Source organism: Carcharodon carcharias, chromosome 37, assembly GCF_017639515.1.
Source record: "Carcharodon carcharias isolate sCarCar2 chromosome 37, sCarCar2.pri, whole genome shotgun sequence".
In the NCBI taxonomy this organism is placed as follows: Eukaryota; Metazoa; Chordata; class Chondrichthyes; order Lamniformes; family Lamnidae; genus Carcharodon; species Carcharodon carcharias.
In genome coordinates this window covers 7,931,169-8,073,911 of record NC_054503.1, presented here as the reverse complement: position 1 = coordinate 8,073,911, position 142,743 = coordinate 7,931,169, and the positions used below count along the sequence as shown (strand labels likewise).

At 46.1% G+C, this 142,743-nt stretch overlaps 4 protein-coding genes across 13 annotated transcripts; 3 read left to right on the top strand and 1 right to left on the bottom strand.

The window, feature by feature from the left end:
- Window positions 1-43,449: 43,449 nt before the first annotated feature.
- On the top strand, window positions 43,450-72,621 carry LOC121272983 (integral membrane protein GPR137-like). Of its 5 annotated transcripts, none has more exons than XM_041179905.1 (9): window positions 43,450-43,519; window positions 48,922-49,596; window positions 50,965-51,393; window positions 54,885-54,934; window positions 63,608-63,833; window positions 66,159-66,305; window positions 66,879-67,007; window positions 68,404-68,525; window positions 69,724-72,621. In XM_041179905.1, the coding sequence occupies exons 3-9, from the start codon at window positions 51,022-51,024 to the stop codon at window positions 69,893-69,895; spliced, it is 1,218 nt and encodes a 405-aa protein (XP_041035839.1). In that variant the 5' UTR covers window positions 43,450-43,519; window positions 48,922-49,596; window positions 50,965-51,021; the 3' UTR covers window positions 69,896-72,621. The 5 variants fall into 5 exon arrangements, with proteins under 5 accessions (XP_041035839.1, XP_041035838.1, XP_041035837.1 ...); XM_041179904.1 differs by having other exon boundaries at window positions 43,455-43,519; window positions 48,919-49,596; XM_041179903.1 differs by lacking the exon at window positions 43,450-43,519 and adding an exon at window positions 46,167-46,290.
- On the bottom strand, window positions 62,248-63,186 carry LOC121272950 (iron-sulfur cluster assembly enzyme ISCU, mitochondrial-like). The gene is made up of 2 exons (XM_041179850.1): window positions 63,139-63,186; window positions 62,248-62,844 (listed from the first exon to the last, which is right to left on the bottom strand). Exons 1-2 carry the CDS (start codon window positions 63,184-63,186, stop codon window positions 62,440-62,442), a joined length of 453 nt encoding a protein of 150 aa, XP_041035784.1. The 3' UTR covers window positions 62,248-62,439.
- A 7,276-nt stretch (window positions 72,622-79,897) lies between the features above and the next one.
- LOC121273029 (centromere protein F-like) lies at window positions 79,898-115,665 on the top strand. 3 transcript variants are annotated; one of them, XM_041179973.1, is made up of 15 exons: window positions 79,898-79,977; window positions 86,945-87,141; window positions 89,022-89,218; window positions 89,979-90,094; window positions 92,863-92,954; window positions 94,310-94,622; window positions 96,905-97,107; window positions 97,754-97,879; window positions 99,422-99,550; window positions 100,942-101,064; window positions 102,170-102,305; window positions 102,940-105,977; window positions 107,647-107,818; window positions 109,905-110,426; window positions 112,493-115,665. In XM_041179973.1, exons 2-15 carry the CDS (start codon window positions 86,980-86,982, stop codon window positions 112,633-112,635), a joined length of 5,472 nt encoding a protein of 1,823 aa, XP_041035907.1. In that variant the 5' UTR covers window positions 79,898-79,977; window positions 86,945-86,979; the 3' UTR covers window positions 112,636-115,665. The 3 variants fall into 3 exon arrangements, with proteins under 3 accessions (XP_041035907.1, XP_041035906.1, XP_041035908.1); XM_041179972.1 differs by lacking the exon at window positions 79,898-79,977 and adding an exon at window positions 84,143-84,273; XM_041179974.1 differs by lacking the exons at window positions 79,898-79,977; window positions 107,647-107,818; window positions 109,905-110,426; window positions 112,493-115,665 and adding exons at window positions 84,143-84,273; window positions 107,531-107,627.
- On the top strand, window positions 114,132-137,362 carry LOC121273030 (RNA-binding protein 4-like). 4 transcript variants are annotated; one of them, XM_041179976.1, is made up of 4 exons: window positions 114,132-114,168; window positions 124,915-125,036; window positions 131,474-131,780; window positions 135,535-136,131. In XM_041179976.1, exons 2-4 carry the CDS (start codon window positions 124,932-124,934, stop codon window positions 136,107-136,109), a joined length of 987 nt encoding a protein of 328 aa, XP_041035910.1. In that variant the 5' UTR covers window positions 114,132-114,168; window positions 124,915-124,931; the 3' UTR covers window positions 136,110-136,131. The 4 variants fall into 4 exon arrangements, with proteins under 4 accessions (XP_041035910.1, XP_041035911.1, XP_041035909.1 ...); XM_041179977.1 differs by lacking the exon at window positions 114,132-114,168 and adding an exon at window positions 136,969-137,362 and having other exon boundaries at window positions 124,809-125,036; window positions 135,535-135,613; XM_041179975.1 differs by lacking the exon at window positions 114,132-114,168 and adding an exon at window positions 136,969-137,105 and having other exon boundaries at window positions 124,809-125,036; window positions 135,535-136,116.
- Window positions 137,363-142,743: the final 5,381 nt, after the last annotated feature.

Below are 142,743 nucleotides of genomic sequence, written 5' to 3'. Positions count from 1 at the left end.
CTCCCTGAGGCAGCACTTAGCCTCAGGGAGATGAGTGCGCTCTTCGTGCACATGCACAGAAAAGCGCACTCTCAGGTTTAGGGATTCCCCCCGCCTGCACAGGGAGCGCTCATCGCTTCCGTGCGGACGTCAGGCTGGGCGGACCCTAATTGGCCCGCCCACATAAAATGGCGGTGCACCCCCTATCAGGGCCACCATTCGGAGGCGCGCCTCCGCACGCCTGCACTTCAACTTCGTCCCCGACAGGGAGAAAATCCTGCCCAATGTTTCCAGTCCGTGTGACGCTTATTCAGAGCTGACAAACGGAATTCTGTCGGAGAGAAGAGCAGCACTCTTTTCTCTCCGACAGGATTTCCATTTGTCAGCTCTGAAGAAGGGTCATACGGACTCGAAACGTTAACTCAGTTTCTCTCTCCACAGATGCTGCTAGACCTGCTGAGTTTTTCCAGCATTTTCTGTTTTTGTTCCAGTCCTGAAAGTTCAGTGTTGCCAACCATGCGGTGCCAGGGATATGAAAATGTTGATGTGCAAGACAATGGGCAAGCCCTAGACTTCAGGTCATTGACACTTAGTTGTCTAAGTGCTCACAGGGACAGAGTGAATCAAACTGTAACAGCATGGCAGAGGTGGCTGGAGATAATTTACAGGGTGTATTTAGCCTCAGCAGGGAGCTAATTACTGGCACAAAGCTTCTGGGCTCCGGTAATAACTGTTAAAGGCTTACATCCTCCCCATCTTGGAGCCTGATTACATTGTTTAATCTTCACTTTCATACTTTACAGTTGACGTGATATCTTGTTTAATTCCCAACGTGAATATCTTTGACAAAAGAGTAAACAGTTGTTTTGTTTCAAATACTTCTTAAAATTCTTTCATGGGATGTTGGTGCCGCTGGCTAGACCAGCATTTATTGCCGATCCCTAATTGCCCTTTGAGAAGGTGGTGGTGAGCTGCCTTCTTGAACCACTGCAGTCCCTGTGGTGTAGGTACACCCACAGAGTTGTAAGGGAGGGAATTCCAGGATTTTGACCTAGCAACAGTGAAGGAACAACAATGTAGTTCCAAGTCAGGATGGTGAGTGGCTTGGAGGGGAACTTGCAGGTTGTGGTGTTCCCATGTATCTGCTGCCCATGTCTTCACGTGGTAGAGGTCGAGGGTTTGGAAGATGCTGTCGAGTTTCTGCAGTGCTTCTTGGTGAGTTCCTGCAGTGCATCTTTTAGTTGGTACACACTGCAGTGCGTCAGTGGTGGAGGGAATGAATGTTTGTGGATGGAGTGCCAATCTAGTGGGCTGTTTTGTCCGGGACTGTCATCAAGCCCCTTGAGTGTTGTTGGAGCTGCACTCATCCAGGCAAGTGGAGTATTCCATCACACTCCTGATTTGAGCCTTGTAGATGGTGGATAAGTACTGGGGAGTCAGGAGGTGAGTCACTCACCACAGAGCTCCCAGTCTCTTGTAGCCACAGTATTTATAAGGCTGTTCCAGATCATTTTCTGTTCTGTGGTAACCCCCAGGATGTTGATATTTAGGCTTCAGCAATGGTAATGTCATTGAATGTCAAGGGAAGGTGATTAGGTGCTCTTGTTGGAGATGGTCATTGCCTGGCATCTGTGTGGTGTGAATGATACTTGCCACTTACCAGCCCAAACCTGAATGTTGCTCAGGTCTTGCTGCATATGGACACGGACTGCTTCAGTAACTGAGGAGTTGCAAATGGTGCTAAACATTGTGCAATCATCAGTGAACATCCCCACTTCTGACCTTATGATGGAGGGAAGGTGAAGCAGCTGAAGATGGTTGGGCCTAGGACACTACACTGAGGAATTCTTGCAATAATGTCCTGGAACTAAAATGATTGACTTCCAACAACCACAACCACAACCATCTTCCCTTGCGCTAGGTATGCATCCAACCAGTGGCGAGTTTTTCCCTGATTCCCATTGACTCCAGTTTTGCTAGGGTCCTTGATGCCACACTCAGCAAATGCTGTCTTTATGTCAAGGGCAGTCACTCTCACCTCACCTCTGGAGTTCAGCTCTATTGTCATGTTTGGACCAGGGTTGTAATGAGGTCAGGAGCTGGGTGGACCTGGCGGATCCCAAACTGAGCGTCAGTGAGCAGGTTATTGCTAAGCAAGTGCTGCTTGGTAGCACTGTTGATGACCCCTTCCATTACTTTACTGATGATCGAGAGTAAACTGCAGTATCCAGTGCCTTCAACAGTTTCTTGATATCACATGGAGTGAATCAAATTGACTGAAGACTGGCATCTGTGATGCTGGGGATCTCCGGAAGAGGCCGAGATGGGATCATCCACTCAGCACTTCTGACTGAAGATGGTTGCAGATGACACAGCCTTGTCTTTTGCGCTGATGTGGATGGGGATATTTGTGGAGCCTCATTCTCCAGTTTGTTGGTTAATTGTCCACCACCATTTATAACTGGATGTGGCAGAATTGCAGATCTTAGATCTAATCTGTTGGTTGTGGGATTGCTTAGCTCTGTCTATTCCATGCTGCTTCCACTGTTTGGTATAGTCCTGTGTTGTAGCTTCATCAGGTTGACACCTCATTTTTAGATATGCCTGGTGCTGCTCATGGTATGCCCTCCTGCACTGTTTATTGAACCAGGGTTGGTTCCTTGGCTGAAGGCACTGGATATGGGCCCTGACAATATTCCGGCAATAGTACTGAAGACTTGTGCTCCAGAACTTGCTGCCCCCCCCCTAGCCAAGCTGTTCCAGTACAGCTCCAACATTGGCATCTACCCGGCTATGTGGAAAATTGCCCGGGTATGTCCTTTACACAAAAAGCAGGACAAATCCAACCCGGCCAATTACCGCCCCATCTCGATCATCAATAAAATGATGGAAGGGGTCATCAACAGTGCTATCAAGCAGCACTTACTTAGAAATAACTTACTCACTGATACCCAGTTTGGGTTCCGCCAGGGTCACTCAGCTCCTGACCTCATTCCAGCCTTGGTTCAAACATGGACAAAAGAGCTGAATTCCTGCAGTGAGGTGAGAGTGACTGCCCTTGACATCAAGGTTTCATTTGACTGAATGTGGCATCAAGGAGCCTAAGCAAAACTCAAGTCAATGGGAATCAAGGGGAAAACTCTCCACTGATTAGAGTCATATCTAGCACAAAGGAAGATGGTTGTGGCTGTTGGAGGTCAGTCATTTCAGCTCCAGAACATCACTGCAGGAGTTCCTCAGGGTAGTGTCCTCGGCCCAACCATCTTCAGCTGCTTCATCAATGACCTTCTTTCCATCATAAGGTCAGAAGTGGAGATGTTCGCTGATGATTGCACAATGTTCAATACTGTTAGTGACCCCTCAGATGCTGAAGCAGTCCATGTCCAAATGCAGGACCTGGACAATATCCAGGCGGGCCAACAAGTGGCAAGTAACATTCACGCCACACAAGTGTCAGGCAATGACCATCTCCAACAAGAGAGAAACTAACCATCGCCCCTTGACATTCAATGCCATTACCATCACTGAATACCCCATGATCAACATCTTGGGGATTATCATTGACCAGAAACTGAACTGGACTAGCCATATAAATAGTCTGGCTACGAGAGCAAGTCAGAGCCTAGGAATCCTGCGATGAGTAACTCACCTCCTGACTCCCCAAACCCTGTCCTTCATCTACAAGGCACAAGTCAGGACTGAGATGGAATAATCTCCACCTGCCTAGATGAGTCCAGTTCCCACAACACTCAAGAAGCTTGACACCATCCAGGACAAAGCAGCCCGCTTGATTGGCACCACATCCACAAACATTCACTCCCTCCATCACCGATGCACAGTAGCAGCAGTGTGTACCATCTGCAAGTTGCATTGCAGGAATTCACCAAGGCTCCTTCGACAGCACCTTCCAAACCCACGAGTTCTACCATCTAGAAGGACAAGGGGAGCAGATAGATGGGAACACCACCACCTGGAAGTTCTCCTCCAAGTCACTCACAATCCTGACTTGGAAATATATCACTGTTCCTTCACTGTCACTGGGTCAAAATCCTGGAACTCCCTTCCAGACAGCACTGTACACCACATGGACTGCAGTGGTTCAAGAAGGCAGCTCACCACACCTTCTCAAGAGCAACTAGGGATGGGAAATAAATGCTGGCCTAACCAACGAAGCCCACATCCCGTGAATGAACAAAAAAAAAATTCCACTACTGCTGTTGACCCACAGTGCCTCCTGGATGCTCAGTTTTGAGTTGCTAGATCTGTCTGAAATCCATCCCATTTAGCACCGTGGTAGTGCCACAGAACACAATGGAGGGTATTCTCAATGTGAAAATGGGACTTTTTTCCGCAAGGACTGTGTGGAGATCACTCCTACTGATACAGTCATGTACAAATGCATCTGAGACAGATAGATTGGTGAGGACAATGTCAAGTAGGTTTTTCCCTCTTGCTCGTTCCCTCACTATCCCCCGCAGACCCAGCTTAGCAGCTTTGTCCTTTAGGACTTGGCAAGCACAGTCTGTAGCAGTGCTACTGAGCCACTCTTGGTAATGGACATTGAAGTCCCCCACCCAGAGTACATTCTGTGCCTTTGCCACCCTCAGTGCTTCATTAAGTGGTGCTCAACATAGAGGAGTGCTGATTCATCAACTGAAGGTCGGAGGTGTGGTAAATCAGTACTCAGCCTCCATGTTGAACACCACTGTCCAACATGCTCTCACAAGCTAGCCCTCGCCATCCCAGGTATCAGTCAAGTGAACCTTCCCTGAACTGCTTCTAACACAATTATATTCTTTCAGGAATATGGAGACCAAAACTTACCAACACCCTGTTCAACTAGCAAAACATCCTTACTTTTATATTACATTCCCCTTGCAATTGTTTGTTAACATCAGTTGACACCATGACACTTATAAAGACAAGCCATTTATCTGCCAGACACATGCACAGAATAACAACAATTTGGCATTTACATGACACCTTTAACGTAGTAACATCACCCCAGCTCTTCACAGCAGCCTTATCAAGGCAAGAATTGGCAATAAGCCACACAAGGAGATATTAAGTGACGAAAAGCTCAGTCAAAGAGGTAGTGTTCACACATCACTGGAACAGTGTAGCAGGATGGAGCGTGGAAGTTCCCCTCCAAGCCACTCACCATCCTGACTTGGCCGTTTTTGCAGCGCCTTCACTGTCGCTGGTGTCAAAATCCTGGAACTCCCTCCCTAACAGCACTGTGGGTGTACCTACAGCACATGGACTGCAGCGGTTCGAGAAGGCAGCTCACCACCGCCACCTCAAGGGGCAACTAGGGATGAGCAATAAATGCTGGCCCGGCCAGCGACGCCCACACCCCGTGAATAAATGAAAAAAAGCAAGTGCAAGTGTTTGAAAACTGCACTCTCAGTTTCTGCAAGGGGTCATACCCCGAAGTCTACTGAAGGTCAGTACATGTTAGAAAACAGGAAAGCACAATCCCAGCTGGTGCCGTCTGCCGTGGTTGGAATAATAGTGTCACCAACACTGTTTATAATTTGTCTCGGGGGAGAACTGAAAAAACGACCTCTTAACATCTACTGTTTTACATCCCAATCACTGATGGCAAGGTCAGGGCTGCCTGCAGGGCAGAGTTGTGATGTAAGGGTAGGTTTAAACAGTTGCTGTTAACAGCAGTTTATATTTTATGCCAACACCTACGCAAAGCAAACACCACAGACAGCTTCACAAAAGAATAGGTGGACAGCAAGCAAAAGAGGGGAAGTGGAAGGGAATGTGCTGGAACATAACACAGGCCCAAACACTGAAGGTTAAAATAACACTCTTCAGTTTATAATCAAATGTCCTTGAATTGTATCCCAGAGCTGGATCAGCCTTGTTACCAACAGCCCCGCAGAACCAACTACTCTCTGAACGATCAACATCACATCTGGCCAAATCCTGTTTCCTTTATCATTAGCCCAACCTAACAAACTAAGCCTTTGAATACAAAAGCCTGGATATGAAAAAAAGCAAACCATGTAAGTGCTACAAACCTGAAACAAAACAGAAAGAGCTGGAGAACACTCTTCAGCTCAGGCAGCATCTGTGGAGACAGGCATTCACCCTTCAGGTATGGATTGTTCATAAAGACACTACCCTAAATGTTGCAATAACCTGCATTTACATAGCTCCTTTACTGAAGGAAAATGTCCCAAAGTGCTTCACAGGAGTGTAACTCAGCCAACATTTGACACTGAGTCACAGAAAGAGATGTCATGACAGATAATCAAAAGCTTGATTGAAGAGGTAGATTTTAAAGACGGTATTAACGGAGAAGATGTAGAGTGGCAGAGAGATTTAGGAAGGGAATTCCAGAGATTAGCAACTAGAGAATTGAAAACATGCTGGATACAGTTGCCAACTCTCCAGGATTGGCCTAGAGTCTTCAGGAATTGAAGATTAATCTCCAGGATACTGGAGAAAAATTATTGGAAGATTAAAAAATATTGCTTTTTTAAACATTTTCTTTGAACATTTCTCTTTACCAGATATAAAAATATTGAAAATGAGGGGAAAAGGCTGTTTGGCTGATAGTTGAGCACCATCCAATTGGATAATGAGTCATTTTACATTCCAGTTGGCATAGGAAGGCAGTATGTCTCAAACATGGATATGTTGGCCAATTAATGGCTGGAGAGTCGGGCAAGCCATGTGGTAAAACCTCTAGGAATACATTTAATCACAGTTGGCAACCCTAATGGTGGAGCAAAGGAAAGTGGTTTATAATATTAACAGACAAACACCCAGCATGTTCATCCTCTGTCCACTGTTTGCACAGAGTCAGCAACCCAAATGGAATGAACAGGATATCACCAGTGTTAAAATAACACAAAGGAATGTCACATTAAGCCCTCTGCCATGAATATGGACATCAATAAAACAATTAAAGTACTTTCCCACAGAATCACAGGGCGGGATTTTCCGGTCCCGCCACCACCCAAAGTCAACGGACTTTTGGCCACTTTCCAAATTTCCTGGCTCCGCCTGCGGCGGTTCCTGCCACTGGCGGGACTGGAAAATCCCAGCGGCAGAATGGTTACAGCACAGAAAGAGGCCATTCAGCCCATCATGTCTGTGCTGACTCTCTGAAGGAGCAATTCACTTCATGCCATTCCCCCTGCCTTCTCCCTGTAGTCCTGCACATTCTTCCTTTTCAGATAATAATCCAATTCCCTTTGAATGCCTCAATTCAACCTGCTCCCACTACACTCCATCTCGCATGGCTCAGCGACAGGATTAATACACCGGGAATGGCAGTGCATTTCAAATCTTAATCACCATTTACATAATATATTAGAAAAAAGATAACAAGACACTGAAAAAAGTGCAAAAAAGATTTACAAGGATCATACTGGAACTGAAAGGTTATACCTATCATGAAAGATTGAAAAGGCTGGGGGAGTTTTTCACTGAGGAGTGAACTAATGGAGGTGTTTAAGATTATTGAAATGGTTTGATAGGGTAGGTGTAGTGAAGATGTTCCCACTTATGGGGAGTCTAAAACAAGGGGTCATATATATAAGATAGTCATCAATAAATCCATTCGGGAATTCAGGAGAAGCAGAGAGTGGTGAGAATGAGGCACTCGCTACCACAGGGAGCAGTTGAGGCAAATAGCATAGATGCATTTAAGGGGGAAGCTGAATAAACACATAAGGGAGAAAGGAATAGAAGGATTTGGGGTTAAGGTGAGATTAAATAGGGAGGGAGGAAATCTGTGGGAAGTTTAAACACTGGTAGGGACCAGCTGGGCAGAATAGCCTATTTCTCTAGTGTAAATTCTGTGTACCTCCTGAGGATCCAGAATAGACCACAGTGGAACTCTGCCAGTCACTGCCCCCACCCACCACAGTCAAGAGAGCTTTGATTGTTTATTATCATCTTCAGCTTTCTATGGCCAGGATGGTTTCAATCTACTGTAGCTGGTTAAATTGCTGCTCGGCTACTGAGGTTGAATGGACTTTGCCTGGGTCAAAGCGACCAGTCATTCCCGGTGTATTAATCCTGTCACTGAGCCTTGCGAGATGGAGTGGAAAGGCCAGAACTGCCAAGTCTGTTTCTTTCATTTGGTTCCCATTGTTCTCACCTTGAGCTCTTTAACTGCTCGGTAAGCCGTTCTACCCACTAACTGGACATGTCAATTAGCCCATTGCACTGCAGCAATTAATGGCACAGCCTCCCTGATGGTTCAGTTAGTTAAGTCAGTGAATAGCTGTACCACACAGAGCAGAACATCCCAGCTTGAATCCACTGTTTGCATGGGATTAGCTGAGGGGCAGTATTTAGGACTAGGACACGATAATTGGCCCCAGTGCTGAACAGACAATGGAAGGGAGCAATCAGCTAAGGCTCCTGTTTCTGATCTCTGACCAGTGATTCTTCAGAAAAATGCATGTGTGAAGCTATGGTTCAGCTGTTAGCACTCTGACCTCTGAGTCAGGAGTTGGTGGGTTTGAGCTCCACACTAGAGACTTGAGCTCAAAATTTAGGCAGACATTCCCAGTATTGTACTGAGGAGGTGCTGAACTGTAGGAGGGGACATCTTTCAGATGAGACATTAAACCAAAGCCCTGTCTGTCCTCTCAGGTGGACGTAAAAGATCCTAGGGCCACTATTTTGAAGAAGGACAGTTCTCCCCAGTGCTCTAATGCCAATATTTATTTCAAAACCAACATCAAAAAATCAGATTATCTGCTTTTTATCACATTGCCATGTGCAGGATCTTGTTAAATTGGCTGCTGCATTTCCTACATTATAACAGTGACTACTCTTCAAAAAAGTACTTCATCGGCTGTGAAGTGCTTTGGGACGACCTGAGGTCGTGAAAGATGCTGTAAAAATGCAAGTCACAGTTGTTATTGTTAAGGTTGGGTATGATGGCCTCTATGTATGATAGCTTGCAGACACTCAGCCTTGGCTCGCATGTAATGAACAACCATTTGGAAGAGGTATCGTAGGGAACACAAGCCTGTATATCAATGCCTGACCGGAGAATTATTTTTGAACAAATAATTGCCTTAAGATTCATTGGCCCTCACATCCACCCTCTGCATCCCCTGCTGAATTAAACAGAAGCATTTCAGTGATTAGGAATGAAAAGTCACCGACTTTACAAAGCATAGCCGTTCAACCAACATAAGGGGAGGCATTAACATGGCGGAGAGAGAAGTCCTTGCCTTTGAACATTAATCAGCTTCTACCAGCTCCAGTTTTTGTCCCAAGAGACACCGACAGGTTGTGGTCTAAATGAGAAGTGAAATTGAATCCAGCTGTGATCTTGTGTGCTCGCACCATAGTTATTATTCTAGTAGTCTGTTAACTCCCAAAATGCTAGCGTGAATGGTAGAGGCGATTGGGTGTTCTCGGCAATAGGTAACATCTCTGAGTATCTGAGACCAAGGGCTACCGCATTTCCTACATCATGGGCTTAGGACCGAGTGTCACACAACTGAAGGCGGATCCATGGAGGTAGGAAGTCAGTGCAGTACTGAAGTAACATCCACTGTCGGAAATGCTGCTTCCTGGATGAGATGTTAAACTGATGGCCCCATTGTCCGCTCGGGTGTGCGTAAAGGATCCCAAGATGAGCAGGGGAGCTCTCCCCGATGTCCTGGACAATATTTATCCTACAGCTAATGTCACTAAAAACAGACTGGTCATCCTCAGGTTTCTGACTGTGAAACCTTGTGCACAAACTGACTGCTGTATTTTCTACTTTGCATCAGTGGACTAGACTTCTAATTCACTATTTGTAAACCATCTGTGGACATCCTGAAGCCATGAAAAACGCTATATAGAAATAGATAGAACAATACAGCGTAGAAGGTGGTCATCCAGCCCATTTTACCGACACTTTTTTTTAAAAGAACTATCCTATTAGTTGCACTTGCCTGCCCTTTCCCCGTCGGTTTGTAAATGTTTTCCCTTTAATAATTTATCCATTCCCTATTGAAGCAGTTTCTCCAACTCTTTGAGGCAGCACATTCCAGATTATCATGACCTGCTGCATAAAGCTTTTTTTCTCTCATGTTGCCGCCAGTTCTTTTGCCAATCACTTTAAATCTGTGTCACTGTGGTTACTGCCCTTCCTGCCACTGGAAACAGCTGCTCTTTATTTACTATATCAAAGTCCTTCATAATTTTGAACATTCCTATCAAATCTCCTGTTAACCTTCTCTGCTCTCAGGCGATCAAGTCCAGCTTCACCAGCCTCTCCATGTAACTGATGTGTCTGGTCCCGTTCTGGTAAATCTCCTCTGCACCCTCTCCAAAGCTTTGACATCTCAAAGCATGGTGCTCAGAACTGAGCACAATTCGCCAGTTGGGACCCAGTGTTTTATATCTCAAAACATAGCAGGGTTTAAGCATAACTAAAATGCATATTTTTTTTCTTAAGGGTGGAACTCTATACCACTTCCTCACATATGCTGTTTCCTGTGGCAAAACGGCATGAAAGCACATACCGGGTCACCTTCACAGGCTATAAATTCAGCTAAACATCATAACTTTGAAAGCACTAATTTGATTTGTTTCTATTTAGACCATTATATAAGGACATACCGGAGTCCCACTTAATAAATGCGCATCCTCTAACCCTTGTTTTACAATCCGTCAGCTCAGAGCACAAATAGAGGTAGAGACAGGCAGTGAAATATCGGCTGCAAATCCCCCAGGGACTGAGATCAGTGGGGACGTGCTGCCTGGATCCTCCTTTGCCTCCTGTGCATGAGAACCAGGGAGAATTTACACAGCATCATTTCTGAACGAGAAACCAGCAAGCCAGGCGTGAAATGTCCCAGCTCAGGATCTTTCAGTGCTGAGGAATAACGAAGGGCAAAGAGAAGGGACAGGTGGAGGAGGCAGTTTGTGAATGTGTGACGTGATTCATAACAAGGGATGTGCCCTCTCGCTGGCTAAATGCTTAATTTGCTGCCAATGTGATGTTTAAATTCACTGTCTTGATCTACACTCTTTTTGTGTTAACCATTCTTTCTGGTAATATCTTAATGGGGGGGGGGTGGTCTTGGATTGTGAGACCTTACTTTATTGGAGTTTCCAAACCAACATTTCTGGAAATTTCTGTTTCTGCTGGGTTTTTTTTTTAATTCATTCATGGGATGTGGCATCACTGGCTAGGCCAGCATTTACTGCCCATCCCTAATTGCCCTTCTTCAGAGGGCATTTAAGAGTCAACCACGTTGCTGCAGGTCTGGAGTCACATATACGCCAGATCAGGTAAGGATGGCAGATTTCTTTCCTTGGTGAACATTAGCGAACCAAATGGGTTTTTACAACAATCGGTGATGGCTTTGCAATCCAGATTTTTAGTGAATTCAAATTCCACCACCTGCTGTAGCGGGATTCAAGCCTGGGTCCCCAGAGCATTACCCTGTGTCTCTGGAATACTAGTTTAGTGTCAGTACCACTATGCTACTGTGTCCCATTTATTGTACTCCATTTATTGTTTTTGCCGTGAGGTTAATGGTCAGCTGTGGCTCAGTAAATATTACTCTCACGGCTGAGTCAGAAAGCTGTGAGTTTAAGGCCCATCACCTCAAAATTACTGTTAAACCTAACGCAGTTATTAATGGCATGTTCCAAAACAATAACAAATGGTCGAGCCTATCCATTCTACAAATACTTTGAAGTTAGAAGGAAATTGCATTGATATAGCACCTCTCACCACCTCAGGATGCAAGAACACAAGAATTAAGAGCGGCAGTAGGCCATTCAGCCCATTGAGCCTGCTCCGCCATTCAATAAGAACATGGTTGACCTGATTGTGGCCTTAGCTCCACTATCTTGCCTGACCCCCATAACCCTTAACTCCCTTGTTGATCAAAAGTCTGTCTAACTCATCCCTGAATATATTCAATGACCCGGCCTCCACTCCTCATTGGGGAAGAGAATTCCACAGACTAACGACCCTCTGAGAGAAAATAATTTCTCCTCATCTCCATCTTAAATAGGAGATCTCTTACTTGGGATATATTATTGGGCATATTATTTTTGACCTCTTAAGTTGGACATCCCAAAGTAAAGTGTAGTCTTTTTGCAGTGTAGGAAACAGTGGAGGTACTCTGCAAGCAAACTGCAATGGTGTGATGTTGGTTGAAGGGTAAATATTGTCCATGACACTGGGAGGAAATTCCCTGCGCTTCTTTAAATAGAGGCCTGAATTTTCCCGCCAGCAATTTGGGGGCGGGGCCCACTCGCCGATGGGAAAATGACGCGGGATGACATCGGGAGGAACCCCGACATCTTCCCAATTGAGGCCATTGACGGGCTAATTAAGATCATTAAAGACCTGCCTGTCCAACCTTAAGGCTGGCGGGCAGGCCAGGAGCCCCAGCGGGCTCCTGATAATACGTGAAACCTCATCCACTGGCGGGATGAAGTTTCATGTCCGTTTTTAAAAAGTCTAATAAAGTTCATGTCATTTTTATTAACATGTCCCATCTCGTGTGACATTGTCACATGAGGGGGACATGTTAATACTATTTTTTAGTTTTTCTATTTTTTGACTTTTCTTACCTGTCACTAATCTCCCTGAGACAGGACTTTGTCTCGGGGAGCAGTGTGCTCTTTTGTGCGCATGTGCGAAAGAGCGCACTTTGACGGATGGGGATCCACAGCGCTTCCTGTCGGGCAGGCCGCTGGGCGGGGCCTTAATTGGCCCGCCCACTCGAAATGGCGGCGGGCCCTGTTTCAGTGGCGGGAGTCGGCTGTCCACCCGCTGCCGAGCTGGTGGGGCCCGCCCGCCCACCGAGGGCAAAATTCTGTCCAGAGTCTTTTGCTTTCACATGCGCATTGATGAAGTCTAGAAAGCTTATTGTGTGTTTTTGTGCATTTAATGAAGGGATGCTAGTCACAATCAGAGACCCAATGTAGAGAGGCTTCAAAAAGAAGGATGTTCACAGCTGTAGGTGAGACATTAAATTCCGCAGTTTACTGATCCAGTTCCGACAGCACTGTGAGGTTGGCTGGTCTTCCACCCCAGTATCACTCAACTCATCCCTGGGATAAGGGGTTTACCTTATGAAGAAAGTTTGGACAGATCGGGCTTATACCCATTGGAGTTTAGAAGAATGAGAAGTGATCTTATTGAAACATATAAGACTCTGAGGGGGCTTGACACAGTGAATCCTGGGTTTCCTCTCGTGGGGGGGGACCAGAACTAGGGGGACACAGTTTTAAAATAATGGGTCTCCCATTTAAAACAGCGATGAGAAGAAATGTTTTTCTCTCAGAGGGTAGTTGGTCTGTGGAATTCTCTTCCCCAGAAAGCAGTGGAGGCTGGGTCATTGAATATGTTCAAGGCTTAGTTAGACAGATTTTTTATCTACAAAGGAGTCAAGGGTTAGGGTGGCAGACAGGAAGGTGGAGTTGAGATCAATGTTATAAGGTGTTGGGCATAGTTCAGTAGATTTTATTAAGGTATTCATAGCCTTAGGTAGTTCAACAGCAAGTATTTATTATCTACTAGAAACTATACACAAAGGTACAGTAAAACGATCAAGCAAGGAGCTGTCTCCATGCTTGCTTCTACACATGACTCAGTCCAACACTAGACTGACTCCGAGGTGTGGGTCATGTGTTCTCTTACATCACTGTGTGGGCAGTACTGTACTCAGTCCCACATTAATCCCTTATGTGCCAGACCCTTAAACTACATTTCCCTCCCCAAGTCTTTATCCAATGTATTTACAAGTTATCTCAGTTTACTCCATGTACTACATTATTACTACTCCTTGTCTCCCCCCTCAAGTCTCTGAGTTCATGGGCTCAGGCAGTCTGAAGGCCCTATAACTCTTCCATACCTTGTTCTCACTACTGTTGGAGAATCTGTCACTACAGGTAACCTTGTTGACTCGGAGGTTGTTCTGGCATCTGGGCACCTTTTTATCCTCATTTTCTGTTCTTTGGCATTGAATCGCTCTTTCTCGATTCCCCAATTGTAGTGATAAATGACGATTGGTTTATCCCACTCTTTATGGGGCGGACAAACTCTGGGTTTGTCTCTATAGTGTTTTTTTCTCTTCTTCCTTCATGCAACTTGCCGTGATGTATGCTGGGATGGAAGATGACTCTTCCTGTTGTGAGGGTGTGACTTGGTAGTAAGCTCACTTTTGCATTTGGCTGTGTGGTGTGCTATTGCCAATGGATGTCTGATCCTCGGTTTCAGCATCATTTCTGGCACCGTTACACTGGCTGGGGATTGCAGCATCTGCTCTGAGACCTTAGGGTTTATCTCTCCAACTGGCAACGGAGCCAAGAGAGGCTCTTCTCGTTGCTGGTTCCTCTCGCTTGAATATCATGTCTTTGTCACTATCTGAGTGGTTGGCTGGTCTGACCAATGAGGGGCTTCTGGCACCTGTAACGAAAGTGGACAAACCTGCTCTGAAAAGAGGAAAGACAATTCAGAGCTGAAGTTCCAGTCAAGGGAACCTTTCTTATTGGAGCTCCTGGGAACATGCAGTTCTGCGTAATTTATGACAGTGATTGCCAAGACATCTTTTGAGGATATTCAGGGCTACACAGGCATCTCTGCTCAAAAGGAAAAAAAACTGGTTACTGATGAGGTAAGTCAGCTCAAAGATCTGCTTGCTGCCGTATCTTAATGCTACCAGAATCATGCCTATGATCTGAATCAGATTCCTCTGGACCCATAGAGTGGTGTGTATGTTGTTCGAAGCCAGAGGTCTCTCAGCCATGGTTCTTTGCCTGATAGGACCATAGCACTGGCCCCGGTGTCCAATTTAAAGTATGTGAGGTGGACATTAACCAAGATGTCCTCGTACCAGAACAAAAGTCCAGGATCTTTGACCTCACCCAAGAAGCATGGTTGTGTGTCCCCTTGGTGTGTTGTTTCAGCCTCATGAACCCTTTTGAGATCTTATGTGCATTTTGGTATTTTTGGCTTTGCACAGCTTCCCCAAGTGTCCTGTTCGGTTACGTTGAAAGGATTGAGCTGAAATTACCATTACACTGATCACGCCTGTGAGGGCACTTTGCTCCACAGTGCTGGCATGGTCATTCTACTCTTCGATTAGCGTATTGCTTCCCCTGGCCTGGAGCGCCCCAGTTTCTGTGCTGTTTCACTAACTGAACAGTGTGCTTTACTTTGTAGCAAAGTTTGCGTTCTCCCCTTAATATGGATCTGTGCTGCAAATGAATTTCACATTGCCTGACATGCTGGATGGCTTTCTCAAGCGTTAGATCTTCTTTCGTTTGAAGTATGTCTGAGAGTGTGTCGTCTGCCACTCCTACAACTATTCTATCCCTGATTAGCTCATATTTCAGGTCACTGCAATCACAGCCTTCAGACATTCTGTACAGCTGATTAATGAAGGAGTTGACAGGTTCTCCTGGCTGCTGGGCACCTTTATTAAATTTAACCCTTTCAAGGATTTCATTACTTCTGAGATTAAAATAAGAGTTAAATGATTTTAAAATTTCATCAGATTTTGTAGATGATTTGTTGATTCCTTGCCTTGTTATTATATCGTTATATCGTTGGCTATTGGGCCTACTCAATGGGCAGCATCTTCCAGTCAACGAGCGGGGGCAGGGCCCAGTCGCCGACGTGTAAAATGATGCGGGGACATGTCGGGCGTGCATCCCAACATCATCTCGCATCATTTAGATTTTCAGTTCAGCGGGCACGCAGCCAAATCGGCCTATGAAGGCCGTTAAAAAACTTAATTAACATGATTGATGGACCTGCCCGTCCAACGTTAAGGTTGGCAGGCAGGCCGAGCGGGAGCCCAGGCGGGCCTCGGAGAAGGCGTGAAACCTCATCCACGGGCAGGACAAGATTTCATGAGGGTATTTAAATTTTTATGAGAGGTTTAAATAAAAGTTATGGACATGAGGGGACGTGGCGGGGAAATTTTTCGATAACCTTTATTGAAAGTTTTGAATTGGAGCCAATGTCCCTGAGGCAGCACTTAGCCTCAGGGAGATCTGTGCGCTCTTTCACACACATGCCCGATAGAGCGCACTGCCGGCTGAGGGAAATCCCCCCTCCCCCACCCCCACCCCCCCGCCCGCACAGGGAGGGCATAGTACTTCCTGGTGGACTTTAATTGGCCCGCCCACGTAAAATGGTGGTGCCCCCCCCCCCCCCCCCCCCGCCCCCTACCGGGGGCACTGATCGGAAGGCTGCCCACCTGCACCCACTCCCACATGTTCCCCCTTTCTCCAGAGTCTCCAATGTTATGATTGATCTGAGCCTTGGATAAGTCCAAATTGATCTTGAAGAGTGGATTTCTGATCCATGGTTAAAACTTGTAAATTGCAGGTTCAGCTTTAAGAGGTTTCAGAAAATCCAAGATGGCACCACCGTACGCTTCTTCACAAAGGGTTTTCCCATGCTTGCCGGTTTTGGCAGGCTCCTACAGTAATGCCGTTCACGATCTTAGTGTTTAAATTTTTTCAACAATTAATGCCTGATTGACTGGTTAGAGTCTTCCCCACTTTAACACAATGTTCTTGGGTCTTGGAAAGGTCAAATCCTGGCTTTTGCTGGGTTTTTACCCAATCGCGATTAATTTTTAGTTGATTATTATATTTTTCTTTGTTCAGGGAATCAGGTTTCTCAGACTGCGAATAAACGGCAATTTCTGACCACTGCAGTATTTATCTTTTATCAGGACTTGTGTTGTCCAGGAATTTTAAAGTTTTAGCTCACTCCTGCTAGGTCTTCTGAATTTGCACATTCTGGGAATTGAAGCTTGACTTTCACAGGATTCAATGGAGTCTTCTGCTGCAGTCAGGAATTTAATTTCTGCCTTCAGCTTCCAAGCCTTTCTTCAGAGCTTTTCTCTGACAATTTCCTTCTGAACCTTCGCTTCTTTGGCTTTTCTTCTGGTCAGAATGCTTCTTTGATTTTTACCTTCAGCTTTCCAGGATTTAGATTTTCTTCTGCAGTCTCCACGAGGTTTTCAGTTGTTTCTTCGCTGCCACCATGTTGTAAGGTGTTGGGCGTAGTTCGGTAGGTTTTACTAAAGTATTCATAGTCTTAGGTAGTTCAACAGTAAGTATTCATTAACTCCTAGAAACTATATACAAAGGTGCAGTAAAGGTCCAAACTAGGGGCTGTCTCCATGTTTGCTTCTGTCTAACACTAGACTGACCCCTAGGTGTGGTTTATGTGTTCTCTTACATCACTGTATGGGCAGCAATGTACTCAATCCCGTGTTAACCCTTTATGTGCCAGACCTTTATCCTATAATCACAACCAGATCAGCCATGGTCTTATCAAGTAGCTCAGCAGGCTCAAAGGACCGAATGGCCTACTCCTAAGTCCTATGTTCCTATGTCTCTTTACTGTTCCTGCTGCCTTGCTCTGATGTGACAGACTGTCCCATTTAGCGAGTGTTGTCTCCAAAACAGAGTGCAGATGTGCTGAGCTTCTTCTACCAATTTAAATCCTGGGAGGTAAACGCGATGCAAGCAGGCTGCTGGGATGTTGAACACCAAGACAGGAAGGAGTCGTGATTCTGCAATATCTGTCAAGTGAGAAGAGGATTGCTGCTGAGAAGGGAGCAAGATAGAGGTGATGGGTATGCATGGAATTATGATGCCAAATGGAATAGTGTGTCCTTGTACTGGGAGGTGAAATGTAAAGAGGAGAGAATGGATCATAGGGAGATTCGAACAGGAGTAAGCCCTTCAGCTCCTTAAATCTCTTACACCAACTGCAGATAGTTGATCAGATCTACAGATCCAAATGCTGGGGGAAGGGATGGGAAGGACAATTGGCCGGTGCTAATGAGACAAATGGAGAATACAGAATTGTATGTATCCTTGGTACTCTAGTGAGGCTATTCAGCCTCTTGTAACGTTGAATTCAGGCCCTGGAGGTGACAATCCTGGAGCAGACTCCATTTCTGTCATCCTCCATGCAGGCACGGTGGACCTTGTTCTTAGAGACGCTTTTTTCCAGTGCTGGGATAAAGTACTTCCACCTCTTACACATCTCTTCCAGGAGGACCTCTGTGTGAGATCCAAGTGAACTTTGGAGCTTGTTTCCTGCCTTATCTCAAAATTTGCCCAGGAGGCAGCAGGCAAAGCAACCTTGCCTTCAGGGTAAGAGTGCCACTTTAAAGAAGCCCTTGGCCGATCCACCTTGAAATTGTGCAGCTGAAGTGAGCAGGTTTCCCGTTCTGTCAGCCAATCGGATGGAAAATCCGCCCTTTAGATTGCAACGAGGCCTGTGAATTAAAGCTCCTCTGGCCTCTTTCTGCTGCAGCAGGTGGGTCCTGCCCAGAGTTAACCTTACAGAGTAGTTCAGGGGAACCAAGCAATCCTCATGGTGGAAGTGCCCAGCGGTTCGCGAAAGCAAATCGGAACACTGGGACAAGGGGTAGAACCTCCTGCCCCTCCAGTCTGATCCACCATTCAACTTAATCATGGCTGATTTATATTTTATCACCATCAGATCATTTTGGTTCCATAGCCTTTCATCCCCTTACCAAACAGAAATCCATCTGTATCAGTTTTGAAATCTTCAGTCGATCCTCGGCCTTAATCGATGTTCGGGGGAGAGAGTTCCAAATTTCCACTTCCCTTTTTGTGAAGAAGTGCTCCTGACATCACCCCTGAATGGCCTGGCTCTCATTTTAAGGTTCTAACCCCTCGTTCTGGATGTACCGACCAACATGATACATATTTATCAAAGAGCAGTGCTTGAAAAGACACAATCCTTTTACAAACCAGACCTGTTGTATTTTACAGTGCTTGAAGGTGTGTTGAGTGCCATTTTACCCATTCCCAGGACACAAAGAAATGAAGGAGCTCGAGAGGTTAATTCCCACTGTGCACATTTTGTTGACTCAGTTCATTCAGGTCGGGAACACTCCTCCAAGCTTGACTTGGCGTTTTGCCCAGCTCTTCAATCCATATCATAAGATTGGTTCAATTACTACATCATTGAGTTTATGTTCAGTGCTGGAGGTTAATATACTTCTGTCCCAGAGATGTGCCATTGCGCCTAAGTGCTGTTGGTCAAGGACATGTTTTTGGGGTGGGGGGGATGCTGGGGAGGGACAACAAACATATGACTGGATAGGGGTCATTCACAACAATATCACACCAAGCGCAAGATATTATCTAGGTTGAAATAAGGAAACGTGAGTACCTGATTGTCCTTCACTCAAGCTGAGTGTAACTCACAGAAGAGTCTGAACTAAAATCCATCCATCCTTTTGAATCTAGTTGTACCATTGTGACAGTGTTAGAACTGGGACAGCTCATAGCAAGTTCGAGGTCATTTGGGTAAATTTTGACTTTAGGTGTCAGTATAAAGTGGCAATATCTGTTCGGGCCCCTGTTAAGCACTTCCCCATGATTCACATTTCCCTTGGCCACAATCACATATCCACACACAGGTGTATTAACAAATACACACTTCTACACACAAACACTGACTAATAAACACTTTCAGGTATATACAAACACAGACACAGACTAACAAACACATACGCAAACACAACCAATTCACATAGACAAACACACACATCCACTGGGCAGTAACCCAAATTTTAATGTAATTTCCACAAGTTTTTATTCGCACATTGAATTCCTCTAGGAATGCATCAGCACAGAAGTCAAACAAAGAATTAATAAAGGCGCAGATTAAAATAAACCTGATTAAAATAAGCCCGTTTGCTGACTTAAACATTTTGTTGTGTGTTAAACATTATGCTATAAGCCATAGCTGAAGAGGAATCAATACCTTCCACACTGTTTGAGTACCAATTAGTCACAAATCTCTCAGATATATTCAATACAGAAGAACCAAGTGGGATTTATATAGCTGGAGAGATTTGTTAACATTCAGTGTGAGGCAGTCACTGAGGGAGCTTTGCATTTGAAAGCTGTGTATATTTAAAAACTATTATATGTTATTGACTTAAAGGAACAGCAATAATTATGATATAAAGCCATGTTCCCATCAATTCAAGCCTTAATAGGTAAAAAGACATTCTATATGACAAATTTCTGTCACTGAACCACTGGACTCTCTCAATAGGGACACCTGACTTTCAGATGCATCTCCCAACCACATTTTGCACATGACCTCCATGCAGAGAGCAGATCTGAGTCTTTGCTGGAGTTGTCTGCTGGCTTTGGTGTTTATGTCCCACTTAAAGCAGAATATGGCTGCTGCCAAGTTCCTGATCGAAAAAGAAAATCCCCAGTGCAGAGTCTTAAACTCATAATCCAGTCCAACATAATCCAGCGCAGTACTGAGGGATAGCTGCACTGTCAGCGCTCTTTCAATTTAAGCAAGCCCCCATCTGCCCTCACAGGTGAACACTATTTCAAAGAATAGCAGGGTGTTCTCCCCAATGTCTTGGCCAATATTTATCCCTCGACCAACAGATGATCTGGGCCAATATCACATTGCTGTTTGTGGGAGCTGCTCTGCACAAGTTAGTTGCTGTCTTTTCTACATTACAAAAGTGATTACACTTCAAAAAGTACTTCTTTGGCTGTAAAAGGCACAATAAAAAGGGAAGCCTTTTTTTTGAGAAGAGTTAAATTCTTTGCATGAGACAGAGGCAGGTGAGGTTTCCCCGTGTATAAAAGAATTGGCCTTGTCAGAAGCAGTCTCGATTATTTATCTCACTGCTGCTCCCAGGGTGTGTGGCAGATTACATTACTGACGTTAGCAATTTCTATCAACATCTCCCCATGCATAAGCACAGGGCAAAAGAAATTCTTCTCCCAGAGAGCGGGCTACTAGATTCAACCAGGGCAGGTGCAGCACAAAAGCATGTCGCTATTTCAGTTGTTATGATCCCAGTTATGAGAATACTGGCTGAGCCAGATACTTGTCAGGATCTGTGCTGTACTGTCCTGTTGAAAGGAGCAATATTGGTCATTGTGTAGGCATGTTGTGAGTTATTATAATGTAGGGACATGGTGCAGCAGTAACATGTAATATAGCAAAGTAATTCTATTACTGTACTTTACGCACTAGTAATCCAGGGATGATGAATTCAAATCCAATCATAGAGGTTTGCGAATTTGAATTCATTTTTTAAAAAGGCTTGGGAATAAAATGCTGGTAACGGTAAAAGTGACCACAGAGCTGTCAAAACACCAACTGGTTCATTAATTTGCTATAGGGAAGGAAATCTATCGTCATTACCCAGTCTGCACATATATGTGGCTGCAGTCCCGCAACCAGGTGGATGACGATTAACTGTCCTCTGAAGTAGCCAAGAGGTCTTGTGGTGCAGTGAGTAGCGTCCCTGCCTCTGAGCCAGAAGCTCTGGGTTTGAGTCCCACTTCAAGATTTGATGGCTGAGGAAGCTGTGTTCACAAAGTGATTATCAACCTGCAAGTCCTCCCAATACACCTATGGCAGGTGGTAAGAGCAGGAGAGTCTCCTGGTCAGCCATTCTTGTAGCGGAGTGGTGCCTCTCCAACTGCAGCTTCTAGTGACAGGCTAGAGAACTGTTCCAAGGAAAACAAGGTACAGGAACAAATGTAACCTGGTGCTTCATCAACTTCAGGCGTCCCCGAGATGTGGGAAACTGAAGAAGTGGCTGAGCAAGCCACTAAATCGCGACAAAGTGTAGAACTGCAGCAGCTCAAGAACAACACTTTCTCAGAGCAACCGGGGATGGTAAATGACCATCAACATCCACGCCAAAGAACCAGTTTCAAAAAACCCTTTGTATGGGAATGGGGGCAAGTACAATACAAATAACTGAATTTAAACCTTTCTTGGGCTGTGAGATTCACTTATGCCATGTTGGGGATGTCAGCAAGGCCACATTCCACACGGGGGTTTGTGCTACAAAAATCTTGGTGGATAATTAATGGGCAGATGTGGTCTTAGTTCAACTGACAGTGCAGCTATCCCTCAGTACTGCACTGGATTGTCAGCCTGGATTATGAGTTTTTTATTCTTTCATGGGATTTGAGCATCAGTGGCAAGGCATTTATTGTCCATCCGTAACTGCCCTTGAAGGTGAGTGGCTTGCTAGGCCATTTCAGAGCCACCCACATTGCTGTAGGTCTGGAGTCACATGTAGGCCAGACCAGGTAAGGATGGCAGATTTCCTTCCCTAAAGGGGCATTAGTGACCCAGATTGCGCTTTTACAACAATCAACAATGGTTTCATGGTCACTATTACTGAGACTAGCTTTCAATTCCAGATTTATTTGTTGAATTTCAATTCCACCAGCTGGGCATGATGGGATTTGAACCCGCATCCTGCGGAAAACTGGCTTGGACTAATGGATTAACCAGTCCAAGGGCAATACCACTACCACACCATCGCCCAGCAAATGTGGATAACTGGAGTATGGATGATGGAAATTCTATTATTGGCTCATTGTTGACACTATGCAGCTTCTGTATTGAACTCTTAAAAGTAATTTTATTAATCCTAATCAGGTGCTAAATATTCAGGTGATGTGCATGATTTTGTTTTTTTAGAATTCAGCTTCATGCAGAGAGGCCGGTCTCTTTCCCCACACCCCTCGACATTTGGGTCATGTCGACCTTCCTGGATTTGCCAATGGCCAAAGTTGGCTTCTGATCTTTTTTTTTTGAATTTGTATTTCCTACCTCCGGTCCTTTGCTTCTGCCAGCCCGCTGACGTGCCGCCCTTGTAGGATCATCCTGAGAGATCACAGGGCCTCTTTAGCCTCATAAAACTTGATAATCTGGCTCTCCACAGCCCAGGGATTTCAGGCCAGTTAGAACGGCAGTGAGGCATTTGGCTCGCACACAAACGTACTTTTTTGTGCGCCGATAAAAAGATTAAACGGCCCACTTCTCACACGCTGACAGATCAGATCCCATTGTTGTCCTCAAATTTTTCCATCTTTTCACAAGAATCGAATCCCCAACTCTCTGAGGCAATAATCCTCAGATTTTCCCAGCTGGAACTGACTGGGATAGTCAGAATCAGGTGCGCAGATCAATTACTATTGCTGTGTGTTGGGAGGAAGAAAAGGATTAGGCCAGAATAGGCCTGGGAGAGCTTTGAATGGGATTTCCGGAGCTGGTAGTGCACTGACTTTGTCCTAAAGCTGCCCTTTTACTTCCTTGCTGCTATGGTGAAATCAGCCATACATACTGTGCACAAAAGGCCACAGACCCTATTACTGAGAGAGAGCAAAAGACACTATCAGCTAGGTCTTGGCTTTTCACTTCCAAAGCCTGGCATTTGAGTAATAACATTTCAGACCACATCCTGCCGCTGCCACTGAGAGTTTAACGCAATTTGGCTATCGCAAAACTGTTTTTCTCCCCTCCGATTCTTTGCCCCTCCACAAGGCTCACGTTTTGATACAGTTCTGTAGACACTGCCTGCATATCAGTACTTTATCATTTAACCGCTAAGAAGCCACCTCAGATATTGATAAGAGTCAACTGTGTTGCCGCAGGACTGGAGTCGTGGAGAGGAACTTTCAAGAGGCACTTGGACACGGTTTAGAAAATAACTGATTTGCAGGAGGATGGCACAGTGGTTAGGGCTGCTGCCTCACAGCTCCAGGGGCCTGGGTTCATTCCTGCCTGTGTGGAGTTTGCACATTCTCCCCGTGTCTGTGAGGGTTTCCTCCCGCCATCCAAAGATGTGCTGGTGAGGTGGATTGGCTACGGTAAATTGTCCCTGAGTGTGTGTCCTGTGATGGACTGGCATCCCGACCGGGGGGGGTGTACTGTGCCCATTGCCTGTCGAGATAGGCCCCAACACCCCATGACCCTGAATTGGATGAAGCAGTTCTGCAAAAGTGAGGGATTTGCAGGGTTATGGGTAGAAAACTGGGGCACTATTGGACTACTTTTTCGAAGAGTTAGTATTGACACAACAGGCCGACCGGCCTCCTTCTGTGCTGTAAAATCCGATGTCCACTTTGTGGAAGACAGCAGGTTATCTTCCCTGAACAACATTATCGAATTAGTTGGGTTTTTACAATAATCTCACAGCTTCATTGTCACTTTTACTGGTACTAGCCATTTTTTTTAATTTCTAGGTTTTAAACTGAATTAAAACACTCAGACGGCTGTGGTGAGATTATACATCCTGGCCAGTGTAATCCAGCAACGTAACTACAATATTACACGACCATTGCTGTTTAATGATATGGTTCCTATTCAGATTAACTCCAGCTGTCCATTTGAGGCATTCCTAAAGTAAATTCTAAGTTTGAAAACTCATTTCTTATCTACATAACTGATCTGGATGCAGAAACTAATTAGCAGATAAATGGTGAGTTCACGAGAGACGGAGAATGTAATTAAGATTTGACAGCAGGATAAGAATCAGTTACGCAAATGAGCAGATGAATGGAAGATTAAATGCAACACTGAAAATGCAAAGTACTGCACATTAGGTGTACAATCAAGGGAATAGAATTCATAAAAGGAGATCTTGAAAGGGAGCTGGGAGTGACAGCAGGATCGCCACTGTCACTGTCGAAACAAATGTGGGAAATGAGTAAAAAAGGAAACAGAATGTAGACTCAAGTTTGCGGTGCCATAGTCCTGTCTTCAACCTGTGCTCACGTATACCCCTCACAGTGGTATTACCCCTCAAAATCACCCTTCCTAAGCCTACAGATCTTATGCTGTGGTATTGAAATACACTGTTCAGAGATCACCAAGAGTACTGAGTGTAAATCAAAAGAGATATCTATGCAACAGAAAGGACATGGCAAAGAACAAGAGTTGACCCCATGTACTGGAATGGCCAAGTGTGGAACCAAGCTCCATGAGTTGGATTAAGAACAGAAAATGTTGAAAATACTCAGCAGGTTATGGCAGCACCTGCAGAGAGATAAAACAGAATTACCATCTTTCATCGGAACTGATAAAATTTTGAGATGTAATAGATTTTGAGCAAGGAGTGGGCAGGGGCCAAAGACAAAGGGAAGGTCTGTGATTGGGCGCAAGACAAGAGAGATGGAGAGATTGAATGACAGAAGAGTTACTCTGACAGGACCAAAGGGAATGATGACGGAACAAGGCAAGAAACTAAGAAGCAAAAAATGGGCCTAGAGCTGGTGTGCTACCAACTGAAAGCAAAATTTAAGAGAAAAATCGAAAGAAAATGGGCACCAAGGTTAAGGACTGAAATTGTTGAACTCAATGTTGAGTCCTGAAGTGCCTCATCAAAATATGAGGTGGTCCTCAAGCTTACATTGAGCTTCACAGGAACGGTGCAGCAGGTCAAGGACAGAGAAGTCAGTGTAAGAGCAAGGTGGAGAATTAAAATGGCAAGCCACTGGAAGCTCAGGGTCACACTTGCAGACTGAACAGAGATGTTGTGTTGGACGTTGATATGGATGAGATGGATGTTGGTCTGGGTGAATTGGATGTTGTGTTGGGTGAGTTGGACGTTGAATGCCAGCCTGATCGAGCTGGATCGTTGCCTGGATGTCGCAGAGTCATAGAGTTTTACAGCACAGAAACAGGTCCTTCGGCCCATTGTGTCCACGCCGGTCAACAAGCCCCTATTTACTCTAAATCCATTTTCCGGCACTTGGCCCGTAGCCTAGTATGCTATGGTGTTTCAAGTATTCATCTAAATACTTCTTAAATGTTGTAAGGGTTCCTGCCTCTACCACCCTTTCAGACAGTGAGTTCCAGAAACCCCCACTCTCTGGATGAAAAAATATTTCCTTAAATCCCCTCTAAACCTCCTGCCCCTTACCGTAAATCTGTGCCCCCTGGTTATTGACCCATCCACTAAGAGAAAAAGTTTCTTCCTATCTATCCTGCCTATGCCCCTCATAATTTTGTACATCTCAATCAGGTCCCCCATCAGCCTTCTCTACTCTAAGGAAAACAACCCCAGCCTATCTAGTGTCTCTTCATTGCTGAAATGCTCCAGCCCAGGCAACATCCTGGTGAATCACCCCTGCACCCTCTTCAGGGCAATCACATCCTTCCTATAGTGTGGCGACCAGAACTGTACACAGTACAGCAGATGTGGCCTAACTGATGCTTTATACAGCTCCATCATAACCTCCCTACACTTGTATTCAATGCCTTGATTAATAAAAAATATTCCATTTGCCTTCTTAACCACCTTATCTACCTGTCCTGCTGCCTTCAAGGATCTATGGACATGCACATCAAGGTCCCTCTGATCCTCTGTACTTCCTAGGGTCCTACCATTCATCGTGTGCTCCCTTGCCTTGTTCGTCCTCCCAAAATGCATCACCTCTCACTTTTCAGGATTAATTTCCATTTGCCGCTGTTCTGCCAATCTGACCAGCCCATCTATATCATCCTGTTGTCTAAGACTTTCCTCCTCACTATTTATCACACCACCAATTTCCGTGTCATCTGCGAACTTACTGATCATGCCTCCTACATTCATGTCTAGATCATTAATGTACACTACAAAGAGTAAGGGACCCAGCACTGAACCCTGCAGTACACCACTGGACATAGGCTTCCAGTCACAAAAACAACCTTTGACCATCACCCACTGCCTCCTGCCACTAAGCCAGTTTTGGATCGAGTTTTCTAAATTTCCCTGGATCCCATGGGCTCTTACCTTCTTGATCAGTCTCCCATGCGAGACCTTGTCAAAAGCTTTACTGATGTCCATGTAGACTACCCTCATCTATACAGTTAGTCACCTCCTCAAAAAATTCAGTCAAACTTGTTAGACATGATCTTCCCTTGACAAAGCCATGCTGACTATTCTTGAGTAATCCTTGCCTCTCCAAGTAGAGATCAATTCTGTCCCTCAAAATTTTTTCCAAAAGTTTCCCTACCACTGATGTTAGACTCACTGACCTATAGTTCCCTGGTTTATCCCTACCACCCTTCTTGAATAATGGTACCGCATTAGCTGTCCTCCAGTCCTCTGGCACCTCTCCTGTGGCCAGAGAGGATTTGGAAATTAATGTCAGCGTCCCTGCAATCTCCTCCCTTGCCTCCCAAGCACCTGGGATACATCTCATCTGGGCCTGGGGATTTATCCACTTTTCAGCCCTCTAAAACTGCTAATACCTCCTCCCCCTCAATGCTAACTTGTTCAAGTATATCACAGTCCCCCTCCCTGATTTCTATACCTACATCGTCCTTCTCAATAGTGAATACAGATGCAAAGTATTCATTTAAAACCTCATCTATGTCTTCCGGCTCCTCACATAGATTACCACTTTGTCCCTACTCTTTCCCTGGTTATCCCCTAATATACTTATAAAATACCTTTGGATTTTCCTTTATTTTACCTGCCAGTGTTTTTCACACCCTGTCTCCGCTTTCCTAATTTCTTTTATAAGTAACCCCCTGCACTTTCTATGCTCCTCTAGGGCTTTCGCTGTTTCGAGCCCCCGGTATCTATCATAAGCTTCCCTTTTTTACCTTATCAAATCCTGTACATTCCTTGACATCCAGGGTTCTCTGGACTTGTTGGTCTCACCTTTAACAGGGTGTCCTCGGGCTGGCATGGACAAGATGGGCCGAATGGCCTCCTTCTGTGCTGTAACTTTTCTATGGTTTTATAGTTCAGCTTTATGGGAACATGTTGACCCTGCACTCTCACTATTTCCTTTTTGAATGACTCCCGCCACTCCGATATAGATTTTCCTACAAGTAGCTGCTCCCAGTCCACTTTGGCCAGATCCTGTTTTATCGTGTTGAAATTGGCCTTTCCCAATTCTGAACCTTTATTTCCAGTCCAAATACTATCATAAGTACCTTGAATCTTACTGAGTTATGGTCACTATCACCAAAATACTCTCCCACTGACACTTCTACCACTTGCCCGGCTTCATTCCCTAGAACTAGATCCAGCACACCCCCCTCTCTTGTAGGACTTCCTATGTGCTGGCTTAAAAAGCTCTCCTGGATACATTTTAAGAATTCTTCCCCCTCTAAGCCTTTCACACTTTGTCTATCCCAGTTAGTATTAGGAAAATTGAAATCCCCTACTATTATTACACTATTGCTTTTACACTTATCTGAGATTTGCCTACATATCTGCCCTTCTATCTCTCCCTGACTGTTTGGAGGTCTATAGTACACTCCCATCAATGTGATTGCCCCCTTTTTGTTTTTAAGTTCTACCCATATGGCCTCATTTGAGGAACCTTCTAAGATATCATCCTTCCTTATTGCAGTAATTGACTCCTTGATCGACATGGCGACACCACCTCTTTTACAGCTTTTGAGGGGAGGCGATGATGTATTGGTATTGTCACTGGACTAATCCAGAAACCCAGGGTCGAATCCCACCACGGCAGATGATGGAATTTGAATCCAATAAAAAAAATCTGGAATTAAGTCTAATGATGACATTGCTGATTGTCATAAAAACCCATCTGGTTCACTAATGTCCATTAGGGAAGGGTATCTACCGTCCTTACTTGGTCTGGCCTACATGTGACTCCAGACCCACAGCAATGCTGTTGACTCCTAAATGCGCTCTGAAGAAGGGCAATTGGAGATGGGCAATAAATTCGAGCCGGGCCATTGACACCCACATCCCATGAATGAATTTTTTAAAAACCCATCCCTTTGCCTCAGCTGAAGATTCTATACCTCAGAATATTGAGCTGCCAGTCCTGCCCCTCCCTCAAGCATGTCTCTGTGATAGCAATGATGTCATGGGCAGGATCTTGAGGTTGTCGGGCGGGCCCAGGAGCAGCCGGGAAATGATCTGCTGCCTGTGATTGGCCCCCGACCACAATTTCACAATTAAGGCCCACACAACGTGAAACGTGACTCATCACCGGCCGGGAAGGGCCAAGCGGTGGGGGCGGATCCAAAGGCAACCTGGCCGGAAGGACTTTGGTTCTGCATTCCCAATGGAGTCGAGTGTGGCCGGACACGGCAGGCAGGAGGGCAGGTCTGGTGGGCATTCAGCTCCCTGCTATTCCGACAAGTGCCCTGCCATCCTCCTGGAGGAGGTGGCTGCCAGGAGGGACATCCAGGGATGGGTGGAGGAGGCCATCGCACCTCACCAAGAGGGCATGGGAGGTAGTGGCAGCACTGGTGAGCAGCCACGATGTGGTGCAGCGCACATAGGTGCAGTGCCAGAAGCGCTTCAAGAACCTGCTGCACTCTGGAAGGGTGAGTAATGTGTTGGTATGGGTCAATGTGCAGAAGGGTTCTGGCCGTGGACTTCAGGGGTGCTAGAGCCTGAGTGCCAACTGTCAATGATGCTGGAGCTGGACAAGGGGGGTGAGCCCTGGCTGCTTAGACTGAGTGCCTTGCAGCTCGAGGGCCACAACTCGGATGTGCCCTGTGAGGTGTTCCTCAGCTGGGGTTGGCCAGGCTGCAATGGCGCTGCAGGTAGAGAGTAGACTCATCAATGCTCCTCTGTACTTTCAGGAAAGGGCAAGCCATAGCCAAGCCAAGAGGGCACATAGAGGCGGAGGGCCATCCAACCTCCTGCAGGTTGGAGCAAGTGCCCTGGAGCTCAAGAGCCGGCACACTCCCCGTGCAACTAGAGTGAAGAGGCGGGAGTGCCAGAGGAAGGTAAGTGTGCAGTGCACAGAGGTGAGACTTTTGGCTTGTACAATCATTCTAGCACAGTCTCTTCATTGATGGGAGCCTCGAACCTGGAGTCCCCATTGATCATTGAAAGACGATGGCTCCATGATGCAGATCTCCATTGTCTCACCAGAGTGCCTGGCATGCGCAGTGACGGTGCGGTGACTTTAACTAATGACATGTCCTTGTTCTCCCTTTTAGGTTCACCAGCAGGCTTTCGCTCTGCAGACCCTGAAGGGCCACCCCTAAAGCTGGAGGACCACCAAGCTTCTGTTGCACCTGCCACACCCACTCTCTGAAGCAGGCACCAGCGCAGATACCAGCACCTCAGTGGGCAGTAGACCGGCAGCTAGTATCTCGGTGCACATTGGTGAGGGCACTTCACAGTCGCTTGAGGTGCACGTGTAGGCAGAGAGTGCCCAAGGCACCGGCAATCGGAGGACTGCTGGAGACCAGGACGATGCCCAGTCGAAGGCCGATGATGAGCCTCTGGAGTCGACCATTAGGCGGTAATTGCTAGATGCCCAGCGAGATGTGCGCGAGGATCTGACGGAGATCCATGAGGGTATGTGTGCCATGGTCTCTGTGATGGAGGAGTCCATGCGGAGCATGAGCACTGTGTTGACCCATCATGGCCAAATGAACTGCTTCCTCCATTGAGTGAGGGGCGATTCGCAGGGTGAAGCAACTCCAGGAATAGGATCAGGGGTTCCTGGGTTTGCGCTCAGACCTGCAAGCCATCACACAGGCACTGACCTCAGGTGGTCAGTGTCCGTGTGGGAGATGGTTGAGGCACCCAGTATCTCAGCTAGGTGCCCGTCCATCAATGGTGAGCAGGGAGGTCCAGAGTGACCTCACATAGGTGCATGAGCTGCTTGTCGACTCTGCAAGCTCCTCTCAGGACCCTCTGGATGACAACAGTGGCTCTTCCGCCCCTCTGCCAGTGACCGAGGCATCTCATGAGGCTGTGATGGTTGGGGAGATGCCTCCAATGCTGGTGCCAGTGATGGGGGAGCACCTGGATGTAGCACTCGCAAACATAAGTTAAAGGCACCACGAGCACAAGAGGGACAGTTCACAGGTGATTTTATGTACATTTATGTTTACTTTATCTACACAGGTCTGGGAATGAAGACTAGAGGAGTTTATGTAAATAATTTTGAATGTGAAAATGAAATAAACTTTGTCATCATGGCCTGAGTATGCTTCACCTTTTTTATTTAATGCGGTGCAAGGTATGCCAGTATGTAAAGCTGGACGTCCGTGTCTCTGAAATTTATTGCACAGGCACTGAGTGTTCTTTGTGTTCAAATGAAAGGGTCATTTCAGACATCCGAGATGGAGGAGGCAGCCCTGGCATGAGGTTGAAGCTGATCTTTGGTAGCCTTGCTGAAGGAGCATTGGATCAAGGCATCCCTGCCTCCCTGGAGGTTACTGAGGTCTGCCTCCATGCCCTCAGCGTTCTCCTCACCATGCTCCTCTTCTGACTCACTACAGGACTGTGGCCTGTGGAGTTGTGTCAACATCCTCTTCCTCCAGTGGGTCCCCCCTTGCCAGTACCAGGTTGTGGAGAGTGCAGCATGCAATCACTATCAGTGACACCCGCTCTGGGGGGCATTGTAATGCTCCCCCTGACCGGTCCAGGCATCAGAAGTGCATCTTGAGAAGATCTATGATCCTCTCTACCACCGCCCTTGTGGAGGCATGGCTCCTATTGTAACGCTGCTCAGCCTCTGTTCTTGAGTAGCAGAGAGGCATCATGAGCCACCTCTTTAACAGATAGTCCTTGTAACCCAGCAGCCACCCATCCAGTTGGGCTGGAGCACTGAAGAGCCTCGGCACCTGGGAGTGTCTCAGGATGTACGCGTCATGGGAGCTGCCAGGGTACTTTGCACAGACTTGCAGAATCTGCATCCTGTGGTCACACATTATCTGAACATTCAGGGAGTGGAATCCCTTCCTGTTGAGGAAGGCACCCGGCTCACCCACTGGCGCCTTGATGGCCACATGTGTGCAGTCGATTGTACCCTGGACACAGGGGATCCCAGCAATCGCTGCAAACTCTCTGGCTCACTCAGCCTGGTTGGCCTCGTCCATACGGTAATGAATAAATGTCATTACCCACCTGAACAGAGCTTCTGTCACCAGCTTGATGCAACTATGGACAGCTGATTGGGAGACTCCAAAAAAATCCCCCACTGACCCCTGGAAAGAGCTGGAGGCATAGAGGTTGAGGATCACTATGGCCTAGCATGGGGTGTCCACCCACACAGTCAGAGCTGATCTCAGGCCCAATCATCTGACAAATGGAGGTCACGGTCTCCCTTGAGAGGCAGAGCCTCCTTCGGCATTGCACCTCGGACATATTGAGGTGGCTGGATCACCCCCTTCTTCTGCGGCCCCTTCTACCTTTGGCTTCCTGCTGGCCCTGCGCCCCTTGTACTTGCGCCTCTCCTCCCCCAGGTCCCTCCACTGGAGGCTGCGTAGGGGCACCTGGCCTCCTCCCCCTTCTGCCCCTCTCTTCCTCCTCAGAGGAGGTGCCACCAGCAGAGACCACAATCCCCATTACCAGGGTGACCAGAGGCTGTCTGATACCTGGAAGGGTCCACAAGGGTCTGAATCCTCCGGGGGCTTTTGGAGACACCAAACAATCCTGAAATGAAGCCTGGAAATGCTAACAATGAAGGCACAAACAGAGATGAAGCTGCCAATAAGTCACCTGCAGCAAACTATCTACCAAACTCCTCATGACTCACACTGGCAATGCTGCTGACCCCTTTTATCCCACCCGTGGGTGAGGTTTTTGAAAATGTGGGCCGTCCGCCTGTCCGTTTTGCCCGTGTGACGAGTGTGAAATCACACGGACAATGGAAGATCGCTGTCAGTTGGACTGTTAATGGCTTTAAGCGGCCTCTTCATTACTGGCGGGCACGTCTCCAGCACCCACCCTTGCCCGCTGATTGAAATATCGCGCACTATTTTATGCCCGATTGGGCTGGGTGCCCATCCACCTGCGAGACGTAAGATTCTGCCCCATATCCCCATGTGTCAATCAACACCCTCAACCCTGCTGCCTCACTCACAAGACTCCTTGCATTAACATAAATGCCATCCAGCCTTGCCATATTCCCTTGTGCCCTTTAACTTGAGTATATAGGCTCTGCCTTCCAGACTGACTTGGTTTTTCTTCTATACTTGTCTGTACATCACCCCCTACTGTTCCTCCGCTCTGTATCCCATCCCCCTGCCAAATTGGTTTAACCCCCACCAACAGCACTAGCAAATCCCCCCGCATGGATGTTAGTCCTATTCCGGTTCAGGTGCAACCCGTCGGACTTGTCCAGGTCTCACCTTCCCCAGAAAAGGACCCAGTGATCCAGGAATCTAAAGCCCTCCCTCCTGCATCAACTCTTCAGCCACACACTCATCTTCTCTATCCGCTTATTCCTGTACTCACTAGCATGTGGCATCGGGAGTAATCCAGAGATTACAACCTTTGAGGTCCTGCTTTTCAATCTGCTACCTAACTCCCTAAATTCTTGTTGCAGAACCTCATCCCTCTTTCTACCTACGTCATTGGTACCAATGTAAACTGTGATCTCTGACTGTTCGCCCTCCCCCTTTAGAATGCCCTGCAGCTGTTCAGTGACACCCTTGCCCTTGGCCCCAGGGAGGCAACGCACCATCCTAGAGTCACACCTGCAGCTGCAGAAACCCCTGCACTCACTGTTGAGTGTCCTACCACTATTGCTCTTCCTCTCTTTCTCCTCCCCCATTGTTCTGCTGGGCTCTGGCTGCACTCCCCAGAGGAACTGTCACTCTCACTCTTTTCCAACAGAAAAACTGTTCTTGAGTGAGATGCTGCACTCTGGGGCTTTCCTGACTACCTCCCTTCTTCTAACTGGTGGTCACCCATTCCTTCCCTGACTGCACTTCCTTAAGCTGCGGGGTGGTCACATCTAAAACCGTGCTATCCACGTAACTCTCAGCCTCGCGAATGCACTGCTGTGCCTCCAGCCGACACTCAAGCTCCGTCACCTAGCGCTCAAGCTGCTCAAACCGGTGGCACTTCCTGCAGTTCTGGTCATCCAGACTGCCAGGAGCGTCCAAGACTTCCCACATTCTGCAGGGCCATGCAACAGTCAGGACTGAGCTCCTCTGCCACACCTTTACTTAAAATACTCCTACCCTAAATTTAAGTCAGGTAGAAAATTATTTAAGTTCATTTTTTTTAAAAAAAAGCTAGCACTCTTAGCTATCCTTAGTGTAGCTTTAAAGTGGAGAAAAACTACTTATCCACGACCTACCAGTCAGCTCTCTGCTTTGCGCTGATGTCACTTTCATCAGGTTTTTCGAATTCTGGTGGGGTTCCTGTTGCGGTCTGCTGCTGCTCCGACTGGCTCGATCTGGGCCTTGACCCTCAGGCTTTGATTGAGAAGCTCCACTGGCTCCACTCCCGCTGCTGCTCCGACTGGCTCGTTTGATGTTAGGCCGGTGCGAATGGAAGGTGGGCCTGAGCGAGATCAGTCCTGGGCCGGGTGAGCTGGACGGGCTGGAGTACAAGCGGGGCAGTCTCAAGCAGCTGAATGACTTTATCACATATTCTCATGTCCTGAATCAAAGTGACTTCACACCAGTATATCAATTCACATCTGTTCGGTGCAGCTCCTGCAGAGTGAAAAGGATTGATGTGCATGTGCGGATGAAGATTGTTTTTTTTTAAACAGCTTGGTACAAACACGTTATTGAATCAGTATTGCAATAGATGGGAAGACTGAGGGACTCCCAGCCTGTCCTGACTGAGGGAAGTACATCAAAGAACTGGAATAGTGTTTTCTGTGAAATTAGGTCTTAAATACTGCATCGTTCGAAACTTGCGAAGAAAGATTTCTCCAGGGAGAGTGGGACTAATTGGATGACACTTTCCAAGAGCTAGCACAGGCACGATGAGCTGAATGGCCTCCTCCTGTACTGTAGATTCTATGCCTCAGCTTATCTGCTGAAACCCTCATCCGTGCCTTCCTTACCTCTGGGTTTGACCATTCCAACCCACTCCCAGCTGGTCTCCCACACTCTACCCTCTGTAAACTTAAGGTCATCCACATCTCTACTGCCCCCGAGCCCTAATTCACGCCAAGTCCCATTCACCCATCACCCCTGTGCTCGCTGACCTACATTAGCTCCCGGTCGAGCAACACCTCGATCTTAAAATTCTCATCCTTGTTTTCAAGATCCTCCGCGCCCTCTCCAATCCCAATTTCTATAACCTCCTCCAGCCCCACAACCCTCCGGGATCTCTTCACTCATCGCATTCTGGCTCCTTGAGAGTCCTCGATTTCAATCCCTCCACCGTTGGTGGCTGAGCCTCCAGTTGCCTGGGCCATAGACTTTGAAATGTGCCACCTAAGCCAGCTCTCCACCTCGCCACCACACCTCCCTCCTTTAAGACGCTTCTTAAAACCTACCTCTTTGACCAAGCTTTGGCCACCTGCAGTAACATCACTTTATGTCGCTTGTGTTGTGTGTGGGGGGGGGGGAGGGGGTCAAAGGTTAGGTTCATAAGGCTCCTGTGAAGCACCTTTTGACATTCTATTATGTTAACGGCGCTATGTAAATGCGCGTTGTTATTGCTGACGTCACCGAAATTTTTTAAAATGCGGGAGAAACATTCAAATCCCACTGGAGGAAACATATGGAAGTTGATGTGAGGTGACTGTCAGGAAACTGCCAATGCCCATAGCACGTGCTTTGTTAAAAGATTTACTTCAAATGCAGTTCAGGAAAAATCTCTCAGTGGAAACTAACGAAAATGGCCAAAGAAAATAAATTTGATGTTGCGGCGAGGCTGTGGATAAACAAGTGAGTTCCAGCAAGGGGGTGAATTACACTAAGTCACTTTGGTACTGAGGCTTGTTTGGGTCAGACTGTGAGCAGATCAGGATCCAGCTCCCGGCCTTTACATGAGTCAGTCCAACTCCCTTTTAACCTGGTGGTAGAATCGTCGGCCCCGCAGCAAAAAGTAATTTTTATCTCTGGCAACAGAAACGTGCGCACCGGAGCCGACTTTAACGGGATCACCTCTCCTGCCTGGAAAATCCTCCTCCCACGCAGCTGGCCAGGCTGTTTCACCTGGCCGGGAAAGCTCAGCACGTCTGGATAGCCCCGTTTTGGGTGAGCAGTGCTTGGAGCGGGACCATTTGGACAGCCATTTCAAAGAGACAGTCACGGGCATGAGGGGCCGAGTGGCCGCCCGTACCGCAGGATCCCACGATCCGCGACACTCCCATCCCTCACTTTGATGAGCAGGAAAATTGGGAACTTCCATCGCCTGGAAGTTCCCCTCCAAGCCACTCACCATCCTGACTTGGAAATATATCGGCCGTTCCTTCACTGTCGCAGCGTCAAAATCCTGGAACTCCCTCCCTAACAGCACGGTGGGTGTACCTACACCACCGGGATTGCAGCGGCTCAAGAAGGCAGCTCACCACCACCTTCTCAAGGGGCAATTAGGGATGGGCAATAAATGCTGGGCACAGCCAGCGACGCCCACATCCCTGTGAAATGAATTTTAAAAAGTTAACCCCTCATACCCGCGCCCCACCCAAATAAAAGCTAAAGCGGCTGTGCCCCTGGAGTGATTTGTGTCTTGAAGGGGGTGGGGGGCATGTTGTGAAGAGACTGTGAACTGTATAAGAGTGAACTCTTTACAGACTCCAAGGAAATAATTGGATTCATTCAGGCGCAAAGATCATAAATTGGATTTCTTTCTTAAACAGTTGTCAAGAATCCTGATGAAAACAACACTCAGCAAAGTGTTACCAGATTGTACTGTGACAAGAATATATATATGTATATGTATGTATATTATGTGGCAGGCAATGACAACAACATAATATTCTTCCTCACAGACAAAAGTAAACACAAAACAATTCTTTTGATGTCTTTCTAACTCTTTAATTATTTTTGATCACCACTAGGTTTCCCTTTATCCTTTACATTTTCTGTTTCCACTTGTCTCAGGGACATATGACAGTCCACGTTAACAGTCCAAATTCACAACTTCAGATCTCAGATTCACTGTCGGAGGGTCACTACTGAGAGAACGCTACACTGTCAGAGGGTCAGTACTGAGAGAGCGCCGCACTGTTGGAGGGTCAGTACTGAGGGAGCGCCGCACTGTTGGAGGGTCAGTGCTGAGAGAGCACCGGATTGTCAAAGGGTCAATACTGAGGGAGTGCCGCACTGTCGGGGGATCAGGTCTGATGGACAGCCGCACTGTTGGAGGGTCAGTGCTGAGGGAGCACCGCACTGTTGGAGGGTCAGTGCTGAGAAAGCGCCGCACTGTCGGAGGGTCAGTGCTGAGGGAGCGCTGCACTGTCGGAGGGTCAGTGCTGAGGGAGCGCCGGACTGTCGGAGGGTCATTACTGAGGGAGCGCTGCACTGTCGGAGGGTCAGTGCTGAGGGAATGCTGCACTGTTTGACGGACAGCACAGAGGGAGCCCACCGCCAGAGACCCTGTCTTTAAAGCGAGACATTAAGCTGAGGCCCTTTCTTTCCTCTTAGGCACTCAGGTGGAAATAAAAGACCCCATGTCCACTATTTGAAGCTGAAGGGAATTCTCCCCAGTGTCCTGGGTACAATACTTAACCCTCAATAACATCATTAAAACAGAATGGTTATGGGACCTTGCTGCGTGCAAATTGACTGCTATTCACAACAGCGACCACACTTCAAAAGCACTTCAGCAGCGTTATTTACCTCCACCACTGAAGGTGGGTGGAGGTGATGATATCACTCCTCTAAACCAGTGAACAACGTATCTCAAAATCTAATGGATGGATTTCAACAAAACTTGGTAGGGCATGACACAAGAACAAATTGATTAGATTAGTTCAGGTGAAGATGCAGATCCAGTTCCTGGAATTTTTTAAAGGATCCATTTGAACTGAAAAGAAGGATCCATTCCTTTTAGCGTCCCCTCTGGTACCTCATCCAAGCTCCCAATCTTTGCACATGAGTCCAGGCAGTGAGTGTCGTGGGTTATTCAGCCCAAAAAAAGACCTCCCAGCCAGATGCAACCCTGCGCGCAAGTACCGGTGGGTGACAGTGTTGGGGATTGCCTCAGCAAAGGCGGTGGAATTTATCACAGCTGTCAAAACGTGAGCAGAGTTTTCGGAGCAGGTTCTTGGACGTGCTGAAGCCTCCTCAGTGAGATGGAAAAAAAAGATTTTTTTTTCACCTTTGTTGTTACAGGAGCATCGACCAGGCAGGGGAAAGCCTCAAGGAAGAGCTGTGTAATTGTAATAACGCTGGGCTAACACAGCGTGGTGGAGATATAAGCTGCGCTGAATGCCCTCTTCACTTGTCTGTAAAGCACTTTGGGATATCTTGAGGTTATGAAAGCCTTTCTTATTTTCTCGTCTTAAGCCATTGGGACAGTTTGACAGCATTCTCTAAATATCACAAAAGGCACAAGGTAAAACAAACTGGGGGGGGTGGGGTTTGGTTGCAACCATCAGACAGAGCTGAAAGATTTAAGAGACGTACGTTATTTTTCAATGAGCCAACTTAGCTGGGGCCAGAATCTTTCAAATGCAGCCAAAATAGTGAGAAGTTAATTTTCCACAGATAATTGCCTTCCAATTCATTTTTATTTAATTACCAGAAGAGTTGGCCACAGTCTGTTCCCTGGGGAGGATATCTCATTCCGATCTTCAGGAACGATTCAAAGGAACCAGTACCACCAAGAACTACTTTCAAGAGCGTGAGAAGTGGGAGCAGGAGTAGGCTGGGGCTGCCTGAGCCTGCTCCACCACTCAGTAAGATCGCAGCTGATCTTCTACTTCGAATCCACTCTCCCGCCCTATCCCCATGTCCATTGATTTCAGAGTAGGATCCCCACACACCTGATGGTCTGGTGGGTAAAGGCACCCCCCCACCCACCCCCCCCACCGACCCCCACCTCTCCAGCCCCACCCCCCGCCACTGCCATAACTAATTTTGAAGTTTCGTTGTGTGCGCAGTCAGCTGACTTCAGTCAGAGCAACAGTTGAAGTCCCAGAATCCCTGCTCCTGACCATTGACACCTGCTGGAACGTGTGCGCACGAGCGCAGGGTTGCATTTGGCTGGGAGGTCTTCTTTTGGGCTGAATAACCCACGACACTCACGGCCTGGGCGAAGAACGGGAGTTTGGATGAGGTACCAGAGGAGCCACTGAAAAGAAAGACTTGCATTTTTATGGCACTTTTCACAGCCGCCAGACATCTCAAAGCACTTTACAGCCAACAAAGTACTTTTGAAGGGTGGTCACTGTTGTGAAGTCGGGGAACGTGGCAGCCAGATTGTGCACAGCAAGATCCCACAAACAGCAATGTGATAACGGCCCAGATCATTTGTTTCTTTGATGTTGATTGAGGGATAAAATATTGGTCCCCAGGCAGAACCCACCCCCACCCCCGCTCTTTTCAAAATAACGTCACAAGATTTTCAATGTCCACCTGAGAGGCATACAGGGTCTCAGTTTAACACCTCGTCCCAGCGATGTCGCCTCCAACAGCGCAGCACTCCCTCAGTTCCGTGCCAGAGTGTGAACCTTGATTGTGGTACTCGGGTCCTGGAGGGGGACTAGATCCCAGAACCCCGTGACCCAATGGCAGGAGTGCTGTTAATTCAGCCACGACACTAACGCTCGTGAAACAAGACCCCAGGAGGAGGGAAAATCTGAAACCATGTTTAAACAAAAAATGAACAATACCTTCTTTGAACTAAAAAACCCAGCTGCGTTCAATTACCCTCCTTAAAATTTATACTTTCATTCACCACTGTGCACCCCCCCCCCACCCCAGCCTTTACCATATCAACTTTGAGATATGTTGGACCGAACAATTATGGAATGCGAGATGTAAGGAAAGATTAAGAAGGTTTGCAGGTTTCATTGGTTTTCCTTAGAAACAATGTTGATGTTGAAGTGACCTCACTTAAAGTGTTCAAGGTTCTGAAAGGAAGAGACAAAATTGATTCAGGCAAAATTGTTCACTCTGCCTGGGGTTGGAGTTCAAACAGATGTTAAAAATTGGCTTTTAGAAGGGAGGTTGAAATTTTTTCACCCAGAAAGGTCTTTTTCAGTTCAATGTAAATTGGCTGTGGGTTTAGTTGAATGTCTAAAGGGAAGAGTAACGGGAAAATGTGATTATGAGATTTGCTTTGCAGCGCATGTAGCAAACTGCTTAAACTGTTCTATATGGATTTATCATCGTCTTAAATATAGCATAAAGGGGAATCGTTCCAGGGCAGGTACGGCACAGGGTTAGGCACAGAGTAAAGCTCCCTCCACACTATCCCCATCAAACACTCCCAGGACAGGTACAGCACGGGGTTAGATACAGAGTAAAGCTCCCTCTACACCGTGCCCATCAAACACTCCCAGGACAGGTACAGCACGGGGTTAGATACAGAGTAAAGCTCCCTCTACACTGTCCCCATCAAACACTCCCAGGACAGGTACAGCACGGGGTTAGATACAGAGTAAAGCTCCCTCTACACTGTCCCCATCAAACACTCCCAGGACAGGTACAGCACAGGGTTAGATACAGAGTAAAGCTCCTTCTACACCATCCCCATCAAACACTCCCAGGACAGGTACAGCACGGGGTTAGATACAGAGTAAAGCTCCCTCTACACTGTCCCCATCAAACACTCCCAGAGCAGGTACAGCACGGGGTTAGAAACAAACTAAAGGTCCCTCCACATTGTCCAATTAAACACCATCTAAACGTGTCATTGTGTGGATTCACACAGTACTTTCACCATCATTGCCCAGTGTTGTGCTTGTGGTTGCATTGTGGTTCTATGGGTGCCACAATTACTCTATATGGTCTGTTATTGTGTCAGCTATGACTGAGTTGGTAGGAGTTTCACCTCTGAATTGCAAAGTTGCTGGTTCAGGTCTCACTCCAGATCTTGAATACAAAAATCAAGGCTGACATTCTGGTGCTGTACCGAAGGAGGTCTGACTGTCAATGGTGCCGTCTCTCAGATTAGACATTAAACCGTGACCCCATCTGCCTGCTCCAGTGGATGTAAAAGATCCCATGTCACTATTCTGAAGATGTACTGGGGAATTCTCCACAGTGTCCTGACCAGGTTGTATCCTGAACCAGCAGGTCAAAAACGTTATCTGGGTCATTATCTCATTCTTGTTTGGTGGGAGCTTGCTGTGCACAAATTGGCTGCTGTGTTGCCTACATTATGACAGTGACTACACTTTAAAATGACTAAAATGCCATATCTGATGATTGTGAAAAGCACTATTTAAATGCATAAAAACAAAAAAACTGTGGATGCTGGAAATACAAAACAAAAACAGAATTACCTGGAAAAACTCAGCAGGTCTGGCAGCATCGGCAGAGAAGAAAAGAGTTGACGTTTCGAGTCCTCATGACCCTTCAACAGAACTGATTTTTCTTTACAAGGAGGCAAACATAAGCTGGTTTAAGGTGGGGGGGGGGGGGGGGGGGGGGGGGGGGGGTGGGTGGTGTTAGGATAGGAGCGGATCATCAAAAGATGTCACAGACAAAAGAACACAGAGGTGTTGAAGGTGGTGATATTATCTAAACGAATGTGCTAATTAAGAATGGATGGTAGGGCACTCAAGGTACAGCTCTAGTAGGGGTGGGGGGGGCGTAAAATATTTAAAAATAATGGAAATAGGTGGGAATAGATTTTTCTTTTCCCACCTATTTCCATTATTTTTAAATCTTTTATGCCCACCCCCACCCCTACTAGATTTTTCTTTTCCCACCTACTTCCATTATTTTTAAATCTTTTATGCCCCCCCACCCCTACTAGAGCTATACCTTGAGTGCCCTACCATCCATTCTTAATTAGCACATTTGTTTAGATAATATCACCAACTTCAACACCTGTGTTCTATTGTACTATTGTCGTTGACATCTTTTGATGATCTGCTCCTATCACTGCTTGTTTGTCCCTACAACCACACACCCCCCCTCCACTTCTCTAACCCCACCAACCCCCCCCCCCCCGAACCACCTTATACTTCACCCCTCTCCTTGTAAAGAAAAATCAGTTCTGTTGAAGGGTCATGAGGACTCGAAACGTCAACTCTTTTCTTCTCCGCCGATGCTGCCAGACCTGCTGAGTTTTTCCAGGTAATACTATTTAAATGCAAGTATTTTTTTCTTTATGCTTGCAGAGCTTCATTCCGACCGCTAGAGGTCAGCAAAGACTGTGAATTTGCTGCATAGCTCTTTTGCCCCATCCAGTGGTGAGAGCTCATACTGCAACAAAACTCGCCCCACAACTGCATGTTGCTTTTGGGTATTTGTTCCCCATATATTATCCTCAGATCATTGCTGACTGTCGAATAAAACAACCACAGCTAGTTAATTGTATTCATAGCGATGGTATTGACCTGTTTAAACTATTGGAGTTGAATCCTGAGTTAGAATCATAGAATGGTTCCAGTACAGGAAGAGGCCATTCAGACCATTAATCTCCTGACAAGAGTCATTTAGTTAGTCTCACTCACCCACCCTTTCCCCGTAGCCCTTACACCTTGTTCTTCACTTTTTTTTAAACAAGGATGTAACATTTGCAATTCTCCAGACCTCCAGCAACCCTTGTGTCCAAGGAGGGTTGGAAGATTATGGCCAGTACCTCTGCAGTCCCCACCCTCAGCATCCTCAGATGTATCCCATCCCCTCCTGGTGACTTATCAACTTTATGTACAGCCAGCCTTTTTCATCCCTTGTCTTTTCCAGTATCTCAGCGAATGCAGTCTCAGGACAAGGGGTGATCCATTTAGGACTGAGACGAGGAGAAATGTCTTCACTTAAAGGGTTCTGAGTCTTGTGGAATTCTCTACTCCAGAAGGCTGTGGATGCTCGGTCACAGTGTGTTCGTATATTCCAGACGGAGAATTTTTTGGACACTATAAGGGAATTAAGCAACATGGGGATAATGTTGGAAGTGGGAGTGGTGGTAGGTGATCAGTTGTGACTTTACTGAATTGTGGAAGCCTCCGAGGGCTGATCCTGCTCCCATTTCTTATCTTCCAGGTTCTGAATTCCCTACAAATGCTTTACCCCTCCTGGGGGGGTGGGGGGGGGTGCCCAGCCTCCAGTTCATTCAAACTCCAGCTAAAACTGACTGCAGGGCAGCAACCAGAGGGAAGCAATGGGCAGCATTATTTTGCAGGCTGCAGCCCCAGGCCACAAATCTCAATCCAATGAGCTCAGGATCCCTTCGGCTAACGTTAACTCTGTCGTTCTCTCCACAGATGCTGTCAGGCCTGCTGAGCTTTTCCAGCAATTTTTGTTCCAGATTTCCAGCAGCCGCAGTAGTTTGCTTTTATCCCTAAATCTCTGCTGCAGGGATGAAGGAACTACATTGACCAGGAGGCTTTGCGAGAGGCAAGCATGCGCAGTCGCAACATGATTTATTTTTTTTGAACAGCAGCGGAGCAAGCTGGTTTCACTCGCTTCGGGATTTTCTGTTCGGGCAAAAATGATTTCGTGGGTTTGAAAGGAAAGAAAAACGGAGCGGAATATTTTTGACGAAGAAAAGGAAAGGTGGGTTTGAAGGAACCAGTTGTCGGTGCGCACGCGCGGAATCCCGATGAGTTGCGCGCAGTCGCGATCATCCTGCAGGTTGTGCGCAGGCGCAATCTCCTCTGGGTTGCGCACAGCCGTCTCTCTCTCTCTATATCCCCTTCACCCCCCCCCCCCCCCACCCCAACCCGACAAACGCTTGTACGCAAACGCGGTCCTCCCCACTTTTCGCATGGCTTGTGCGCAAGCGCGGTCTCTCCCTTTCCCCTCCCCGGCTTGTGCGCAAGCGCGGTCGCTCCCTTTGCCCCCCCCCCCCACCCCCCCGGCTTGCGCGCAGGCGCGGTCCCCCCCTTTTCCTCCGGGTTGTGCGCAGGCGCGAGCGCTGGGTCCGGCACCTCCCTCCTGGGATCGAGTGAGGCTGCGGCTGAGAACGGGGTGAGTGGACACTGGGCTCTGGACACTACCCTTCTTCCCCCCGCCCCCTCCCCCTCCCCTCCCCCTCCCCCTCCCCCCCCCACCACAAAGCAGCGGGAACTCGAGGAGCGCAGGGGGAGGGGCTGCTGCTGCTGCTCTCAATTAAGGGCGGGTTTGTTTCTGGCGGCCGGAGATTCCGCTTTAAACTGGGGGGCTTGGGGTCAGGGGTCAGGGTTGGGGGCGAGGGTGAGAGGTCAGGGTTAAGGGTCAGGATCAAAGCACAGAAGGAGACCATTCGGCCTGTCGTATCCATGCCAGCTTTCTGTCAGGGTCTGACCCAGCTGGCATCGCTGCCCCTCACCCCCGCCGCTCTGCCAGTAAATGATCCAATTCCCCTTTGAAAGCCACAACTGAACCTTCCTTCAGCTCACTCCCAGGCAGCGCGGCCCACGTCCCAACCGTTCACTGCTTCCAACAGCCTGTCCTCGTGTCGCCTTTGCTTCTCTTACCAATCAGCTTAAACCAGTGCCCTCTGGTTCTCACATCTTTCCAGCGGGTTTTTCTCTCTCGCTCTGCTTCGCCCAGACCCCTCGTGGTTTTGACGGCCTCCGTCGAATCTCGCAAGCTTCTCCTCCCCCAGGAGCACAATTCCAGCGCCTCCAGCCTATTTCTGTTACCGAAAGTTTCTTCAGCCCTGGAACCATTCTTGCGAACCTGCTCGGCACTCTAATGCTTTCACACCATCCCCTTATGTGCAGCGCCCAGAATTGAACACACTCTGCTTGAAGCTAAACCAGAGTGTTTTTAAGGTTTAACCCCAACTTCCTTGTTTTTGTACTCAATGTCTCTATTAATAAAGGCCAGGAATTCGTTTCCCTTTTTAAACACTTTCTCAACCTTCCCTGCCCACGATTTAGGCACATATACCCCCAGCTCCTTCTGCTCCTATAACCCACTTTAGAATTGTATCTTTTATTTTCTTATTGCCTTTCCTTGTTCTTCCTACCAAATATATCACTTCATGCTACTCTGCATCAAATGTCATCTGCCATATGTCTGCCCATTCCGTTATGCCCATGTCCTCATGAAGTCTATCCTTTTCCTCAGAGCTCACAATAATTTGGTGTCTCTCCTTTCACTTTCTCCATTTCTCCTTGTGTTTCTGCCTCTGTGTCTCTCTCTGTCCCTCTTTTTTCTTTTTGTTTACAAGTGTCTGTCTCTCTGGCTTTATCTGTGTATCTCTCTCTGCCTTGCCACTTGCCTGTCTGTACATCTCTACCTGTCTTCCCTCTCTCGCTCTATCTCTCTGCACCTTGCCTATCTGTGTTGTCTGTCTTCTCTCTCTGCACCTTGCCTGTCTTCTCTCTCTCTGCAATCTGCCTATCAGTGTTGTCTGTCTCTGTCTGTCTTCCTTGCAATGCCCAGGAGTGTGACAGTGGCACAGTTCCCTGACTGTAGCCTCTTTGTTTATTTTTCACATTCCCCTCCTCTCCTGAAGTTACTGACTCTTCACTGACATATGATCTTATGGAAATTTGCTAGGTAGTCAGTATAGGCAGGCTGTTCATCGTATATAGGTCATTGCAGCTTGAGTCCAAACCTGATGACCACAAACTCAGGTGAAATCAGAACCCAACTGGTTTATAGAATTATTATTCTTTTCTCCTTCCTGGCTCAGGGGTGGGGGGACCTTTCTGCTGCCTCAGATCAGTACAAGGCAGAGATCCAAACTGGCATGTTCCTGGTCTAGTTGACTTAGTGCCTAATGGCAAGTGCCTGAGACAGAACCAGACTGTATCACATTTGACATTGAGGTGAGCTCCCAACAATGTATTTGTGGCATCACTTAAGACTGCCTGTTTCCATCTCCATGACATTAGCCACCACCCCTGCCTCAGCTTATCTGCTGCAGAAACCCTCGTTCGTGCCTTTGTTGCCTCCGGACTTCACTGTTCCCTTGCACTGCTGACTGCGCTCCCACATTTTACACTGCCTAAACTCAAGCTCGTGCAAAACTGCTCCTTGTATCCTCCCTCTCACCAAGTCCTGTTTGCCTGTCACCCCCCTGTGCTTGTTGACATACACTGGCTCCCAGTTAAACAACGCTTCAGTTTTCAAAATTTCACCCTTATTTTCAAATCCCTCTGTTACCTCGCCCCTCCCAACCTCTGTAATCTTCTCCAGCCCCACAACCCTCTCAGATTTTTGGGATTGTTTGTGGGACGTGGGTGTCGCTGGCTGGGCCAGCATTTATTGCCCTTCCCTAATTGCCCCTTGAGGTGGTGGTGGTGGTGAGGTGCCTTCTTGAACCGCAGCAGCCCATGTGCTGTAGGTACACCCAGAGTGCTGGGAGGAGGAGGGGGTGGGGGGGAGAGTTCCCAGATTTTGATACCTGCTAACATGAGTTACTGTGTTAGGACCGTTAAGCCTGTCCAGTGCTACTTCAGGGGAAGTATTGCTTAAAGGATTGAGTAATACCTGAGCTGAACTGATTTTTTTTTTGCACTCACTCTAATCCCTGATGAGAGTTGCAAATATCTGCTTGGAATAGCTGTTTCCTCCCATGTCATACATTTGGCAGCCAATTCTAAACAAGCTATCTGAAAGTATAAACGCCCAATTCAGTCCCACAACCAAACGGATGTTTTTTTTCCTCTCCAGCTTCTGGAGAAAGTAACCGGACAAAAAAAGTGCCTGGGTGATTTATCTCTGTTCTGCAGAGGCTGACGTTTTCCGCAGCTCCTTCACCTCTCCGTTTCATTCAGATGATCTAGGAGCAGGAGTAGGCCAAGGTTCCTTGTTCATGTTACGCTGACCCTATTCTTTCTCTTCAGTCCCTCCTAAGCTGCTGGGCACAATCTTCCCTATACCCCTCCCACCACATTTTCAAATGACAACGACTGGTTCAGTTTATTTGCCAGGGCTTCAAAACAGTAAAGCTCCCCATCTTCCTCGACCTGCACTGTCTTCCTGCAATCTGCAGGCTTTTAGAACACCGGCTTGATCAACTTTTTAACCTCTCTCCGCCTCACACATCGTGGGTCTTGATTTAAAGTTCATCGCGCGAGGGATTTGGGTGCCTTTTTAGAACGTGCATGTTCAGCTGAAGCTTGAAAGCTGACCCGAGTGCCTCTTCCAAATTGTTGATGTGTTTAAGGATCCTGGAAAGCAGTCAGCTCCCCCCCCAGTCCAACTCATTGAATTATTGGTGTTCATCTGTCTCTCTGTGTTGGGTTCTCATGTAGTCACAGCTGTTGGATTAAATCATTTAGCTCTCAGAAAGGGAAGAAAAGGTCTTAACAGGAAAAGCATCCACGAAGCTATCGGGCTGTGTCTTTTAAAACTAACGGGTTCACCGATGCCCATTTTTAGGGAAGGAAATCCGGTGTGGCCCTTGGGGACGTTGTGTGTGCTGGTGTACGTTCAGCAGTCTAAAGTGGGGAGGCGGTGGTGCGGGGGGGGGGGGTTGCTATTAGCCCTCGCTACGTTGCTTGGTGCTGTCGGTATGCAAAGTGCAGTCTCTTGGACTGGTGATTCGCATGAGCTTCGGATTTTGAAGAAATGAAAGATGAATCAGCCGTGGGTGAATTTGTTTTAAAAGTTTATCCCTGAGGAGATTTGTGCTTGACTTATTTTCAATCATTTTGACCAGGTTTTTTTTTAACCCTCTGACGTTAGGTTTCATCGAGCGCCTTTTGTGTTTTTGATTGCTTCTTGTCCACAATAGTGTGGTGTGGAGATTGTGGTACTTCCATTCTGGCAGTAAAGGGTAACAGTTCTTGTTGCAGAAAGGAATACTCTTTGTTGAGGGAGCAGTGGTGCAGTTCATGGCTTAAATGTTCATAATTTTCCTCCCGCTTAAATTTCTTGCAATTGGCAAGACCTCGCTGGGCACTCGGGACATCTGACAGTAGATTTCTTTCTTCCCCCAATGATGCTTTCCAGTAATTCAATCTAGATTAAATTCCTTCAGTCGCACCGAGAGTGCGTCATAGATGGGGATTGGCTTTATGATTGATTCCGTGTTAAAACAGCCGTTCTTTGTGTGAGCTTGGGCAGGGAGGCTTGGCAAGGAGGGCACCACAACAGAACCTGACCCAAACGTCCACGAGCGTTCACCTCCTTACGGAATAGTGGTCAGGTGCACGGGGCCTGGCTGGATTTCACACCCGCCTCAGCCCCCCCGCCACCAAACACACCCTCTCCTCTGCCCAGGGGACAGAAAGGAATGGCGCTTTTTTTTAAGAATGCAGTTTAGGGGGGAATTCATAGGGAGCAGGACGAGGCCATTCAGTCCCTTGAGCAGCTTAAGTGTTTGGTTCCTCCTCCTGTGTGTGTGGGGGGAGGCTCCTCACCCTCGTCCCAGTTCTGACTTTGTTTTTCAAAACAACAGCCTTTTGAATGGGGGAATAATGGTGGGTAAAAATACATTACAGGAAGATCTTGTCAGTTCAGATAACATTGTCAGTCTCAAAACATATCAGGAGCAGGCTGTTATCTGAAGCTGTATATAATGAGATCATGTCTTTGTGATAACCCCTGCCCACTTTATTTTCTGTCTGACTTTTTTTTCAGGTTAGCAGTCAGGGAATGGAATATTTTTTATTTCAGGCATGCAGTGTCCCCATCAAACACTCCCAGGACAGGTACAGCACGGGGTTAGATACAGAGTAAATCTCCCTCTACACTGTCCCCATCAAACACTCCCAGGACAGGTACAGCACGGGGTTAGATACAGAGTAAAGCTCCCTCTACACTGTCCCCATCAAACACTCCCAGGACAGGTACAGCACGGGGTTAGATACAGAGTAAAGCTCCCTCTACACTGTCCCCATCAAACACTCCCAAGACAGGTACAGCACGGGATTAGATACAGAGTAAATCTCCCTCTACACTGTCCCCATCAAACACTCCCAGGACAGGTACAGCACGGGGTTAGATACAGAGTAAAGCTCCCTCTACACTGTCCCCATCAAACACTCCCAGGACAGATACAGCACGGGGTTAGATACAGAGTAAAGCTCCCTCTACACTGTCCCCATCAAACACTCCCAGGACAGGTACAGCACGGGGTTAGATACAGAGTAAAGCTCCCTCTACACTGTCCCCATCAAACACTCCCAGGACAGGTACAGCAAGGGGTTAGTAAAGGCTGATGCCATGAGTTGTGTTTTTTCAATTCATTCACGGGATGTGGGTGTCGTGGGCTAGGCCAGCATTTATTGCCCATCCCTAATTGCCCTTGAGAAGCTGCTGTCAGTGTTGGTAGCAGCCCATCTTGAGTTAATTGTCTTGTGCAACATAACGAAGTATCTGTTTAACTGTGCATTTTCCCTACAGTATATTGCTTCCAATCTGTGATGCCATTTGTTGTACTTGGAGGTCTATGACGAGGTGTAAAACTCTGTCCTTTTCTTCAGCAGGTAGAAGAGGAGTGTTCTGTCTGAGAGCTGACTGCCAAAGTCTGACTATGTGCTGGATTAAACTGACCTGTGCCTGGACAGAAGAGAAGTGGCTTTGAAGCACCCCAGGAAACATTTCACCCAAGCGTGCACTCGAGGAAGAGGAAGATTCCAGCGCTGGGTTGATGACTGTTCCTCAGCAGTGGGGATGGGAGCAGGTTACACACAGTTAACATTGGTGCAGTCCACCAAAGGAACAGCATCGTTATCCTTTTACTGGGGGTGGGGGGAGTGTTGGGAGGGATAGAAACTGGAGGCCGATTTAAACCGTGAAGGAAAATAACTTACTCAGTATTTATTAACAAGTTTTAATTCCGCGTTGCTTTTTTAAATCGAGTGGCTCGTACCCGACGGAGTTTGTTGTCAGCTGAATCGAAGAAGAGAATCTCAAACTGGGAGACGAACCTTTGGCTGCTCCTTAACCTTCAAACCGGACCCTTTTATCGTGTCCACAAACGCGAGACTTTTGCCACTGCCGGGATCACAAGCTTTGGTTTCACCTTTTCTCGATCAGAGCTGCCCAGGGGCATTGGAACAAGGCTTCTTTTTTTAAATAAAAATACCGCTCTATTTATGAGGACTCCTGAGTGTTTTAGGCCCACGTAAGCTGCTTTGGACAACTCCTCTGTGGGCAGTGTAAGTGATTGGAATTTCATTAGACTGATGTCAGCGTGAGTACTCACTCGAGATTATATAATTTTGCTTTTACAGAGTTTAACCAAGTCCTTTCGTTTCTCAAATGCGTTTATCCGCTTTTGAGGATCTGGTGCTTAATTTAGAATTTTGAAATTTCGCTTTCCCTCCTTTGGCTGGAAATCAGTCCAGCAAAACCACTTGTGAAGGTACTCCGGGGGGCGGGGGGGAGCAAAGCCCTGAGCTGTGTGCTCATTGTTGACAACTGGTAGCATTTGTTGATTAGCTCTCAACAGTCTCGACCCATTTCCGAGTCAGCATTGGCTGCGGCACAAAAACTGTCCCCTTTCCGCCTCAGTCAGCAGTCTCACTCCTGAGGCTGCAGGACAGCTGCCACAGGCTGTTGGAAAATATGGCACTGGTGTCTGCTTTCCAAATAGATTTTTACTCAGCCTTGGGCTGGTGCCCAGCCTGGGTCCTAAACCAGGTGGCCAAAGTGGGGGGAAAATGTTGTGTGTCCAGCAGAGGGCTGCTATTTAAGGGGAGAAAGTGTGGTGAGGTGACAGGTTTGGGGGGGGGGGGGGGGGTGCAGTGTTGGGTAGAGGGAGTGAATATGCATGATTCTGGCCAAACAGCCAGAGATCTTTTTGCAGGTTACACCTGGCACTCTTGACGTGTACTGGGCTTTATAGCTGACAATACCTTCTCCAGGCTCAGCCTCGTGCTGAAGATCCACGTTGGCCAAATTAGCTTTTCTTTTCAGGGAGTTAAAATTGCTCAGTGACAGCTGGGTGTCCTCAGCAATGTCACTTTTTGAAGTTATGAGTTACCCATGAAAGAGTTAAAGGCTGGGGCGGGGGAGGTGAGGGGGCTTGGCTCCATTGTGTGGATTGCCACTCGCTTGCTCTCTGGGAGGTGCCAGGTCACACTGAGACACCTTTCCACTGGCGTTGGTTAGTGGTCAGTACCTCGGCAAAGTCAATATTCTTCCAGTTTGACTCCTAATGAGGAGTGGAGAGCATTGCAGCTGAACCCTGTGCTGTCCTCGCTAAATATCCCCAAACAGTGAATTACTGCACGGCGATTGAGGGCAAGAACCCTTACTGTGTTTTTTCTGTCCCCTTGCCCTTTCGGTTTTGTCTGGATCTGTTGTTGAAACGGAACTCAGACTTCTGAATTTCCCCCTCCCCCTCCCACTCCAGCAATTGCCAATTTTGAAATTCCCCTGGCAATCTTGGTTAGCGTTGGGATGCTGTACTCTACATGCGTATGTGTTTTTCATTGGAGGTGGCTGGCTGTTATCTACTAGCTGACTGATTAGTAAATACAATTAAAGGTTAAACTCGATTAAATTTCTCTCTCTCTTTTTAGTGGACTGTTCTAAGATCAGTTCAGTGCCTGGTGTCGTCTTGGGCACCAGACCTGAAGATGGAAGGTGTTCAAGTTATGGATGTTCGGTTGAGCACTGTGAGCCCGGAGCCCCTGCAGCCTGCTGTTCCGCCCTCTGTGACTCTGGGACTGACGATCGTCTACACCGCACTTTACGGACTCCTCTTCCTCCTCATCTACATCCAGCTTTGGCTGGTACTGCATTACAGGCACAAGAAATTCAGCTACCAGACAGTCTTTCTCTTCTTATGTCTCCTGTGGGCTGGCCTGAGGACTACACTCTTCTCGTTTTACTTCCGAGACACAATCAAAGCCAACACCCTCGACCCCTTTTCTTTCTGGTTGCTCTACTGCTTCCCGGTCTGTCTGCAGTTCTTCACCCTCAGTCTCATGAACATGTACTTTGCTCAGGTGAGTGCGAGAAACTCTCTCTCACAGCTTGCAGCCGGGAGCACTGATTTTTCATTCCTCTGACCCGCGCAGATAACTGATTGTAGTGATTATAACTGCGGTCTCCCTCAGGCTGTGCATGCCAATATTGACCAAAAAGACTGATGTCGCGTGTGTGCTTTTCTTTTTTTGTTTTTGAGCTGGGACCTTTATTTCAGAGAGTCCTCAAATCATCTCTTTTTACCTTGGCTGAACTGGGAGCCCTCCTGCCTCATCCGAAGGTTGTGGATTTAAGCCTCGCTCCTGATCATTTCAGCTCAGTGTTGAGGCAGTGCCGCCTTATTGGAGGTGCCATCTTATGGATGAATGTGAATTCAAGGCTTTGTTCAAACGGCTTTTAAAGCTCCCATAACACATTCACCCTTTGTATTGGACCACCATTTTAAAAAAGTCATGTCATCAATCCATTTATGCTTTTGTGGAATCTTGCTAACACCAAATTCGCTCTCAGTCGTGACAGAGCTCCAGAAATCATTGGTGTGAAGCATTTTGATATTTTTCAGATATGTGATATATGTACACATGCATGTTTCCTTTTTAAAAACGTTTGCACATTAAAAGAACCAGGAATACAAGGGGCATTTTAGCCCCTGTTGGAATGATTAAGTTGCTGGAGATGCCCTGGTGTGGTTTACCCCTCCACCCCACCCAATTCTCAGCTGTACCACTAGTTTATCATCCGCTTTCCCCTTTCCTTTATCTGCACAAAGAAAGACATGCATTTCTGCAGTGATTTTCATGACACCTGGAAACCACGAAGTGCTTCACAGCCAATGAAGCCCTTTAAGTGTAGCCACTGTTGTAATGTAGGAAACACGGCAGCCAGAATGTGCACAGCCAGCTCCCACAAACACAGTTGTGTGGTTGGATAATTTGGCTTATTGATGTTGGTTGAGGGCTAAATATTGACCAGAGCTCTCCCTGTAAATTCCCCATCAACAATGCCTCAGGCTCCAGAATCATGGTTCAGGATACCTCCTGTTCAAAGGTTGAAACTGCAAAATGTCTGTTCAGTGTGACTGTGACCCACAGTGGGTAGCCAGCAACAATCTGCCGAATCCGGTGCAGTATTTTTTGTAAGCGAGGTAAGCTAATGCAGAGTTCTGGCTTAACATTTGGTTTCCCCTCACCGGGGAAAATAACTTGCACTTTATTGAAGTCAGGCGACTCACTGGCTTCCTGCCTATTTTTTTCATCTCTGTGCATGTTATGAGGATTTGATAACGTGACTATTTGAGGATTTGATGGCTGAATGTTAGGACAAAGGCTTCCGAGGCCGGCGTAGAACTGACAGGAGAGAAATTGGCTTACTGCTTGTATAGGGGAAATAGTTCATTCAGATCAGCAGATACCAACCTAGGCTTTATTCCCAGTCGCACAGTCAGGGTTTCTGCTTCTAATCACTGCCGTGGGTCAGCATTGGACCGAGCCTCTGTTGTGGTGTCCTCTTGTAGTTGAATAGCTGATGTGTAGGCACACCCATTAAGAAGAGCCATTGGGCCAGGTGGGGAGTGAAGGTAAGCAGTGCATGTGGAATTGTACCCCAAAAAGTAATCACCGTGCTCAGGAGGAGAGCTGGAAACTAACAAACAGCTTACCTTAAAATAAAGTGCCTGTCTGCCTAGCAGCTGTCTAGCAAGTTGAATGCAGAAACCTCCTTTTGCAGTGTTTACTGCTAGAATTGCTCTTGTGAGTGGGGATGAATCAGAGTTTGCCTTATCTTATTTCTTGTGTGGTTGGATGTTGCTGTTTGGAAAGTCCTCTGGTCTACTTGTTACTAAGTGGGTTGTTGTACTGTTTCGAGATCTGAGCTGTGATGCTGTAAATCACATGTTGTCTTAACTCCCTTCTCAAGTGTCTGCGGAGAGCAGGCAGGGTAATCAATTGCTTTGGTTAAAACTGATTTATTTTTCTTGGTGCTTCTGCTGGGGTACAGTTCCAAGGATGCCTCGCGTCCCCGGGCACTTCACCCCCCCAGTTTTGTAAGCGATCTTCCAGCACCTGCAACTTCTAAATGTGAGCACTCCAGCATGGGTTCCTGAAGAGGGATAGGAACGGGATGGCTGTCCCTTCTTGCTTTCACTCTCTAACCCAGCAGATCTGAGATCAGTGTAGTGGCCCCACCCCACCATCAGCTTACTCAACATAAAAACCAAATGCAGCCTGGGTTCTGATGAAGGATCGTCAACCTGAAACGTTAACTCTGTTCCTCTCTCCGCAGACGCTGCCAGACCTGCTGAGCATTTGCAGCATTTTTTGTTCTATATTTCAGATTGCCAGCATCCACAGTATTTTGCTTTTGCAACCTGAGATCTTCCTATTTTGCACATATGGTTTACTTTATTTTTAAAAGCATTCGGTTCATAGTAATATTGGAATAATGCTATCCTGTCATCAAGGCACCAGTGTAATATTATGAAATACCTTGTCCATAATATAACTCATGCTGCACTATTTGATGTTTATGAATTCCAGCTGTCAACATTGTATTGGAAACTGCAGAGCACTGAAGTCACAGGGAAAACCACTGAACACAAACTTATTTTTCCCTGTACAATGGTTTTGAAGCATTTAGTTCCAGCCAGGAATATTCCGTAAATATAAGAAGTGCTACAATAGTAGAATTGGGATATTTGTTGCGTAAGAAACAGGAACAGAAGGAGGCCATTCAGCCCCTCGAGCCCGCTCCACCAATCAGTGAGATCCTGGCTGATCTCCTGCTTCAACACCATTTCCCTGCACTATGTCCAAACCCCTTGATGTTTTTAATATGTAGAAATCTATCTCAGTCTTGAATGCACTCAACGACTGACCCTCCAGAGCCCTCTGGGGTAGGGAATTCCAAAGATTCGCCACCCTCAGAGTGAAGAAATTCCTCCTCATCTCAGCCCTAAATGACCTGCCCCTTATCCTGAGACTGTGTCCTCTGGTTCCAGACCCACACATACTGCATCTACCCTATCAAGCCTTGTAAGAATTTTGTATGTTTGAATGAGATCACCTCTCATTCTTCTAAACTCCAGAGAATAAATGCCCAGTCTATTTAATCGTTCCTCATTGGACAATCCCTCCATCCCAGGAATTAGTTTGGTGAACCTTTGCTGCACCCCCTCTTTGGCAAGTATATCTTTCCTTGGGTAAGGAGGCCAGAACTGTTCACAGTACTCCAGGTGTGGTCTCACCAAGGCGATTTACAATTGCAGTAAGATATCTTTACTCCTGTACTCAAATCCTCTGGTTTCTCCATTTTGTTTCTTAAATGTGAGGATAAGCATTCTGCATTTCTGTTGAAGACGGTGGTTTTGTAGAGTCCTGGGTTCCAGTGTGGGAGAGGTTACGCCTTTTTCCAATGCTCCAGATTGTTCCTGTGTGAGGCTTAAGCAGTATGTTTCATGTGTGAATTCTGCCATATAACACACACCATGAGTAACCAAATGCTTTTTACATTCCAGGTGGTTTTTAAGACGAAAGCAAAGTATTTCCCTGAGATGGCCAAAAAACTGTAAGTGACCCTTCTGCTGTAACAAACTCAAGAGTAAAGAGCACATGTCAAATTTAGAGAATTTATAAAAAGCAAAAAAAATGTGTTGCTGGGGATCAGTACCATTCCCACTTCAGCACCTCCTGGCATGGGTACAGCATGGGTCTAATTGAAATCTGTATCAAGAGAGTGGAACTGTGGCCTGTGCCCCACACCATCAGAGCAGAAACCACAACAAAAGGGCAACACCACTGATGCAAGCTGCTTAACAATATGTGGGCGCGCAGTGTCCTAATGGCACTGATGCCCTGCAGTGCCTATCAGTTGCATGGTTAGATGCAGGGTAAAGCACCTCCCGCCTAGGCCTCCTGTGGGAGATTGACCATTTTGTGCCGACGCAGGGGTGTTTTCTGTTTTGCGGGGCCCTCGTGCTGAAGTCACAGAGCACAATGTTTTGTAATTCGGAAGGTGGAGTTGTGGCTTTGACCCATTGTGAACATGGAGGTGTGCAACTCACCCCACCCGTGCCAAAGCTTCTTTTGCTAATTGGTTAACTAGTAGCCAAACAGTTCACTTGAGGTATGGAATCTCCTGCACAGAAAAGTGACTGTAACAGGCAATCTCAGGGAAGATATAAGGGCAGGAAAGCTGCAAATAAATGAATGCTTTGATCAGTGTGATCAGCCAAAAGAGGAGGCTCTATTTCTGAAGCTCGGTCAAGCTTTATTGGAACAGTTTTGGTGATCAAAGACAGGTGAAGGATGGTGTGTGGCTTGGAGGGGAACTTGCAGGCCATGATGTACCCATGTGCCTGCTGCCCTTGTTAGGTAGTAGTGTCATGGATTTGGCTGGTGCTGTCGAAGGAACCTTGGTGAGTTGCAGTGCATCTTGTGGATGGTACACACTGCTGACACTGTCGGGGTTGAAAACAGGAGAGTGCTTAAGGTGGAGAAGCACAGGATGATTGGGCTCATGCTAGCAGACAGAACTTAGATGTTCATGACCGAGTTATCTAATCCATGTTTGGTCTCCCCAGTGCAAGGGAGACTGTACCATTCATTGCAAATATAGCATATTAGATTGGAGAAAGAACATGCTGTTTCCTCTGTCATGGAAAGAGTATGTTGGAACATCGAATAATGGTGTGAAGGAGGTAAATGGGCACATATCACCTCCCTTATTTTTAATTCTTTCATGGGATGTGAGTGTCGCTGCCAAGACCAGCATTTGTTGCCCACGCTCATTGCCCCTTGAGAAGGGGGTGGTGATCTGCCACTTTGAACTGCTGCAGCCCATGTGATGTAGGTACACCCGCAGGGAGGGAGTGCCAGGATTTTGACCCAGCAACAGGAAGGAGTGGCTGACATATTTCCAAGTCAGGATGGCGAGTGGCTTGGAGGGGAACTTGTAGGTGGTGGTGTTCCTGCTGCCCTTGTCCTCGTAGATGGTAGAGGTTGCAGATTTGGAAGGTGCTGTCTAAGGGGCCTTGGTGAGTTGTTGCAGTGCATCTTGTAGATGAGACACACTGCTGCTACTGCCTGTTGGTGGTAGAGGGTGTGGGCTACTTGAAGGAGGGGCAGTAGAGGAGCGATTACTGTGAAGGGGCTGGGCACTCGTGAAAGTGTGTGAAGGAGTGGAAATGTGTTGCCTCATGCTGTAAGTGGAAAATGCTCTGACAAATATGGAAGATGCTGGACAGGAAATTGAAGGAGAGGGTAAAGGGTACAGCAGGAACAGAAGCCCAGGAAATGGATTGGATCTGGACACGATTCCTGTCAACCTTGTATATGAGGCCGTTCATTTCATGGGAAGGCCTTTGCAGAGAGAGAGGAAACTTTCAAACCATCAATCTGGGTTAAATTCAAACCCAGATTCCAGAAGTGACCCACTGCACCACTCTGGTGCACAGGAGCATAGGACTTAGGAACAAGAGTAGGCCATTCAGCCCTTCAAGCCTGTTCTGCCCATATCCCTTGACTCCCTTGTCTTTCAAAAATCTGTCTAAGTCAGCCTTGAATATGTTCAATGGCCCACTGCTCCCTGGAGAAGAGAATTCCACAGACTAATGACCCTTTGAGAGAAGAAATTCCTCCTCATCTCCGTCTAAAATAGTGGACCTCTTATTCTTAAACTGTGCCTCCTAGTTCTAGATTCCCCCACGAGAGGAAACAGCCTCTCAGCATGCACCTGATCAAAACCCCTCAGGGTCTTAATAAGTTTCAATAAGATCACCTCTCATTCTTCTAAACTCCAATAGGTATAGGCCCAACCTGCTCAACCTTTCCTCATAAGATAAGCCCCTCTTCCCAGGAATGAGTGAGTGAACCTTCTCTGACCTGCTTCTAATGCATTTATATCCTTTTTCAAAACAATTTCAGATGTGGCCTCACCAGGGCCCTGTACAGCTACAGTAATATTTTTGGTGACATAGTGGTTTTGTCACTGGAAGACCCAGGGTAATGTGCTCTGGGGACCCAGGTTCGAATCCCACCACAGCAGACGGTGAAATTTGAATTCAATGAAAAATCTGGAATTAAAAGCCCTATGGTGACCACGAAACCATCATTGATTGTTGTAAAAGCCCATCTGGTTCACTGATGCCCCCTTTAGGGAAGGAAATCTGCTGTCCTTACCCGGTCTGGGCCTACATGTGACTCCAGACTCCACAGCAAATGTGGTTGACTCTTAACTGCCCTTTGAACTACGGCAATTAGGGATGGGCAATAAATGCTGACCTAACCAATGACACCCACGCCCCATGAACGAATAATAAAAAAAATACTTTTCTGACTCTAATGAGACCTCACTTTGTGCTTCCTGTGTTCTGTTCAGGTTGACAGCACTACGCCACTTCTTCAAAGCTGTGGTTTTTATTGTGGCCTTTCCCTTCTCCTGCAGGCTTTGGTTTAACATCCTTTCTTGCCCCAGATGAATTCTGATGTAATTTTTTTTTCCCGCAGCTGCAGTTTTATGAGAAAGTGGCTGTTTATTGTCGAGATGTTGAAAGGGCAAGTGAAGCTCCAAGAGCTTACAGGAAGGCCAGTGGAAAATGCGTCACCGCAGAGCAGTGTTTCCATTACCTCAGCCAAGCCTGTATTATGTAGTAAACTTTGTGGCCCTGGCGTGGACTGTTGGCAGCACTGAGAAGTGTTGTGGCTGTGTGACCAATGTGTCAGCCATTTCGCTTAGATCGACTCCATGTTGTTTCTAATGTTTGCACCCTGACTTTGAGCTTTGTGCATTACCTCCTTCCCTGCCTTTGTATCCCCTTTGAAGGCATTTTGATGAGGAAGTTAGCAGGAGTCAACCTTGTATCTCTTTGCAGTTAACTGAGTAGCACAGTTTGCTTTTGACCCCTAGGTTTTGGCTGGGGCCAGTGGTGGTCTGCGATGCCTCCCCAGTTGAACAGCTTGTTGGGTTCCCACACAGAACTGCCACTTGGATGAGTGGAGGATGCCCGGTGATGAGAAAAATTGAGGTAGATGAGGAATCTGATCCCCTGTTTGTATTCTCGCTCTTGCACAGCAGAGAGTTCCTGCACTGAAAGCTTTGAGGCATTAATCACTTCAAAGCAGCTCCGCTGGGCAGGACATGTCGTCCGTATGCCTGAGATCAGGCTCCTGAAGCAGCTGCTGTACCTCGTAGGAGTATCCCACGAGGTCAGCGGAAACGATTTAGGGATGTCCTCAAAGCTTCCCTGAAGCGGTCAAACACCCCCACCGACTCACAGGAGTCCCTGGCTTGTGACCGACCAAAATGGAAAAGGCACATCCGGGAAGACACCGAACACATCAAGAGACTCCATTAGGAACACGCAGAGGCCAAATGGAGGCATTGGAGGGACTGCGCAAACCTCCCAACAACCCGTTTCCCCAAACCCCCAAGCACCACTTGCCCCGCATGTAGCAGAGTCCATGGGTCAGACTTTGGACTCACCAGCCACCTCAGAACCCATCGAACCGGAGAGGAAGCAAGTCACCCTCCACCCTGAAGGACTGCCTGAGAACAAGAGCTTCTGTCTTTAGCTGCGATTTGTCATCCATCTCTATTGAGTCCCAGAACTATAATCAAACAGTATAATCAGCTGCGTGATTAGATGCAGAATAAAATAACTGCTACCTCCTGGTCCCTTGTGAGAGATTGACCATCTGGAGCTGAATTAGGGGTGTGTTTTCTATTGTGAGCCAATGTTAATGTTTTGTAACCCTGAAGAAGGTTTTAGGAATATGACTGGTTGCCGTGCGACGAGCACTGGTATTTTTCTGTCATGTCATCGCCATGCTGCCCACCCTGCTCGGGCATCTAGCAACCACTGAACTCACCCTGAGGATGTTCTGTGAGTTTTTATGCTGATGCCATGCCCAGGTTCGTTTGTGGCTTTTTTTTTCCTTTTTGGATGCATAAAGCAGAATACGTGCCATGATACCTTGCGCGTTGTGCCTGTGTGCCAATCTTGACCCCTTCAGGACCAACCTGACATTTGCAGCTCCCACGCAAGCTGTCAGAGTGAGATTTGCCAATTCTGTAATGATTTATGGTCTGCCCAGAGCTGTCCTGCCCTCACAAAGATCTGGATTGAGGTTTGGCTGGAACTTATTTCACCTGGCTCTTGTGCAGCGGGCAGAGGGAGGCAGCTTTTCAATCCAGTTGGTCGGGCTGGATTTTGGCCACTGGCCTCGGAGGGGAAAGAGTATAAAATGTGGACCCCTCACTCCATCCCTTAGCTCACGAGATCTTTTCCTCTCTAGCCATTTTATTTCCAGCAGGCACAAACTATCAGTTCAGCTCCTTCCCCTGACCCACCTTACCCAGGGTAATTTTTAAAGTATCATTTAAACGCAGGGTGTTTTTATTTTTATTCACTCTGTTTCATTCTGAAAAGGAATCTCCTTTTACTCTGCCTCCTGCTTCCGGTGTGCCTTCAAACATTTTCATCCCTGTGTTTTAACAGCTTTCAGTTTTTTTTTTTGTTTGCCGTTCTGTAAACATTCCTTATTCCCCATCCCCTGGGACGCTCTCAGTTGACAGGGTCCCTGCAGCAAAAGCGATTTTTTTTCTCTCTCTGTCTCTCTCTCTGCAGGAATTGTCGAGCGAGATGTTTGTTTGTCTGGTAATGGGCTCTTTAAACCGGGCGGGCGATGAAAGCCCAGTGTGTGAAATGGTGGGAACTGATTGCTTTAGATACAGAGTAGTGGCAGGTGGGTGCGATTGTTTGCATTGTAATCTCACGCAGGGGTTCAGAAGGGTCTCATTAAACTGCCAGAGAATAAAGCATAAAAGTGATTTGTTGTCTTCTGGGTCCTGTGATGATTTAATCACTTCAGCCCATGCTCTTCTAATAATCATTTCGTACCAATGTCGGTTTGATTAAAAATTAAATCCAAGCTGCTGGGTGTTATCTGTGTAAGGTCCTCGCTCTGTTCCCCTCCTCCCGGGGTACAAGCTCAGTAATTGTGCTCAATTCGGTGGTTTTTTTGCTGAAGGACTTTTCATCTTTTTCACCTCCCTCCCCTTCATTTCCGTCGCTTTCTCTTCTCTGAAAGTGCCTAACCCTGTCCTTGAGGACAAAATCGGGTTTGGGAGTTTGGCGATACCTCCATCTGGGATACTGTGTGCAGCTTAGGTCTCCATATTTAAAGAAGGATGTGCTTGCACTGGATGCAGTGCAGCGAAGGTTCACTAGATTGGTTCCCCAGGATGGGATGGGGTTTTTTGATTCACTCATGGGATTTGGGCGTCGCTGGCTGGGCCCAGCATTTATTGCCCATCTCTAATTGCCCTTGAGAAAGTGGGGGTGAGCCGCCTCCTTAAACCTCTGCATTCCAAGTGGTGTAGGTACACCCACAGTGCTGTTAAGGAGGGAGTTCCAGCATTTTGACCCAGCGACAGTGAAGGAACGGCCAATATGGTTCCAAGTCAAGATGTTGAGTGGCTTGGAGGGGAGCTTCTAGGTGGTGGTGTTCCCATGTGTCTGCTGCCCTTGTCCTTCTAAATAGCAGTGGTCGGGGGTTTGGAAGGTGCTGTCGAAGGAGCCTTGGTGAGCTGCTGCAGTGCATCTTGTAGATGGTACACACACTGCTGCTACTGTGCGTCAGCGGTGGAGGGTGTGAATGTTTAAGGTGGTGGATGAGGTGCCAGTCAAGCGGACTGCTTTGTCCTGGATGGTGTCGAGCTTCTTGAGTGTTGTGGGAGCTGCACTCATCCAGGCAAGTCATTCCTGACTTGTGCCTTGTAGATGATGGAGTCAGCAGGTGAGTTACTTGCTGCAGTTTTCCCAGCCTCCGATCTGCTCGTGTAGCCACAGTATTTATATGGCTGGTCCGGTCCCGTTTCTGCTCTGTGGGTTGTCCTATGATGCGAGGTTGAGTAAATTGGGTCGAAATTCTCTGGAGTGTAGAAGAATGAGAGGCGATCTCATTGAAACATACAAGATTCTGAGGGAGCTTGACAGGGTAGATGCTGAAAGATTTTTTCCGCTGGTTGGGGAATCTAAAACATAGGGGCCATAGTCTCACGATCAGGGCCCGATCACAGGACTGGGATGAGGAGACATTACCTCACTCACTGGGTTGTGAATTTTTGGAATTCTGTACCTCAGAACTGTGGATGCTCCATTGTTGAATCCATGTAAGGCTGGGATAGACAGATTTGTGGTGTTTTGGGGGAATTAAAGGATATGGGGAGCGGGTGGGAAATTGGAGTTAAACTCCAAGATCAGCCAAGATTGCACTGAATGGTGGAGCAGGCTGGAAGGGCCATATGGTCTACTCTTGCTGCCATCTCTTGTGGGAGAGGTCAGGTGTCCCATATAATCTGAGTTCAGGTACTGAGGAGAGAATTTTGCTCTTGGTGGGCGTGCGGGCCCCACCGGCTCGGCAGCAGGTGAACAGCCGACCCCCACCACCGAAACGGGGCCCACCGCCATTTTGAGTGGGCGGGCCAATTAAAGCTATGTGCTTCCTGTGCAAGGGGAGGGGGGATTCCCCAGCTGTCAAAGTGTGCTCTTTTGCGCAGGCGCGCACTGCTCCCTGAGACAAAGCGCTGTCTCAGGGAGATTACTGACAGTGTACAAAAGTTAAAAAACAGTGAAATAAAAATATTATTAACATGTCCCCCTCATGTGACAATCCTGGCCTGAGGGAGGGGTGCATTGCTGCTGAGCCTGTTTATTTTTTTTTTAGTTACTTATATGTTTATAATAGATATATTTCTGGGGAACAAATATACAATCAAGGCCATTTTGCAGCTAAACCAACATCTTCTCATGCAAATTCAAGAAACTGATCACCTTCCCGAAAATAATTTTCTATAATCCACAAGAACAAGGCAATAAATTGAATTACACATTGAGTCCATTTAATAAACTTACAGCTTGCTACTGTCTTTCTTTCAATGCAGTATTTATCTAAACAGATTTCTCCCTTAGCTTATTGAAATTCCACTACACAATTGGGTCACTGTAATAGTTGCACCCTTGGTCGCTGGGGAAGCATGGTGAAGTTGACACTTTGCAGTTAGAATCCTTTTTATTTCTTCTGTTGTTTCACTCTGTAGTCAGCCAGAGCAGCTTTCATTGCAACTTCTGCCAGCATTGAGCAGTGCAATTTGACTGGAGGAAGACATCGCTCCTTAGCAATGTCTGTGTTCTTAATCGCCAAGGCTCCAACAGTTTTCCCTTTGACCCATTCCACAGCCAGTGAGCGAGAAGCAATTGCAGATCCACAACCAAATGTTTTAAATCCTGCGTCAACAATTTTCCCGTTATCGTCCACTTCAGTCTGTAGTTTCATGACATCACGACAAGCTGGTGCACCTACCAGGCCTGCTCCGACATTCTTTGGATTCTTATCCAAGGATCCAACGTTTCTGGGATCCTCGTGGTGGTCCGCTACCTTCTTGTGATAAGCGGCAGCAGCGAGCGGTGCCTGGGTCTGGAGTACAAGCCGCAGGAGAGAGCCCGAGTTTGCACCACCATCGCCGTCTGTTATCCTCCACAAAACATCTGCACCGTATTATCTAGTATGGGTTACTGGATAGTGATGAGAAGCGGTTTCTCTCTGACTGAACACCACAAAAAGCTGTGTTTCCTATTGCAAAGTTTCACAAGATTAATGTGAGATGGAATTAAAAACAGAAAACGCTGAAAATACTCAGCAGCTCTGACAGCGTCTGCGGAGAGAGAAATAGAGTTCCAAGGTTTCAGGCCCTGATGAGAGGTCACAGACCTGAAACATGAACTCTGTTCCCTCAGTCGTCCGGAGCGTTTCCATCATTTTCTGCTCTTATTTCAGATTCTAGCATCCGCGGTATTTAAAAAGCCAAATACGATGGATGCTGGAAATCTGAAACTAAAAACGGAAAATGGTGGAAAACCCCAGCCGGTCTTGACAACATCTGTGGAGAGAGAAACAGTTAACGTCTTGAGGAGGAGGCCTTTCTGAAGAGGAGCCACACAGACTCGAAACGTTAACTCTCTCCCCAGACACTGTCAGACCTGCTGAGTTTTTCCAGCATTTTCTGTTTTTGTGTCCTCGAGTGTTTTACTTTTGTTTAATCTGTGGTGGGTTGTTAGTTAAAAGCAATGTTCTTTAAATGTGACCTGTAGAAGATTGAAGCACGTAGAAGGATTTTTCTTCTTCTCTGGCTTCCCCTTTTTTTTTTAAATAAAGAAAAAAACGATGTTTGTAATTTCAGGCTTCCTATCCGATTGGTCTTCCTGGTTGCGAGCCTACTGTTCCTGATGGTGAATTTGACCTGTGCCTTGCTCGTGAAGATTCAGCATGCGGAGACCAAAAACATTGTCTTGGTGCGGGTGATCATCAACGACTCCCTTTTTGTCGTCTGCGCCATCTCACTGGCGGCTTGCCTGTATGTCATTGCTAAAACATCGCCTTCAACCAGCATCTACTTGGAATCCAAGGTAATGCCGTCGGCAGACGAGCGATGCAAGACGCGCCGAGCTGCCAAGGAGTGCGGCTCAAGCGGTGTCTGTGTCTTTTGCGAGCAGAGAGATATTGGCTAAATGGGGACAAGTGGCGCCTGCACTCTCGGCCGTGTCACTTTGTCCGTTAGCATGGATGAGATGGCATGAACTCTGTGTCAGTGGCCAAGCCTGGGTTTGGAACCAATCAAGACCCCCCCCCCCCCCCCCCCCCCCCCCCAAACTCCCTTTGCCTACTCCGGTGCAGTAATTTGAAACCAGTATTGTTTCTTTTTAAGAAATGCGTAAAGATAGGGAAGGATTATGAAGCTCGTTCTTTGTCATTTTAAAAATGTTGTGACTCAGCATCTCTGAAGCAGCTGATAATTATGTGTCTCCACTGTAAACTGTGTGGAGATTGGATGGGGCTCTGTTACCTGCGCAGTCAGATACTCTTGTTTACATTTATTGTTCAGGCGAAAGGAAGACTTGCATTTGTGCAGTACCTTGAACAACCTCTGGATGTCCCAAAACATTTTATACAAACATACGAATGAGGAGCAGGAGTAGGCCATTCAGCCCCTCGAGCCTGCTCCGGCATTTAATAAGATTATGGCTGATCTGATAGTAACCTAAAATCTGCATCCTACCTATGACCAATAACCTATCAGCCCCTTGCTTACCAAGAACCTATCCACCTCTGCCTCAAAAATATTCAAAGACTCGGCTTCCACCACATTTTCAGGGAGAGAGTTCCAAAGTCTATTGATCCTCTGAGTGAAAAATTTTCGCCTCATCTCTATTTTAACTGGGCGGACCCCTTATTTTTAAACAGTGACCCCTAGTTCTAGATTCTTTCAAAAAAGGAAACATCTTCTCCACATCCACCCTGTCAGAAACCCCTCAGGATCTCATATATCTTATATGTTTCAATCATGTCACCTCTTACTCTTCTAAACTCCAGTGGATACAAGCCTAACCAGTCCAACCTTTCCCCATATGACAACCCACCCATTCCTGGTATTAGTCTGGTAAACTTACTCTGAACTGCTTCCTCTGCATTTACGTCCTTCCTTAAATAAGATGACCAATACTGTACACGGTACTCCAGACGTGGTCTTTACAGCCCTTGAGGTAGTTTTTGAAGTGCAGCCATTGTTCTGGTGTGGGAGAGGTAGCAGCCAATTTGCACACAGCAAACTCCCATAAACAGGAATGTGATGATGACCAGGTTATCTGTTTTAGTTATGTTGGTCAAGGAATTAAATATTAGCCAGGAAAGTGGGGAGGAATCCCCGTTTCCTCTTCTAATAGAGGCTGTGGAGTCTGTTATGTCCGCCTGAGAAGGCAGAAGGGGCCTCAGTTTAATTTCTCATCCAAAGGATGGCACCTCCACAACACAGCAGCACTCCCAAGTCCTGACACTGGGAACGTAGGCCTGGACTATGAGCTCAAGTGTCTGGGGTGGGATTTGAACCACCACTCTTCTGACATGGAGGTGAGAGTGCTACCCACACAGCCACAGCTGACAACGTTAGGTGAGATAACACCAGCCTCCATGGGGTCATGCCCCATCAAGGGACTGCAGCTTCGGGTGGGAGAGGAGGAGGGTACAGGGGTATGTAGATGGGTTCAAAGTCATCCCTTGATGTAGGGTGATGTCTGTACTTTACAGACAAATGGCCAATGAGTTCAAAACTGACTAATTCGTATCAACTCTGGCTCAACTGAACTCAAGCTCTTCACTCCTGGCAGTGGAGGATCAAAGGTTATGGGGAGAAGGCAGGAGAATGGGGTTGAGAAACTTATCAGCCAAAATTGAATAGTGGAGCAGACTCGATGGGCCGAATGGCCTAATTTTTCTCCTAGATCTTATGATCTTATGGTCTTATAGGATGATTGCTTCATTTCGGAGCATTACAGAGGTGACCCTTCCAATATTGGCCTTCAGAACCAGCTCTAAGCTGCCTTCTTTAACTGCAGCAAGGGCATCACAATCTTACTAATCTTGCCCAGCATCTGCCTTCTGGGGATAATTCCAGTTTTAAGGAATTTAAATCATTTTCTGGGAATAATTTAAATTCCCAATTCTGTCATTATGAGGAAAGGTTAAAGAGATTGGAAACTTGGATGGAACCACTTGGAATATGTTGCACTGAAGCCGTTTGATCCAGAGCGATGTGTTTTTGGAACGACACTGGATAAATGAGGCTGATGTGTCAAAAAGGATTGGCCTGTTCCTGTTCTTAATATGTGTTCTCTCAATAATGGGACTGAAATCATTTTCTTTTTTCAAACGGACTTTTCCGCTGTTTTTTATTTAAGGGAACGTCGGTATATCAGACCACAGCCGTGGGAGCATTGGTAATCCTGCTGTATGCCAGCAGAGCCTGTTATAACCTGGTCGCTGTAATGCGTTCACCAGACTCACACGACAGTTTTGATTACGGCTGGTACAATGTCTCTGACCAGGTAACTGCGGAATCAGAATGTTTTAAGTTTCCATTACTGTGTATAGTTTTGCTGTTTACTATACCTTTGTGACCCAGCTGGTTAAGGCAGTGAATGGCTGACTCCCCTGCGCTAGGATGCCAAGAGAAAATAAAGCCTTCGATTCCAAGATGCCGAGCCCCTGTCGTGGATGATTAATGTTGGGTGGGGGGATCTGTCCTGGTTAGTGCCTCCCTGAGAATTGCAGTGGAACGCCAGCCCAGATAGCGCACTTCTACCTCGAGTGGGGCTCGAACCCACAACCGCGTGACCCTGGGGGAGAACGCCGACATGTTATCCCCTTCGAGATGGGAGGAAACGATCATTGTCCCTGCGTGGCTGAGAGGTCCCAGGCATGCTGGTGAAACGGAATGAGACCATGTGCAAAAATGTTGGAGTACCACATTCTGGCACAGGTCCACACACTCCTGCGGGCGCATTGCCAATTTGCCGACACATGTTCCTGTGTGCGAGGGCAGGTGTTTTCCTTGAAAAATAAAACATTTTTTTTTATTCCCCCCCCCCCCCCACCCACCTTGCTTTTGTTTCCTGCAGGCTGATCTGATGTCGAATCTTGGGGACAAAGGTTACCTTGTGTTCGGCTGCATCCTTTTCTTCTGGGAGCTGTTGCCGACGGCCCTGCTGGTGCTGTTTTTCCGTGTTCGGAGACCAGCTCAGGACCTGGTGAGGCGGGTGGGAAGTTGCGCTGTCGTTTCCTCTCCTCCACCTGTGGCGAAAACCAGCGGCCTGCGCCCCCGGTGCTCCAGAGGCCTTCGAGGATTAGCTGCGATTGGTTGCTCGCGACCTTCCACTTGATGTCCTCCGGTCACAAGACCGGCACAAATGGGGAGTTCGACCCACCCCCCCCCCCCCCACTCACCTATCCAGAAAAAGCATGCAGTTACTTAGTATTTACAGAAACGAGCCATTCGGCCCGACAGGTCCATGGTAGTGTTTATGCTCCACGAGCTTCCTCCCACTTACTTGACCCTAGCCCCCATCAGCACATCCCTCCATTCCTATCTCCTTCCTACTTGACTACCTTCCTCTTACATGCAGCTTCCCCTCCACTCCACCACCCCCCCGCCAAATCACGGTTTCTTAAATGAATCCAGAATTTGGCGTCCCCACCTGGGTGGCCTGGTCACCTGTGGATCACTCTTTGCCACTCATCGCGTCGTCGAGCAGCTCGTGGTGCAGTCGCTTTTATGAATAGCCAAACATGTCGACAGCCACTTGGTGTATGGCGACAGTAAATAGTTGAGTGACTGGGGTTACCTGTTGCAGGTGATCTTACAGGATTGCTGAAGGCCAGGGATTTCTTGCAGTAGTGTCGTGGGATCTTTAGCAGTCTAGGTTATCAGTTTGAAAGCCCCTGGAGTGGGATTTGAGCTCAGTCTCCCGACTTGTAAGTGAGAGTGTTACCCCTGTGCGTTTTTCTTTTGTGTGAGACATTGCTTATGGAAACTGAAAATGGAGAGCAAGGCAGCAGCAATGATGCTGAGCCTTTGTTGGGCACTGGTGAGATCACATTGGATTGTTTATAGAAGAGAGTGGCATTTTCCAAAACCTCACTCTGGTGAATTTGTCCTTGAAAATTGCAGGCACACTAGATGAATTCGGTGCTCTTATTGGAACCTTTACCACCTGCTTGAACAGATGAACCAATCCCCTGTTAATTTTGATGGATTTAAAAATTACTGATAATGTAATCTGTAGCGCTGCCCTATTTGCCACTGGTGTGGACCTGGGAACTGTAGGTATGTGTGTGCAAGCAGCTGATCCACCTTAGCTGTCTCCTGAGCTGAACTAGATCCTAGAAGCACACTCTGGACAGTTTCTCCTTTCCCAGTGGCAGGAGCAGAGAGGTAGGCAGCGAGCACAATTAGACAGTATAATTTGAGTGAAATGGTGCAAGAGAGGTTGCCTTAAATCTGATGGGGGGTGTTCAGGGTAAAGAGTCGTCTGCAATCCTAGGGTATTAAAATGAAAGTCAAATAGTATTGAAATTTGGACTGTGTGATGAAATGCTTGGGTGTGGGCTGTTGTGGGCTCTGATGTGTTTTGCTCTTTCTTGCAGGCTGGAACTGGTATAATTAACGGCCAGAGCTTTGCTTCCCGTTCATATTTCTTTGACAACCCTCGTCAGTTTGAAGGCGATGACTGTCCTTGGACAATGGGGTCACAGAATGAACACGGCAGGTATAAAATCCCTTTTGCATTCATTCCTGCCTTTTGGTTTTGTGAAAGGGAAATCGTGTTTGTCCAATTTATTAGAGCTCTTTGAGGATGTGCCAAGCAGGGTAGATAAAGGGGAACCAGTAGATGTAGTGTATTTGGATTTCCAAAAGATGTTTGATCAGGTGTTTTTTTTTTAATTCTTTCACAGGATGTGGGCATCGCTGGCTGGGCCAGCATTTATTGCCCCAACACTAATTGCCCTTGAGAAAGCGGTGGTGAGCCACCTTCTTGAACTGTTGTAGTCCGTGTAGTATGGGTACAACCACAGTGCTGTTAGGATGGGATTCCCAGGATTTTGACCCAGCAACAGTAAAGATGCCACATAAAAGGTTGCTGCACAAGCTAAGAGCCCATGGTGTTGGGGATGATATATTAACATGGACAGATGATTGGCTAACTAACAGAAAACAGAGTTCAGATAAATGGGTCATTTGTCAGGTTGGCAAACTGTATCTTGTGGGGTGCCGCAGTGATCAGTGCTGGGACCTCAACTATTTACAATCTATATTAATGATGACTGAAGGAACAGACTGTATTGTAGCCAAATTTTCTATGATGCAAAGAAAGGTAGGAGAGCAAGTTGGGAGAAGAATGTAAAGAGTCCACAAAGGGATATGGATGGGTTAAATGAGTGGGGGAAACAAATTGGCAGATGGAGTATAATTTGGGAAAATATGAGGTTGCCCACTTTGCAATAGCCTTCATGCCAAATCCCCAATGGAGAAAGGGAGGATTCGCTCACAGAGAGCTTTCCACCAGGGATCCCCGTCTCTTCCGGAAGGCAGGGCGTGTGGAGTGTCCAGGTGAGGAAGTGAGGAAGTGGAGGATGTGTAGCAGCAGCCCATCGCGCAGAGTGGAACGACACAGAGTGGAAGTCTTCCTTTATACTCTTCTGAGGAAATTCAAATAAACAGAAATGAACCGCCCCTTAAAAGGGCAAAGTTTTTCCTTATCGACTCTTTCGAATGAAACAAATGATCAACAAATCAAACTAACTGAAAAGGGCAGGGGGGTGGTGTAAACAGCCCCTGGTGGGGCACAAGTTTTTCTTTATATTTGCTCAAGGTACTTACTCAGTCAATGCCCTTCACCTATGTATCTTTAACCTTGATAATGCAATTAACACAGCATTAACATCACCCTCTCTTCCTTCTTCCAGTTTATCCAGCAGCCTCCAGCGTAATGGCTGGTACGGCACTGATAGGAGCAACGTCGAACCATCCTGGTATGAGGGTGTATCCCAGAGCACCACTGCACCTTTACTCTTTGCCAGAGACCACATGCAAGGCACCAACTATTATCACACCTTCTACTCCACTCCACAGACGTAGACTTTCGAGGCATTCCATTGGGACACTCCATAATCCTCTTAATTCGATGAGCAGCTTGTTTTATTTATTACTATTGTAAAGGAATCAGCTTCTGGAGGAAACAGGGACTGCTGATCGACTCAAAGCTAGTTAGCCAAACACACATGCTGTTTTATCAGGTTTTTAGCTGACTGCCTAAAAGACCAGGCACCACACTGAGCGCACCCAATAACTCACGGATATTCCTTTTCGAAAATATCTTTGTGTTGCTACTGAATAGAGGCCACCAGTTGCTAAAGTTCCTCCACTGAGGGGGTTGTAGCTGCATAGGCTCTGTCTCTCATGCCCATTTTCTGTCTGTCAGGCATCTTGGACTGCTTGGGTTAGCTGCTTCTCCCCGGCTCGGTCTCGATCTTGAAGCCAGTGACCTGTGCTGGGATTTGGTGCCACACATGTACCCTAATGAACTGGCTGTTTTGTGTATGAGAACTGACAAGTGAAAATTATGAAGGGTGAAATTGGACACAGGCAGAACTGCTTTTTTTGTCCTGCTGTACAGTATGATACAGCTCTGTTGAAGTTAGTGGAAGTGAATATTGGATGGGCTGGTTGGCTGGAACGGTTTCGCATGCCTGCCTGTATCCAATTTCACACGTTGTGGTGAGTGATTGTCCTCTGTGGAGTGCTACAGCTCACTGGAAATTGATCATCAACCCACCTGTAGTGAGTCTGCAGAACAACACAAGGCCTCAGTTCACTTAGAGTAACGGTTAACTTCACATCTGTTGAGCCACTTACCTGAGAGTTTTGATGAGCAGTTGATCTAAAGAGATTAAAAAATACTCAGGACCAAAATATTGTTAAACTTGCCAGACCATGTGTCTAAGTTACAGGGAAATGAAAGTCCAGACTGGGGGAAGGATTGGAGGCAAGTGGGGATAACTTCCAGTAAGATTTGCACCACAGCTACTGACCTTGCAAGATTTGACACTTTAAGGACTTATGTTAGGATCAGCTATCCAGGAAAACACCAGCTAAGGGGCTATTTAAATTTGAACTTAGTATATTTTGGTATTGATACTGTTTGATTGTGGAGAAAATTGTAGCTAAACCTGATGCCACCTTTGCCTGTACGCCCTACTGCATTTCTCATGCACGGGAATATTTTTAGTAGCTGGGGGCCACTGGATTGGAAGAAGGTGCCAGAAGCTTGTGGGTCCTGTGTTTGTTCTGCCCCGTCCTGTTCCCCCAGCCCCCAACTCCCTGCCCTCCACAAGCCCGGGGAATGTTGAAAGCAATGACAACATGCCCCGTATCGTTGTCCCACCTAAAACCTGCTAACTCCGCACGGACCAGGGCTGTACCTTTTGGGCCTGCCTACTTTGGGTGGCTCACCCCCCCCCCACCCCCCCCCCCCCCCCCCCCCCCCCCCCCCCCCCCGCCCCCCCCCCCCCGCCCCCCCCACTTCCGGCTGACATACGTACACACTCAGCCAGCAGTGCTCACAGTGGGTGAAGAGGAGCCTTATCGTCAGTCTTGATATTCCAGCCTAGTGATTCTTTTTAAAGCTCTGAGCCACTTCACATCAGGTTGCATATTTGACAAACGCTTACATGTAGAATACAATATAACCAAACAATAAGGATTTAACGGATGGAGCCAGGTACTTTGAAAAGTGATGACACTTTTGATGAGCGCCCTAAAATACTGCATAGATATATTTTCTAAATCAACTGTTTTCTCAGTTATTATGGGGCCACACGAGCGGCTTGTGTTGAAGTCTGATCAAATCTGTATGAAGTTTGCACTGTTTTTTCTTCCTCCATACAGTAGCATTTGCACTCGCCTCAACTCTTCCAGGCGTCGACTTTAAAGGGTAGTGCTCACATCGAGGAGAGAACGCCCCCTATTTATTTTAAATGTTATTGTCTGCTCAACCTTTTTGTTCCTGAGTCTCTCCAGCTCCCTCTCTGTCAAGAGTAAGCAGTTGATTTTTTTTTTGTTCCAAAATTAGTGCGAATTTAATTTCATCACCACCCCACACCAACCCAGTTGTCCCTGTGTCTCCCCAGAAGCATTAACTGATGCCTGGGTGGGGGGGTTATACAGTTCCTCAGGAACTGGGCCCCACCCTGGCACCTCGCCTAAGTGATCGCGCTTCACTCGTGAGCTTGGACGAGAGCTGCTGGACGACCATCAGGCATTGGACACTGGCTGCTTTATGTTCCCCGCCCCGCCCTCCTAGCTGCTGCCTGGACTGAGATCCAATAACTTGGTACAGATGGTGAACTGGCCATGGGGCATTTCCGTTCTGTACACGATCTGTGCCTTCACTTGCTCTGGTGGCAGAAAACGCCCAGAGACCCATCTGGAGCTTGTTTTACAACCTGGTACGTAAGAGGAATGAATATAGATTAATTTACTAATGTTTTATATTTAGATTTTATTCTCATTCCCCCCCCCCCCCAAGTAGTTTTTATATCTGTAGTCCTATATTGGCACAGCTGAAATGAGGAACTCTCTCTTGGCGGAGACCACAGATGACATAATGGGCTAGCACTTGTGACCTACTGCTCTATGGCACAGTGAGTTGAAGTAAAGCACTGATAGTACTGTGTTCCGATATTTTATATCTGACTACGTGTAATGCAACCTTTTTTGATGAGTGTCTTAACTGACCTGTCAGAGCACAGTTTTTTTTTGAATTTGTAATGGTTACTGAGCTATAACTCCTGGAAGGTATTTTAATAAAGATTTCTTCTATCAACTGCCTGAGGGGACAGATCATTGCACTAATGAGTCCTAATCCCTGGAAGTGTACCATTTAAATTACTCTTAACTTGCCTCTTAGCTCTTTGGTTCCAGTGCAGAATGTCCACTTATTTAGATGTTATTGCACTTGCTTCCTATGCCCCCTTACTGTTACCAGCCTGTGGTAAATAGTCAACGTTCTCCTCTGTAAAATGAATCCTCCCCAGGTGCCTGCATTGTCAGAAATTTAAGATGGTAACTCAAACTGAATTCACAAGAAATAGGAGCAGGAGCAGTAGGCCATTTGGCCCCTCGAGCCTGCTCCACCATTCAATAAGATCGTGGCTGATCTGATTGTGGGCTCAACTCCACATTCCGCCTACCCCCAGTAACCTTTGACTCCCTTGTTGATCAAAAATCTGTCTAACTGAGCCTTGAATATAATCAATGAGTGAGCCAGCCAGCCTCCGCTGCTCTCAGGGGGAGAGAATTTCACAGACTGACCACCTCCTGAGAGAAGAAATTTCTCCTCATTTCCATCTTAAACGGGAAAAACCCCTCCTTTTTAAACTGTGCCCCTTAATTCCAGACTCCCCCCCCCCCCCCCCCAACCCTCAAAAGGGGAAACATCCTCTCAACATCCACCCTGTCAAGACTGGATCTCGTGTGTTTGAGTAAGATCGCCTCTCATTCTTTTAAATTTAGAAAATGATTTGACCCGTTTGATTGCTTCCTGCTCGTTGCCAGTTTGGGGTTGGAGCATTTTGTTGGCAGGGTTGGGGGGAGAGGGAAAATAATTTTCTCCGCTTCCTGCAATTTTCTCTGCTTCTTATTGGTGCTCACTGGCTTTGACTCTTTCACATTTAACCAATGGGACGTATGATTGGTTAATTAGCAGATAAATCTTAAGTTAACCGCTAATTTGGACAATATGCCTGAGAGGGTAATAGTTTTTGAATGTGGTACCTTTAAAGGGCATGACGTAACAGACAGAAGACTTTTAATTATGTAAATGGATAATTTCGAAGATAATTTTAGCTCGCATTATAAAACCATCTATAATCATCTTTCTGAAATGTCTAATGACTCCAATCCGCTGATGGCTTTGACCCTGCCTGTGACCTTCTGATTGTAAATAGTAATTCTCTGTTTTAAAGAGAATGTGGTTGGGGGAGGGTGGGGGGTGGGGGGCGGTGGTTGGGGGACTGAGGAAGTGCCCTAAAGAAACTCCCACATCTGTCCTCGGACTGCGGATTTTCGAGCCCAACCCGCTGACTGAAGGCTTAAGGCTCTCTGTGATTGTACTCGCCCCAGCGTGTCCCTCAATCCAATATATGGTGAGGGGGTATCGCCTCTAAAAGGTCAGAACTATTTAATAACAGAAAAGGTCATTAGCATGAGAGGACAAACTGAATGAGGCCACACTTTTAAATCCCTGGCCAAGGTTAGTGCAGTCTTTAATTTAGTTTGTCAATTCCTCTCTGCAGAGAGACTGGGAGGAAAATTGTGTTGGCTCACTCTTATCTCTCAAAAACCTTGCAAAATTCTTCATCTTTCTCTCTCTCTCTCTCTTTCCAACTGACAAAATATATTCTTTTAAATATAATTGAGGGTCTGCCTGAGTTATCCATCATCGGAAAACTGAACTACCGCCAGTTTGAGGAATTTAACAGCAAAGGCCGCTTTGTGTGAGGCTGTGATCGAGTAGAAGTTCGATGAGGAATTAAACGCTGTTACTCAAAACCAGCAGGCGCTGATTTCTGCTCCAGCAGAGAGTAAGTAAATGTGGATAATGCTGCCCAGGAAAGATTTTTTTTTAAAAAAGAGGCTTTTCAGCAGAGCCCCTTGTGAAGGGAATGTCTTATCGCCCAAAACGTTTAGGGAGCCTTCCTGTGAGGACACTTCCACAGGCAAAAACGATGATCTGCTTTAAGCATTATTGCCATTTCCAATTTTCTTTTGTAATAAAACATCTTCGGCTTGAAGGATGAGCGATGACTCAATCGGGGAACTTTTTCCTGGAAGAAGCTATCAATAGGAGTGGGAATAATTGTCACATGGCCATCATGTTAGAATGACACTGGCTATGTTAATAGGAACACTTAAGAGCACGAGCGGGCACAGCACCAGCACTCCCTGTGATACCGTTCAGTTTCCAATCCTCAGAATCACAGAATGTTTACAGCACAGGAGGAGGCTATTTGGCCCATTGTGTCAGTGCTGGCTCTCTGAAAGAGCAATTCGCCAAGTGCCATTCCCCCACCAACACCTCCCCACCCCCCACCCCCCGGCCGGTCTTGCACGTTCTTCCTTTCCAGATAATGATCCAATTCCCTCTTAAGTGCCTTGGTTGGACTTGCCTCCACCATGGTCTCGAGCAGCGCATTCCAGATCCCAACCACTTCTGCGCGACAAAGGTTTGTCCTCGTGTTGCCATTGCTTCTTTTACCAATTACCTTAAATCTGTGCCCCCCCCCCCCGCCCCCGTGGTCTGGATCTTTCTGCCAATGGGAACAGCTTCTCCTTATCTCCGAGGTCCAGATGCCTTGTGATTTTGAATACCTCTCATCGAGTTTCCTCTCAACCTTCTCCAAGGAAAACAGTCCCAATCTCTTAATTCTTATCTACAAGACTGAAGTTCCTCATACAAGACTTTGTCTGTGGGTGGGATGTCTGGTAAAGGTAAAGGTCTCGGTAAAGGTGGTGCTAAACAGCACCAGAAAGTCCTCCGAGGTAATATCGAGGGAACCGCTAAACCCACGGTTTGCCACCTTGCTCGACATGGAGGGGTTAAACACGCTTGAGCCTCATTTATAAGGAAACTCGCGGGTTTCTGAAGGTCATCTTGGAATATATCATTATGTGAATCCTTTCTGCGCTCTCTCTGACATCTTCACCACCTCCTGAAAGTGCAGCACCCAGAACTGGACACAATACTCCAGCGAAAGCAGAACCAGTGTTCCTTAAATCCTGATCAAACTCCCATCAGCTCATTGATTTTTATATTATGGATACTGATTTTAAAAAAAAAATCCTTTTGAAATGAGAATTTTAAATAAAAACAGATGAGCAAACAATTAACAAAAAGCTTTGGAAAGAACTTTGGCTGATATTGTCACAAAAAAAATCTTGGATGATTTCTTCCACACCCAAACCATAAATGTTTCAGGTAGGAACTCTGCATGCCTTTGAGGTAAAATTGTCTTGGTGCATGCTGTGTCCTGCATGCCCTGTTCACAAGTGTAAAAATATTATTTAACCAGAGCAGGGACTGGGGTACACGTCAGATAGAATAGACTAGACTGACAAATGAACGAGGAAGACTTTTCTCATTCTTTCATGGGGTGTGGGCACCACAGACGAGGCCAGCGTATGTTACCCATCCCTAATTGCCCTTGAACTGAGTGTCTTGCTCAGCCATTTCAGATGCCAATTAAGAGTCAACCACATTGACTCTTGGTCTGGAGTCGCATGTTGACCAGACCGGGTGAGGGCTGCAGATTTCTTTCCCTAGGGTGCATTAGCGAGCCAGATAGGTTTTTGACAATAATCGACGATAGCTTCATGGTCACCATTACTGAGACTAGCTTTATACTTCCACACAGACACACTCTCTCTTTCACACACACACGCGCAGACAGACTCTCATACGGACAGGCCCACGTGCAGACTCTCTCTCGGACCCGCGCGTCGGACTCTCTCTCGGACCCGCACACGCGGACTCTCTCCCGGACCCGCACACGCACCTGCACGCGCGGACTCTCCCTCCGACCCACACGCGCGGGACCGCCTCTCCGACCTGCACGCGCGGACTCTCCCTCCGACCCACACGCACGGACTCTCCCTCCGACCCGCACGCGCGGACTCTCTCCCGGACCCGCTTGCACTCTCGGACCTGCACGCGCGGACTCTCTCTTGGACCCGCACGCGCGGACTCTCCCTTGGACCCGCACGCGCGGACTCTCCCTCCGACCCGCACACGCGGACCCTCCCTCCGACCCGCACGCGCGGACTCTCTCCCGGACCCGCGCGTCGGACTTTCTCTCAGACCCGCACGTGTGGACTCTCACCCGGACCCGCACGCGCGGACTCTCCCTCCGACCCGCACACGCGGACTCTCTCCCGGACCCGCACGCGCGGACTCTCCCTCCGACCCGCACACGCGGACTCTCTCCCGGACCCGCACGCGCGGACTCTCCCTCCGACCCGCACACGCGGACTCTCTCCCGGACCCGCACGCACTCTCGGACCCGCATGCGCGGACTGTCCCTCCGACCCGCACACGCGGACTCTCTCTCTGACCCGCACAGACTCTCTCTCGGACCCGCACGTGCAGACTCCCCCACAGACACACACGGACTCTCTCTCCACCTGTGCCCGTGAGGTTTGGACGCTTTACTTCGGGAAAGAGTCGATCAGCAGATGGCCGTCGTGTCCTGCTCCGACTCGGTGGGCATTCCCGACCTTCACCGGCTCCGCAGACCGTGTCGTTGCTTCCCACCTCCAGCCGCTCTGCCTACCTGTCCACCACCCCCTGCTTCACGGACATTCCCAACCCCCACCCACTCGGCCGACCTTCCCGACCTCCTCCTGACTGCTGAACACATTGCTTTCTGCCTGCCCCCCTCCTCACCGCCCCCTTCCTCACCGCCCCCCTCCTCACCGCCCCCCTCCTCACCGCCCCTCTCCTCACCGCCCCCCTCCTCACCGCCCCCCCTCCTCACCGCCCCCCCTCCTCACCGCCCCCCCTCCTCACCGCCCCCCCTCCTCACCGCCCCCCTCCTCACCGCCCCCCTCCTCACCGCCCCCCTCCTCACCGCCCCCCCTCCTCACCGCCCCCCTCCTCACCGCCCCCCTACTCACCGCCCCCCCTCCTCACCGCCCCCCCTCCTCACCGCCCCCCCTCCTCACCGCCCCCCCCTCCTCACCGCCCCCCTCCTCACCGCCCCCCTCCTCACCGCCCCCCTCCTCACCGCCCCCCTACTCACCGCCCCCCCTACTCACCTCCCCCCTACTCACCGCCCCCCCCTCCTCACCGCCCCCCTCCTCACCGCCCCCCTCCTCACCGCCCCCCTCCTCACCGCCCCCCTCCTCACCGCCCCCCTCCTCACCGCCCCTCTCCTCACCGCCCCCCTCCTCACCGCCCCCCCTCCTCACCGCCCCCCTCCTCACCGCCCCCCCTCCTCACCGCCCCCCTCCTCACCCCCACCTCCTCACCGCCCCCTTCTCACCGCCCCCCCTCCTCACCGCCCCCCTCCTCACCGCCCCCCTCCTCACCGTCCCCCTCCTCACCGCCCCCTCCTCACCGCCCCCTCCTCACCCCCACCTCCTCACCCCCACCTCCTCACCGCCCCCCTCCTCACCGCCCCCCTTCTCACCGCCCCCCTTCTCACCCCCACCTCCTCACCGCCCCCCTCCTCACCGCCCCCCTTCTCACCCCCACCTCCTCACCGCCCCCCTCCTCACCGCCCCCCTACTCACCCCCACCTCCTCACCACCCCCTCCTCACCGCCCCCCTCCTCACCGCCCCCCTCCTCACCGCCCCCCTCCTCACCGCCCCTCTCTTCACCGCCCCCCTCCTCACCCCCACCTCCTCACCGCCCCTCTCCTCACTGCCCCTCTCTTCACTGTCCCCCTCCTCACTGCCCCTCTCCTGACCCCTTGTTTGGGATGGGCCCTCAGAGCGATCAGCACCGACACGGGGCAGCACGATTTCATCTTATTCTCGACCAGCTCAGCCAGTGGGTATTTCCCAGACTTTGATATTTTATGTCAGTTCTTTCTTAAAAAAAAAAATGTGAATTTGCTTTTCCTCATGTCTATCCCTCCTGCTCCATCATCTTGGCTCTGTGGTCCTTTAGGGGCCTGCGCAGGAGGGCGATAGAGAGAGAGCGCGCCCTGAAAACAAAGGGGCAGCCGCTCACCTTCGCACTGCTCGCTGCTCCTCCAGCCAGGAACCTGATCCTCTCTCGGGTTTGCTGCTGTTGTGCAGGGGAGAAACGGCCTGGGATTGGAGGAGCAGCTCCTTTTGCAGGTCCTTCATTCAATTTAACCCGCAGTTTGAATGGTGAGTCCACCAAGCGGATACAGAGGCTTCTGGGGGAGGGCGGGTTGAGATGCGGCCCACGGACTGGGTGTTGGACAAACCTGCTTTAGCACCACTAGGTGAAAAGCTTCCTCTTTGTCCCAGGACAGCTAGCTTTGACACTGTGGGGACAGTGGATGATTTGTTGTGATGAGAGACCACAGAATTGTTACAGCTCAGGAGGCCATTCAGCTCAGCATGGCTGCACCTGCCCTCCGGATGAGCTGTTTTACCTCGTGCCGTTCCCTGACTAACTCCCCCCCCAACACCCCCTACAGCCCTGCACACTCTTCCTCTTCAGATCGCCATCCTGTTCCCTCTTGAAAGCCTCGATTGAACCTGCCTCCAGGCTGTTAAGCCAAATGAACTGATCTCCCTTCCGTTATTCAGCGTCCCTCCAACATACTCCTCAATTCTCCCTTTCTCCGGAAATCCGTCCAGTTGTTTCCCTGTTTTTGTTGCCTGCTTCAGTGGCCTTCCTGAGTAACCTAAACCACACTCTCAGGCAGTGCATTCCAGATCCCCACCACTCGCTGTGTGAAGAGGGTTTTTCCTCATGTCTCCTTTGCTTCCTTTGCCATTTACCTTAAATCTGTGCCCTCTGGTTCTCGGTCCTCCCACCAGCAGGAACAGTTTTTCCCGATCCACCCTGTCCAGACCCCTCATGGTTTTGTGTACTTTTGTCAAATCTCCTCTCAACCTTCTCCAAGACAAAAAGGCCCCAACCTCTCCAATCTTATCCAGGTAACTGAAGTTCCTTGTCCCTGGAACCACTCTCGTGAGTCTGTAGGTCTTTAACCACAGCACATACAGGGGCTGAGTCAGCTGCACAACACTTGCTGTTTAGCCTCACACATCTTGTCAAGATTTTGCAGAGCTCTGGAACTGAGCTCCAGCAAGGAGTCAACACCTTCAGGAGAGGAGAAAACTGGGATACTTTTTCATATTTGTACACGTGCCCATTATAACTAGCCGAACCAGTTTGGGTTGTTTTTTAATATTATCCAAGTTTCCTACTTTTCTAACACACCCGCGTTCTGGCAGAATCTCTCATTATTGGATGCTCCCCAGAGCGTATCTGTCCCCTGCCTGCTCAGGTTTGCTGATAATTCCTTGGCAAGTGATTTGGAAAATCAGGCAAGTAATCCTGGATAAGTGGAACGTTACTCAATTTTCCCTGGGGATGAGGATATTAAACTGATGGAAGAGTCCATAATAGTGCAGACTGTACACTCTGGAAGTTGTACTCAATGCGTTTCTGTCTAAGGTATGTGTGAGAGGGATGGGCTCCCTCAATGTGTACTTTCTAATATTTGCCGCAGAACCTGTATGTTTGCCTTTACCTCCCTTGAACTGCTGCTTAAAAACATGGTCTGTTTATAAGATAGAAAAATGAGTTTGTGAGTAATGTTGGGATCAGGTCACAGTCCTTTCCCAGAGCCAGCTGGCTTGAGGGTTGGGCTACAGTAATGATTTGAAACTTCACAGTATCTTTATGGTGCAGAAGGAGGCCATTTGACCCACTGAGACTGCACTGGCTGTCTGAAAGAGCATTCCACCTAGTCCCACTCCCCGTAACTTTGCACACTCTCACGTTTCAGGTAGTAATCCAATTCCCCTTTCAGTGCCTTGATCGAACCTGCCCCCACCACCCTTTCAGGAAGTTTGTTCCAGACTCCAACCACCCTCTGGGTGAAAAAAATTTTCCTCACATCACATTTACTCCTTTTGCCAATTATTTTGAACCTTTGCCCTCTAGTTCTTGAAGCTCTCTCGAGTGGGAACAGTTTCTCACTATTTACCCTGGTCCATACCCCTCAGAATTTTGAATACCTAGATCAAATCTCCTCTCAGCCTTCTTTTCTCCAAGGAAAACAATCCCAACCTCTCCAATCTATTCTCGTAGCTTCAGTTCTTCATCCCGGGAATCATTCTTCTGAATCTCCTCTGTGCTGTCTCCAATGCTTTCACATCCTTCCTCAATTATGACACCTAGAACTGGGCGCAGTGCTCCAGACGAGACCTAACTAGTTATAAAAACAAAAAAACTGCGGATGCTGGAAATCCAAAACAAAAACAGAATTACCTGGAAAAACTCAGCAGGTCTGGCAGCATCGGCAGAGAAGAAAAGAGTTGACGTTTCGAGTCCTCATGACCCTTCGACAGAACTTGAGTGAGTCCAAGAAAGGGGTGAAATATAAGCTGGTTTAAGGTGTGTTGGGTGGGTGGGGGGGTGGTGGAGAGAGAGAGAGAGAGAGAAGTGGAGGGGGTTGGTGTGGTTGTAGGGACAAACAAGCAGTAATAGAAGCAGATCATCAAAAGATGTCACAAACAACAACTAGTGTCTTATACAAGTTCAACATGACCTCCTTACTCTGTGCTGCTCGGAAGTTGCTTTTAGTTTTCAGTGCCTCAGTTTTGGACTGACAAGTGTTGCGCTGCCCTGCAACCACTCGTCACATTTACACTTTCACCCAGTTGTTCTCCATCAGGTGATGGGCTGAAGTGGAGCCATATACAGCTCAAATCCCATAACAAATTCATCTCCACTGCCTCTGGAACAAAGGAAGCAACAACCTGTTGAAAAAATATACACTTTCAAATACAGAAGAACCTTAATTTACTGATCCTAGTTGCTAATGGGCACTAGTGAATCGATCTTACCAGACGAATTACTTAGTGGGTACTCCAACCTGGAGATGCAAATGCCACAGGATGGCTGGTACAGGAGGGGGAATCTAGTAGAGGTAGTTCGATTCTATCTCGGAAAGCAAAACGATAGAACATAAGAGCATAAGAAATAGGAGCAGGAATAGACCACACGGCCCATTGAGTCTGCTCCGCCATTCAATACAATCATGGCTGATCTTTGGCTTCAACTCCATTTTCCTGCCCACTCCGCACATCCCTTAGTTCTCTGAGAGAGCAAAAACCTGTCTATTTCAGCCTTAAATGTATTCAGCGATGAAGCATCCACAACCCTCTGGGATAGAGAATTCCAACGATTCACATGGGATGTTCTGAAACAATTTAAAGGTCATGGTTCCCTTTTGAAGCATAATTCAATTTGTGTCAAACATGGAGTGCTTTAAAATGGGGACAACAAATAATTTGAAAGGGAATTGGTAACCAACTGCAAAGGAAGTATTTGAGGAATGAACAAAGGGATTGGGATCAGAGTGTGTTATGACACACCAATTGGTAAAGGCTGAGTTGTTTAAAATCCCAGAGGGAAATTTTAAACAGCTGTCATAACCTATATTTTCAATTGGCATGTTTGAGATGCAACTCTGAATTCGGAAGTGAAACTTCCAGAGGTTTTTTTCATATAAATTAAATGAAACATTTATTTTCATTTACAAGGAATTAAACACATACACATATCTACAAATTACAACCATAATAACTTTTAAACAAATCTCCAAGTTAACCACTCCCAGGTAAATATCTTTACCAAGGCAACAATAACCCATAGACTTAAACAGACACCTGGCAAAGCACATTTTATCTTACGAATTCAAAATGAGGTTCCTTTCAATTTGTTCCATCACATTATTGTAGGCTTACAGGCGGCTTAGATCTTACATGCCCATGACTGACACACACAAAACTCTTTTCTGTATATTCCTAGCCTTCCCTTTGAATGCAAATTCTCATTGTATCACCAGGCCCTTTGAACTCCACCTCTTCCAACAATAAAACCCCTCTCATAATACGAATTTTGTTAGTAATATAAACATATTGCTTGGTGTCTCCTAGCTGGGTGCAAGATTTCACCCCCAGTCTCTGAATGGTTTATTCAACAAAATATAAATGTACCCTTTACCATAACTTCCTTAACATCTCAGAACTACTATACATCAAAGCACCCAGACTAGCTGGCTTTAATCCATTTAAGACAAACACATTCACACCCACAGACATAGATAGACCCTACTACAAGTCCAATTTTAAATAATTTCCAAAAACAAGTGAATAACTCCAATTGCCAGCACAGGCAAGATGATCTGAAAGGCTTCCCCTTTGTTGAAATTGCTATGATTACTTAAGAATTTTAAAATTGTAAATGCTTTTCTTTTTCTTCTTTTCTGCTCACCTATCTGGGTTCCGTAAGAATACAAGATTATTTTGGGAATAGGAACAAGAAAATGTAATTAAGCCAAATAAACTGATCTCCCTTTCATTAATCAGCGTCTCTTCAACATACTTCTCAATTCTTAATTTCTCCAGAAATCCATACAATTGTTTCCCTGTGTATATTGTCTGTTTCAGTGGTCTTCTTGAGTAACCTAAACCACAGCCCAATTGCTTTGAGGATTTAATTAATGATTATTTGATTTGTTTAAGCCACATCTGAGCAGAGAATCTAGACAGTACTTTTTGAGCTGTGTAACCGAGGCCCCATCTGCTCTCTCAGGTGGATGTAAGATATCTCACAGCAGAACTTGAAGAGTGGGTGAGTTTCCCTGGTGTCCTGGGCAATGTTTACCTCTCATCTAACATCACTGAAACAGATTGTGAAGCTATTTATCACATTGCTGTTTGTGGGAGCTTCCTGTGCACAAAAAGTAACACTTCCACATAGAAAGGAGGGTGGAGGTTTGGAATGTTCTTCCGCAAATGGCAATTGAGGCCGGTCAGTTGTCAGATTTAAAATTGAGGTTAGACAAAGGAATGGGCCATAGATGGGTAGTCGCAGTTAGGTCACGGATGAGCCATGATCTTGGTGGGGGAACGGGCTGGTGAATGGGCTGAATGGCCTCATCCCTGCCCCCGTGTTTTAAATGGACATGCAATCTGGGTGATGCTCCACCCAGTTGAATTGCCTGGTTTGGGGCAGTCACTTGGGGAGGGGAGAGGAGGGGTTTTAAGGTGAGATGTGTTTTTAAAATATTTTAAAAATCTATTGCTTTGCATTTTATTGCATAACGTACAATTAGGATAAGCCAAAAACAACAAATAAATTGGGTTGTTTGCGTTTAAGGTCTGGCCCTCTGGGCCGTTGCCATGGAGAACTAGTTTGGCTGGGATGGGACGGGATGGGGAGAGGGGCAGGGCTCTGCCTTTACCCAATCGGCACGCTCCGGTTAAGAAAGGGGGCGGGGCGATGTCAACATTCAATCAGCGCGCTCCAGTTGAGGAAGGGGGCGGAACGATGTCGTTATCCGATCAGAGCTTTCCATTTGACGTGTTTTCTTTTTTTTTGTGGGGGAGGGGCTAATCCAATATCCAATCAACACGCTCCAGATGATGACGGGCCAACCGTCACTGAACTATAGTTCTCCGTTTGAGGGGAGGGGCTATACCGCCATCCAATCAGCGCGCTCCCATCGAGTGGGCCGGGACGAGGGCTGTACGGTCATCCAATCAGCGCTCTTCACTTGAAACGTCATCCAAATTGGAGGGGGCGGGCACTGACGGTGACGTCATCCAATCAGCGCGCGGAGGTTGCGGGGGCGCGAGCTCCGAGTGAGCGGCGAAATAAAAATCAGAATTTGAAAAAAATTCTTTAATTTCCCAATTTTGTCAGAAAGCCTGAGGGAAACTCGGATCTTTTTCTTCAGTAAGTATGCAAATTTCGAGTTTTTTTTAAAAAAACGAAAAATTTAAGTTAAACGTTTTTGTTAAAGCATTTGTTTTTATGTTAAAGCATTTTGCTGGCTTTAATGTTGTTTTTTCTCTTCCCGTTATAAGGAAACCTATGCAAATGAAATGAGGGACGTTAAAACGGGAAAGCGAAACATTTGTTTTATTTTGAAATTTAAAAACAGAAAATGGCTTTTACTGTTTTTAATTTTTGTGCAGGGCCGCGGCCAACCTAACGTGATGGCGGCGAGCGTGGCAGCCTCGGCGCTGATTGGCTGCCCGGCCATAGGAGGCGCTCTCTGATTGGCCGGCGCTTCCTCGGCTGTCAATCAAAGGGGCACGTGGCACATTCTCCCTGAGGGCAGGTTCGGTTGCACTGTGGCCCTCCCACGTGATGAGCAAAACATGAGTTGTGATCCAAGGGATTTGGCCCTGCATTCACATCCAGAGAAACTGCAGGAGGCTATGCAAAAAAAAATTCGCCCAGCATCAGCTCTGTTTATTTAAGAAGAAAGCGCAGTATGCAATTGAGAATTAAAAAAAAAAGCTGGGGAGAAAAGCCACCCAGTGAATTTTTGAAACATTCATTCACAGTATGTGGGCTTCATTTGCTGGGCCCAGCATTTATTGCCCATCCCTAATTACCTTTGAGAAGGTGGTGGTGAGCCGCTGCCTTGAGCCGCTGCAGTCCATGTTGTGTAGGTACGCCCATGGTGCTGTTAGGGAGGGAATTCCAGGATTTTGACCCAGCGACAGTGAAGGAACGGCCGATATATTTTGAAGTCAGGATGGTGAGTGGCTTGGAGGGGAACTTCCAGGTGGTGGTGTTCCCATCTATCTGCTACCCTTGTCCTTCTAGGTGGTAGTGGTCTTGGGTTTGGAAGGTGCTGTCAATGGTAACCCCTAGGATATTGATCGTGGGGGTTTCAGTGATGGTAATGCCATTTGAACATCAGGAGGCGATGGTTGGATTCTCTTTTTTTGGAGATGGTCATTGCCGGCCACTTGTTTGTGGGGCGAATGTTTCTTGCCACTTGTCAGTCCAAGTCTGAATATTGTCCACGTCTTGCTGCATTTGGACATGGTCTGCTTCAGTATCTGAGGAGTCGCGAATGGTGCTGAACATTGTGCAATCATCAGTGAACATCCCCACTTCTGACCTTATGATGAAAGGAAGGTCATTGATGAAGCAGCTGAAGATGGTTGGGCTGAGGAACTCCTGCAGTGATTATGGTGAATGCACAAAATCTGTAAAGCTTGACTTAAATATCAATAACGTTGTTTTGGTAGCTTGGCATTTTAGTCAAATTTATAAGACCTTTTAATTTTCAGGTTCCGGCACCGTTCTTTCACATTCGGGTACTGTTAACCTCTGGGAAAATATTGAACGCAGTGTTTTGACTCCCTGTTATAATCGTAGTCTTCTTAAAGACCAGAGAGACTTGCCTTTCTGTGGTGTTTTTCCACAGGTGCCCACTTGGGACATCCCAAAGCACTTTGCGGCCAATGGAAATTGTAATTGCTGTTCTAATAGAGGAATTAGGGCAGCCAATTAGTGCACAGCAAGCTCCCACAAACAGTAGTGTGACAATGGCCACATTTCATTGTTGTGAACTGAGGCATAAATATTGGCCAGTACTTAGGGGACAACCCCCCTAACCGTCTTTGAAATAGTGTCATAGGATCTTTTAGCCCCATGTGAGAGTGCATGTGGGGGCTTCACTTTAATGCTTCATGCAAAACATGCACCCTTAACAGTGCAGCACTCCCTCAGGATGGATTTGGAGAATCAATCCATTTTTTTTGTGTTCAAATCTCTGGAGTGAGGCTGGAACTAGCTGCTTTCTGGCTTGGAGTAAGAGTGCTATGATGTGTGACTATTTTTAAAAAAAAACATTGAATGTTTACTGGAACAGAACTCAGAACCAGCCCAATAGTTTCAATTTAAACCAAAAACGTATGGGACAGGACAAAACCTGTGCATGCATAAAATCTTCATCAGAAATGTGCTGAAGTTCAATGGATCATACAATGGAGGTGTTTTGTGGGTGTATGTGTGCACAGCCCTTTTTATTTTTAAACAACCCATTGATGCCAAACAAGCGCTCAAAATCTCTCAATCCCTGCCTATCCTGTACAAGACCATTTGACTGACTGCCCTAGATGGTGATTCAATTTGACGCAGCAGGATTTGTGAATTCTGGCTGGCTTGAAAGCTGTGCGACCCTTGGAAACCTACTACTGTGTTACTGGCCGAGTGCAAATTCAGCATAATTTGGGTAAAGTGCCTGGCGACTGGGGGTGCTTGGGCAAAGAAATCAGCTTCTCGTGTTCATAAGCTGTTATAACACAGGCCCAACAGGTAAGACAGGACTGAGCCCCAATGGTGAAGCCACCTGGGGTCAGATGGAGCGATTGTAGGCATCAGATCTGAAGGATGGCCATTATGAGCAGAGCTGCCAACGTTAAACTGTCCCAGGATCAGCTTAAGAGGGGAGGTGAAAGTGAAACGGAAAAATGAGCAAAATGTAGAAGCATTAGAGAGTGTGAAGGAGTGAGCCGTTACTCTATTATCATGCTCTGGGATGACGCTTTCCAGCGTGAATATTGTCTGCTTCTGTGCCACTTATGGTTCTGCTTTCACCTAGGCCTGATTGTCGATCGATGTTGTATCCTGGTTATCATGAGTTGGGCATTGGAGGAATGGAAATCCGAACTACCCAGCAGAGCCCTGCAGAAGATATCTGAGTACGAGAGCCAGCTGGAGAAACTGAAGAAAGAGCGACAACAGAAGCAGCTCCAGCTGGATAGTTTAGAAGTTGCGTTCCAGAAACAAAACCAAAAGGTGATTTCCCTCTTACTCCTTCTTCAGCCCCCAATTTTTGGTGAGCTGCTGAAAGCACCGGCACTTGTTGGGTACAAGGGAAAGTAAGAATCGTGGGACCAAAAAAAAACCACGCCTACCCTCCTGGTAGTCGCGTGATATGGTAATAATGGAGTTATTGACTAATCACAGTGACTGATCTCGGTTGGTTAGTCTGCAGCAGCCCCAGACATGAGGTGAGGAAACCCCACCCTCCCACCCCCTCCCTCAACCTCCATGGCGGAGAGAACCACGGAAACCATAGGCCAAAGTCACCTATACTTCTCATACACACTACACTCACCACATATCATGTCTTAAATTACTCAGTGTTTCACAAAGCATGTTGTTTTCTGAAATAATGAAGGTTTTGCTGCAGATCTATTTATCTGGCATGCGTAGGGGGAATAGGTGGTACCGTTTATCAGAAATGCTGATAAGTGAGTTCCATTTACCAGTGGAATTCAGTGCATAAACTTCAGTATTATCTAACATGCAAGTACTCAGGAAGTAAAGAACAGTATTCTTTTTACTTCTAATTTTCAATAGTACATTAGAAGATACTGTATAAAATAATACAGTTTATGGGTACGAGTTCCAGATATTTTTGCAATTGCTTTCAGTTGGTGAAGTGATGATTAATTTTAGGGGAACATCAGAAATTGTGGTTGGTAGAATGCTGGGTAACACAAAGTTTACTGTAGTTTGTATTTGAATTGATTCCATATCTCTCTGTTTCTCACTTGGGCCTCTTCCATAGGTTTTTCATTTAAAACGTTTTCACTCTTGATAGCAAGGTTAGAGTTGCAGATATACTTTTGCATCCTCCAGTGAGGTGAGGAATTTATATGAAAAGAGGAGAGAGAAATTTTGCCAGTAGCATTTAAGATGCTAGTTGAGGCATTGTCTGAGTGATAGGTTTTAGACATGTCATTGCGTGCTTGAATCACCGATGGGCTTTACACCAATTGTATTAACCCTGCGCGATTGAGATGTGTGATGGTGATGTTATGGTTCTTCCACCTCTGGGCTGAGAGAGGGGGAGCTTTGATGCATGAGGGCAAAGACGTGGGAGGGAGAAGGAGAAAGAGGCGCTGTTATAGTTTCTGGCTTGTGGCCTTGTATTATTTTTAATTCATGGGCTGTGGGTGTTGCTGGCAGGCTCAGTATTTGTTGCCCATCCTTATTTGCTGATGAACTGAATTGCTTGCTAGACCTTTTCAGAGGGCAGTTAAGAATCAACCACATTGCTGTGGGTCTGAAGTCACATGTAGGTCAGACTGGGTAGGGACGACCGATTCCCTTCCCTAAAGAGCATTAGTGAGCCAGATGGGTTCTTACAACGATTGATGATAGTTGGCATGGCTATTATTATGAAACTAGCTTTAAGTTCCAAGATTTGAACCCCTGTCCCCAGGGCATTAGCCTGGGCCTCTGGATTACTAGTCCAGTGACATGACTCTGCTACCATCTCCCCCAAAATACAGCGTGTTCTGTGTACACCACTGTGTTTAGGGAATTGTTTCAAAGAAGCTGGCGTTAAATGGTGTTACATGGACGCTCATGGCAAATACAACGACAGCCTGCGTTTGTATAACACCTCTAACACAGTAAAACAGCTCGACATTTCACATCTCCATTGGACAAAAATTAACACTGAGCAAAAGGAGGAGATCCTAAGAGGGTTGACTAAAAGCTTGCTCAGAGATTGGTTTTAAGGACACCTGTATGGAGGAGAGTGACGGAAAGGTTTAGAGAGGGAATTATTTCTGTATGTGCAGCTTGAGTGGCACTTCCCTGCCAATCTGGGTACATCACCTGCAACCTCGTGCTCACTTTGTGCCACTTGTGTCATTTTTAAGCTCGAGGGTGAACGCGATGAGAATGCAACCTTGAGGAGAGAGACGCAGGGCCTGACGGAGGCACGTAACAATCTGGAGAAGGCACAGCAGAGGCTGTGCCATGAGATTCAGGTGAAGGAGGCCTTGGTATGCAGTCTGGAGGGGCAGCTGTTGGCCACAAAGAAACAGATAGACAGCCTGGAGCATGAGCTAAAAAGGTACCATCTCGGCTTATGCCAGTTCCTTTGCTATACTGGTTATTGGGGTGCTATCAGGGGAACAATAATGGGATGAGATGGGGCAAAGTAGGGGTGGAGGGGAGCCTAAATTTGAATCTGGGCGATGTGAATGTTGGCCTTTAAATGGTGCGCAATAGCCTGCAGCATTTTTTTTCCACAGTGACAAATCAAGGATTCAGGTGAGTGGATATGGAGTGCGCGTGATGTTTTGTGATTTGTTATCTGGGGCTCAGCTGTTGTGCAGTTCATTTGTGATTGTTCTGATGAAAAGTTGGTGATAGAAGGACATTTTGTTAAGGATAAGTCAAACATCATCTCGACCTTTGCTCTCTCTCTTTCTCTCTCTGTTACAATTTATCCTGCTTTTCCTGCTGCTGCTGTGATTGGTGCTGCTTTGTGCAGTTTTTGTTTCTGTCCTTAATAATCTGCAAACAGTTGTGGGATTCGCACTTACTCTTAACTCATTCATTGCTAGGACTGTAGAAACTGCTGAACTTCTCGCCGCTCTCGGCCTCCTTCCTGCTACAACATACAGACTTTTAAAACCCCAGGGTTTTAATCACTTTCCTGATTTTTTTTTTTCTGCTTCACCTCTGCTCTATCCAACCTCAGTGGTGTGCCCTTGCACCCATGGACTTTACCCCTTCACCTCGGGGTCTCAATAATAATTTTAAGGCTTTTTTTTAATATTAAAAGAAAAGGCTTTTTAATGCAAAGTAAAACCGTGGAATGATTTCAGGCTGGAAGCAGAGCTTGAGCGAAGTCGTAGAGCCCCAACATCAGCAGAATGCCAGCTCCAACTTACTCCAGCTAGGATCTATCCTGCGTGTACCACGCTGAGCAGCACTAATGAGGGTAAGTTTTATAGCTCAAGTCTAGCAAACCTGGTAGGAGTTTTTTTTTAAGGTTCTGTTTTGATCTTGAGTTACCTCAAGATACCTTAAAGTTACCTGATGTAGCTATCAGATGGGAACATCAACTTTCAAAGGGGGAGTTGGATAACTATCTGAAAGATTTTAAGAACTGCAGGGGAAGAGAGCTGAAATGGGTACAGTGGGCCGAATGGCTGCATCCTGTGCTGTAACCGTTCCATGACTTCATTGATTTTTTTTTCTGTGTTTTGTACAAACAGCATTTGCACCGAGCATCCCACCCAGGGACGGAGGGCAGACTCTCTTTCACTATCCCAAAATTGTGCTTCAGCCCCTACATCGGAAGGGTGCTGTCTTACTGCACGAGTGTGGCGTGGTTTGTCGAGCCAAAGCGCTCTCCATGTTGGTTCTTTGGAATAGACACCTTTGAGCAATTTCAAGGCACTGCCCATCAGGGGTGAGACTGACCCCCCCCCCCCCCCCCCCCCCCCCCCCCCCCCCACACACACACACACACACACACACACACACACACACACACACACACACACACACACAAAATCTCTTGTAGTTTTTTTTTGCCATGAGTGAGAAGGCAATCGTCCTATGGATTCAGATATTCCTTCCAAACCCTGGTTGGCTAGAAACGTTAAATTAGTTGTAATTGTAACTTTATAAAAACCTCATTTCAATTTTGCCCCATATCCTATTTAAAAAAACCTTTATTCAGTTCCTTTAGGCACCAGGTGAACTAATAGCAGGTTTGTCTTTAAGTCTGAAGGGTAAGGAGTGCCACATGCTCCTTGACAGCTTGACTCAGATATAAGTTGAGGGGCTTATGTCCTGGTTCAAAATGTTGAGCTGCTGCACATTCCTTATCCTGTTTACCGTACCGTTTTTTTCCCCTTTTGCTTTTATCTGCCCCCCTCCTGAAGACAAAATTCACTGGCAGGCCTGCTGTCGATCCTCGCAATTCCCTGCCTAAAAGACCACATTGTGTGTAAGGGGCAGACCATGGTAATCACCAGACTGTTTGACTGCAGGAAATGTCACAGAGTATGGCCATTTGCCTTCACTGGATATGCATGTACATTTTCAACCTCGTGATTGAGGTTTGGGATCTAACATTTCATCCCCAATCTGACCAGGGTTACTGAAACCATTTGTTGATCATCCAGGCTAAGGGAGAATTCTGCATAACATGGTTCAGCTCAGGAGCCCTGTTGGTCTGAGTGACCCTGTTCTGTGTTCAGAAAGACATTTGACACTGGAGCCATGAGTGAATTGAGGTGGTGGCGGATATTGGTGTAAGGGAATTAGCACTTGTTTTGCTTTTTATACTAGTGTCGGCAGCAAGCATTCCTGGATTGGGTATGGTAGAGATTAAAACTGGATTTTTAATCCACTGTTTCATCAGGCAACAGCAGTTGGGGTTTGGGAGCTTGAACCTAGGCAACTGAGGGCATGACCACCAGTGATAGAGTGATTAAAATCACAGATGCTGAAGAAGCCAGAATAGATGGGTGCAAAGATCTTGGAGGGTTATAGGGGCTGGAGGAGGCTACAGAGATAGGGAGGGTGTAGAGGCTGGAGGAGGCTAAAGAGATAGGGAGGGTTGTAGAGATTGGAGGAGGTTATAGATTGGGAGGCTTGTAGGGGCTGAGGAGGTTACAGAGATAGAGAGAGTTGTAGGAGCTGGAGGAGACTAGAGGCAGAGAGGGGCGAAGCCATGAAAGGATTGGAAAACGAGGAAGAGAATTTTAAAATCAAGGCATTATTGTACAAGAAACCAGTGTAGGTCAGCGAGCATGGGGGTAATTTCTACATCTTGGGTTAAGTACGAGGTGTAATGGTTTAAGGAGGTGAAGACCAGATGTTTAAAACCCTGGAGAGGCCATGAGTGGGTAAAGGAAGTCTGTTAACGTGTTCAGGTTCTGCTTGGTAATCCTCGGTGGGTGAAGGGAAGGCCCTCTTGTGTTCTTGCCAACCTCCAATGGCTCCTGTGCGCCAACAACTAAATCCCAAATCCTTGCCCTTGCCCCGTCTCTGCAACCTTTGACCTGCTGTCTCAGTGAGCAGGCAAAAGGGGAAAAAAAGAAACCTGACACAGAGTTTAAAAAACTACACTGTGGCTTCTCACTATACCTATATTTGTTGGGAACTACAAATATGCTATGTTAACCAGAAAATGTAGCATTGTGATAAAAACAGAAGATGCTGGAAATACTCAGCAGGTCTGGCAGCATCTATGGAGAGAGACACGGAGCCAAAGTTTCAGAGTAATGTGGATGCTTCCGCTCCTGAGGCTTTCGAGCTTCTTTTATCTTGAAGCCATTTTACTTCGGTTTCTGGGAAACCAGTGTGTCGCTGAGCTACTCGGTGTTTTATGTTGCTAAATCAGCTCCCTTACCTCAGCGGCAGGCTGTCAGACCCATGAAAAACTGGCTCTCTGAGTCTGCTGCTGGGGTAGGAGAGCTAGAACTGGTAGTGTGAATGTCTGGAGCTGGCATTTGGTCACTCTCAAGATGTTGGCCCTTGTGGAGATAGTGGGCTATCTTAATGAACTGCTTCAGCCCGTGTGGATAGGGTGCCCTGGGCTTTTGCCCCAGGCACAATGGGCTGGTGTTCCCATGCTCCTGCTGCCCTTGCCCTTCCATGTGTTGGAGGCTTTGGGGCTTGAGGGTTTCATGTTGTGGTTCCTAAAACACTAACACAAACTTTAATGTTTGCTATTCTGTTTTTGATATGCAGGTTCGAAATGGGATGAATTGCAAGAAAAATACAACCGAGAGGTAGAGGAAAAGAAGAGGCTAGTCTCTGAAGTGAAAGCTCTGAAATTGCAGGTTGGTATGAACTGGAGGTTCCGGTGGCTCTATAATCTAATGTAGCATTTGATTCTTGTGTAATTTTAGGGGTGCTGACAGACGCGACCATGGCGAGACATTGCAGATGGTTATTTCTCCCCCGTCACATCAGTTTTCATTTTGGTCCCCCTCTACTGAGAAAGCAGGTCAGAGATTGCAAAGACAGGGATAAGGATTTGGTCTCTTTCTTTTGGTAGCGAAGGAGCCAATGGAGGTTGGAAAGGATAAGGTGACCCTTCTTCCCTCCTGAAGATGGGCGAGTAAGGCCTTGGAACATGTTGGCAGTCCTCCTACAGTTGGTAGTCTCCACACTTCTGGTCCTACCCTCTGGAGCCTTCTTCCCATTGCCTAGACAGCCTCTCTTTGCCTTTAGTAGCCTCCATAATACCATCAAGTTTGATATCAGTCAACTGTCCTAATTCTCAGTCATGGATCTCCCCTCTTTGAAGCACCTTTGATGGCTTTACATAAATCCATGAAGATGTTGTCTTTGGAGCCGAATGGTTCATTTGCTTCCAATGTAACTAGAGGAGAAATTCCCACTGCGATTTTTCTGGCCCAGAGTTTTCCCCAGTTAGCTTTTCTCCTCTTCCAATAAGATGATTAGAATTGCCGGTTTGTGACTGTATATCAGTATGCTGTGGTACAGAGAATCTCACTAATTGTCAGTAGAAGTTCATCAGAGTGAGCTAACTCAACAGAAAATTTGTTCAGTTTGAAATGTCACCTTCAATTGCCAGTAACGTTTTTTTGTGTGTGTGTCTGACTAGTGAATAAAATCTGGTTTTATTTGGCTGGTATTTTCTCATTTTGCCCCTGCCAAGGCTGCACAGTGTGAATACTTAACTCTGCATCATCAGAGTGTGACCAGCAGTGAGGGAGAGTTACTGATCCCGTTCCTGCTTTTCCCTCACTGTTTGAGGAAAGCTTTTCGCCCCTGCCCACAGAAGTACTTTTTAGTCTCTCTCCCCCCCCCCGCCCTTTACCTCTACAGGTGCTGCATTATTCTCCAGCACCTTGCCAGAGGAGCGTTTTTTTCACGAGTGGGTATCTTCGGGCTGCGGAGGGTTTAATAGTTGAGACTGATTCTCACTCATAATTCATGCATTTTTGGAAATTTTGTCGAAGTGGGGACTAGATGCTGCTTGTTACGATGCATTCCGCAGTGGAATAACCAGTCAACAAGCACTGTTAATACCTATATGGGCAGTTTATTGCAGTGCTCCAGTTGCCACCGTGTCTCTCAAGTCAGCACCTTCAGGCTGGGGATGGAGAAGGTAGTCTCCTGCTGCAACACAAAGCACGGTTGCTCACTAAATGTTCTTTGGCCCAAGGTTCAACAGTTGCAATTTAGCAGCAACAAGAGTCACCGAGAAAGTGCCCCGCAGCAGATTAGAGCCGCCACATTTTCGTGGCAGCAGGAGAAAACGCCCACTCGTGTGCCGGAGAGTCCCGTTGGACGAGGGCTGCCTTCCTCCGTATTTCCATGGGAGCAGCCGAGGACACCTCCGCACTACAATTCCAGAAGCCCGCAGCAGAATGACAACAAAACCAGGAACCTTGGACCGGGATCCGGGAGCAGCCAACTCGGTCAGTTTGAGGAGCCTGGAAATGCGCAACTGCAGGAATTGAGGAAAGAAAACCAAGGTACTGTGACACTCTGGTGTTTTATATTGACATTTGGATTTCCACTGTCCTCTTCATCTCACAGATTTTGCCCACATTCCTGCTCAGGCTGTCTAGCGACATGCATAATTAAGAGGTGCAGAAAGAGGCTCCTAGATTGTAGAAATTTGGCATCTAGAAGAAGCTCCGATTCAAACATCAGTCCAGTGGTTAAAGACAGAAAATGCTGGAAAAGAGCCAGCCAGTCAGGCAGCATCTGTAGCGAGAAAGATAGGATTAATGTCAACGGTACAATGACCTTTCTTGAGGAAGTTGGAGATTTAATGGTTTATAAGCAAGCACAGAAGCAGGAAAGGTAGGTGGGAGGAAAGAACACAAGGGAAGGGCTGTAATGGGCGGGGGGCTGGTGGGTGGGTGCAGTTATGGTGGCGTGTGGCAAAAGGGTGCTGTAATGGGACAAAGTAAAGAAATAAGTGATGCATCCTCAAGAGGTATTATTGGAAAAAGCAGAGCCATCACTGCCTGCTGTCTGAGAAAATGGGAGCATTGATTACGATCAGAAATTGTTGAGTCAGGAAGACTGTAAAGTATCTAGTCAAAAGATGAGGTGATATTCCTTGAGCTTACTTCAGCTTCATTGAAACAGTGCACAAGGCCAAGAACAGAGAAGGAGTGGGATGGAGAATTAAAATGCCAAGTCACCGGAAGCTTGGGGGTCACACCTGTGGACTGAATGTAGCTGTTCAGCTAAGCGATGGCCCAGTCTGCGTTTGTTCACCCCGATGTAGAGACCACATCGTGAGCAGCAAATACATACCAAGTTGAAAGCACAAGTAAACCTCTGTTCCTCCTGGAAAGCGTGTTTGGGATCCTGGGAAGTCGGGGAGGTGAAAGGGCAGGTGTTGGATTTCCTGTAATTGCATGGGGAGGCGTTGAGCGAAGGATGGGAGGGTATGGATAATTGAAAAGTGGGCCAGTGTCTGATGACTACTAGGCTCTCTCTTTGTTTTCCCCATTCCTCACTTTAACTTTTTTACTCCATATATGTGCATTCTTTGGGTTGGAAGCTGGACTTGTGTGTAAATTCATATGATATGTAAATTGAAGTGAAAGAGAGAAACTAGGTAAATATTACATTTGAGTTTTGTTTTCTTACATTTGGGTGTGGCTGAACATGCTATTGTGATGAAAATGAACAAGTAATAGTGGTTACGGGGACGATAATGCCAAAAGGCACTTGATAAAGTGCCACACAAGGTCAATAGGCAAGATAAGGGCTCATGGAGTTGGGGGTAATATGGATAGAGGATTGGTTACAGATGTTAAGCAATGAGTAGGCAAAAATGTGGCATTTTCAAGTCAGCAGGCGGTGAATAGCAGAGTGCCAGAAGGATCAGTGCTGGGCCCTTGGCTATTTACAATCTATAATAATGACTAAGAGACGAAGATTAATGTATCTATACAAAACTAGGTGAAAAGATAAGCTTTAGGGAGGGCACAGAGAAACTGCAAAGGGATGTAGATTTTGGTGTAGCAAGCAAGTAGGAAGGCATTAGCCTTTATTGCAAGGGGATTGGAGTAGAGGAGTAAAGAAGCCTTGCTACAATTGTTCAGGGCTTTGGTGAGACCACACCTGGAGTACTGTGCACAGTTTTCGTCTCAATATTTAAGAAAGGATATATTTGCGTTGGAGATGGTACTGCGAAGGTTCTTAAGGTTAGCCCCTGGGATGAGAGAGGGTAAACTGGGCCTACGTTCTCTGGGAGAAGAATGGAAAATGATCTCATTCAAATGTACAAGATTCCGCAGGGGCTCGACAGGGTAGATACTGGAAGGTTGTTTCCCCTGGCTGGGGAACCTAGAACGGGGGCACAGTTTCAGGATTAGATGCTGACCATTTAGGTCTCAGATGAGGAGACATTACTTTACTCAAATCGTTGTGAATCTTTGGAATTCTCTACATAGGGTTGTGGATGTTCCAGCATTGAATGTGTTTAAGGCCGAGATAGATAGATTTTTGGTGTCTCAGGGAATCGAGGGATATGGGGAGCAAGCAGGAAAGTGGAGTTGAAGCCCAAGATCAGCCATGATCATATTGAATGGTGGAGCAGGTTTGACAGACCGTATGGTCTACCCCTGCAACTATCTGTGTTTTTGTGAAGTTTAAAACTAATTATTGGAATATGCAAATAGGAAGCAGGTTTCAGATGATGCAGAATCTCTTTTCCATATTCCTTGCTGTTTTGCAGTGTGAGAGATCTTAGAATATGATTTTCTTTCTTGTCTTCTCTCATTTATTGCAGTGCTACAGTGTACAATGTCTGAGCTGGAAGTTTGGGTTCAGTCGCAAGAGAAAGAGATTAAAAATCACCTGAACAAGTTGCAGGAAGTGCAGTCAAACCTGGAGAAATCCAAAGCAGAACTGGCAATGAAAGAACAAGCTCTGAGTAAGAGCAAGGATGAGCTAATGAGAGTAACTGTGCAGCAGGAGCAGACCAACAACAAGGTTTGACACCTCTTGGGAGTTGAGTTATACTTAACCGTTGCATTCCCATGAGCTCTGAGTGCAGACCCATTAGGATAAAGGATAGGGGGCAGGGCCAGTGGGTGATGTACAGGATTAGATGCTGAGCTTTGATCTTTAGGAATTAGGTTCAAAACCAGTTTATACTAAATGGAATTAAAATTTTCCCTACCAGTCTTCTCCATTTGTTGCTGCAGGAGCTCATTACAAATGTGTTTGGTGCAGTTCTGAGTGAACATGGAGTCACACGCGAGCCATTGAAGTGTCCTTAAGTTTAAACTAAGTTGGCGATCTTGGTGAGAGAAGCCACAGGAATGGTAATTGCCAGATGTCATGTGGTTACATTAGGGGTCGCTCTTTTGAAGTTGGGGGCTGAGACACTTTATTTCGGCAAAGTAGAAGGAGTTTCACTCTGCATGTGGTTTGTGCTGTATCTCATTCAGTTGAAGGTATTTGATGTAACTGTGTGGAGGGAGCTTTACTCTGTACCTAACCCCCTGCTGTACCTGTCCTGGGAGTGTTTGGTGGGGACAGTATAGAGGGAGCATTATTGTTACAAGTCATGTGCTGATATGGTGAAGGTATAGGGTAGCGAAGTTGGTGATTTATTTTTCTTCTATCTTACCAGTGTGCACTTCTGGAGCAGAAGCTGAAGCAGGTTTCCGAGGAGCTGAGCTGTCAAAGACAGAATGCAGAAAGTGTTCGACGCCTGATGGAGCAAAAGTCTAAGGACAAGGAGAAGGAACACCAGGAGGTTAGAATAAACAGGGTGGTGTAGAGTCACTTGCACAAATGCATCCTCTAATCCTTCCATGGCTGACTGCTTCACTCTCTTGCAGTGCATTGCAATTGTCTCCAATTTGCAAACTCTTCATTTTGTACATAGGTGCATGACCTGAATTATGACGTGCAACTCCTGTACGTAAACCTGAGGGGCCTTTGTGGCCCCCTGCAGACATTGCCTGTCTTTTACCAGGACTTGATCAAAGTCCGGAGCGTGGTTGCCTTGCGACACAGCTCTGCCGTGAGGAGAGCGGCTGTCGTCAGAGAGCTGCTGCTCAGGAATCTGCACCTCCGCCATTTTCGGTGGCTGGGGGAGAGAAGGGATGTGGCTGCCGGGGTTACCAGGATCGGGGATGTGCTGGGTGGCAGATGAGTGGGCTGGATACTTCCACAGTAGTTGTCGTGCATCGGTAGATGTCCAGCTCGCGGCCCATGCCATTTAGGACCTTAGGACAGTCGTGCTTGGCCCAGACATCCATACTGGGACTCAAGGTGGCACAGGTGCGCAGTGTCTTCCGTCCGAGCGTACCCCTGTTCGGGCAGAATTCCACATTGGCCCTAAGCCCTGAACCCTCCCTGGGGAGCCAGAGCCCTGCAACCTGAGTCGCCTCGTGGAAATGCCCTCCATGCCCTTTAGCATGGTGTGGAGTGATTTCCTGTATGGGCTGCTGCTGCTGCACGCCCTTCACTTCCCTGCCCTCACCCGCTGCCTGGCGTGCCTTGTTACCTCATTTAATGTTTGTAAGTTTCCTTTCAATTTTGTCTTTTGTTTTTGCAGTTTCCCTTTAAGGGGCTGCCTTTTAATTTGTCCCCTAATTTGTTAATTTCTTTTATTTGGTTTGACTCGAAAGAGTTGTATCCATTTCCGGTTGAGAGCCAGCACCTGGGCATCTGCCTCACTCTTCACCGATTCCACTTGGGATGTGAGGAGGCAAATAGGGTTCAAGAGTTGGTTCCAAGATGACACATCTGGTGCTGGGATATGGTTCCACTAGCACCAGCAGTTCTCTGCTATCTCCCACTGTTCATGTGGGAACTAACACTGAGCATAGCAGTGGGCTGTTAATCCATGAGGGCACAACAGCCAAGCCTGATGCTGCAATGCAGATTTGCACAGATTTGTACTTTGCAGCACTGGGTGGTGATGGGGAGCAAGTGTCCCGGCTTTTTTTGCCTTTCCCCACTTCCTTCCTAATCCTTCTTAGATCTAAGTGCAGTTCTAGTGCCCCAGTTAATATACAGGCTGAAATTAGGTTTTTCACAACAGAAGGACTCTGATACGTTGCTTGTGGGGAATTGTACGCTGGACTGCTTTTTGAAGTGTAAGTACATGCCTTATCAATATTGGCAGCTTGCCTTCTTGGATGACAAGTACCCAGGAAGCTGGAGTTTGCTTCTCGTGGTACGGTGCACTAATTACACCTATTCTATTACTCAGCATTACTTGCAGAAATGTTAACTGATGAATCTGTTAATAAAAGGTGTTTTGTGGTTTTGCCCTACCTGATTATAGGAACTGTCAGACCAGCAAGGTGCATATCGTAACCTCGAACATCAATGCAAGCAAGAGAAAAACCAACTAAATCAGGAGATCCAGAAGCTCAAGACTGAGCACCTGGCTTTACAGTCTGCAATCGATAAAGTAAGAGAAGCTAATTTTTGTCCATGAGTTTGAGAGGAAGCTCAGGAGGATATTCTGTTATGTTCATCTGAAAAAAACTTTACCCAGATAGTGTTAGGACTGTGGAACTCGCCACCATTGAGGGACACAGTGGCATAGTGGTAATGCCACCAAACTAATAACCCAAAGGCCCAGGCTCATACTCTGGAAGCACAGGTTCAAATCCCACCACAGCAGCTGGGGGAATTTAAACTCAATTAATAAATCTGGAATATAAAGCTGGTCTCAGTAATGGTGACCATGAAACTATCATTGAATTTTTTTTTTTAAAAAAAAAACCTATCTGGTTCACCAATACTCTCTAGGGAAGGAAATCTGCCATCCTTTTCCGGTCTGGCCAACATGTGACTCCAGACCCACAGCAATGTGGTTGACTCTTAACTGCCCCCTGAAATGGCCCAGCAAGACACTCACTCATTCAAGGGCAATTAGGGATGGGCAACACGCTCTGGCCTCGCCTGTGATGCCCACAACCCATGAAAGAACAAAAAAAAATCTTCCTCATTCATTTGTCAGTCTTGCCTATTCTATCTGATGTGTAATTTAATAATATTTAACCAGAACCATGTTCACACTTGTGAACATGGCATGCAGGCAACTGCATGCACCAAGACAATTTTACTTCAAAGGCATGCAAAGTTCTTACCTGAAACATTTATGGTTTGGGTGTGGAAGAAATCATCCAAGATTTTGTTTTTTTTTTTTTAGTAACAATATCAGCCACAATAGCAAGCCACACACACCAAGGGCAATCAGGGATGGGCAACAAATTATGGCCTTGCCAACAACGTCCACATCTCATGAAAGAGTAAAGGACAAAAAAGAAATAAAGAAACTTGGAGTAGTTGAGACCAAACAGCTCAGATACATTTGAGGGGATATCTGTTGCAGGTAGAAAGGAAGAGAAGAAGCTTATGCTAATAGAGATAGGAGGAAGCTGTCGTGGAACATAACCACCACTATGTACCAGTTTCAGTCCTGCACAATCTCTGCAATTGGTTTGGCACTGTAAACGGAGTACATAGCTTTGTGTGGAACTGGGGGTGAGCCTCCATCTTGGTCTGAACTTCGTCAGATGATCTCAGCTGACCAGCTTTTTTTCTCCTTAAATTACCATGTACTGTTTAATGGAAAACAACTAGCAACTTAGTACAAAACCTACATGTAAAATGCTCGTTGTGGTTAAGTGTTTGCCGGTTTTCTTCAGATGTTATTGGTAAATGGGCTGGGTGAAATTACCTGGGATTTTCAAATTGTGTCGATGTCCTGACCTCAGCGACATGTTTTCTCGGCCTTGTAGTTCTGTGTTTGCCGGGACGGTTCTCTGAGCTTATGTAGTTTCTTTCTGACAGATGGCAGCACAGAAACAGCTGGTGGACAGGGAGTTGGAGGAAGTCAAAGCTAAATTTCGCTGTGCAGAAAAGGAACTTGCAACTCATCAGAGGAAGGGGGACAGTCTGCAGGAAAGTCTCCAGGTGATGTTTAATGTGGGTGTTACAGTATTGAAACAAACCTGTCTTTTAATGTTTCTGGGTTCCCTGCTGTTCGGAGCTGGAGAATGCCAATTAGCTCCTGGAATCAGTTACAACATTCAATTAGATATGTGACCTAGACCCATATTGTCTGCTTTTGCCTTATATCCCTTAATGGCTTTGATTAACAAAGATCTATCCGTCTCAGATTGAAAATTTAACAATTCATCAGTTGCTGCTTGTTGAAGAATTACAAACTCCTGCCACCCTTCACTCCTGAAAGGTCTGGCTCTAATGTGTCCTGTATTCCTAGACTCCCCAGCCAGCGGAAATAGTTTCTCTCTATCTGTTCCCCTTTCACTATTGTGAAACCTTCAATCAGATCACCACCCCAACCTTCTAAATTCCATGAAATAAAACCCTAATTTGTGTAATCACACCTCAGCAAGTTAACCCTTGGAGTCCAAGTATTATTTGAGTAAACCTATGCAATATTCTATCTTAAGATGTGTTGTGGTGACAATAATGTTCTGGACTCCAGGAATACTTGCGGCTGGGTGGATACGCAGCATGTAAAATCGGTTGGATATCTATGTATTGGTTCAGTGGAGCCACGTGAGATGCTCCCCCATCACTGATAGCATCACAATTAACTTGGCAGCAAGGAGATCTTATTGGATGGAGGCAGAAAATTGATATCCCCTTTAAAAACAGAAATGCTATTCTGATACACTAGAATTAGAGAGCAGTAGAACATGAGTTTTACATAGCTAGCCCTCAAGGAAGGGACTGAGGAGGAGGTTAGATTTATAGAGCAATGTTGAGGAGAATTGGGAGCAGGTCTCGGGCTTGTCCTCATTGTCCAACCAGTGGTGCAGGGGACCAAATGAGAGTAGGGTGAGAAGAACAAAGGGAGTGGTCTGACAAGCAGGCAACCTATTTGACTGAATCCAGGATCATGTGCTGGTTTCTAGTGTTCCAGTGTTGCTATAACGTCTAGGTTATTGGTGTTTGGGGACTGGTTGCTGTTGGTGCATCAACAGCAGTTTCCAGAGTAACCTTGCTTATTTTATTCACTTTCTGTTTGTGACTCTTTTTTTCCTTTCAGGAAGCGCTTAAGGAGAAAGACCGCATCAGTACCTGGCAAGACCAAAGCACTCAGAGAATCGTGCACCTAGAAGCACAGATGAAAAGGCTGGAGAAACAGCTAAACCTGAGTGAGAAAGCAAGGGAAGCAATTAAAAGTGAGGCATCTCCTGTGCTGTAGTTCTCCCCTGATGTTTATTCCCAGTAAAGTTATTGAATAAGAGTAACAGTAGTTTAGAGTGTTAAACTCTGACTCTTCAAATTGAATTGAATGTTGGGTGCTCTTCCTGAGTGGCTAGTAAAACAGTTAGCTTAGTGTTATGCCTTCTAGTCGGAGCTCGCCTCAATCCCTCACTGGTGCTCACACTCCAGGTCTCCCAAGGGCCACCGTTTGGAGGTTTCATCCATTTGAGCTGGGATAGGACAGGGTGGGCTTTTGTGAATGGGTACGAGCTGATCAGTCTGCTATTTGCACCTACCTGTCCATTAACATGCTGACTCTATCTGATTTTACAAACCTTGTGCAAACAAAGCAATGTGAGGAAAGTGGGAAATAGTGTGTAAGCAGCTTTTCAATTATAGTAGACTGAATCATGAGTTGTCTATGTTACATTAACAGTGTGTTCACGAGGTTACTATCTACTGAGACATTGGTCAATTGTATTGATCATTTGGGCAATGCCATAGCAGTAAGGGCAGGTGATGAAGGAATGCTTTTGCTATTATGACTTTGAGCAAGAGACATAGTTATGTCGTCATATACAAGCCTAACAAAGTTTTTTTTAACTTTAGCTGAAAACCTGACTCTTGCATCTAAACTTAAAGATCTTCAGCAGAAACTGGAACATGAATTCCACCTGAACTCCGGAAATGCTGGTCTTGCTGCCATGGTAAGCGAGTTGAGTATGACAGATCAGAACGAGGTCAACGAGTGTGAACCAGGTGAAGAGCAAGAGAGCCATCAATCAAACGATGGGCAGTTTGATGGTACAGACACAGTTGTGGGATGGCCAGTGAAAGTCGGAGAGAAAATGTTGGACTCTATGGAAGGAAGTCAACTTGGAGAATTAGAACTCCTGGCGAAGTCTATTACCTTGGACCAAGACAACGGGACCAACATCAAGGAAGATCCAAGCTTAAACACTGAAGTAAAATTGGAAGCTGTGCAAAGTGGAGCATGGACAGAATCCCGAAGCTTGGAAGCAGCAAGGGATGTGTTCCCAGATCCTGAAGAGAAAGCGGGGACACAACTCCAGGAGCTCGACAAAGAAACAAAGAAAGAATTCAAAGCGGGTGGAGCAGAAACTGCAGTCAGACCTAGTGACTCTGTAGAGAAGGGTCAGGCAATGACTGACTGGCTTGACAAACCAATCACAGTGTCTGTACACCTAAGAGAACATGAGGTGGAATTGGACGAAGTAAAAACGAAAAATCAGATGTTACAGCGAGAGCTGGATAACCTGAAACAAATGCTTGATAGTAAAGTGATCGAAGGCCAGAAAAGCCAGCAGACTGTAGCAGAACTGAGGCAGAAGCTGAAGCAGGCAATGCAAAGATGCGCTGCAGAGGCTGAGTACTCCACTACACTGGTTACTGTACAGGCAGGGCAAATTAGTACCCTGGAGAAAGACCTGGAGCATGAGAGAGTCAACGTGTCAAAGCTGCAAGAGACCAATAAGATGCTGGAGCTTGAGTGCAGCAAATTCTCAGAGCTAACCAGATCCAAAGCTGGCCCCAAGAGATCAGATGAAGATGAAATTCAGATTCTGCAGAATGCTGCATCTGAGAAGATACAGCAGCTTGAACAACAGATTGTGGAACTTAATAGTGAAAAGAGTTGCATTGAGGCGATCATAAAGGCAGATGGCAGGCCAGTTGTTGTTGCCGGTGAGAGCAGTGACGACCTCCTGGAATGCCTGGAACACAGAGATGCTCAAAACCTTGAGCTTAGTGAGATGTCTTTAAATCAGCCCAATCACGTGTGTTGTGACCCGAGAGAAATGCTGGAACAGAAGCTGAATGAGGAGAAAACTTGTTTTATGGAAATCATGAAGGGGGGTGATGGGAGTGGTCATAAGAAGGACAATCGAGGACTCTTCCTGGAGTACTTAAAGCACAAAGTTGTTGAGCGCCTCGAGTTTGATGAGCAGTTGCTAGAGCATCGGAAACATCTCGTTGACCTTCAGCAACAGTGCAACGAGCTGACCATAGAGAAGGAGCAAGAAGAGAAAGCAAAAAGATATGCTCAGGATAAGTTTGACAATCTACAGTCCAAAATTCACAGGGAGACACAGCAATTAACAGTGGCCCTGGAAGCCCAAAGTAAGAACATAGAGGGTCTTCTCTTGAGCATGGAAGAGAAGGACCAGACCATTCTGGTTTTAAGTGAACGTCTGCAAAATTCTTTAAAGGTGCTGTCATGCCTTCGGACGGAGAATTACGAGCTGAAAACTAACTTGAAGACAAATTTGGACTTCTCCAAAAGGGAGTGTGTTGACAATGCAGATTTCCCCAGGAACACCGTGCTGGAGCAAACCAGTGGTGGGCAGTTTTCTCAGGCTAGCCGAAAGGAGCATGAAAAGGGCGGCGTGTTGTCTGTGGGTGAGCAAGCCCCCCCGATAAATGGAAGAGCTGTGCCTGCTGATGGAACTGTACAAAATTCAGAGCTCAGCCATGGTGAGAACCTGTTTGATCACTCATTGCTCCTACCTAAAGATCAGGCAGTCCACTTGATCCTGACACGGGAGGATGAATTCGTAGAACTAAAGGTGCCCTTGCTAATCAGTTCAGCTGTGCAGAAGATGCCAAAACCGGAAGAGGATCCTGAAAAGCAGGCGCAGCAGATAACAAAAGCCGAAACTAACAGTTGTAAAAAGGTGTCAGATGTACCAAAAGGGCAGAGGGCAGGTTCTGTCCCATCTACGGGGGCTCTCTCAGACGAATCGGGGATGACCATGGCAGGAAGTTCTGCACGGCAAAATATAATTCAGTTGACACAGGGCATTGAAAGCCTAAGGAAGTATAAGGAACTGGGTTATGTGGAGAGCGATGATAGTGACGTGGCCCAGCATTGGCAGAACGTCAGATGTTCTGATGGTTTGCAGATGAAGATTGGTGAGTTGGAGGAGGAGATGACCCTACATACCAAGAAATCCCAAGATGAAGCTGAAGCACTAACTGAGGAGGGAACAGCAGAAATTGCTGATTCCAAATTTGCCCTTGGTTTAGAAGGAAAGCGGGCAGTTGACGAATTGAGAACGGAGGCAGAGCTGATTGAAGAAGTGGAAAGGGTGACTGGCAAATTGAATGAAGCCTTAAAGGTTTCAGAAGAGGAACACCGAGTAACAAAAGAATTGAACCAGAAAGTGATTCATGCTTTGAACAAGGAATTGAACTCCTTGAATGAGAAATGCACAATTCTAGAACAAGAGAAGGAACAGCTTTGTTTGGAAGTTCAGAAAGCCCAGGAGGCAGCCAGTGACTTGCAGTCTGAGAAAGAAGACTTATTGAACACAATCCAATCCAGCGGGGCTCTGCTGAGAGGGAGTACTGAAGAGAGAAGCTGCTTTGAGCGAGAGTTGGGGGCACTGCGGGAGTGGAAGCAGAAGGCTTTAGAAGGCACTACTTCCTGTGAAAGTGGAAAGGAAAATGGCCAGGTGGAACGCCATACATTGCAGGAGTCTATGCTGGAGATGCAAAACCAAATGCAGGAACTGGAAGAAGAATGTAAGGCGTTGAACAGCGCAGTCACAAATGCAAAGCACTCCCAGGAACAGCTTCAGGAAAAGTTGGAGCAAACCCGGTCTGAGAAGTCTGAGCTACAGAATCAGGTGCTGTACAGTTATTTTTCTCCCTTATCTTCCAATATTCCCCCCTCTTTTCCTGAAGGTGCAAAATGTTGCAGGTAACTCTCTGCAGGATTTAAGAGGGGCCATTTCCACCTTTTTATGTTTTATACCAGAAAGTATTTATATAGCACCCTTCCATGACCACGGTGTCTCAAAACACTTTACAGCCAATGAAGTACTTTTGAAGTGAATGGCCTCTGTAATGTAGGAAATGTTAGTATATTTATTATCCTACCTGTCTCCACTTGCCTGTGATCAGACTGTTTTTCTGTGACCGCACTGCCCTGGGTTCAATTCAAGAGTCTTAATTCCAGAGCACTAAGGGATCCGAGGGATTTTGTGGCTGAGGCTGGTAGCAGCTAGACTGGCTGTGGGAGTCTTGTGATAGACAATGCAGGTTAGTAGTTGTGACCTTTATGAATCTTGAATTTTTGTCATGTTGGAGGGCTGTACAGAACCATAACGCAGGTTTACTTTTGGACTTTTTAGAGCAGTAATGCAGGAAGTTAAAATGAGGATACGTTCATCTGCTTGGGTGGATGTGAAAGATCCCTCGGCACTATTTCGTGGAACAGAAGTCATCCCCAGTGCCCTGGTCAATACTTAACCCTCCAGTACCTTCACTAAAATAGATAATCTGATCATTAGTTTATGGGAGCTTGCTATATGCAAATTGACTGTCATGTTGCCTACTTTACAACAGACTGAATTTCAGGAGCACTTCAGTGGCCGTAAACTGCTTTGGGGTGTCTTGAGTTTGCGAAAAGCGCTATATAAATGCTGGCCTTTTTATCCTCTGAAGCAAACTTTTGTTAGAACGGTTACACTTTACAGTTAAATGCTTTGGTACCTTAAAAGACAGGTACAACTTAACTTGTCGTGTGGAAATGCTAAATTCAAAATTGAGATTGTGGCTTTCTTTCTAACCTCACGTCAAAATGTGATTTGCCTTTCTCTTCCTTCTCCCTCCACCCTAACTTTCTCCCCCCACTGCTGAATTTTCTTCTAGCATGGTTCCATAGATGCTGATAGCTCTCTGGTACCTGGCCATGATTTTATTCTTGACGTGTGCAGTGGGACAGTGTCCTCTCCTCATTGAATTTCCCAGCCAGGTAGCAATTAGGAGGTGAAACTCTGACTGATTTCCTCTCCCTAAGGCAGAGGCACTGAGGACAGTTTAACACCCCAACTTCTCTGCTGTTGAGCTCCGCTAACGTGGCAAAGTTGAAAGTTCTCTTGCGTCTCAGTTCCACACTAGCTGAGCCACCAGGAACTCTTCCTGTTAAGTCAGATTCCCTCTTTCTGGAGATTTTTCGCTCCGTTTATCTATGCTTCTTAATGCTTCAAGCCCTTGCAAAGGTAAAAATGTAAGAAATAGGAACAAGAGTAGGCCATTCGGCTTTGCGAGCCTGCTCTGCCAGTTAATAAGACCATTGCTGTCTTGATTGTGGCCTTAACAGCACTTTTCCTGCTTGCCAGCCCCACCCCCATAATCTTTGACTGCCTTGACAATCAAAAATCTTTCTGATGTGCAGATTTTGACGTAGCATGCAGCGGAACATTGAATTGCTGCTGTTGCTCAAACCAGCCTGACAAGATTAGACTCACAGGCTCCAGAAATACATTTGACCTATTCGAATGCTGCTTGCAGGTTGGCCATCTGCAGAAAATAGCTGTTGAGCTGAACAAAGAAAAGGTGGAACTGCAAGCCAAGTTGAAGCAGTGGGAGAGAAGCCCTGTGGGCAAAGAGGAGATTCCTGGAGACGTCACGCAGGAGAATGGTCCTTGTGAGGACCTCCTGCCGGACGGCAGCCAGCAAAAAGGTACCGTGTGAATTACCTTTCAGACGTATTACTCACTATCAGTTTTGGTGGTGCAGCAGTTGTGTAGAAAGGCAGGATTTCAGAAGTGGACATGTTTTTGTTTTGTTGGTTTGAATGTGCTCCCTCGTGTAAAGGCGATGTATGATGCTGATTTGCACAGGAAAGCAGATCCCACCCTTGGTCCTGGGCTCACTTGCTTTTATTTTTAATTCATTTTACGGAATGTGGGCTTCGCTGTCTAGGCCAGCATTTATTGCCCACCCAGAATTGCCCTTGAAAAGGTGGTGGTGAGCTGCCTTCTTGAACTGCTATAGTCCATGTGGTGTAGATAAACTCACAGTGCTGTTAGGGAGGGAGCTCCAGGATTTTGACCCAGCGACAGTGAAGGAACGACTTTATATTTCCAAGTCAGAATGGTGAGTGGCTTGGAGGGGGAACTTCCAAGTGGTGTTCTCATGTGTCCGCGGATCTTGTCCTTCAAGGTGGTAGCAGTCATGGGTTTGGAAGATGCTGTCTAAGGAGCCTTGGTGATGCAGTGCATCTTGTAGATGATACACACTTCTGTCACTGTGTGTTGGTAGTAGAGGGAGTGAATGTTTGTGGAAGGGGTGCCAATCAAGTGGGGCTGCTTTGTCCTAGATTATGTCGTGGACACTGTCCAGGACAAACTAATGCAGTAGTTAGGATGTTGCAATAACTCCAATGTTCCCAGTCGGTAGATGGAAAGGAATTGTTCAGCAGCCACGTTCCTGACCTGTAAGCTGATTGTAAAATGTGGTTGTCGTGGTGCCATTTGTCAAAAAGCTTCTCTCTCACCCGCTCACTGGTCTTGTGGATGAAGAGCAGTCTCTTAATTGAGGCCAAAATTTCTTGATGGAAACTTTGGAATCTCCCGTTTTCTGGAGAACGTTCCTTTCGTTTGCAGGGTGTTTATTTAACCCAGAAAATAGATGTCCCTATCCCTGTTTTATAGTGAAAGTGATTTGGATTTCACTCCAAAGGGTTGTAAATTTTTGGAATTCTCTGCCCCCAAAAGAGTTGTGGATTCCCCATCTTTGAGTGCATTTAAGGCTGGGATAAACAGATTTTTGGTGTCTCAGGGAATTAAAATCCGCCATGATCGTATTGAATGGCAGAGCAGGCTCATTAGTTTATGTGGTTTACTCCTCCTCCTCCTTGTGTTCTTGTGGATTTGGAATGTGTGGACAGGTGTGTGATTACCTTCAGATTTACTTAGCTGAAGTTTCTGTAAGTTAGCCTAAACATTTTTTTCTGCTAACTGCATTTAAAATGAAAATGTTTGATTCTATGACTGGCTTATATTTGTAGAGGGTGTGCATTTGTACGTCTTGATAGCTGAATGGTTTCTTGGTGCTAAGTCTTCCAATTTTGTTTCAGATGTAGCATTTTTGCACTACCGGAACTTGAGCATGTAATCTAGGTGAATACTTCTGAATTGCGAGAGTGTTTCACCGTGAGATGTGTAGCCTTTGAGGCCTTGTCTGTTCAGGAAGGCATTGCACAATTTGTAGGTAGTTCTTTCATTGGCTGACCAACTTTTATCCTTCAGCTAACATATTTGAAAGACAGCAAAGCTACTGTTTGTGGGACCTTGCTAGTGTTTAAAGTTAGCTGCAGCGGTTGCCTACATAACAACTCTAGCTGCCCTTCATTAAGTAATCAAGTAAGTCAATCTGGAATGTGAAAGACACCAGATTAAGACAGATTATTATTTTTTTCCAGGGCGTCTTGACTTGTAACTTGTCCCATTCTGCTCCTGTTTGTCATTGTACTAGGCCAAAAGTTATTGAATAGGAAACCAGTCAAGAGGTTTCTGAAAGAGGGAGGTGGCAATAACTTTCTTGAGAATTTACCAATTCAAAATATTCCAATGTGGACTTAATTTTCACAAAAGAACTTTTTGCATCTGTGGTGAAAATGATATAAAATACAGCAACTGCAAAATGGAAATCCAAAACAAATTTTTCATTAAGCTCGTTCAATTGGGGATTTTACCTCAAGACGCTGTCTGATTTAACACAGTCAGAAACACTTTTTAATGTAATATTCTTGCTATTTCTTTAAGCTACTGCGCAGACCACAGCAAGCAAGCTGGGTGCTGACCTGGAAGCTTTGCGACAAAGCATTCAAAAGAAAAGTGAAGAGGTTGATCGCAATCTGCTCAACTATTCTGATCATCTGAGCAAGCGTCAAGAGCTAGAGGCGTCTAACAAGATCTTGTTTAAAGCTGTCAATCACCTTTATGAGTGCAAGGCTGAAACTCTCAAGAGCGACCAATGGAAGGCGGCTGGCTCAGAGTCACGGACATCAATTGAGGACAAGAAGCCTGTGGCTGGACAGCACATTGGTGGTGAGCCTGCCCAGGCAGGTGAATGGGACCAGATTGAGACCAGCCAGAGGTCAAAAGGACATGCTAATCTTGCAGGACATTTAAAAAAGTTAAATCCTGCGGAGCTCGTGATGAAAATCAACACTGCTGAACTCGCTGCAAGAATACAGAAAAATCGGCAATTCCGGCATCACCTGTCCGTGGCGTTTGATGAAACGGAGTACGAACCATATGGACTACCTGATGTGGTGCAAAAGGGTAGGTTGCTAGCCACGTTTCAGGACAGGTACAGCACGGGGTTAGATACAGAGTAAAGCTCCCTCTACACTGTCCCCATCAAACACTCCCAGGACAGGTACAGCATGGGGTTAGATACAGAGTAAAGCTCCCTCTACACTATCCCCATCAAACACTCCTAGGACAGGTACAGCACGGGGTTAGGTACAGAGTAAAGCTCCCTCTACACTGTCCCCATCAAACACTCCCAGGACAGGTACAGCACGGGGTTAGATACAGAGTAAAGCTCCCTCTACACTGTCCCCATCAAACACTCCTAGGACAGGTACAGCACGGGGTTAGATACAAAGTAAAGCTCCCTCTACACTGTCCCCATCAAACACTCCCAGGACAGATACAGCACGGGGTTAGATACAGAGTAAAGCTCCCTCTACACTGTCCCCATCAAACACTCCCAGCACAGGTACAGCACGGGGTTAGATACAGAGTAAAGCTCCCTCTACACTGTCCCCATCAAACACTCCCAGCACAGGTACAGCATGGGGTTAGATACAGAGTAAAGCTCCCTCTTCACGACCCAACAAATGCCCAAACCCATGCGGTCCTGACTGCACTATTTTACTGCTTGCATTATCTACAATATCAGACATTTATAACCTCTTTCGGTGTGGTTTCTGTAGAAAGTAAATCTGATGATTTGGAGGAATTCGAGAGCAGACAATAGGCGCAGGAGGTCACAGAGCAATGTGGGGGGAGGGGCGGCTCCGAATGGCCGCTTACAATATGATGGGGCCACATTACAGATCTGGCAGAACACTGGTAATATTCAAAAGGGAATTGGAGAAATACTTTAAAAAGAAAAAAAAAGTTGCTGGGCCATGGGGAAAACGCAGGTGGGAGTGGGACTAACTGCAAAGAGCTGGCACAGGCACAGTGGACAGAATGGCCTCTCTCTGTGCTGTGTGTTGCTGTGATTATGTTAGACGCATTACTTACTCCTGGTTCTGTCAGACCCAAAGCAATTCAATTGGACACTGCTCTCTTTCTAGTTTGGCTACTTCTTAAACCCCTGCATTAAATGGCCTGTGGGTTTGTTTGCAGAAACAGCAAATACTTAAGAGCAAGCAACCACAGACTTTCACAAAATAATGAAAATAGTATGTGACAGCTGCTGCTGTTATTGCAAGTGAGAGCAGATAATTTTCTTCTACATATGAAGGAGCAGAACCCCCCCCCCGCCCCATTTCAAGTTACATCCCAATACACCGATCTGTCTGAACAGTTGGTGGGAGGGTTGGGTTTTACCAGTTGACTCCCTTCTCCCTATGGCTGTCATTCAGTGCCCACTGCAACATTGCAAAGTTCAGAAACTTAAATGATCTGTTGAAGTGAATAATGAGGGCACATATCAAGCCAGTCCTCGATATTCCATATCGATACTGGCAATGGAATATTAAGTTGATTTACAAAAGGTGTGCTTAACGCCTCGGGTATAGTATCCTCTTCGGCTGCGGGTTTACATCACCAAATTCTGCTAAAACCAGTTTGCCTAATCGCAAAGTAAAATGCGAATGTGATTTATTTTTCTTTTCGCTTAAAAGGTATTAATTTATTCTTTCCGGGGATGTGGCAAGACTAGCATTTGTTGCACGTCCCTAATTGCCCTCATGGCTTCCAAGCCCACTTCGGAGGGCAGTTAAGAGTCAGCCACATTGCTGTGGGTCTGGAGCCACCTGTAGGCCAAACCGGGTACGGACGGCAGATTTCCTTCCCTAAAGGATGTTAGTGAGCCAGATGGGTTTTTACAACATTCGATGATAGTTTCTTGCTCACTGTCACTGAGGCTAGCTTTCAATACCAGATTTACTAATTGAATTCAAATTCCGCCAGCTGCAAATTTCCATGACGTGTTGTGCTGGTTTGGCAAATTCTGCTGAATTGGACTGATGATAACATGGAACCAAAACTTGATCCCAAGCCTGTGTTCTTTTTCTTTTCCTAACAGTTTTGTTGGTTGCAGTTTTTCTTTTTCTTTTGAAACCTGTACATTGACTGTGGAGTTCTGATGTTAGTCTCTCTATTTACAGGTTTTGCAGATATTCCTTCTGGAACTACCTGCCCCCACGTCCTACGCCGAGCAACTCTAAACGCCGCACTTTGTGCCCAGCAACAGGGAGAAGGGCAGTCTCTGCTTAGCTTCTTCAAGGCACTAGGTGGTAGCAGCAAATAATAGCTACAGTACAATGTACCGTAACCGGCAGCAACAGAAAGTTTCCAGATGAACGTTTCATGGTATTTTTTAAAGTGGCAATCCACTTGCAGTTCTTGGCTCAGATAAAAAAGCTATATTTAGAATTTTTAAACGGTGAGTGCAGCTGATGAATGAGAGAGACTGTCCAGGTGTATGTGGGTTCACTCGATCTTAGTTTAATTTATTTGAGTCTTAAGAGGATGTGTGGGTGCAGCACATTTGATGCATTGAAGTGCCAGTGCCGCTTGTTACGGGTTGGGTTCATGTACAGTTTCATGCCTGCGGCTCTCTGCGCAGTTGATTAAGTCTTTGTCAAGGTTTTGTGTGAGGTGTTGTGAAGAGTTGGCATTTCCTCACAGTTGGCAAGGGAGATCAATCCCCTGGATTGCCCATTGCATCTTCTGACAGTGATGGTAGAAAACTCCTGGCTGTAGGTCTGATGTTAGCAAGTTTGGTCAGTTTGCTTTAGTTACAATTGTTGAAACCATTCTGTTGATCTTGTGAATAATAAGGATTGTTCTTCACAGAGAGAGGAATGTTGGACATCCAACTTCTCCAAGGAATTGAAACCTAAGGAAGAAAGGAAAGCATTCCAAGTTTCTGCATTATGTATCTTGTTTGTACCATTGGTGCTGGGATCCTGTGGAAAGGTTTTATTTATTGATATTTTTATTTGAGATTTTGGTAAATGTGGAGGGCACTTTTTGTATTCCTGGGTTTCATGAGGACTGTATCCCTGCTTCTACGTTGTCATTTTTAAAATATTCTTAATATGGATGGAGAATTGTATTATATTCCGGAGCTGTTTTGTTCCCTAATATTGTTTCTATTTTGATTCAATTACTCTAAGCTGACAATGCACTAATGGCTATGTTACCCTGGATAAGTTAATTCTTTATAGAGCAAGACTGCAGATGCTATATTACATCTGTAAAATGCACAAACAAATCAGATTCTGCTGTGGTTGAAAATGTCATGTTACACTTCCTACATCATGGTGAAGATACTTCTTAAAAAATTTGTGTTCCAATTTATATGAGCAACAGCACAGCAAGAATATTCGGTGCCTTGTATCCACTCGGCGATCTGACAGGGTATTGAGTGATTCCAGGATGTACTGTATTTTGTCCCCTTGTTGCAGCCAGTTTACCAGAATGGTAACAGACATTCGTACCCAGATTGGAGCAGCTGGTGGAATCTGAAGCAGCTTTGCTCCCTTACAATTCCTACATGAGCTCAGCAAACTGTTGTCACAATTTTACCACAACTTAGGAAATAGATTGTTCAGTGAAACACAGCAAATCAACTGCAAGGAAGTGTCTCAAACACAGTGGAATGCTTTCGGGGAGAAGTCTTGTTTACACTGGGCCAACGCTACTAGAGTTTGGGATTGCAACATTCAACAACGAGTTCAATTACACTAAACAGTTTCACAAGAAACCGCTGGTCTTTTTTTTTAACATTGAACCGAAGAATCGAAGGCAATTGGATACTCTGCGTTCTCCATAGCAGGTTGTGTGCCAAATGATAAAACTGGCTGCATACTTTATATTTAAACAAAAATCCCCTTTGGATGAACTCAAATAATTTTTTGTTAAGATGCTTGAATTGAAAACAGTTACAGCTTGGAGGCACAAATTTTCATTCATTTGTGAGATGTGCTAAAGTGGAATGTGATTGTTATTTCATTCACTTAGTGAATGAATGGGGCTATCCACATTTTTTAACACTAGAATTTTTTTCGCTTTTGCGTTCGAGGCATTTTACCATAGCCACAGCACAGAATCGGGTCACTCAGCACAATAGATCTATGCTAGTGATTATTGCTGCACACTGTGGCATAGTGGTAATGTCACTGGACTAGTAATCCAGAGGCCCAGGCTAATCCTCTGGGGACATGGGTTCAAATCCCACTGTTGAATTTAATTCAACTAATTGAAATTTGGAATTGAAAGCTGGCGACGGTAATGGTGACCAGTCCAAAACCACAGCAAATGTGGTTGACTTTTAACTGGTCTCTGGAATGACCTGACAAGCCACTCGGGTCAAGTGCAATTAGGGATGGGCAACAAATGCTGGTCTTGGCAGAGACACCCACATCCCATTTAAAAAAAAAAAAATCACCCCTGTCTTAATGAAAGGATGATTCCCATACAAGTATCCATTTCATTTCAACATTGGGGCCTACTAGTGTATATTCCTGCAGGTGTGATCTTTTGGCAATTACTCCTTCACTTCCCAGCAGTGCTGATGCCCGTTTAGCAGCTGGATAGACCCGAGTGCTTTTACTTGTGGCTTTGAAACTATTACTTGCGGAGACTTTCAGCTGGCAACCTCTGATTGGAGTCTCCCAATGGTGAGCTGAGTGCATAGGAACCATGCGTTGGGATTTCACATTAAGTTTCACTAGCTCTTCTGAGTGTCAAAGTGATGCTCGAGTCCATTCGGTTGCTTTTGATCAATTAAAATGCCCTGATATTTGGCCCAAGCCACTGTTAGTCGCGGCAGCTCTATAGGAATGTTTGGAATTCTGTAATAGTTTTGCCGTCCCGTTTGTTCTGTGACCCTTCAAGTTTTTGCTAGAGTCTTAAGCATTGTCTCTGTCCCTTGTACCTTGCTGGTGCCCAAGATTCCGGCATATGGGTGCCATCAGATGTCCTGAAGTCCCTATCAACTAAAACCAGTGGTGGTCGATGAGATCTGATAATTCGTAACTGCGGTTTGTGTTGCCGTTCCAAAACTGTGCTTGCTTTTAAACTTTGTGTCTGAGACTTTTGATCATCTGTCTTTGTAGAAATCTTCCTCATGTCCAATTGTTCACTGTTCTTCAATATGATCTGCAGTCCAAAGTTCTTTTCACTTGTGAGTGTTCCATATGATTTACAAAAGATGGAATCCTTGAGGTGTTCACTCCGTCAGCTGCTAACATTTACTTCCTCATGGGTGATAAAATGACCGACACTCTTTGGGGGAAGGAAAAACAATAAAACCACATCATGGTACAGTCAAGGATGTGGAGTGGTGCATGATATTTTTCCTAAAGAAAGCACAATGCAACAAAGGGTTTCTAATTTGATGAACAGTGGTCTGGACATACCAACCCTCAAGGAGGGTCTATAGTTCAAAAATTTCACAAACCGCATGCATGGTTGTTTGCATTTATGCTCCACATGAGCCTCCCCCACCTTATTTCATTTCTCAGCCTGTCAGTATATCTTTCTATTCCTTTCTCCCTCATGTGCTTATCTAGTTGTGCCTTAAATGCAAATTTGAGATTTGCTTTGATCGCTCCCTGTCGTTGAGAGCCCACGTTCCTCAGCACTCTGCAGGTAAAGGAGTTTCTCCTGAATTCCCCAATGCATTTAGTATTAAAATTCTTGATTTATGATGCAAAAGAGCCAGGGCAGGGATAGCTCCAGTATATTAAAATCAACTGGAATGGGTTCTATATTAAGGTATGAAATCAGTTTCAACAAACTGATCTGTAGCTGAGTTCTGATTTCTTTATTTTGTTTCTTTTTTCCAAAAATGTGCTCTTATAATTTTTATGGAGAACTATGTTACATGACTGTTCAAAGTTGACATTCCCTGAGGTGCAAATTAAATCAGTTTCTTGCAATACATTTACAAATACAGTTACTCATTACATGTTGAACATAAAGCCCAATGGGCTTTCACCGTTTCCATTCCTTGGGTGTACTATCGCTGAAAGGCCTTAGATAGTGACCTTTCCCATTGAGCCTTTACAGCAGCTGCCCGAAGCTTTAGTGCGTCCCCACAGCATGTAGTCCAGGACCTTGGAATGTGCCAGTCTGCAACATTTGGGTTGCGGGCAACTTGTTGCACTGGAAGACCAGCAAATTTCAGGCAAACCAAAGAGTATCTTTCATCTGAGTTGATGGTCCTCCAGCTGCAGTTGATGTTTGTAGAGTGCACATTTAAGCAAAGGCATATTCGGGAAAGATTATGCAGTACAGATGCTGCATAAGAACTCATGAATGAGGCACTCTGCCAAATGAATTTGACAGGATCTACCTGTTGGTGCAGAGTCTCTATGACATGTGTGGACCACTGCCTGATGGACTTGTGGTCAAAGGTGTTTTTCTGCCTAAACTTTTCTACGAGGGCTAGGTGGTAAGGCATGGTCTGACTGTTTGGAATGTTCCGTGGCAATGTGGCCAGGCCTAACCTTTACACCACTGGGCACTGTTGCACATAGTGATACTTGGTGTTTGTGTACAAAGGATCTATGCACAGCTTAATGCAGCCCCACAAAAAGGTGGCCATTGGGATAAGGGCGAAGTTGGGTATGTTTTTCCCCCCCCCCCCCCTCCCTTTGACTAGAGATTTGTACATCATACCCCTGTGAACATGGTCCATTTTCGACATCCAGATAAAGCAAAAGATGGGTCAGGTGATCGCCACAGCGCAGGAGAAATTTCTTTACCCGCAGACCTGCAATACCGAGAGCACCTCTCGCCTTCTGAAGACCTTTGAGGATTGAGAAGCCTCTTGATGTTCTCCTTGATTACTCCCACGAGTGCATCTGGGACTTGGGGGGGGTGGGTTTCATGGTTCTCCAACTTTTGTAATCCTTTTTGGTGACTAGGTTCATGCCCACACACCAAGTTTTTGTTTTACCATAGCTACTCCTTCCAGTTTTTAGCGCATGTCCGAGTCTGTCCACCCCATACCCCTAATATCTTCAGGTAGTCTGACCTGACAGTGAAGGGGGACAAAGGATTGGTCAGCCCGTTTTGCAAAGAACGTAGCATTGCTCTTGCCACGATTTACCTTGTCTCCCGAGGCCAGTTCAAACTGGTTGCAGATGCTCATCGGCCTGCGTACTGACAGTGGATCCGAGCAGAAGACAGTGACAATGTCCATGTACAGGGAGGCTTTGACCCAGGTGCCTCCACTGCCGGGGATCGTCACCCCTCCTTTGCCCGCATCCTTCCTGATGGACTCGGCAAAAGGCTCAATACAGCCCACGGACAGGGGAGAGAAGGTAGCCCTGCCGGACTCCAAATTAGATCAGAAAGCTTTCCGATTCCTAACCATTGATTGAGATTGTGCCACTGATGTTTGTGTAGAGAACTTGGGATCCAATCTCAGATTCCCTCCCCAAACCCCATTTTGGAAAGCACATCCATCATGGAGGTGTGCAATATTCTGTCAAAGGCCTCCTCCTGGTCCAGGCTGATGAGGCTGGTATCCACCCCCTGACCTACACACAGGCAATCCTATTCCTGAGTAGCACAGGGCTCTTTGAGACCTTCCTGCTGGATACAGTGCAGGTTTGGTCAGGGTAGATCACCAACTCCAGAGCATACTTGATCCAACTGGCAATGACCTTGGATAGTGTTATGACACAGCAGATGGTAAATGCTGAGCTGTTCAAATCCCAGAAGGAAACTTGAAACAACTGTAACAACTAATTTTCAATTTGTATAAATTTCGAGATGTGTGCCTTGAATTCGAAGTAATAAGACCACCAAGTCTCGTAGGTTTTTACAAAACTAGATTCAACACTTAATAAGAAATAATTTTTAAATTCATACATAGATCTACAAATTACTACCATAATAACTTCTAAATCCCCTAATCAATCTAACTCCTGGTTACATTTTCGTTAAGGCACATAGATTTTAAAAGACCCAGGCAAAGAAACATGATACCCTCAACAAGTCGAATTCCAAGTGAGTTTTCTTAATTTCAGTCCTTTGAAGACAGCAGCTTGAGGCATAGATGCTGAAGGCTTTTTCACACTTGTTAAATTTTAAAATGCCTTCCTTACATACAGCCTTCACTCCTTTATATATATATATATATTTTACCCTATGAATGCAAATATCCATTGTTTCATTATGTCTTTTGGACTTTATCTTCCTGATAATAAAAAACTCATAGCACTAAATTTTACCAGTAATCTTTGGGAAAAATAAACATTTTTTTCTTCACCTGGCTAGATGACACATTTCACCCCTGCTTTGAAAACAATCTAGTCTGGTTTATTTCAAAATGCAAACGTTGCCTATGTTTCTAAACTTCCCTATGTTTACCTAATTAACATTTCAAACCTAACTTCTTACATCAAAGCACCCAGATTAGCTTCCTCTCAAACACACAGGTGCATATAGACACATTCCACTATTACTCTATTTTACAATAAATTCCAATAACATTACAAGAATTATATCTTCCTGACAACGGAAATTTGTAATCCACATTCGGCAGTGAAATGGGCTGCCAATTTCTGATTTCCTCCCTCTCCCACTCCTGCTTGTAGATGAGGGTGATGATGCCTTTTTTTCATTGATTCTGATATGCTGACAGCCAGAAGCAGACTCTCATATCCCTCCAGCAGGCCTGGGCCAATCCAGTTCCTCAGATTTGAATACAACCCAGCCAGTAAGCCGTCACTTCCAGGAGTTTTACTCTTCTCCAAGGACTTGACAGCCTTTGACAACTCATCCAGAGTTAGCAGTTTATCCAGACACTTCCCAAATACTGTTTTCTAAGACCTCTGTGATAGAGGACTGGGAGGCCGTGCTGTCTGTGGGCTTCAGATCGTATATTCCAGCTTAAAAGGATTTGCTGATCCTCAAAATGTCAGACTGTGATGTCGCTACCAAGGTGTCTACTTCAGCTGCTGATCTCTCTGTGTACCTTTTGAAAGAAGCAAGGTGAGTACGTCTTATCCTGCTCCACGGAGTGGACTCATGGACCAGAAAATGAACATGGAGGTCTCCACAGCAAAGAGTGAGACCTGCTTGCTCTTCACCTCTTGGAGATCCTCCTTGACATATACCCCCTGTCATCTGCAGCCAGAGCAGGTTCTGCATGATTTCTGGAGTTGGAACATTTTCCCCACCCCATATCTCTCCCATCTTCTGAACACCTTCGAGGATGAAGAACTTCTTGATGTTCGTCTGTGCATCAGGGACTCAGAGGGGTTTCACGGTTCTGCAACCTTTCTAATCCCTTTTGAGTTCCTCAATACTTTCTGGGGTCAGCAAACTCATGTTCAGCTTCCGCGTCCCCCTGCTGGCCACCTGGTCTTCCTGAAAGTGACAGCCAGTAGGAGGCAGTGGTCAGAGGAGAATACCAGCTTGACGTTGGTGGATCTGACCATGAATGCTCAGGACGCAAACAGGACATTTAACCTGGGACAACCAGGTGTATCTTGCAGCATGTCAACTGCATTGGTTGCTGAAGACGTGCAGCTTGGTATCTTATTATTTCCACTAAGAGTCTGGACGTAGCGTCCAGTTTGCTTTTGGCCCTGCTGGATTGTCACAGCCACATCAATGATACACTTGAAGTCACTGCCCAGATCTTGTCCTTCATCCAAAGAGCAGCAGTCCCTGTCATCTGTGTCCGATGGGAGTCACCTCTTGCTGCTGGTCTTGGCCTTCTCCTTTGAATTGATCTGCTGAGGAATGGGAGCTTTGGGACACAGTGCTGTTAATTGGCAGTCTGATGCTTTACTCATTTCCTTCCTCTTGACAGTCCCTGTATCCTTTGCCCTATTCTGCTCAGTAGAAGGCTTGGTGGGTGGAGGGTTGCAGGTCTCCTGAGGGGTAGTCACACTTGCTGTTCCGTCCACATGCCCCTCTTTAGCTCTCCCTGCCTGTGCATAACTGAGGCAGGGTATAGGGTAAGTCTTGTAGAGGTTGCCTGCCCTACCAAACAGGTTGCAACACTTAGTCCTTTGTCAGATGGCGTTCCTGCTTGCAGTTCTTGCAGCTGACTGCTGCAGTTGACCACCACATGGCTAGATTTGCCACAGGAGCAATAAACCTTTGGGTTGCCCTGTGTAGACAAGGTAGCCCCAGCTTCCCCGATAGCTAAGCTGGAGGGAGGGTGGAGGTTTGCTCCCTTACCATCCATCCCGACCTACTATTTGCTGTTCAAATTTCTCTGTGGAGTTCCCAATGGTGTACAATGTACCTGGCAAGGAAGGTAAGCACATCTACGAGAGGAACCATGGGGGTTGTAGATACCCACGGACACCACCTGGTTCCGTTGCAGCAGCAGAGTAAACAGGAGCTCTGCTGTGAGGATTCTCAGCTGTGGCGGGTTTCTCCTCTTGAACACCTTGAGGAATTTCATCTATGCTATGACGTTCCTGAAGATCACATCAAAGTACCCTGGCCAGGGAAATCCTGCAGACAGAAGATATCCACAGCTTTAAATCCCCAGTATTCCAAGAAGGTTCTCTGAACAGAGAAGGCATGGTTAATGGGTGTACCTCCTTCACTGTCTTTCACCTATCGGTGTTGTGCATCCCCTGGTTTGGGGCTCTACTGGTTGCAGGAACTCTTGAGTTCCCTTTGTTAGGCAGAAAGCTCGTCCATAAGAAAATAAACAAATACGGTAGCATTTCCAATACCGAAGGGAAAAAGGCCAAAGTGTTTATTGAAGAAAAAGTAAATGAAACCCTAAAAAAAAGAAACATGCGTACACCCAGTGAGGTCCATCATCATGGCTTCTCCACTCCCAGGTAAGTATCTTTTCTCCTGTGAACCTGTGCAACTCTGTGCTGGACCCCTTCTGGTTCTGGTATCCAGGGTTTCTCCTACCATATTTGGTAAAAGCATTTGACTTGCACCATTCATACACCACCAATATGATTGATACACCATTCAAAGTTATGTCAATAGATAATCAATACACCATTCACAGTTGCTTCAATGGATCATTGATAATCAACCACTACATCCTGAACTACAATTAACAAAGACTAAGGCATGCAGATGATTTGGCAACTAAATTGGTCTTTGGTAACACAATTACAATCAGAGTTTAGCAATACAATCAAAAATGCAAACAACCTAGTCATTTCGAATCATCCTTTTCCCATCTTATTGTTAAACTGTACATTTCACAGACTCAATCATTTTAAACTGTTCTAATTTCCATTTAATCATTCTGAATTGTTCTAACTTCTTACCCTTTTGGTATCCCTAATCATCTTGTGACATCCATTTACTTATGCCTATCCTAATCAATGCACTTGGCTGTTCACATACCAGCAGTTAACTCTTTGCTTACCAAAAGCTCATGCAAGCATTTATAAAGTTCAGTATCTAAAATTCATAGTACAAGGAAAAATATATAAAAATCCATATTTCTTAGTATTTTAACATTGTGATAATTAAAATGGAAATTATAATTTTTTAACTGAAACATAGGTATCTGTAGTTGCTAAGGCTTAATTAGAACATAAGAAACAGGACTAGGGTTGCCAACTATGATCAATTGTATTCCCAGAAGGCTAATCACATGACTTGCCCCCACACTCCAGCCATTAGTTGGCCAACAAATCCATCCTTGTGATGTACTGTCTTCCTACGCCAATTGGAAAGGAAAAAGACTTATTACCCATTTTGTTGTTTGGCAGGACAAAGTGTTGCTTGAAAAAAATTGATGCTCTTTTGTTGAAGCATTTCATCTTGCACTCATCAGGTTGACTGTGACTGACAGTTAACTGCCAAGTAATTCTTGAAATTTAAACCAGGCAGCTTGACTCTGGTCAAGGCATTGTCCTTTCCTCAGGAATGCATCAACTGGTGCATTCTTCATGGCAATGCCTCTACCAATCCACTTGCCAACCAATCAGCACACTCTTCTCACACAATATAAATTGTTGTTCCTTTTACATTTGGTATTCTTGCAAATTGTCCTGATGAGTGCAAGACTAAAAGCTTTGACAAAAAAGTCAATTTTTTTCCAGCGATACTTATTACCCAATTGGATATGCTTGACTGTCAGCCAAACAGTTTTTTTTTTTGCCCCCGTTTTCAACATTTTTATATCTGGTAAAGAGAAATGTTCAAAAGAATTTAAAAAAAAAACCCACCTTTTTTAATGTCCTGATGATTTTTCTACATGATTGTGCACAGTAGCATCCTAGAGATTGATCTTCAATTACTGGAGACTTTAGGCCAATCCTGAAGGGTTGGCAACCCTAAGCAGGAGTAGACCATAAGGCCCTTCCAACCTGCTCTGTCATTCAGTATGATCGTGGTTGATCTTAATTAATTGGGTAACAACTCGGCTTTTGTCTGCCAATTGATGTAGCTGCTGTACTGTTGACTTCTGGTGATATGATCCAGTTGCTTTCTTCATACTGAATTGTTACACCTTGTACGGAATCAAATATTCCCTTGACTATTCAGTCTGCTTCCACTATCCTTTCAAGAAATGCTTTCCAAATCACAAAAACTTGATGAGTAAAAAGGAAATTTATCTGCTTCTCCGGGACATCAGTTATGATGGGTAATACCTATGACCCCGTTTTTCTGTATTTATTCTTTCACAGGATGTGGGCATTGCTGGTTCAGCCAGCATTTAATGCCCATCCCTAATTGCCCTTGCCCTTACGTCACTCCTCACGAGATTAACATTCACACAATTAATAGGTAGTCCTCCAGGGCTTGGGGTGATGCTGTGCATTGGACACCAGCTATTTTGGGTTTAGTTCAATGAAACTCGTGTCTCAGTCTTGGTGAATGTAAAGCTCTGCTTACTTTGTAACACTTTTGCCTCTGAGTCAGAAGCTTGTGGATTTAAACCCTACTCCAGAGATTTTATTGGATAATCTAGGCTAACTCTCCAGTATACTACTGAGTGAGTGCTGCACTGTCAGCTGTCTCAGATGTTAAAACAAAACTCTTTCTTTCCTTCAAATAGATCTTTTGCATATGCCCTAAAGCGGAGTAGTTCTAGTGCTCTGGCCAATATCTGTGCCTCAAACAAAATCACTAAAAATGATTAACTGATCATTTATCATGTTGTTGCAGGACCTTGATATGTGTAAATGACCTCCTCTATTTGTTTATATTTTAAAATATTACAAATTTTACATTAGATTATGAAGGCTGTCTGGACTTGTAAAAGATATTAAGAAATACAAATTCCGCCTTACCCTGACAATTTGAGCTTTGGATAGTCTTAGCTTAATGGCTCGTAGGGCTAGAAATGAAGTTTAAGTATGGGGAGCAAGCTCCCAAAGCCACCAACCAACCACTTGATAATTGGGTCAACAGCGCTAGAAGAGTAAGGCAGACTAGCCCTTGTGACCACTAGCTAATAACCAGAACTATCAAGTGTCAGAGTGGTAACGCTCTCAACTGTGTTAAGCCCTACACTCCAAAGACTTGAGCACATAGGAATCTTGGCTAACATTTAGTTGCAAATACTGAGGGAGTATTTGCATGGTCAAAGGTACCACCTTTTCGACAAGAGGTTAAACTAAGGCTCTATTTAAGTCCCATTCCGAGGACTGAATATACAAATCAAGGCTCACACTGGTGCAGTACTGAGAGAATACTGCCCTGTTGGAGGTGCTGTCTTTCAGATGAGGCATTAAGCCAGGTCCCCTTCCTTGGGTGCATGTAAAAGATCTCAATGCCCTCTTTTGAAGAAGAGCAGGGGCGTTCGCTGTAGTGTCCCAGCTGCTGCATTTCCCTGCATGACAACACTTCAGAAACTACTTCATTGGCTGAGAAGTACCTTGGGACAGCCTGAAGGGTCATGCAAAGCACTGAGCCAAGCTGACACTCCCAGTGCCAGCTTAGAAACTGCATGGTTGGAGGAGCCATATTTAGACAAGATGTTAAACGGAGGATCCATGTGCTATCCCAGGTGGATGCAAAAGATCCTACAGCACTATTTGGAAGAATAGCAGACAGGGGAAAGTGCTCCACAGTGCCCTGGTGCCAATATTTTATCCTTTGATCAACATCTAGGTCAGTATCATCTTGCTGTTTGTAGGAGCTGCCATGTACAACAGTGGCTGCACTTTAAAAAGCACTTCATTGGCTGTAAAACCCCTTTTTTTGTTGGAGGGCGGGGCGGTGTCCGGTGGTGGCGAAAGGTTCAAGTTTTCCCTGATTAGGGCAAGTTATTTCTTTGTTCAACCTTTCAAGGCTCCGCTCCTGAGCTTGGGCGGGGACGAGGACACTGGTTGACAGGGGGACTGGTCAATCAAGAGTGCAGCGGTCAGGCGAGGGTCCAATGAGCGACGAGAGACCGGGATGACCGACAAGCTGGCGGGCCAATCAGGGCTGGGACCGGCGTGAGGACGGGGCCAATCAGAGAACTGCGGTGGGCGGGATGTTTGAATCCTTGCAAGTACGCAGGAGCCGCCATTTTGCGAAGAGCTGTTGGGCGGGAGGGCGGAATAAAGGTGGTGGTTTTATTTAAATAGAAGCATCGGAATTCACAAATTATCCTTTTTTTTTCCTCAAGGGGGGGGAGGGGGAAAAATGGTAAAAATATTTATCGGGAATCTGCCGCGCATCGCGACGAAGGAAGAGATTAAAGAGTTATTCGAGAAGTATGGCAAACTGACCGAGTGCGACATCATCAAGGTGAGGGTCTGAAACGTACACATGAATAAACTGGTTTTAAAATACTCAAGTTTGTGGCCAATGTCTGCACTTCAGGGCGAAACGAATGAGTTTTTTTTAAAATTTAGTTTCAAGTAACGGCGAGGGGAAGAGAATTGAGGATGGACTGATCTGATGAGGAAGGTGTTGCCATCAATTCCTTCCCCGCCCCAAAATACACTGGATGAGCTCCAGGGTCATTATTAGCTCAACCCCGTGGAGTAGGTTACACCTGTCTGGGGAATTCTCTGATGCTGATGGGTGGGAAGAGAGAGAGGGAGAGACCCTTTACTACAAAGGGTTTCCCATTCTCGGGGTGTAGGAAGAGAAAGTACAATCTCAGTTTACATAATGCCCCCAAGTCTGTTTTCAGTACGGAAAGGGAGAAAATTGGGAGAGAAAAAAAAAGAGCCCCATGAAGACCAACTTTATGGCACCACAGAGCATGATGTTCTTGCCATTAGTTCCAGGCCTGCATTACATTTGTCACAAGGTTCCAGGTCCCCCACTCCAGGACTTGAGCACAAAAATCTAGACTGGCACTCGTGCCAGTACTAAGGGGATATTGCACTGCCAGAGGTGCTGTCAGCACTCAGGTGCCAGTACCGAGAGGGTGCTGCACTGTCGGAGGTGCCTTCTTTCAAATTTGACACTAAGTTGAGCCCCCTTTCAGCCTTCTCAGATGAATGTAAAGCCGTCTATCAGATGAACTGTCCTGAGGTCCTGTTTGTGCTTTGGGTTGATGTAAAAGATCCCTCGGCCACTATTTCGAAAAAGAGCAGGGGGAATTTTTATTCCATCATTGGCATCTCAAAAACATATTAGACCATAAGACGTAGGAGCAGAAGTAGGCCATTAAGTCTGCTCCGCCATTCAATGAGATCATGGCTGATCTGATAATCCTCAACTCCACTTTCTTGCCTTTTCCCCATTGCCCTTGATTCCATTACTGATTAAAAATCTGTCTCAACCTTGAATATACATAATGACCCAGCCTCCACAGCCCTCTGCAGTAAAAAATTCCACAGATACACCACCCTCTGAGAGAAGAAATTCCTCCTCATCTCTGTCTTACTCTGAGTCCCAGACTTTCCCAGAAGGGGGAACAGCCCCTCAGCATCCACCCTGTCATGCCTCCTAAGAATCTTATATGTTTCAATAAGGCTGCCTCTCATTCTTCTAAACTCCAATGAGTACAGTCCCAAGCTCTCCCCATAAGAAAATCCCTCCATACCCAGGATCAACCTAGTGAACCTTCTCTGGACTGCCTCCAATGCCAGTTAATCCTACCTTAGATGAGGGGACCAAAACTGTTCACAGTATTCTGGGCATGGCCTAACTTGTGCCTTGTGTAGTTTTAGCAAGACTTCCCTATTTTTATATCCATTCTATTAGTCTTTCCTGTTACCCGTTGAACTTGTATGTTAGCTTTTTGTGAAAATCCCCAAATCCCTCTGTGCTGCAGCTTTCTGCAGTCTTTCTCCATTTAAATAATATTCAGCTCCTCTATTCTTCCTGCCAAAGTGCATTACCTCACATTTTTCCACATTATATTCCATTTGCCAAGTTTTTGCCCACTCGCTTAACCTGTCTCCACCCTTCTGTACACTCTTTGTGTCATCCTCACCACTTGCCTTCCCACCTATTTTTGTGTCATCTGCAAACTTGGCGATAGTACATTCACTTCCCTCATCCAATTCATTAATATATTATTATAAATAACTGTGGCCTCAGTACTGATCCCTGTGGCATCCACTTGTTACAGTTTGCCATCCTGAAAATGCTCCCCTTATCCCAACTCTGTCTTCTATTAGCAATCCTCTATGCCTGCTAATAGACTACCCCCAATACAATGGGTTCTTATCTTTTTAAGTAACCTTATGGTATCTTTTTGAACGCCTTTTGGAAATCCGAATATGTTACATCTACTGGTTCCCCTTTATCTGTCCTGCTTGTTAAGCTCAAAAGAATGCTAATAAATTTGTCTGGCCTGATTTCACCTTCATGAAGCCATGCTAACTCTGCTTGATTATATTATGCATTTCTAAATGCTCTGTTATTACATCCTTTATAATAGACACTAACATTTTCCCAATGACAGGTGTTAAGCTAACTGGCCTATAATTACCTGTTTTTTGTCTCCCTCCCTTTTTAATAAGGGTGTTACATTGGAGGTATTCCAATCCTCTGGGACTTTTTCAGAATCTAAGGTTTCTTGGAAGATTACCACCAGTACATCCACAGTCTTTGTAGCTACTTACATTAATATCTTAGGATGCAGCCCATCAGGTCCAGGGGACTTATCGGCCTTTAGCCCCATCAGTTTCCCTTATACTTATTCTCTAGTGAGAGTTATTTCAATTATTTTCTCCCTGCCTTTTGCCCTTTGATTATTTAATATTTTTGGAATGCTGTTAATGTCTTCTACTGTGAAGACTGATGCAAAGTATTTCTTCAACTCCTCTGCTATTTCCTGGCTCCCCATTATTATTTCCCCAGCTTCATTTTCTAAGGGGCCTATGTTCACTTTGGCCTCTCTTCATTTTTATATATTTAAAGATGCTCTAACTGCCCATTTTTATATTATTTGCTAGTTTACCCTCAAAGTTTATTTTCTCCCTCTTTATTTTTTTTTAGTCATCCTTTGTTGGTTTTTAAAACTTTCCCAGCTCTCTGGCTTACCACTAACCATTACCACATTGTATGTTTTTTCTTTCAATTTGATACTATCCTTAACTTCCTTGGTTAACCATGGTTGGTTTACCCCCTTCCTTGAATCCTTCTTTCTCACTGAGATATATCTTTGTTGTGTGTCATTAACTATTTTCATAAACGCTTGCCTTTTCTGCTAAACTCCTTTCCCAGTCCACTCCAGCCAACCCTGCCCTCGTTTCTTTATAATTACCCTTATTTAAGTTTAGCACAGTTGTTTCCAACCCAGCTTTCTCACTCTCACACTGAATGCTAAATTCTACCATGTTATGGTCATTCTTTCAGAGGGGATCTTTTATTCTCAGAGCATTTATTAAACCTGCTTCATTACACATTACCAGATCCAAAATAGCCTGATCCCTGGTTGGGTCCACAACATATTGTCCTAGGAAACTGTCTCAATACACTCTACGAATGCTTGCTCGTGGCTTCCTCTGCGAATTTGATTTTCCCAATCTACATGAAGATTAAAGTCATCCATAATTATTGTACTACCTTTTTTACATGCCCCCATTATCTCCTGATGTATTCTGTGTTCTACAATAAAGCTACTGTTAAGGGGCCTATAGATTACTGTCACCAGTATCGCCTTCCCCTTGTTATTTCTTACCTCTGCCCATATGGATTCTACATCTCCCGATCCAAGATCATTTCTTGCTATCACACTTATTCCATCCCGTGCTAACAAAGCTACCCCACCACCCTTTCCATCTTGCCTGTCCTTTCGAAAGGTCACATATCCCTGAATATTTAGTTCCCAGCTTTGATCTCCTTGTAACCATGTCTCCGTCATGGCTGTAAGGCCGTACCCATTAACCTCTATTTGTGCCATTAATTCATTTATTTTGTTCCGAATACTGCATGCGTTTAAGTAAAGAACCATTAATTTTGCTTTTTCTCCCCCTTTGACCCTATTTGCTGTTTTTTTTATGTTTGTACACTCTGTCCCTTCCTGTCACACTCTGGGTATCATTACCTAAATAGCTGCCCTGCAAAGCTGCCATGTCCTTTTTTTTTAAGCCTATGTATCCCCTCTCCAAAACCCTCCCCCCTCAATTTAGTTTAAAGCCTTCTCTACAGCCTTAGTTATTCGAATCGCCAGGACACTGGTCCCAGCATGGTTCAGGTGAAGACTGTCCCATTGGAACAGCTCCCTTCTACCCCATTACTGGTGCCAGTGCCCCATGAACTGAAACCCATTCCTCCCACACCAATCTTTGAGCCACGCATTTAACTCCTTGACTTTATTTACCCTATGCCAGTTTGCCTGTGGCTCAGGTAGTAATCCCAAGACTATTACCTTGGGTGTTCTGCTTTTTAACTTAGCTCCTAACTGTTCAAATTCTTTCAGCAGAACCTCCTTTCTAGTCTTATCAATGTCATTGATACCAATGTGGATGATGACAACTGGATCTCTCCCCTCCCACTCCCATCCCTGAAGAGATATCCTTACCCCAGGCACCGGGCATTAACACCGCCTTTGGGACTCATGTTCACAGCTGCAGAGAGCAATATCTATCCCTCTAACTATACTGTCCCCTACCACTATTATGTTCCTATTTCCTCCCCCCACTTGAATGATTCCCTTATCTGATTATTATCGCATTGTTGTTTGTGGGAGCTTGCTGTGCATAAATTGGCTGTTGCATTTGCTGCATTACAACAGTGATTGCATTTTAAAATTGGCTCTAAAGTGCTTCAAGCTTCATAAAAGCCACTATATGAATGCTGGTATTTCTTTGAAGGAGAGGCCTTCACGTAGGAGCCTTTAAGTGTGCCTAACTTGAGTTAAAGTTTTTACATTTAACTCCCACTCCAGATATTTCAGCACAAAATCCAAGCTGTCACCCTCAGTACTGAGGGATTGCTGTATTTTTAGATGTGCCATCATTTTGATTAGACATTAAGTTGAGTCGCCCTCCCAGATGAATGTAAAGCAGTTTTTCCCAAACTACTTTTCTGCTGTGATCCAAAGCATCACGCTTGGTGTGTGACCCCAGAATGAAAATTGGGAATGGGAGTATGGAGAGCATTGAGTCAGGCGGGGGTTCAAAGAGCAGGGATATAAGCACAGAAACAGCTAAGATACCTACCATTTTTTCAAGCTTTGTTGGTGTTAGCAATCGGGCCTCGGAACTCATTGGATTAGGTCATGCCCACAGGCAAAAGAAAAATCACATGCATTTTAAAAGGGCCTCACAGCTGATCCCAGGACTCTCAATTCTCCACTCCACTGCAACCTCAATTGCTTGTCCCTTGACCCCACTGGTGGTCGCAACCCACAGTTTGGGAATCCCTGATATAAACCTTTCCTGTAGCCACTTCAGATCAGAAGAGTCCTGGCCTCTTTATCACGGCCAATAACTAAATTACGAAGTTATAATGAACCTTTATGAAACACTTGGTTCATGCTCAACTAGAGTATTGTATCCAGTTTTGGACATCACACTTTAGGAAGAAAACAGATTTATGAGAATGCTTCCCAGTATTACTGATTTCAGTTCCATGGATACATTGGAGAAGTTCGGGTTGTTGTCCATAGAGGAGATTTGATAGAGTTCACGATCATAAGGAGGCTAGACAGAATAGATAGAGAGAAACTGTTCCCATTGGCAGAATGATTGAGAACCAGAGGACAGCGATCTAAAGTGATTGGCAAAAGAACCAAAGGCGACATGAGGGAAAACTTTAAGCAGTGAGCTGTTAATATTTGGAATTCACTACCTACGAGAGTGGAGGAGGGTGAGGCAAATTCAATCATGGCTTTCAAAAGCAAATTGGATAAGCACCTCAGGAGAGAAAATTTGCAGGGCATTGGCGAAAAGGCAGGAGAGCAGGACTATCTAAATTTTTGTTTCTGAGAGCCTGCACGGGATAACACTAAAATGTGTTGGGGTCTGTAACTAGCTTAATTTCTTGTTTTCTAGTTTATTCCTTTTTGAAATTTATGGGCTCATCTGAACTCCAAACTACATTTACCTGCCCTGCTCACACATCCTTTCAACTTCATGAACTTCTTCCACCTATCCAATCTGATGCTGGATGTTAACAGTTTCTACGTCGGTGACTTATGTTGGAAGGGATTCCACATCCTTGCAACTCTGTCTAACAAGTTCTCCTCTTTGTTCTAGAGCTCTTGTGTTTAATCCTGTACTCGTGATCCCTCAACTACGCAAACCTGCTTCTATCTACCCTGTGCCATGCTTTCCTAAATCAAAACCTTTATTATTTGGTTCCACAATGAGGATTGCTTCAATAGGGAAAAGGCATTCAATTTTGGAAGCCTTTGTATTGTGTTTCCTCACACCAGGCAACATGTCAGTGAACTGGCATTGCACCCTCTCTAAAGCCTCTGCCCTTCCTGTAGTGTGGAGCACATGCTATGTCCGTAGCTTGAGCTTTTGTGCAGGTTAATGGCAGCATTGTGTTTGTTTTAGGTTTTGCCCTGTGGGGTCTTGCGGCACTTAGACATAAACAAGGAGATATGTCTGCAGACTGTCGGCAGAATGGAGCTAAAGAGCTCACAGCTTTGGATAAATGCAAAATTGAAACGGAGCATGAGGCGGTACAGGAGGATTCTTAAATGATCTTGTGTAAAAGACCACGGCAAAGAATTAGGTGGTGGTATAGCTATCCTCGTTCAAGGTTCACTGGGCTGGACGAGAGGAGAAAAGTAAAATGTTGTTTGTATTTCTTTTGCTTGATAGAATTATGGCTTTGTGCACATGGAGGATAAAGAGGCTGCAGATGAGGCAATCAAGAACCTGCATCACCACAAACTCCATGGGCTCCCTATCAACGTTGAGGCCAGCAAGAGCAAGGTGAAGACCTCAACCAAGCTGCACGTCAGCAACATTGGTGCTGAGTGCACAAACCAGGAGCTGCGGGCCAGGTTCGAAGAATATGGGCCTGTTATCGAGTGCGACATTGTCAAGGACTACGCCTTTGTGCACATGGAGCGAGAGGAGGATGCCATGGAAGCCATCCGAGGGTTTGATGGCACTGAGTTTAAAGGTGAAATTGCTGGAGTGTAGGGGGGGCTGCATGGTTACTGACCATGCCAGGCAAGGGCACCACCACAGCACGGACTATTGATATTTATAGTTTAGAATCCCACAGTACTGGCTGTAAGTTGTTGTGAATGGAAGTGGAAGATCAGAGGAAACAGTAAAAAAAAATGTCAGCCACCCCTCGCCCCATCGTCCTTCAGTAAAATAAAAAAACTTTCCTTTTTAAGAGAAGGTACCTGATTTTGCAAGTTCTAATTTTGCTATCTTTTCTGCATCTATGCTTATAGTTTTCCTCATGTTATATGCTATAGTTGTCCTGAATAGGTTTCTGGGTAAAGTTACCAGTCAGTGTTGCACTGAATCTTGCATTATAAAAATCATTGTTCAAATTCCTCGTCTCTGCTGAATTGGCAGATAGCAATTAATCCAATGCCGTTGGTCTAGTGAGGGGCTTGGGGGAGAGGGTTAAATCTGTGAGCAGCTGATCACTATCCAGGAACTCCCCCCTCCCCCACCTCCTCCAGTTGGAAACTGCACCTGTTGATGTGCACTGAAGACAGGGTTGGGTTTGGCTTTGGCTTTGGCTTTGATGCTCCTCACAGTTCAATAGGTTGCCCATACTCAGGTGAAGACTGCCTATTTGAGTGCTGCTGATAGACCTGGAGTTGGTTCCAAATATGCGAATCACTTGGAACTTGAGAGTCTGATGATTTCTGTAAATGAGTAGTGATGAGTTCTTTTACTGTAATTTTTTTCACATTCATTAATTTTAGTTCTATTTTCACAGCAGGCGGTGGGGGGGGAATACTTATCTTGATGTTTATTTGCTTCATTTTGGGCTTCCCTCAAAGGTTGTGAAGTGATTCTGAGTGCAGGGTCACTTCAGCAATGTCTGATTGCACATAAAGTGCTGCTGTGGACCTAACAGGCTACACAGAAAATACTGTGCTCAGGTAACAATGTTGGAAATGATAAGCACCCATGCTACTCTGATGGGCATCTTGTTTATCACTGAATTTTATGTGTGCAACAGGCCTTGGGTTGTTTCCCAGGCTGTGCAGTGAAAGCTCTGTGGTCCTCACCGGAAGGGTGGGGGCAAAGGGATGTGGAGATGGTAGATTATTCAGGATTCCCAGATATGTTCCCTGACAACTGCAGAAAAGATGATGTAGTGAGAACAGGACTGGGCTCTGCTCTGTTCCCCAACTCAGGCAAAAAGCCCATCAGCTACACTTGAAAGTGGAAGTGGCCACATGTGAGCGATGCTGTACTGTAGAAGGAGCTGTCACATTCAGAAGAAAACAGTTTGAGAGAGGGTAGTTTAACCAGAAAATGGTCAAATAACTTGTGTGCAGCCCAGTTCCATTAGCCAAAGACATGAAAAATCCAAGTATTGATCGGTCAAATTACTATAATTGAGCTGAACAGAGACTTAGTTTTACATGGAAGTTCAGTTTTTGGTATCCGTCGCTGAAATTATTTTGCGCCAGTGAGATTGAAATTGTAAATGCTGAGGTTGTGTTGCTTTCACTGCTGGTACACAGTGGTTTGTGGACAAACTGCTGCATTCATATTCATTTGGCATTTGTACTTTTTCCGTCTTGGCAACACTCCCAGTTGCTGCCCCTACATGAACTGACCAAGAATGTTTATCAGTAGTGGGCTATCTGAGTTTGCGAGCGCTGTTCTGTACAGTGATACAATGGTTGTACATTAAAGTGCTAAGACGATGACGCTACTCTCCCAGCGAGGCCACACACAGGAAGGGAGCGCAGGCAGGAATTAGAGCTCTAGCAGTGTGTCCCCAGCATCCCCAGCCCAGATTCACCAGCCCATGTTTCTTATTGAGTTCGGCTTCCCATCACGGCATTACCCCACATGCTCTGTTTACAGGGCAGAATCTGAATCTGTAAAGCTGCTGATCTCCTGAAAGCTCAGAATAGAATTTGGCCTTCTTTCAAAAGACACTCTACACAGCTTTGAAATAATTTGATTGCTGCTGCCCTCATGGCTCGGAAGGTTTATCTAGAGATTGGCTGGCTCTAATCCCAACCTCTGCATCCTGTCCTGTCTTGCCTGCCTTTTGTGTTCTTAATGTTGTCACCAATGTTAATTCATGTTCATCCTGCGATCAGCAGGTACTCACCATGCGGTCCTCGAAGCAAGGATAACTTGGCCCTTTTTGTGCTGGAGTTTGCTCTGTCTGTAATTCCTGGGCCTGGGAGTATTCTTAACACTTGTTGCCTCACTGTTGGATAAATCCTAAATGAGAGCATCAAGATCTGTTGGTATCAGCAGCTTCAGGAAAGTGAAGATTGCTCCAGGTCTCTGAGGCATGCACAGTTGAAAGCTTGGTCATCTCTGATTTGGTGATAGTAATACTGAGTAGAAAAGTTTATCAATGTCGTCCTTATGTAACACTCTTCATTCATCATCTCAATTGGTGCTGAGGTAAGATCAGTCCATCACCCTCGTGTTTGCAAACAGAACTCGAGAATCCCTAATGGTACCCACTGCTTTTTCAAGTCTTGCACACTTGCTGTTGAAGCTTTACAAAAACATGGTGTTCTTTGCAGCTGCATTTTTGGTTTCATTGCTGACAAACGTACTCCTCCCCGTCAGTCCACTTTGGACGTCGTTCTTTGGAAACTGTTGCATTCCCGGCCAAGGCCCTGCCGCTCGGTGTCGTCCATGGAAGTATCTCGTGGGATTCCGCTGGAGGAGAAAAACCACTCCGCAGCACTGAGCTGACTGATCTGCTTGCAGGGAGCCTTGCCATTTTGCCCCTTTTAGAAATTTGCTTCTTGTGTTTCTGGAAAACTGATGCTCAGTGTGGACCTCAGTGAATTTATGGGTGGTAAGTAGTGAGAGGGAGCTGAATGTTGCATCTTTTCTACTGACACATTTGGTTTCCTCGCGCTCTGTCTCAGCACCTGTTCAGGTGATTTTTCTTCACTCTCCAGGTTTAATTGAAAAGTCTAAAGATAAAAGTACCAAAATCATTTGTCTTAAAGGGTAAGCATATCCAGGGAAGTTCATCTTTACTTAAAAATGCTTTTCCATTTACAAGGATCAGTGAAAAGACTGTCTTTATTTTTTTTAAAGTCATCTTTTCTGATCTGCCTGGAGACTTGTCAGTTTGATTCTCCTTCTCTGTCAGCCTAGTATGTAATGCCACCGATGGAGTGATCAGCCACAATTCATCAGCTGAGGGAGGGAGGCAGGACTTTGGGTACCTTGACTGGTACCATATTGTTCAATCAGTCAGACCTGTAGCATTCAGGAAATAACAATCGTATTTTTGTGAGAAATTTTCATTCCTTTATGGAATAGGGGAATACAGTACTTTAAACGAGAAAGTACTCCCCTCTCTTCCTCTTTTAAGTCTCTTGTTTGTAGAGGTAATTGACAATTTGTCACAGTACAACAGATATGTGTGTGAAATCCCTGTTCAGCCTCATCAACAGTTAATTTTATAGAATTAGTGTCTCTCTGTTCCCGCCCCCCCCAACCCATCCACGATTCCCAGTCTCTCAGTAACTAAATGGTGGTTATTTGACTTCCCTGCAACATGGTGATTATCCTCACATCCTTTGGTTGCAGTTATAATCAGATTTCCCTACCTCACTCCACCACCTCCCAACCATCCCCCTTCCACCACCCCCACTTTTGCATTGGGTTTAAACTGAGCCACACAGCAAGAGACCACATTTTAAAAAATGTCATTGAGCAAACTGTCTTGCGTCTTGTTTTCAAAGGCAAACGGATCCATGTCCAGCTGTCGAGGAGCCGGCTTCGGACACAACCTGGGATGGGCGAGAAAAACGGCTGTTTCCGGTGCGGTAAAGAGGGCCACTGGTCTAAAGAATGCCCCAAAGATCGCGGTGGTTTTGACGGTGGATTCTTTTGCGACTACCCCCAACCTTACCCAATGCGGCCCATGTCAGCGTACGGAGAGCGTCCGGTGTACAATGAGCGGTACGGGATGGCTCATCACTACGAGAGCTATCCGGCACAGCCATACGCGGCGACGGGAGATCCCTACTTTGATCGGCGGCAGACTCAGCTTGCACCTATAGGCACCGCGATGAGCAATTGCGTCCCTGGCGGGTTAGACCCCTACGGGAGGCACCCTGTGCCGCCCCCACCCCCTTCCTATTACGACAGGGATAGGAGCCCTCTGCGACGGATGCCCATGGCGGCCTCGAGCACCGGATATGGGTTTGATTACACACAAGTCAATGCAGCAGCAATGTCCACTAGATCTCCGTATGACGTGCCGAGCACAGCAGGGAATACCTACATGGACCGTTCGCGATACTCTATGTTCTGATCCGAAGGTGAGGCACCATCCTCTTTCAAACTGCAGGTGTGTGTCTGACATTGCAGACTTTGCTTCGGCCGGAACATATTCAGTGGCTAATGTACAAGGAGCTTCAAGGCTCCTCTCCCTCCCCCTTCTCCCCCAAGCCAAGGGGCTCAGAGAATTTATCCATTGATTAAGTCTTACCCATACTAACTGAGAGGACCCCCCTGGTTAGCTTCTCCTGGTCCTTGCTAATGAAAGCCTTGGCACTAATGTGAAGAGGGAGGTAGGTGGGAAGGGGTGTATTAGCTGAGATGTAGCTGCTTCTAATTGCTGCTTAACACCCCACCCCCTTCTAAAGTACATGTGTGGTGACCTGAGTGGCAATAGGATCAGAGTGGGCTAGGATTCCCCATGTTATTTAGTAAGCTTCGGATGCACTCCAAGATATACGCGTGAATTGGGACCAATTAGACATTCACCGGAAGGAAATCTGTGGAGCTGTAATTCCCAGGAGGGTTGATGTTAATAAGTGATGGGGAGAATATTGACCAGAGAAGCAGTCTGCAGCCTGCACCATTATTGAAGTAGTTAAGTGATTGCTTTTAACCAGAGTGCTACCAGAACTTCACGCTCAATTGACGTTTATTTTTATATAAAACAGGTTTTCTCTCTGCTGCCGAGGACCTCAGTTCTTTGTGCATTAGCCATTGAATGTCTCCGAGTCTGTTACCCACATGGCTCAAATAGGACAGGGTGAAATGGCTGCGTGTTTCAGGGCAGTCGATTCAGGCTGTGATCTCAAGGTGAGGCGCGTGCCTTTTTTACAGATATGTAAAATAAATCTAAATTGACGTCCGTGTGTGCTTTTTTTTGTTTCTTACAGGAATGATAAGTATCCCTTGATGAGAGAGTCGGGTCCCCCGGTATACGTGCGAATCTTCGGGTTGTGCGGGATGCGTCCATCAGCGGGATATAGCGCAAGGGACGTTTGGTGCGATAACCCACCCTAATTTTTTTTAGAAATAGTTAAAAAAGTAAAACTTGGTTCCAGACACGAGCTCACTTTATCCGTAGTGAACGGTGGCCAAACTCTCTCCTGTTTTTTCCGAAGACTGGGCTCGTTCTGCGTGTTTTATTTTTAAATAGTAACAGTTCTTTGTGCTAGTCAGGAGTATATTGCGCCTCTGTCAGCAGTAGAAAACTTACTCTTTTTTTTTTAGTTATGCATTTTCTTGTATTGAAAGCTTATACAATAAATACCAGGTGTTTCACATTCAGTTCCTGGCTCTGAGTTGCTGCTTTGCATTTGGTCCCTTCACTGTCTTGCGTTTTTTTTTGTTAAGCGGTGTATGAGATGGGTTGCAGTTTCTCTGTATAACAGGAGGTAGTAGCTTCAGGCAGTTTTATTGAGGCCAGGCACTTTTCCAGTTTAACACTTGCTCGCACAGACCCTGAGGTCCCCGAGCATTGTTAAATTAGCTGATGCCTGCTGCTCACTGACTCCTTTTGGAAAGTGTCAGATGAGAACAGGATCTGGCTCTACCTAGTGCCCTCTGTGATTGAACATGGGTAAATGGTCATTTGGGCTGAGATGTGTGAAACTCGATTAGGATTTTTGGGATTCAAAACCTTGGAGGTTGTATTGTTCGAGATTGACTTGGCTAGCAAGGAGATTGTATGATCCACTGGATTCTCCCTTTGAACCTAAGCCTGAGAGACTTGGGATCCATGGTGGAAAACTACCAGTCATTTATACTATGTATCATTCAAGGACATAATCTGGCTCTGTGTGGACAGTGGAAAAATTAATGGTGCAGTGGGAAAAAGTTGTACTTCTCTGAGTTAGTAGGACAATATGAAGGGAACTTTTTATCCATTATCTGACCTGGGAGTGCTTGATGCCACGGCCACTCTTCAGAAAACAATGTCGACAGGTCCTGCCCTCACTCGTGGCCATATTGCCTGAAGGGCCTCCCTTCCCGCGCTAGGAGGTGCTATTGTAGTGCCTCTAAATGCTGTTCCTTCGGCAGCTACATGACAGTTTTCCATGCTTGTTCCTTTTCTGTGTTCTCTCCTGACTTGCTGACCAAACTTGCCAAACCATTCTTCTTGAGCCACCCTAAACCATTTGCAGCAAAACAGTAAACTGCAGTTTTTTTTGCCACCAGCAACACCCCACCAACCATTGATGTCTACCTATACACACTATCCAGCAGGGATCACTAACCAGCAGTCAGATTGCAGAAGCCCCAGGGTGATTTTGTAACCACTTCATGGATCACAGCCATACTGCAGCCCTGAAAGGTTGCATAACTTGGCACAGAATGAGGATCAAAGCACACGTCTTCTGGTTACTTATTAATAAACTGCTAAAGATTTGCTCAACACTGAGTTGCATAAACGGAGCATTCCCATGTGGTATTTGTACAGGGCATAGACCAAATGGATAACTACTAGATGTCACTACCTATCGTAGTGGTCACTAGTATGAGTGTCCCTCTGTGGCACTCTATCTGGCATTACCGGTACAGCCAGGGTGTGCATTACATGATCAAAGGGGATGTATTTGAGCAACATGCTGAAAGTGTGGTATCGAAGAGTAATATTGCACAAATCAACACAACAGTCTGTAGGAAATGTCTGCTAGCTCCTTGCTGACAAAGGATTAAATGAAGGGTTTCTAGCCCTACATGAGTTGGGCATTTTAACCTTGAAGTTGTTTGGCATTCTCTTGGCTGCTGTGTTAGTGCCAGTACTAACCTGTCTTTTGGAACAGGTTTGTCAAATAGTGGTTCTAAGAATGTAATCATAACTTTTTTTAAAAATAGAAATTCACCTCTAGTATTGTAGTGCTCCTGGTATAAAATTCTAGTCTTTAATCCTACAAAGACATTCCATTTTTATAATGTTTGAGTGGCGAGCGAATTAGATATTTCTTCATTATTTCCTTGAATATACATTATACAGAGCTGCTGGTAGGTCGGTACTTTTTTGCCAAACTTCTTGCTCAATGGGGGAAGGGTTTAGTGGTGCGACGAGAGTGATTGTTTTGCTGTGATTCATGGTGTGTTGCATTTCAGGGTAATAGAAGACAAAAGAAGCTCACAATTACACACTAACTTATCGTGTCCGCCAGCCATCCCAAACACTTTACAACTGGTGAAGTAATTTGAACTCTATTGACTGTCGTTGTGTAGGTAAATGCAGCAGCGGTTGTGGGCACAGCAAGATCCCCCATGCAGCAAATGGGACAGAAGACTGTTTCTGCTGGTGTTGGCCGAGGGAGGAATGTTAACCAGGAGAGCCAAGGTTTGAATAAAGCTTACCAATTTTGTAAATGAGTCATAGGGCTGGATTTGATGTCCCTCCCCCCTGCTCTTGTGTATTTGAAGGCGGGGGGACTCGCAAAATAAAGCAGGTGGCTTTCCCGCCCACCCCAGACCTGTCTTCCCATATTACAGCGGGTGGGGAAGGTGTCAGACAGCTAACCCATATTGGGGGGGCGCGGTGTGGCTGTTGAGGCCCTTAAGCGGCCATTTAAGGGCCTCATTCTGCCTCCACTGCTAATTTTATGTGCAGCAGTGAAAGGCAGAGGCAAGGTGGGCAGCCCTGCAGCTTTCACTGCACAGGCAGGAAGAAGGTACCTCCTTTGTGGGGAGAAGGGGCGTCCCCCCGCCCCCAAGATCATACCTTCCCCCCTAAGTCTTCCCCCACTCCATTCACTGGGGTCTTCCAGCCAGGCCCATCAAAAATCCCAGACTGCCTGTGCTCCATGACTCTTCCTCCTCGGGGGCTGAGTGTAGTCACAGCAGTGGCTACTGCCCGATCCTGTTGCTGCTGGGACGCTGTAAGGCAGGATTTGTGCCCAGATGGGGGTGGAGGTTCCACTCTAAATTACTTAAGGCTGTGGCAAATACTCTCCACGTAAAATCCAGTCTATAGAGTAATTACAGCACAGAAGGCCATTCGGCCCATTTAGTCCATGATGGCTTTCTGTACAGCAGCCCGGTCATTTTCATTGTCCCCGCTCTGTTCCTGTAGCCCTGCAAGTTTATTCCCCTTCAGTGCCAATCCAATTTCCTTTTGAAATTATTGATGGGTCTCTGCTTCCACCACCCTCCAGGTCATTACCACCTACTCACATTCCCCCTGCAACTTGTGCCCAAAGCTTTAAACCTATGTCCCCTAGTTGTACCATCAGTTAATGGAAACAGCTTTAGTTTTGTAGCTAGGTTAAACACCCTCCCCTCTTACACTCCTAACTCTAAGGTTTGGCCTGAACCCATCCACGTAGAGAAAATGGTCAGGACTCTCAACTGTTCTTTTTAATAGTTTATTCTAGTGCTGTTAAACTTATAAATCTCAGTCCCCTGTTCCCCTTAAATTAAAGCAGTACCATACTCACAAACACCATTGCTCTAGTTTCTGAGCTGTACTCTCTCTTGAAGAAAATTGCTGCTATTCCTCTAGCCTAGTTGTCCTGTTTTAGTTCATCTGATTTCTTTAGTTCATCTGATTTCTTTATTAAAGATATCACTTTGAGAAACTCCATACTGTGCAGTATTGCCACTGCTCTCTGCTGCTGCCTTTACTGCTGTCTCCTACTCCTCTTACTGCTAAGCACACGTTTCTTAAAACTACCAAAAACTCTCACCCTTGACAATGACTACCACCAAACCCCTCCCTAAATCTCTGCTTTCTTACATATTGTAACAATCTCATACCCTGGATACCATGAATAGTCGGTTAACATATGAAGATGTTTCAATGGGGAAGATCCTGCATCAAGTTTTGGTCTAATCAAAATGTCCTCCGGGATTAGCATTTCCAAGGAATGTGGGGGCACATTCAGACACGATGGCTCCAACCTGTAGGTATTATTTACAGTTCTGTAGAGTGCTGGGAGGCACAGTTTGGCCAATTTCTGAAAATTATCCATTACTAATGGCCTTTTTGCAGTACCTTTTTTTTGTGCTTTCAAATGTTGGATTATTTTTAAGTTGAATGCGATCTTGCTGAACAACCAGCTGCCAGGTTCGACCCCCAAGTGACTGATGTTTGACTCCTCAGAGTATCTGTTATTTTTAAACCGCTTCTCCTGTTTCCTTCTGAGCCAAGACCTCGTGCGTTAACTTTTGCTGTCAGCTTTTAAAGTTGAATGTATTCATGCAGAAGGATCAGCCACTGTTTAGGTAAACAATGAATGAGTGTTGGTGGTTCTTGCCCTGCTAGTTGTAAAGTTCCTCAGTGAAAGACGTTTGAGAATAGTCGTGACTTGTTTCTTAGCTCACCAAAAAATTGACACCGTTAGCAGAAGGATGGCTGGTTTGGAAAGCGGAACTTGAGAGATTTCTGTATGGCGGTGCATTGTTCCGAGATTGGCACATTGGGGCAGTGTTTTATCATGGCTCTTGAGTGCTTAATCACTAATGCTGTGTCAATCTGTGCCTTAATTTTACCCTATTTTAATCTTCCAATTCCTCTGATGCGGGCATGAGATCTCTTCAGCCTATGTGCGTGATTGGAAATCTGTACCAAGCACTGACTACATTGGAGATGGCAGATAGCTAGAGTAAACCGAACGAATTGGAGTATTGTTGACTTATCAACTTGAAATTTGCCTTGTTATTTCTGAATGTTTATCTGTCGAATTTTGCCAGGTCTGTTGATATTAAAACCTGTTTCTGGGTCCAATTTCTAGTTTTGCATTTTGGGAATGGAGTTGCGATTTCCTTTCTGCATCTCAACAATATTTTCAACATGCACTTCCATGCTAAAAAGATTGATCAAAAATAAAACTCGAGGTACTTGAAGGCAACCCTCTGGTGAGATGGTTCTTCCTCATCACCTCACTGTGTGGGGCAGGGCTTCCTTTACTGACGTGTAAGATGAGGCCATCTGATCAGGTTTCCTGGGATAAATGATGGAGGGTAAAGACAGCCACTCGGGTAGTTAGTGTTGTTAGAAAAACCCCTTCTGAAAGCTGCTGTGATGCCTTTGTGGGAAGTTGCAACTTGTGGTGTGACACTGAGCCAAGCAGACCAGACTTCAATGCTCAATCTATTGATCTGATTAATCTCGGCTGGGGTAATAATTAGTTTGTAACAGTTGGCTTTCAGACAGCTGAACTAGAGCAGAGTTTAAACATCAGTCAGGGCTGTTGATTGCTGTATGGCAAACTTGCCAGAGAATATGTTTGTGTGGACAGGTTGGTAGCTGTGCGTGATGAATTAACCAGTTGGCCCCACTATCTGGATCCAAAAGATGTTGCCCATTTTCCCTCTGTCCCTTTATCTCCAGAAACTCCTCAACCTGTGAAGTGTTTTATTGACTCTTCCCCAGTCGCTCATTCCTAATGTGTGTGACTCTAGGTGCAAAATTCTCCTACCTGAATCATCGATTTTACTCAACTTCTAAATATTGTTTTGTTTTCAATTTTAATCAGGACAAACAATTTGGATCACCATTATCAAATCTCTTTTGTCATTTTCAGAGCTGCGAGGTTGCCTCGAGTGAACAGTGCTGGTAAGACTTGATTAAGCTACACTAAACCTGTTAACTGTTCTAAATCAAAGTATTACAGAGTAGAGGAACTTGCCTTCAATTTAAAAAAAATACATATCCTCAGCTGCTTACGCATGGTACCCTGTTGAAGCAG

Coding starts and splice junctions, on each gene's coding strand:
- LOC121272983 (XM_041179905.1), top strand. CDS start 51,022: ATGGAAGGTGTTCAAGTTATGGATGTTCGGTTGAGCACTGTGAGCCCG. Junction 63,834..66,158: donor GCATCTACTTGGAATCCAAG/GTAATGCCGTCG, acceptor TTTTTATTTAAG/GGAACGTCGGTATATCAGAC. Junction 66,306..66,878: donor GGTACAATGTCTCTGACCAG/GTAACTGCGGAA, acceptor TGTTTCCTGCAG/GCTGATCTGATGTCGAATCT.
- LOC121272950 (XM_041179850.1), bottom strand. CDS start 63,186: ATGATGGAAACGCTCCGGACGACTGAGGGAACAGAGTTCATGTTTCAG. Junction 62,845..63,138: donor GAACAGAGTTCATGTTTCAG/GTCTGTGACCTC, acceptor CTTGTACTCCAG/ACCCAGGCACCGCTCGCTGC.
- LOC121273029 (XM_041179973.1), top strand. CDS start 86,980: ATGAGTTGGGCATTGGAGGAATGGAAATCCGAACTACCCAGCAGAGCC. Junction 87,142..89,021: donor TCCAGAAACAAAACCAAAAG/GTGATTTCCCTC, acceptor GTCATTTTTAAG/CTCGAGGGTGAACGCGATGA. Junction 97,880..99,421: donor AGGAGAAGGAACACCAGGAG/GTTAGAATAAAC, acceptor ACCTGATTATAG/GAACTGTCAGACCAGCAAGG.
- LOC121273030 (XM_041179975.1), top strand. CDS start 124,932: ATGGTAAAAATATTTATCGGGAATCTGCCGCGCATCGCGACGAAGGAA. Junction 125,037..131,473: donor CCGAGTGCGACATCATCAAG/GTGAGGGTCTGA, acceptor TTTGCTTGATAG/AATTATGGCTTTGTGCACAT. Junction 131,781..135,534: donor TGATGGCACTGAGTTTAAAG/GTGAAATTGCTG, acceptor TTGTTTTCAAAG/GCAAACGGATCCATGTCCAG.